This window comes from Pantherophis guttatus, chromosome 9, assembly GCF_059756535.1.
Source record: "Pantherophis guttatus breed Tessera chromosome 9, ASM5975653v1, whole genome shotgun sequence".
NCBI lineage: Eukaryota > Metazoa > Chordata > Lepidosauria > Squamata > Colubridae > Pantherophis > Pantherophis guttatus.
Window position 1 is genome coordinate 9,056,886 of NC_142071.1, and position 144,179 is coordinate 9,201,064.

The 144,179-nt window shown below is 41.0% G+C and overlaps 1 protein-coding gene and 1 non-coding gene across 4 annotated transcripts; one reads left to right on the top strand and one right to left on the bottom strand.

Annotated features, from left to right (window-relative positions):
* Positions 1-3,942: 3,942 nt before the first annotated feature.
* DPYSL2 (dihydropyrimidinase like 2) lies at positions 3,943-96,033 on the top strand. Of its 3 annotated transcripts, none has more exons than XM_034436850.3 (14): positions 3,943-4,862; positions 46,342-46,430; positions 47,289-47,473; positions 59,847-60,011; positions 62,295-62,356; positions 64,686-64,766; positions 66,320-66,388; positions 74,335-74,455; positions 80,066-80,222; positions 81,135-81,276; positions 83,146-83,316; positions 88,336-88,515; positions 89,646-89,811; positions 91,649-96,033. In XM_034436850.3, the coding sequence occupies exons 1-14, from the start codon at positions 4,527-4,529 to the stop codon at positions 91,738-91,740; spliced, it is 2,016 nt and encodes a 671-aa protein (XP_034292741.1). In that variant the 5' UTR covers positions 3,943-4,526; the 3' UTR covers positions 91,741-96,033. The 3 variants fall into 3 exon arrangements, with proteins under 3 accessions (XP_034292741.1, XP_034292742.1, XP_034292743.2); XM_034436851.3 differs by lacking the exon at positions 3,943-4,862 and adding an exon at positions 33,607-34,189; XM_034436852.3 differs by lacking the exon at positions 3,943-4,862 and adding an exon at positions 46,121-46,255.
* Positions 9,043-9,145, bottom strand: LOC132712388 (U6 spliceosomal RNA). The gene has a single exon (XR_009623059.2). It is a non-coding gene; the product is annotated as a U6 spliceosomal RNA (small nuclear RNA).
* Positions 96,034-144,179: the final 48,146 nt, after the last annotated feature.

Here is a 144,179-nt window from a genome sequence, read left to right on the forward strand (position 1 = left end):
TACAGCTCTTGGTCACTTTAACAGTAAGGTAAGTGAAGAACTTCATTTCTTACCTCTGTAGATTTTCCTGTCATCTTTTCCTTTAAACATCCTTGCAAAAACTTGACAAAAAGTTCAAAGACGCACAAAACAACTCAAATAACACCTTGGTAGAAAAGTAATGGTAATACAGTAATGTAATTAGAAGCACAGTTCTAAAATTTTGTATCTGGTGTTTAACACCAGTGAAAATTTAAGGTTTTATCCTTTAAATTTGAAGATCTTCATTGGTGCAAATTCCCCCATATGACACATATGGATTGATAGTGAGTTATATCCAAGTTCCATAAGTGCATAGACAAAAATAAACTCACTGAATCCATTGTAAACTTGCTCCCATGTTACAATTGAGGTAAGACCCATTAAATTTGATGACTTATCTGAGTAACATCTGTTAAACATACTTTAGCTGCACCAACTGTCCTACCTCACCAGCGCTTATTTTGCAAGATCCATCTCTATTCTTAGCAGCTACTCTTGGTGAAGGTAATTATCTGAAGTACATTCCTCATTCTACATAATATAGTTCAAAATATGAGACTGTGGACTTAATAGTGATTTGCCCTATAGCAGGCATTACTTTGTTAGATTCAAAATGTGACAAATCAGATGCATTTGGTAGTCTTTTCTACTCATTGGGTTAAATAGTACTTTGCCTAAAATGAGATAAAACTAAAAAAGATGGAATTCAATGGTCACCTTGAGGATACCTTGATCTCACCAGTACAGCCATCCACTGGACATGACTGATGGCACAGTTGAGTTGAATCCCAAAAGGGAAAAAGGAGCAAAAATATTTGGATGTGAGGGAGAGAGCCTTACAGAATAAAGATCTACTTAAGAGTACTTTGATACCTCAAATGGCTTGCAGTCACATCAGACTTAATGAGCACCCACTGAGTAATGGTGGAGGAGCTACAGCCTATAATATAAAGCTCTCTGTTTGAAAGCAGCCTTTTTTTTTGAAGCCATATTTGTTGCTTGTGAGCCCATGTGATTTGCTGTCGTGATACTTTAAACTGTGAGTACTTGATACACTTCTAGCTATTATTTCTTAATTTTTTATAACTGCCTTTCACTTTCAGTTTTGCTCTCTTGTATTACATCTAACATGATTTTCTATTGACTTCTGGAGTAAGTCCACTTATTACTCTTCTGTGAATCCCTTTCACTGTGAATATTCTGTTTTGGAATTAACGTTTAATGATACAATTACAATACACCTTTCCCTGGTCTTATGTTTGACTGTGTGTAGATTATTGTTGGCATCACTGCTTCTAGCCAAGCTTTGTCTCTGGTGATCTATGAAAATTATTCTGTACTCTGCAAAAAAAATCTTATTTTCAACACTTTTCTTTTGAAATCTCCATTGGCGGCTTCTACTGACTACTTAGCCAGAATAGTGGTATTAATATTTATAAGCTTTCAATAATGCAGACTTTTGTGTTTCTGGTAGACCATATGCTGCCCTCTGTCTTCTCAAAACAGCTGAACCAACAGATCTCTCCATGACACCATAGTGTAATGGAAAGATGACCTTGAAGGGTGAAAAAAAAGGGTAAACAACTTTTACCCCCACATGCATTCCTCTTCATTAATCCCCACAGTTCATGCATGGACATCACCCAACTCAAATTATTTTTCTCAGAAATCAATTTTCTCTTAAAATAGTAAGTTTTTTGTCCTGTGTCTGCCATTATTTTCATATATACATGGTGCCCTATTATAAAAGCAAGGGTTTGGATACTATATATATATATATATATATATATATATATATATATATATATATATATATATATATATATGCATATTCTTTCTAGCCAGGTTTTACCTACGTAAACTAAGTTGTTCTACAGCCCTGGTTCTGTGAAATCTCATTCACAAGTTTCTGGGCCTTTTTTCTGCTGACAAACTGCAACTCTGTGTTGCTCTCTGGGAGACTCAGATAGCTAGTTTACGTAGGTAAAACCTGGCTAGAAAGAATATGCACATAAAAGCCTACGAAAAAGAAAAAGACACACACACACACACACACACACACACACGTGTGTGTGTGTGTGTGTTATAGGGTGATGAGGCTGAGAAAGTGGTGGGGAGAGACAGACTGAACATTTAAATTCATGAATCTCAAATAATGAATAATGCATAGCAATAAGCGGCTTGGAGAAATCCATTTGGATAACACAATGTAGGTTAAAAGTAATAATACGTCTGAGCAGCATTCTGAATTACCTTATGTGAAGGGCGTGTCAAGCGCTTCATGCTAATTTATCTTGGGGATTCTAGAAAATCTGTGTCTACATTTAAGTATATATTTCATATTCATGGCCATCTGCAAAGGTTCATTAATTGGAATTGTAATATTCTAAATCTCCTTGTCAATAATAGAAAATTAATGGAGATAAATGATTGTGAAATGACCTCTTTATGCACAGAAAATGGAGGATCGATTCTCTCTCTCATTGTGTGTATTTGCTAAGATAACAGCTGTGATTAGATAACTTTTCATAGGTAACCAAGAGCCAATTTGGGCTAGTGGTTAAGGCACCAGGCTAGAAAATGGGGAGACCAAGAGTTCTATGCCTACCTTAGTTATGAAAGCCAGTTGGTTGACTTTGGTACCGTCTCTCACCCAACTCACCTTATAATTGGCTGTTGTGGGGAAAACAGGAGGAGGAAGGTGTGTTGGGTATGTTCACCTCCTTGAGTTAACTTATAAAAGTAATAAAGGTGGGATACAATTTTTTAAAAAAATCTTTCAGTGCTCACTTCCGAAAGAAGCGTTTTCCCTTTCCACGTGGTGCTGAAGGGACAGCGACAGTGACGGCCCAAATAGGAACAGTTCTCTCGTTCAACTTGACGAGGGTAGACTTGTCCACCAATAGCTATGGTGTTTAGGCAACGTTTGAATAAGGCTCTTTTCACAAATGAGTGCAGGGCAATTTTATTCCCAGTCCTCAATATGGAAACGCAGCCCTGTTCTGCCTATAGAAGAAGGGATTAAAATTCTGTTTTAGGACAATCCTTTTCTTGGATCTGTTCAGATGTCACAAACTCCCGTTCAAGCTTTTGAGTTCTGCAGCGTTCCTCCTCAAGGAAGATTAAAGTAAAAGGGGAGGGGAAAGACTACAAGATAGAGGGAAGGGGAGAGAGAGAAAGAGAGAACATGATTTTGAAATCCTAGTGTTGGCCGTTAATTCAGTACTACAGAGCATGTACTTTGCACATCAGCAATACTGCATTTAGGGGTGAAGGGTTTTAGGTAGCAACCGGGTTGGAAATAATACATCCCTAAGACTTTAACGAGCTGTCTAGAAAAATAAAATTGTCTTCCTTGACCTGGAGTTTTCAGGCAAGTTTGATGGGTCGTGTTGGGTGGTGAAAGAGTAGGAGTCCCTTCCAACCGATCTAAAGGGCACCTGGTTGCGGGAAGGCAGGAGTGAATAATATACCGTAGATCAAGACCATAGGAAAACATGCACGTTCAATGTACCTTCCAGCAGCTGATTTATCTAGCGACACAAAAGAGATCCACTTGCCAGCCTTGTCAAGGTCAAATCTTTGTGTTCTGAAAATGGACTCTCCCCTCCACACCGCCCCCGCCAAGACATTCTCTCCCCTTGCTTTGTCAGTGGTTTTTCTTCCCACGGCCAGCAACAAGGGGTGGGGTGGGGAGGAATATTTTAAGCCACTGCAGTGGCACCCCATCTTTTTTTTTTTTTTGACTCGGCAGTTCCACCCCTCTCTCCCGCACCGGTCCCTGTGCCCAAATCGGGTCTCTCTTTCACCGGTTCCTGGGAAAAAAGAAAAAAAAAAACCCAATCTGCGAAAAGAGGCAGAGGGGCGTGGGCTCCGAGGATTCCCACGCCCGCTTTTCCCTGAGTTGGGTGGGGCTGAATTAAGGAAGCCTTCCAGAAAAGGGGGTGCATCAGCTTCTGCGGCACCTCCACACACACACACACACACTCCTCCTCTTCCCTACCACTTGTAGAAGCTGCAGCGCGCCGGGGCTTCCCCTCCGAAGCAGCTGGCCCAGCCCAATTCGCCAATTCCGATTGTCACCTCATTTCCGGATCAATCCTTAATTTCTGCTGCAGAGTGAGTGGGGCTTTCTCACCCCTTTTCCCTCCCTCGCCCTCCGCTCCTTTCCTGCCCGCTCCTCCTCCCCCCCCCGCCCCTTCCTCCTCATCTGGCTGCTGGGAACTTGAACCCAGCCCTCCTGCCGGCTGCCCTTGCAACCGACCATCTTCTCCCGCCCCTCCACGCCTTTTCCCGGCGCTCCAGCCTGCGGGGCTCCCCTTCCAACCTACCCTGCCTGGGAGAGGTAATACAAAAGGCTGCTCCCTTCTGCCCATCCCCGCTTCTAGCCAGGGCCGGAGACTCCGCGCCTCGAGGCTGCCGGCTGGCCTGTTCTCCGCCGCTTTCTGTCTCCTCCAGAGGATTAAAGCGAACCGGGCGAAGCCAGACGTGCCCCGGAGCGAGCCATGGCCGAGAAGAAGCAAGCGGCCAAGGCCGGCGGCGGCGAGGAGGAGGAGGAAGTCCCAGCCTTCTTCAAAAACCTGGGCTCTGGCAGCCCCAAACCCCGGCAGAAATTTTGTGGCATGTTCTGCCCGGTGGAAGGCTCCTTGGAGAACAAGACCATCGATTTCGACTCCCTCTCCAGCGGACGCGGCTCTCCCACCGGCAAGATCGTGGCCAAGCAGCGGGACGTGGCTCACCTCGGACCCGACGCTCCCTCCGTCTCCTCGTGGCAACAAGGCAGGAAGGTGGAGATCCGGAGAACCGCCGGCAAGGAGGCTCTGCAGAACCTCAACGACAAGGTGAGTCGGAGGCCGGGAAGGTGGGTAAACCGGGCAGGTTTCAAAGGCGATCACCGAGGGGGCGTCTTTGGGAGACAGGCGGAAAAACCAACAGAGCCAGCGCTGCCTTTCTCTCTCCCCCCCCCCACTTTCTTTCTTGCTAAGGGGAGATCGGAGCTCTGAGCTGCAAGCTGAGCTAGAAGAAAGCCCCACCCACCTGATGCAGGGTCCAGAGCTGTAGTAAGCATTTGCTAGACAAAGATGCTGGTAAACCAAAGAGAAATAATGACAGGGTCAAATCAAGCCATCACTCACACGATGGAAGGTCCCTTTGGACCTCTGCCTTCTGAGACCCCGGGACTCCTTTCTGCTACCAGTCCCTTTAGGAGAGAACTATAAAAAGTTCTGAACCCTAAAGGACCATGCTTGTCTAATCACTGGTAACAAATAGGAGACACTATATATTGTGCATTTTGCCCAACCTTCCGTTGCAGGAGTCCTGTAGAAGATCTTTCTAACTTGGAGCCAATGGTGATCTGTCCAGCCAGGTTTGTAGCTCACTGAAGTCTGGTTTTGGGTTCTGGAGATGCACAGAACAGATTGTACGTTTCTCCCAGTTACATGTGTGTCTTGAATTCACTGAGCTGATGGGATTTGTAGCCCAAAACAATAAGGATGTCCAACCTGATAAACGCTGGCCTAAAGACATGAAGGAACTACAATGCCCAAATAGCAAAAACCTTAGTGTATATTTTGCAAATGGGTAAGAAATTTGCTCAGGTCATGATGACAACTGCAGTAGGAGATCAATAACCCAAATATTCTTTAACTTGGGGGAAGAGATGCTGCCAGATGCCACTATGAAAAATCCTGCAAATGGCTTGGTCCAGAAATGATGTGCATTAGAATGGGGTATGTGTGTGTGCAGCAGCTCTTACAAGATATATTTTTATAGGTGATGACTTAATCTCACATTTCATATGTCGGGAAAAATGTTTCCTCAATACACCAGTGCTTACCTCAACACTGGGCATCTTCAGGCCCATTAGGTATATTTTAAAAGTCCTTGAGATGGATAAAGATATCCATATTATGTTCTTAAAAACAATGTGGAAATGGCTTCCCATTGCCTTCTTCAAGAATCTTGTTGGCTTCTCAGGCTAATTTACAAGATTTAGGTTTCCTGATGGCTTCCTGTCCAAGAACTAGAAGATCCGTGTTCTCCTGCTCACCATTTATTTTAGACCAGTTAAGGTGACCTGGATGCTGCCATCTGCTGCCGAAACCAAATAACAGACACAGGCTGGCTATATTCACATAGCAGACCTAACAAGGTCTATAATACCCAGAAGTGTGAAATTTCTTTGTACTGGTCCAATAAATCATTACTGACTTAATAGAGTCATGGCAACACATGGTTTCAGACTTTCAAATAGGACTTTCACATGCTAATCTGGAAATTCCTTAATCAAGGACTTTTGATATATATAAAGGATGAGCTTTGTTGGTTTTGCTTTTCTCATAAACCCCCAATTTTTCTTTTGCACAACCTATGACTCATTTTAAAAGATGTTAAAAATGGACCCATTGACTTCTGTGGTGTTTTGAATTTATATTATGATAGCCCAATGGCTCAATTAAAGAAGCTATGGATGCTAAAGGTTTGCACATTAGCAAGTCCCAGAAATGAGATGACTAGATAGAGATGTTCCATCTCCTTAAAGGGAAAGATACTGTGACAGCTTCAATTCATACAAACCATAGAAATTGATATAAAACATTTTCCAGCAAAACTTGGTATCTTTTCTGTAAAGGGTTCACTGTACTGATCTATGAATAATGTTGCTCAGATGGCAACCTGCATTCATTGCACAATGACCAAGCAATTCTACCTCCAGCCCTACCATTAGGCAGAGGGAAGTGGTTATCTCAGAAAGCTGGTTCTGTCTGTCATTGATGGGGCAGTAGATTGTGAGTCATGTGCTTTATTGTATATTTACTCCCAGGAAAAGGAAGTTTCTTATGCAAAATAACTCGGCCATCTATAATTATTCTGCATGCACTCTTCCATGCAAAGCATCAATATTGTTCATAGTCTGGCCTGGGGGAAGAGAGAAAAAGGAGGAGGACTTCTATGCTTTACTTGCCAAGAGAACTAAAAAAAAATCATCATCAAATGAAATCGACAGGATGTACAGTACGAATTGACAAACAAAAGTTGCATCTACACGTTCAATTTGTTCCTGTTCAAGGTTCACATGGATAATGCATATACCGAGAATGGGGAGATCTGACAGAAGTTCAATTCTAGGGCTTCTAGACTTGGACTGCAATGAAGTGTTTTCCATATCACTTGCGGCTCTAGTATTTGTTCTGGTCTGGAAAAAAACCAAGAAAAAAAAATGGCGTCTGCCAATTTTGCATCTCTGGCTCACCTTTTGTGATTCAACTTAAGAAAGCTACTCAATTCCCAAGAAGTTGACTAGTGATATTCCATGAGCTCAGGAAGCCTCCTGAATCAGTGTTTTTCGGGAATAATCTAATTATTTGTCATAGAGATGAAAACATTCATTTTACAAGTACAACATACTTCTATACTGCAATTGCTGGGAGAGGCAGATGTTAAAAGGATAGTATCTGCTTTCTTCTCTTTGATGCACGGACTTCCTGGATACATCTGATGGGCAAACAATGTTAGGGTCCAATGGTATTTTTGGGAACAAGCTATGCATGCTTCTAAAATAATTCAGATTTTTCTAGTCATCTCTACAAGACATAGCTGCTTTAAGAGCTATGATGACTTTAACAAGTAGACTCCTTAAAGCTGTGTTTCTCAACCTTGGCAGCTCTAGGTACACTGGGAAAATCAGCTCCCAGAATTTCCCTAGTGTTTTCAGTGTTGAGAAACAGTGCCTTAAAGCAGGTGTGCTTAGATCTGGCTCGCGGGACTGCCCTGGAAATAGCGAAGGACCAGTCCGCGGTGTCTCTGCCAGCACAAACAGCTCTGTGCAGCCCTCCCGAGCTTTGTTTTTGCTGGCAGAGCGCTTGTGCCACCACAGGTGCCCCTGACATGAGTGACGTCGAGCTGGCCATGCCCATCCTGACCACGCGCCCCCAGGTCAAACATAACCCTGATGCCACCCTCAATGAAATCGAGTTTGACACCCCTGCCTTAAAAGTAATCATGTACACATTATTTTCTCAAGTATACATCGAAAAATGTATGTATGAGAGTTAATCTAAGTAGGCTGTATTCATGTAATTAGCAATTGTGTGAATTATTTTTAAAATACAAGCATGGGTCTCCTACCTCACATCAATGGAGACCTTTACCCTTTTCCCATCCTGTGAAGTACAAACTTGGATTAAACTTCTGATATAAATCAGAACATTCCTTCTAGTGCAAAAGAGGAAGAGGAAGGAGGGAAGGAGGTATAGTTTTACTGGACCTGTTAGAAACTGTAGAGGATGGGTAACTAAGGAGTGCACACTATGCAAATTAGCCAACAGCTGACATGAATTTGTGAAGCATTTCAAAAGATTTATTAAACTTTGCAGATTGAACTGATTCAATCTGATAATTCAGTAAAAGTGTGCAAAGGTCCATCGAACCTATGGATGGATTTGAACACACAGTTTTTTTTTTATTAAAAAGTTTTACAAAGAAAATCCCCCCCCAATATTCCCCCCACCCTTTTCCCCTCCCAACCACCCCCACATCCCTTCCCCCCTTCCCATCCCACCCTCCCCCCCAGACTTCCCAGAGCAAAATACAGGATATTTCGATTAACAATCATAAACTAAATTAACCTAACTATTCTTAAACTACCAAATCCCCCCCTGAAACCTTAACTCCGCTATGGGTAACATAATACTTCTAGAGTTTAACATTCATTTATAAGCTATTTGATATTTTCTTGTCTGATACTTATTTTGAATATAATCAATCCATCTTCTCCATCCCGATATGTATCTTTCTTGTGTATAGTCCTTCAAATACGCTGAAATTTTCGCCATTTCTGCTAAATTCACTACTTTCAATGTCCATTCTTCAATAGTAGACAAAAGAGCCCTTCTTCCAGTATTGCGCTACCAACAGCCTAGCTGCTGATATTAAGTTTAAAATCAGTTTAGTCTCTAATGCTGTATAATCCATAATTATACCCAATAAAAACAACTGAGGAGTAAATTTCAACCTTTTAAAAATATGGAACGCTTCACGAATTTGCGTGTCATCCTTGCACAGGGGCCATGCTAATCTTCTCTGTATCGTTCCAATTGTGTAGACACAGTTTTGATGATGTCTCCAAAGTGAAGTCTCCCACAAGTGTATGCTTAAAGCCAAAATAAACTAGGTATCCACTTGCTTATTGTTTGGTGATGCCACATCTAACTTTGTCTTTTGGGGGAAATGTTACTAGAATAAGAATCATGCATGTACCTTTGTCATAGAGTTTCCTAGCTCTGTCAAAAGACACAGCGAGGTCCAGGGTCAATATTCCTGAAAGCCTGATGTTATGCAAACCAATTTACTGTATATGTTGTGGTCCGCCAGCAGCCTATGGACCTGGCAGCGGAGTCAGACAGTGAGGAGGCTGGCGAGGACAATGGGCCAGTCCTGGAGGCTGGGGAAGGCCCGGATGAGGGCTCTCCATCAGAGGCAGAGATGGGGCCAGGGCCATCTGGGAGTGATGCGCGGACTCCGGAGCCTCCAGAGGTGGACAGCAGAGAGGCAGAGGAACAGGAGGAGCCTGTTCCTAGTGCACGCATGCGAAGACCTTCCAGAAGGCAAGAGCAGCTGAAGAATAAAGGACAACTCGGGAGTAAGGCCAGAAGATGATTGGCCACTCCCAGAAGGCTTAAAAGAGCAGCAACGAGCCGTTGGGTTCTTTGTAGAAAAGCAACGTTGATTCCAGTGCTTCTTGTCAGCGTCTTTTGAACTTTGTGGGGTTTTTCCCAAGAAAAGCCTATGGCAGGTTGCCAAAGACATCAAAGGTTGGTGATAAGGCTGATGGACTGGTTATGAAGAATTTTGTTTTCGACTAAGCTGAGAATGAATTAATTCTCAGCTGTTTTAATAAAATAAGTTGGACTGAGAACTGAATTGTGTTTGGTAATCACTACTTGGGCTTTGGTCACAACAGTATACTGTAGTCCAAACTTACCGCTGAGTTTATGCTAACAAAGCCTATAGGTCAATGATAATGGAATTTTGTAGCATAAGAATCTGGTTGCTGAGTTGGATCATTGATTCTCTATGGCTTTTGTTGTGATGAATTGGATGCACCTCCCCAGAATTTCTGGCAATTAAATCCACCCCCAGTCCCCAGTGGATTGAACCCGAGATCTTCTACATGCGATGGATGGAGATGCTCTATTCATGTGTGTTCTTGGTAGTCTTCAAAGTGGTTGCATCCAGGGGTGAAATGTAAAATTTGTTACTACCAGTTCTGTGGGCGTGGCTTGGTGTGTGTGGGGGCAATGTGAGTGAGTGGGCGTGGCCAACTTTTTTTTTTTTAACTTTTCACAGCATTTTTTCTAATGCTTTGAAAAGCCTCTGCTAATCAGGCAACTCAGTTGGGATCGTCAGAGACTTTTCAAAGCATTTTTTTTAACCACTTCTTCGGCCAAGAGGTTGCAGAAAAAAATGCTTTGAAAAGCCTCTGACGATCCCAGCTGAGTCGCGCGATCATCAGAGGCTTTTTTTTTTTTTTACTTTTAAAAGCATTTTTTCGTCGGAAGAGGTTGTAGAAAAAATACTTTTAAAAGTAAAAAAAAAAAAGCCTCTGATGATCTTGCAGCTCAACTGGGCATGGTGGGGGGGTGGCAGGGATTTTTGCTACCGGTTCTCCGAACCACCCACCACCATCGCTACCGGATTGGGCGATCCGGTCCGAACCGGGAGCATTTCAACCCTGGTTGCATCCAATCTGAAGCCTTGTTTTACCAGCAATCATATGAACTCTTGAACCGTGTCTGGGTTGAAATGATTACTTATTTATACTGGAATAATATTTAGCTAAGGAACTTCAACTATTTTGTACTTCCTCTGGCCACCGCGTAGCTGCACTTGCTCCTAAGTCTTGCTCTGAATCTTTCCTCCCATATAAAAATTGCAGCTGCCTGCTGCATTGCACTTAATGGCCCGTATAATTGGCACTCTTGTTCATATGCATAAAGCTTACAGGTGCCCTACAAAAATATAAACAATAAAATCTGCTGCAAGCAGTTCATGATTAAAGCGAACTTGGACTCTCCAGATGTTAAACTTTGACTTCCAGGATTTCTGTCCATTCTCTTGGTTACAAATTTATGCCCCCTACTTTAAAATCTGGATTTAGATATATTACATTTAAATGGTAAGAAGAATGGGGGAAGATGAATTTGTTTGTTTTTTAAATATCAGGTTGATGATTGCAACTGTGTGATTGTAGCTCCAGCCCTTTTATATATATATATTTAAAAAAGAGCCTGTAGTACAGTGGACTAAAGCACTGTTATTAACAACTGCTGCTTGCAATTACTGTGAATTCAAATCTCACCAGGCTCAAGGTTGACTCAGCCTTCCATCCTTTCTAAGGTAGGTGAAATGAGGACCCAGATTGTGGGGGCAATAAACTGACTTTGTATAAATATACAAAAAGTATGAAGGCTATTGCTTAACGCATTGTAAGCCACCCTGAGTCTCCGGAGAAGGGCGGCATATAAATTAAAGCATATATATATATATATTGCAATGCATATAAAAGGGGAGGGGCTTCCATCAAGCAGTTTTTTAATTTTTTTTTTTAAAAAATTGGATTTCTTCTCCAAAGTTCCACTGATAATTGACACAAGGCAGCTGGTGCTGCTCCTGGATTCAGTGATTGGCTTCACACTTTGAAATAAGCCAGTTTCCTTAACTAGGATTTATGGAATAAGTCATAAGAGATTGGGCCCAGGTGACATCTTTGGCCACAAATCAAAGTTTAGAGCTCATGATAGTCCAGATTCCTATCAGGAAAAGAGTACATTCCAGAGGAGCAAGAGGCAACTCAGACCAGATACTTTGTGTGCGAAAAAGAGGGTGAATACAGCAACTCTGTAATAGTTGCCAGAATGTATTCTTTACGGGGCTAGCAGTCTGCTTTTGTCTGGCAAGATTCTGTCTCTGGGTGAGGAACAAAAATAAATCTGCCTGGAGGACTCACCACATGACTTTTTGTTGAATTTTGGAGTCTGACAATTCATTAGCAAAGTTTTGGACTATTCGGGGAGGTATGGTGAACTGAAGACATCTCTGCAAAGCCAATGCCCAAGGCAAAGACCAAGGAATTGGTGAGTAGACAAGTTCTTGGAACCTCTCTGGATAAGGACAAGATGGGAAGTCACCCATGTGTGCTCCAGATGGCTATTTCTTGTGAGCGGATTGCAAGACAGTGGACTTCTGAGGGTTTAAGCACCAGAAGATGGGAATCACCATCTTGCATGCAACTGGCAGAACTTTTTGAAGGACACTGGGTTCGCTAACCTCATTTTCTAATCACTGCCTAGTAACTATTTTAAGTTATTAGAGGCCTTCAGAATTACAAGTTCAAGAAGTCTATATCAACTTTACCTTCAACTCTGAATGAAAGAAAAATTAATTATATGCCTAAGCACTTAATAAATGTCAAATAAACAGCAAAAGGCTAAATAAGATTTTGATCTAAGAATGTTATGAACAGATTAAAGTTCCAGATAATTTTGGAAAATTGACTTATTATAAGATTTTGGAATTAAATATAAAAAATAAATAGTTTCTTATGGGGAACAGACTTAATTTGGATATTTTGGATATTGTAAATCAAAGCAAAGATAAGTGATGACTGTAGAAACTGGATAACAGAGGGAAGTAAAGATTCTAACCAGATGAAAAACAAAATACAAGCTTGTTTTTGCTGTCAGTTAATACTGGGACTTAGAAAATGACACAAAATATTATAATATTGGAAGAATTAAAGAGACCTTTGAAGAATGGAACCATAAATTAGTAACTACAATACCAACAAAATCAGTTACGATGTTTGCTTCTATGGCTAGACAATGTCCAAAGATATTAACGAAGGAATGATAAATGTAGAGCAAATTTCTTCTGACGGGACAAAGTACTGAAAAGTGGAACTACAAACGACAGACCATTAGAATGATTTGGAAAAGAATGCTTTGCTGGATATACAAAAGAAACCAGCTGAAGTTTTAAAAATTAAAAGGAAAATAAAAATGATAAGCCAAGAAAATGAATTGGGAATTTTTTTTTACTGGATCTACAGTACAAAAGAGATTAGTTAAAGCCTTGAAGAAATCTGTGTGTAGGGATAAAGAATTGAAATCAAATTCAACAATATTTGATTGCATCGAAGAGTAAGACTGCTAGCGGTAAAGGAAGGAATATGAAGTTGTTTTATTTGATAAAAGTTAAAATAAGACATTTCATGGATTTTTTTTTTCTTTTTTTGTTCATACCTGAATCGAAAGGCTGGTGTTTTATGGATTAACTCACAGATAGAGAATGGAATTATGGAATGAAGAGAGATGTTTGAAACCTTAAAGGGTTAAGGGTTATTAAATTAAAGTGTTATTAAATTTGTTTATATTTGTTGTGATGAAGGTTGAAAGTTACTTTTTTTACTTTATTATATTTTTTTTCTGCACTTTTTATTCTTTTTTACTCTTTTTTCTTTTGTTTTGTTTATACTATTGTAATAAAAATTTTTTTAAAAAAATATTGAATAGTTTTCTTCATTTTATACGACATTTTCAATCTTTACAGCGCTCCAGTACCAGTATCACTCATAAGTACATATCAGTTATTTTCATTATTCTTCCTTTCCATTTATATACATATGTATTTTATATATTAATATAAATTTATATATTAAATTATATATAAATATATATAAATATATATTTATATATTAATATATATTACCTTTTAACTTTAAAATACCTCTTAAATTATCTTTAATGTTCTTATTCTTTACTTCTATTCTCTAACCAGTTATACCATTTGTCCCTAATCAAATAATATTCCATTTCTCCTCTTTCTTTTATTTCCATTGTTAGCCTGACCATTTCCGCACATTCTAGCACCTTTTTTATCACCATTCTATAGGAGGAAGTGCTAAGTTTTTTGTGCATAGGTGATTCTGGCTGCAGTTATTAAATGCAATATAATATATTGAATTTTCTGTAATAAACTTTCTTAATAAAACTATATTCAATGTTCATTAGCAAGGCTTTATATTTTTGGGAAGACAGTAATTTAAATTTATGGGTTGTAGAAAAAACTATAATAAAGAGTAAATGTTAAAATGATTATGTATTATATTCAATTTTAACATCCTAGAAACATATAATGTGAATGTTTTGCAGTTTTATAAATATTTGGATCCAGATTTAGTTGTCAAAGCAGATCTTATTTAAACTATGTCTCCTTTAAGGCACCACAACCAATATATACCGAGCCCTAAATCTACCTCAGAAATCTTCTTTTTCAAATTTAAATTCTTGCTGCAATAAAAGCCTGATTCACATGTGGTATAATTTTAGGTCCTGAACTTTATAGTTATATCTGTTCTTTTAAACGGTTAATCGACATGTCTAAATGCTGTCTTTTTTATTCACCATACTATGTTGTACGTCTATGTGTACTTTCTGGGATATGTTAATAATGAACACAGAAATTGAGATTTCAAAGGAAAACATTTTAAAAGGATGAGAATGAGCATCTGTAGTCATTGATCTGCCTACAAAATGTTTAGAAAATATGGAAAATTTGATGCAGTAGCATGTAGTATCAATAACAAAAGGTCCAGCATCTTCATTGAAGATGATGAAATTCAGGTCCATGTGTTCTGATTGCTTCTGAGCAGCCATTGGGGGTACATGAGATTTGGGATTCTGGATTTCAAACCAGAGGTCCAGTTGTGATTTGTGCTAATCTTTATGCATGCATGTTTACATAGTAATGCTTTTTCACATCAAGGAAAATCTTCCCTGTATGAATGAGCTTTTTACAATAATGTATCACTAGATTCTTGGACAAATGGGTTACCTAGACTCAGCAATGTTTGAGGAGATTATCTCAGATCAAAACAATTACATTTCTATGGAACCTGTTGGGTTTTTCATATTTTTAGAAATAATATGCCTCATGATCATCTGCTTCAGTTAAGATATTTATGACTGGTCTGATCATTTCCAGGATTTGTTTTCAAAATAGTATGCAGGAGAGCTGTATGTAGTTATTATACATCTCTATTTCTCTTGATTACTTGTCTTTGGCAAAGCAATTCTGTAGTTGGGAGATGGCCCAAATGAAGATTAATCAAATGAAGTTCAATCCAGACAAGATAGCAATAGCACTTAGACTTATATACTGCTTCACAGTGCTTTACAGCCCTCTCTAAGTGGTTTACAGAATCAAAATATTGCCCCCAACAATCTGGGGTCTCATTTTACCGACCTTGGAAGGATGAAAGGCTGAGTCAACCTTGAGCCTGGTGAGATTCAAACTGCCAAATTGCAGGCAGTCAGCAGAAATAGCCTGCAGTACTGCATTCTAACTACTGCGCCACCTTGCATTTACTTCTGGTAAGGAAACGAACAAACTCTGCTATTTTAATAAGTAGCCTTCTCTTTGAAGAACTGGCTTCAGAATTTGGGGTTACTCTGGATTTGGCTATGCATCTTGATGACCAGATAACTACCATGGGCAAATTCCTCCCCCCCCTTTTTTTCTCAGAAAACCCAACCCCGCCATGAGGTTTGTTTATTTATTTGTGTCAGAAGCATCACAATTAAAATAAGGTATGCTATATGACATAAAATGTAAAATATAAAATACAAGATCAAAATATATACAACCATGATGACATATGGTTTAAAGGTAGTGCTCGACCTATAACCATTCATACAGAAGTGGCCAAAATTGTGGGAACCTTTTGGGAAAAGTGTATTTTTGAGGTTTGATGGCTAATAACACCACTTTCTTTTTGGAGTTTCAAGATAATCCTATTCCACTGCTCGAATGGCCTGGGAATAGCCCAGACCTTAACCCAATTGAAAATCTATGGAGCCGACTAAAGAAACTTGTTAGTCAGAAGCGACCCAGCAATAAAACCCAGTTAATAGAAGCCATCATTCAATCTTGGTTTCACATGATAACAGCTGCAGACCTAAAAGACTTGGTTCACTCCATTGGAAGACATTGTAAGGCTGCAATTCATGCTAAAGGTTGCCCAACTAAGTATTAGCCGACATGGTGATAATTTTTGCATATCTCGTTTTTTCTATCATTTTTGTATATCTCATTTTTTCTACGTTTCACTTTTCTTCTTTATACTGTAACTGCTATTCTAATAGTAAATCCTTCATAAGGTGTTGTGGCCCCGCCCTCTGAGCCTATCCCATCGGAGGAAGAAAGCTCCGAGCATGAGGAAGAGGAGTCAGCCAGGCCTCCCTCTCCAGGCCCCTCCCCTCTGGCATTGTCTCAGGAGCCGGCCGAGGGAGAGGAGATTAGTTGGGAGACAGGTGTCTCGGATGAGAGTGAGGGAGAGACGTCATTCCTGGATGCACGCCTCCGAAGGCGTGATAAACGATTGCAGCAGCTCAGGAGGCATGCTAGGGATTAGAACTGAGTCACTGGACCACACCCCAGAGACTATATAACAGAGGGTGGTGGCCAGTGATCCCTGTGATGAACAAAAATAAACCTTGGATAGTCACTAAAGCATCATCCGGAACTGCTGAGAGGAATATTATTTTCTGTTGGACTCTTGTACGCTGAGTATATTATCTTTCTGTTTCTGTGGAAATAAAAGCACTTGGCAGACGGTGTGTATATCGCTGCCAAGTTGGAGATAAAGACCTGGGTGTGTGCCAAGTGCTTCCTTAACCCTCGGCTGGCTGTGTTTGTGTGTGTGTGTGGACGGGGACAGATCATAAGGGTTATTGCATTACATTCTTGATTAAATTATCTTTCCATTGATGTATCATTTTATGGTACTACTCCCAAAAAAAGAGGTGTTATTAGCTAGTTTTAGAAAATACACTTTTCCCAACAGGTTTCCACAATTTTGGCCATTACTGTAGTTACGATGGCACTGAAAAATGTGACATAAGTTTGGTCTTTGCACTTGTGACTGTTTCAGCATCTCCATGGTCAAAGTGATCAAAATTCAAGTGCTTGGTAACCAGTTTGTATTTATGACAGATGCAGCATCCTGGGGTTAGGCAATCACACCCTTCCAGCAAAGGCATTCCAATAAGCAAAGTCAATGGAGGAGGCCAGATTCGCTTAACGACCTCAACATAAGAAGTCATGAAATCAGGCACAGCTCATTTAATGACCACACTGTTTACTGACCTAAGCAGGATTGCTTCAAAGTGATGTATGCGGGCTATCTTTCTAGAACTTTCAGTCGATCTAGAATAGCAGCAAAGAGTTCTTGTCCCAGAAGATTTTGCAAAAGGTAGAGTGATAGACAGTTTCTTTGTACAATTTCAAAGATTGAACACAATCTTCAATTACCTTTAATGCTGGAAAGGATTGAAGACAACCGAGAGGTCATCTTTCCTATTGTGTACCCTTCCTTCCTAAGAATTTCAGGGAAGGTCCCAGAATGGATTCACAGGTTACCAGGAAAGGAATAGAAAGTGTGTGGAAGGGGCCAACTTGCATCAACTTTCTTGACCCCTACTGTTTTCTCTGTGCACTTCAAGTTCTATTTTTCTTGCACATTTTCTTTTTTTTTTTTATTGAAAAGTTTTACAAAAAAATTTCCCCCCCCCCAATATTCCCCTCACCCCTTTTCCCTCCTCCTCCACCCCCACACCCCTTCCCCCATCCCACCCTCCCCCCCAGACTTCCCAGAGCAACATACAGGGTATTTCAGTTAACAATCATAATCTAAATTAACCTATCTATCCTTAAACTAACAAATCCCCCCCGAAACCTTAACTCCAATATAGATAACATAATACTTCTAAAATTTAACATTCATTCATAAGCTATTTGATATTTTCTTGTCTGATACTTATTTTGAATATAATCAATCCATGTTCTCCATTCCGATATGTATCTTTCTTGTGTATAGTCCTTCAAGTACGCTGAAATTTTCGCCATTTCCGCTAAGTCCACTACTTTCAATGTCCACTCTTCAATAGTAGGCAAAAAGTCCTTCTTCCAATATTGCGCTACCAACAGCCTAGCTGCTGATATTAAATTTAAAATCAATTTAGTCTCTAATGCTGTACAATCCGTAGTTATACCCAATAAAAACAGTTGCGGAGTAAATTTCAACTTTTTTTTCAAAATATTCTGCATCACCCACCAAATTTTTATAGCTTGCAAATTTGGGTACATACATGATAATTTTTTAGGATCTAAATGCCATCTATAAAACATTTTATAAAAATTTTCTCTTAAGTTTTGTGCTTGCGTAAATTTAACATTTCTAACCCAAATCTTTTCCCATGCTTCCATCATCACTGGTTCCTGAAAGTTTTGTGCCCATTTTATCATACAGTCCTTAACCAATTCTGTTTCTGAATCTATTTCCAATAATGCATTATACAACCTATTAATATGCATTTGACTTTGATCTCTAATTTTCTTGCATATTTTCAACTGCTTTGCAAAATGCTACCAGGCATTTCAGTGGTGGGTTTCAATTTTTTTTACTACCGGTTCTGTGGGTGTGGCTTGGTGGGCATGGCACAGGAAGGATACTGCAAAATCTCCATTCCCTCCCCACTCCAGAGGAAGGATATTGCAAAATCCCCATTTCCTCCCGATCAGCTGGGAGTCAGAGAATAGACTGGTGGGGCCAGTCAGAATTTTTACTACCGGTTCTCCGAAGTACTCAAAATTTCTGCTACTGGTTCTCCAGAACTGGTCAAAACCTGCTGAAACCCACCTCTGAGGCATTTGCTCTGCCATCTTGTGACTTTGTATGCTGTATTTCCTATTTAATTGCCAAACTTTTATTATCTGTTAAAATCATACACTATCGATGCATTTGTGAATGTTGTGTTAGTGCCTCCATATCCCAATTGGTGTGTATATGGTACAGGGCAAAATAGAGTAGATAGGACGAGTGTAAAACATAAATTATCCATTTAATATGTTTGCTGCCTTTGCATTTAATACTTTTCCTGTTCTGACATATTAAAAAGAGCAATTCAGCTCTGAGGCCACAGCCAAGGAGTTCCTGGCAGCTGAACATCTTAAGTTGTGATTTAGTCCCTGTCAGCTGCTTTGTGTGATGCAAACACTTTGAAACCATAGGGCAATAAATCACTGAATGAATAAGTATATCTCTATCCACAATACATTGGATGGAATCATCTGATAGAGCTCTTCCAGTTCTTAAAAGTGCAGCGTGAAATAGAGGGATATGCATGCATTTGCAAACCAAGATGGATTGACAAGGAATCCCCTCCACTCATCCCATTAGTTCTACTTGGCAGAATCATCTTCTCTAATTATTGCCTCCCACCCCCACCCCAAATTTTTATCCTGGTTATGAAGTATTAGATGGGAATAAGAGATATGGTTCTGTATATCGGTGTCCTGTTTCCCATTCATAACACATTGTGAAGAGTTGAAAGAAATGTGTTGAAAGTGTAATAATAATAATAATAATAATAATAATAATAATAATAATAATAATAATAATAATTTAATTTGTATACCGCCCTGCTCCCGAAGGACTCAGGGCAGTGAACAGGCACAGAATAAAACACGTAAAATACAAAAATTAAGAACAGAAATAAAATCGAATTAAATCAATTTAGCCCAAGACAAATTTAAAACCCCAGGTTAAGAACAAATTAAAATTTACATTAAAATTTACATTAAAAAGAATGGGAAAGGTTAGGTCAGACCAGCCTGGTGAAATAAAAAGATCTTGAGAGCGCGGCAGAAGGTGCGTAGATCCGGGATCCTCTGTATCTCCGGGGGGAGCTCGTTCCAAATAGTAGGTGCCCCCACAGAGAAGGCTCTCCCCCTGGGGGCCGCCAGCCGACATTATTTGGCCGATGGCACCCGGAGGAGTCCCTCTCTGTGAGAGTGTACCGGCCGGTGGGAGGCCGTTTGCTGCAGCAGGCGGTCCTGTGTTGGGTGTGATCAACACCAGGAAAGGTGGGGAGATACCTAGTGAAATGAATATTTTTGGCAAATATAGTTTGCTGCTCATTCAGGTGGTTCTTGATCTATAATCACAATTGGGACCAGAATTTCTATTGCTTAGCAAGGTGGTTCTCAAGTGAGTTGTGCCCAACTACAACCTTTGCCCATGATTGTTAAGTGAATCACTGAAGTTAAGGGATCATGTAGTCATTTAACAAATCCACTTTCCCCCATTGACTTTGCTTTTCAGAAGATGGCTAGGGAGGTCTCACATGGTGGTCACATGACCCCAAGATGCTGCAACCATTGTGAATACTTGCCGGTTGCCAAGTGCCAGAATTTTGACCACATGACCTTGGGGGATGCTGCAATGGTTGTAAGAGCAAGGACTGGTTATAACTCAACTTTTTCCAGTCCCACTGTAACTTCAAACAGGCACTAAACGAAGGGTTGTGAACCGAGGATTACCTTTATTGGAATTTAAGAACTGATTCTTGCTTTTATTCCAAGTTTATTTATTTATATATATATTTATTGGTTCGATTTATATGCCGCCCTTTTCCGGAGGGCGGCTTACAATGCGTTAAGCAATAGCCTTCATACTTTTGTATATACCTGCTTAGTAGGGCTTTCGCCCCCCCCCCAGCGGTGTTCTTTTTTATACAAAGTCAGCTTATTGCCCCCACGAACCGGATCCTCATTTTACCTCCCTCGAAAGGATGGAAGGCTGAGTCAACCTTGAGCCTGGTGAGATTTGAACTTGCAGTAATTGCAGGCAGCTGGTGTTACTTAACAGTGCTTTAGTCTGCTGCGCCACCAAGGCTCTTATTGTCTCAAATTGATTGTCTCAATGACTGTGTTTGAGCCAAATGCTAATCAGGGTTGTTAAAAGGGCTTGGTACAGCGTTTCTCAACCTAGGTAGCTTGAAGATGGGTGGACTTCAACTCCCAGAATCCCCCATCCAGCAGCGCTGGATGGGGGATTCTGGGAGTTGAAGTCCACCCATCTTCAAGCTTCCAAGGTTGAGAAACACTGGTTTAGTAGATGCATCTATCCAACAGGCTAGGCTAGGCTAGCAGCAGGCTATTCTTAATCTTTGGATATTTGGAGTTGAGTGCTCATTTATGGTTCAATGATCTGTGCCAATTCAGACGATGGATTAATTCTTTTTTATTAGTTTATAATACAAAATACAGAAAATAGTAAGAAAATAAAGGAGGGAGAAGGGAAAGGTGTATGGCAAGGGGAAAAAAAGAAAGACAAGACGTTGACTTCAGACTCCCTACTCCCTTTGGTGTAGTAGAATAAGATAATAGCATCAAACCTCAACTTTTTACTTTTATATAGTAATATAGAGTAGCCAGTTCTATAACAACAAATCTGTCCAATCAGTAAAACCCAAAATCAAGGTTTCATTTTTTTCCACCTAAAGCACAAAGTCCAAAATCTGTTTCCACACAGAAATAAAAGTAATTGTGTTTTTTTTCCTTTAATCAAAGCGGTCAATTTAGCCATCTCTGCTAACTCCATCACCGTTTGCAGCCACTCGCTCATTGTGGGAATCAAAGTGTCCATCCATTTTTGTGTGTAATCTTGCTGCTGTCAACATGTACTGTATAACATCAAAGTTCCCCAAAAAATTTCCAAGCCTTTTTCCATTAAACCCACAAGAAAAGTTTCTAGTTTTAACGTTATATTCACTTTGAGAATCTCCTGTATTAAGATGTGAATTCTACTCCAATATTTCTTTGCTTTATCACGTCAGACAATGGATTAATTCAATCATTTAATTCAGTGCTGAAATTCAAATTATTTTACTACTGGTTCTGTGGGCGTGGCTTGGTGGGCGTGGCAGGGGAAGGATACTGCAAAATCCCCATTCCCTCCCCACTCCTGGGAGAAGGATATTGCAAAATCTCCATTCCCACCCCACTCTGAGGCCAGCCAGAGGTGATATTTGCCGGTTCTCCGAACTACTCAAAATTTCCGCTACCGGTTCTCCAGAACCTGTCAAAACCTGCTGAATAGCACCCCTGATTTAGTTAGAGTTCCATGGACATGGTTATAAACATTTTCATCTCTGTGACGTCGGTGGTCTTAGAAAGCATGAAGCAATTCATGCAGGGTGGAAGGAGGATGTTAATTTGATTATATATTCAGTGATTGGACTTGAATCAAATACAATTGAAAAAAAAAATTATGGAGCTTGAGATCCCAAAGGTGCTTTCCCACAAGGCAACTGGACTTTCCTGTGGTTTTTTTTTTCATTGAAAGCTTTTCACTTCTCATCCAAGAAGCTTCTTAAATTCTCTTGGATGAGCTTCTTTGATGAGATATAAAATGTTTTCAATTTTTTTAAAAAAAAACCAAGAAAGTCCAGTTGCTTGGTGGAAAAAACACCTTTGGGACAACCATGAAACTGGATGATTGAAAGTCTCCATAGATATGGAGATGGAGAGTGAATATTGAATGACAGCATCAACTCTGTGTGGTGATGGTAGGAAAAAGATGCAAATAACATGCTGAAGATGTTAAAGACATTAGTAAAGAAGCTGTAATCATGAGACTGGGTGTTTATGATAGAGTTTCTTTGAAATACTATACATCGAGAATAGGTCCATTAGGATTTTAAAAGCATGTGATAAATAAGCGCTCTGACAAAATGGCTGCCAGCCACAAAATGTCCATTTATCAGAAGGCTAGCAGATTGCCTTTGTTTCAAATCAAATCAATCTTAATGGCAGTCATACACCCATATAACTTTATTTATTAAAATATACACTACCAAATACATACAGTATCAAGTAATAAAAGCACCTACTGTAACTTTATAGAAGATGAAAAATCCACATCAAAAGAAATAAGGAACTGACATCCATGATGACTTTACAATCAATCTTGCCTAAATTGTCTCAACCGAAATCACAATTCATAATGACATACACATTACATGATAGCTAACAGCATCCATGGGGGGTATGTAGGCAAGACGGAGAGAGAGAGAGAGAGAGTAAATGAGAAAAGTCACCCCTTCATTTGCAGTCATCTTGAGAATATCTTGGCTTGGAGAGGTGGATAGGAGACAGGAAACCTTCCTCTTCTTACAGCTACAGTATTTTTGTGTGATCTATTGCCTAGAAACAATGGATGGGCCCAACATTAGAAGCATTTTATTTTCCGGATCTCTCCCTTTAGCACCTTACCAACCAACAGAAAAATATTTGGTAATCGAGGCCATCGAGTTTCTTAAACTTGGCAACTCTTTAAACTTTTAAGATATGTGGACTTTAACTTTCAGAATTCCTGATGGCTGGGATGTCCAATTGTACAAAGTTGGGATTTTGCTGTGGCTTCTTGAGGTCCTTTTATCCTCCTCTTAAACCTCATTTGTACAACTTACAAGCTAAAACATATGGGAGATGGTTACAAAATTGTTTAAATTAACTGAATAGCACCAAATGTTCTCTATTTCAGACAGTATAATTGAAAGTATAATTGAAGTATAATTTGAACTATGGTGCTGGAGAAGACTCCTGCGAGTCCCTTGGACTGCAAGGCGATCCAACTGGTCAGTCCTAGAGGAGATCAACCCTGACTGCTCTTTAGAAGGCCAGATCCTGAAGATGAAACTCAAATACTTTGGCCACCTAATGAGAAGGAAGGACTCACCGGAGAAGAGCCTAATGCTGGGAACGATGGAGGGCAAAAGAAGAATGGGACGACAGAGAACGAGGTGGCTGGATGGAGTCACTGAAGCAGTCGGCCTGAGCTTAAATGAACTCCAGAGGATGGTAGAGGACAGGAAGGCCTGGAGGAACATTGTCCATGGGGTCACAATGGATTGGACACGACTTCGCGACTAACACCAATGTAATTGAAGGCATAAAAGAAACCAGGGGAAAAATAAACTTAGAAAAGGGGAAGAGAACTAATAGAACTCATGAAACATAAAGCAATTTACTAGCAATTAAATGTCTTATTTCATAGTGAAAAATGACCAGCAGCACAACCGGTAATAATTAAGAAAAGTCCAGTGTCCCATCCCTCATTTTTTTTTTTTTTTTGACTGCAAAGGGGAATACCACTTTACAATTGTACAAATGTTGTGGGGAAAAAAGGAAAACCTTGAACAAAGTAGTGGAACTCTACTTCTCTTTACTTACTGCAGTTAGGAGCTTAAAGAGCTTATTCAAAGATAAGGAGAAAGGAGGTCAGGAAAACAAATAACTCATTAAGAAGGCAAATGCTGGCAGACGAAGGAAGTTTCTGGCTGGTGACCAAAAGAGAATTCTTTCATTCTTCTCAGCATAGACAATCTTTGATCACACTCAGATCAGGGAACCCAACTGAATCTCAAAAATAAATGCAAAGCATTAACAGATTAATAAGAGTTGGAAGGGACCTTGTAGGACACTACACCATTTCTGACAAAATGCAGTCCAATCTCTTCTTGAAAGCCTCCAGTGATGAAACTCCCACAGCATTAATAATTTCACCTTCATGCGGGGTGGGGCATTATCAAATAATAATCAGATTTTATTCTGGTACATGGCCAAGGTGTGGCCAATTCCATATACTCAAGCCTGGGATGGCCCAAAGGATAAGATGTTGCTATAAACTGTGACCAAAACAGGGTCTTTCTTCTAGCAGGCTGCTGCAGGGTGGTAGCAGTGGGGTGTCTCTTCATTTGCAAAGACCCTCTCCCCATCTTGTTTTGCTATTAGAGTAGTACTTAATTTTCCTTCCTCCCTCTTAGATCTCAGGCCTGAGTTCTTGTATACTATGTACATAGTTCTCTTGCCTTCACTGTGTTTCTCATTACTACTACCTACTCCTATTACTACTCCCTGCTTTAGATCTCTTAAAAAAAAAAAAGAACAACCTTCTGAGTTTGAGGACAGATTAAGCCAACATTTTAGAATTAGATGGTATGCAGTACAGATCAGTGGTGAAATCCAAATTTTTTTACTACTGGTTCTGTGGGCGTGGCTTGGTGGGCGTGGCAGGGGAAGGATACTGCAAAATCCCCATTCCCTCCCCACTCCTGTGGGAAAGATATTGCAAAATCTCCATTCCCACCTTACTCTGGGGCCAGCCAGAGGTGGTATTTGCCAGTTCTCCAAACTACTCAAAATTTCTGCTACCGGTTTTTTGAACTGCTCAAAATTTCCGCTACCGGTTCTCCAGAACCTGCTGGATTTCACCCCTGGTACAGGTAGTCCTCAACTTACAAGCATTCATTCAGTGACTGTTCAAAGTTACAACAGCACTGAAAGAGTGACTTGTGACTCTTTTTCACACAGGAGAGTTACAGCATCCCCATGGTGATGGGATCAAAATTTAGATAGCAATAGCAATAGCAATAGCACTTAGATTTATATACCGCTTCATAGTGTTTTACAGACGTCTTTAAACAATTTACAGAATCAGCATATTTCCCCCAACAAGCTGGGTCCTCATTTTACCGACCTCGGAAGGATGGAAGGCTGAGTCAACCTTGAACTGTTGAGAATTGAACTGCTGGCAGTTGGCAGAATTAGCCTGCAAAACTGCATTTCTAATCACTATGCCAACATGGCACAGATACAAATCAAATAAACTAAACTAAATACTTGGCAACTGGTTCATATTTATGATGGTTGCACTGTCTCAGGTCATGTGACCACCTTTTGCAACCTGGCAAGCAACGTGGATGTGCAAGCCAGATTCACTTAACAACCGTATTACTAACTTCTTACTGCAGTGATTCGCTTAGCAACTGTGGCGAGAAATGTCGTGAAATGGGGCAAAACTCACAACCACTCCATTCCATTTAGCAATGGAAATTTTGGGCTCAGTCGTGGTCATTAAATCAAGGACTACCTGTACGCTTTGAGGTTTGACTAGGAAATATTACACAGCACGAGAAGTGAAGGCAGTGTGGACTCAGTGCTTAGCTCTCTTCGGTGGCAAACAATGTAGAAGATTTCTGGTTTTGTGAAGGCTGCTGAGATCCTCCTGGGACAGAATCTGGAGGGCTACTGATTTGTCTATTTAACTGAGAGTTTAGTTCTATTGATCTTTGGGACTTGGTTCAGATTAAAACTATCCCATCATCTTCATTTAACGATCCCATAATCCCTTGTGGGGTGGAGTCTGGGTAACTGAATGGAGCTAGCAGTGTGTTTTAATGGCCGGATGCCATTCCTGTCGCTAATGCGGAGTTTTGTTCAGCAGATATATTCTCATTGTGCCCAGAGAGAAAAATATCTGCCTCTACCTAGGATCGAACTCACAGCCTCCTGATTGTGAGACGGGAGATCCACCTCTGAGATACCGCATCACTCGCATTAAAGCTATCCCATGATGTTGCAAAAATCAGAGGACTAGATGGCAACAGAGTTAGAATCTGGCTTTCATGGCGGCCACTGAAATCTTTGCCACCCAAATAAAATAAAATTGATTCCTGTATCACACTGATTCAGATGAACTATTGGTTAGTGAATAAACCATGATGATTCAGAGGCAGTCCTTACTGAGTAACATTTCAGTTACAACAGTGATAAAAAAACCTGACTTCTCAACTAATCTAACCAATATACGACCTTCAAAAGTCCGTAGATCAAAGGCAAATTGAAATCAGGTCATAAGCAGAGTTGTGCTCCACTTAGTGACTGCTTCATTTAACAAGTTGCCAGTCCCAACCATGGTCGCTAAGTGTGGACTACCTGTCCTGGCATACACCAGGGTTTGCAAATCATTCTAAGCCCAAACTCAACCATGTTATGACATAACATGTTGCAGCTACTCAACGCCAATGAAAGTTATACTCTGTAAATGTACTACTGTATACCGAATTGCAAGGATCAAACTTATGAAAGCCAAATCAAGACTTGATTTAGGTCCAGTTGCAACAAAATGCCTTGGTTTTCATATTCTCTCACACAGCAAAGCAGATGCTCGAATGCTTTGCATTTATTGAAAGAAATGGATTCCCCAAATAGATGCCTAGTGGCGGCCGATCCCTGGAATTTGTCAGCCCAGATGTTGACTGTCTGCCTGTCCCAATGAATTGATGAAGATCAATTCAAGAGACCAGAACAAATATTTGATCTGATATTTGATTTGATTTGAAGGACAAGATCTATAACCACCTCACAGCTTGCCTGTTTCCCAGTAACTCTTCAAATCAGTTGGATCTCAAGTTGGAACGACTGAACTAAGCTTTACATCTGGAGAACATCAGACTGGCTGAAGAGGGGAACCAAGAAGTGGTTTGCAAATATATCCCAGTCGAGTTTTTTTTTTTCAAGACGCCTGGGCTGCCTGCTAAATAAGTAAGGCCACACATTTGGCAAAGCTCTCGTTTACTATGGTCTGCTGAATAAGCTACAATTAGCTGATTCCTAGCGCAGCACATTAAGCCTCAAATCCTTCTTCACAAGCCACAGGAGTTGGATTTGCACCACATGCTAAGCTAAAACGAAACACCCATTTTAGCAATGGGGCTTAGCATGGGCACGTAAGCCAAGCCACCATAAGGTGGCCAGAAACTGGTTATAAATTGCAAGACAGAGAGCTCAGGATTGGATCCATATTGATGATCTCCTCCTGAGAGAATCTTTACTGGACACTAGAACCACTTCCAAAAAATTACTGGAGCGCAGGAAGTAGGAACTTACAAAGTCTGTCTCACAGCTATATGCTGTTGATGCCAAGGGAACAACTGCATACATTTTATATATTCTTGCTGTCCTTTGTACTATGGTGTCTCAATTTCCCTCTTTTAGAGAGATTCAGTCTCCAAAAGATGCTTTGAAGAGCATGACAGTAAGTGCAGCATGTGTCTACAATGCTTGTAAGCAGTTGGATCTCTCCATGGGATAGTCAGTAGCTGCAGATGGTAGTTACAGGATTTTAAGATTTGTTTTTATTTGTTAATTTATATGCCATCCCTCTCATGGACTCTGGCTGGCTTACAATAGAGGTAGTCCTTGACTTGCGACAGTTCACTTTAAAGTTTCAGCAACACTGGAAAAAGTGACTCATGACCATTTTTCACACTTATGACCGTTGCAGCATCCCTATGGTCAAAATTCAGATGCTTTGCAACTGACACGTATTTATGATGACCAACAAAGCAAATGGGAAAGACTGTTAAGAATTACTTAACAGTCGTGACAACTGAAGCGGTTTACTTAACAACAGTGGCAAGAAAGGTCGCAAAATGGGGCAAAATTCACTTTACAGCTGACTTGCTAAGCAAGAGAAATTTTGCACTCAACTGTGGTCATAGGTCAAGGACTACCTGTAATTTAAAAACATAAAGGCATTAGAAGCATTACAATTAAAGAGCCCAGGAAAAGACAAAGTTGCTTTAAGAAAGTGCTGACGATGCATTGTTTGGATTCTGTAGGAAGTCCATAGGGTGGGTGTCGGCAACCTGCAGCTCTGGAGCTGCATGCTCCAGGGAGCCCTGCTGTGGCTCCCTGTCGGCTGAACCCACCCCTGGCTGGCCCCACCCCTTGCCCTTCCCTTCCCGTCACACCTCGCCTGGCCTGAGAGAGATATATGTGAGAGAGAGAGAGAGAGAGAGGTAGATAGATAGATAGATATGAGACACAAAGAGAGAGACACACAGAGAGAGATACCGGTTTCCCGCAGAAAACACTGGGAGCCACAAAACTTGGGCAGGCATGGCTAGGGGTGTGTCATGTGACTGGATGGGAGTGAGTCATGTCAAGTTGGCCACGCCCACCCAGGTTTTGTGGCTCCCGGTCTTTTCTTTTCTGTGGGAAACGGGTCCAAATGGCTCTTTTGAGTGTTTCAAGGTTGCAGACTCCTGCCATAGGGTGTGGTCAAAAAGTCAAGAGTGGTCACGGGTGATAAAGACTCTACCTGGATTTTACGTGCATTCCAGCGGTGCCCAAGCACCTTTTGGAAGCTGAAACCAAAACACCGCACTCTCTTGTGAACAGGAACCTTTAATAGCAAAGGTGCAAAAGCTAAGATGTCTTGAAAGACGTTGGATTACCTTGGGACAGGCCAACTGGCATGAACTGACGCCCATCTGTAACTTAATGTGGTCTTAATCAAGTTGCATCTTCTAAAATGGAAACATTAAATGGGCAAACTCAATCCAGGGAGCATCAGAATTGGAGATCTGCTTAATATCTAGAACGAAGTGTGACATTTGCTCAGTTCTGGCCCTTAAGAGAGTATGGCTTTGATCTTGGGCTTTAATTTCCAGTAGCACTGGGATCAGAGCTTCCTCAAATCCAGGGGCAGCTTCAATGCTTGTACAGCCCTAATATAAACGTTGCTTTGGTTAAAAGGTCCTTCTAGTTGCATTTCAAAAGAAGGATAGAGGCTAGAACCATTTGGTTAATAAATACAGGTAACAGGATCATTCTCCATGGATTTAATAATTTTCTGCATTTGATGGCCTTCAAAATTACAATTTGGTGCTAAGTTTTAGACTGGTTTGGAGAATCATAAAGAGCTTCAGGCCTTGGAAGGTGGGAAAGAACAATTTGACAAGTTTGGATGAAACTCCAGGTAGTAATAGCATGAATAACAGAGTTGGAAGGGACCTTGGAGGTCTTCTAGTCCAACCCCCAGCTCAAGGAGGAGACCATTCAAGACAAATGGCTGCCCAGTCTCCTCTTAAAAGCCTCCAGTGATGGAGCACCCACAACTTCTGAAGGCAAGCAGTTCCACTGATCAATTTTTCTCACTGTTACGAAATTTCTCCTTAGTTCTAGGTTGCTTGTCTCCTTCATTAGTTTCCATCCGTTGTTTCTTGTCTTGCCTTCTGGTGCAATCAATCAATCAATCATCAATCAATCAATCAAGGGTGCAGCAGATAACTTGAAAACATGGCAGGAAGACCCCAAAATTTCATTTCAGATTTTCATGGGTTATCTAGATCAGCTCCAGAGTTTCCAAATATTGTCTGATAATTTAACATTTCCTGATACCCAAGAGGAAATGGATTTAGGGATCTCTATTATTCTTGGCCACTTGCCTTGGGGATGGGTGCTGGGAAAGAGATCTTGGAACAAAACACAAAAATGCAGAGAAAAAGATCTCTCTGCATTATTCCTTGCAGATGTTTTTTTTTTCTTACCTGCATTTCAATGCTGACCAGTAAAGCACCTAAGACTTTATTAACCATCTAATTATTTTAAAACAATTGGTAAGCTAGTAACTTTTGTTTGGGTTTATTTGCATGATTCCTTATAGGCAGTCCTTAACTTCTAACCATTTGTTTAGTGAACTTTTTAAGTTATAAAGGGCACCGAAAAGAGGGACTTACAACCTTGTACTTATGACTGTTGTAGCATCCCACTGTCACTTGATCAAAATCTGAGCACTTGGCAGCCTACATTTATTTATGATGGTTGTAGCATCCCAGGGTGTGCTGCGATCATCATTTGTGACCTTCCCTGCTAGCTTCTGACAAGCGAAGTCAAATGAAAAACCCAGGATTCACTTTTAATGACTGTGTGACTCACTGAACAACTGCAGTGACTCGCTTAACCCTGGCAAAATTGCGTGCGGCTCACTTAACGACCGTCTTGCTCAGCAGTGGGAATTCTGCTTCCAATTGTAAGTGAAAGACTATTTGTAAAGTATGGATTAATTCCTAATTCCTGTGTTCTTTGCCACCTCTAGTTTCCTTTCCCTAAAGACTGTCAATTCTTTTGTGTTGTACCTTATACTGTATACAACACCGACTCGATTGTTTCCTTAAAAAAGAGCCCTGGTAGCGCAGCAGACTAAAGCACTGTTATTAACATCAGCTGCCTGCAATTACTGCAAGTTCAAATCTCACCAGGCTCAAGGTTGACTCAGCCTTCCATCCATTCTAAGGTAGGTGAAATGAGGACCCAGATTGTGGGGGCAATAAGCTGACTTTGTATAAATATACAAAAGGATGAAGGCTATTGCTTAACGCATTGTAAACCGCCCTGTGTCTCCGGAGAAGGGCAGCATATAAATCAAATAAAAATAAAAAATAAAAAATAAACCTGTTCATTCACAGGTGCAAAACGCTTCAGCTCCTCCAAACCTGCACGTGTGAACCAGCTGTTTTCAAATCCACCAGATTTCATCTCTTTTGAGATGAGCCTCCTCTTTCCTGGGTTTTATTCTTTTTTATTCTGCTTCAGAGGGCAGAAATCTTACATTCGCGGGTCCTCCTTCTGCCTAGCTTTACCCTAACCCATAATTTCGTTTCTATTTCAGCAGAGAGAAAGTCAAAACTATAATATATATATATATATATATATATATATATATATATATATATATATATATATACACATACATACATACATACGTGTGTGTGTATGTATGTGTGTGTATGTGTATATATATATATATTATATATATGTCTTTTTCTTTTTCGTAGGCTTTTATGTGCATATTCTTTCTAGCCAGGTTTTACCTACGTAAACTAAGTTGTTCTACAGCCCTGGTTCTGTGAAATCTCATTCACAAGTTTCTGGGCCTTTTTTCTGCTGACAAACTGCAACTCTGTGTTGCTCTCTGGGAGAGCAAAAAATTAAAATCTCGGGTGTTTTCCAGCGTCATGTTAAATAAGTTAGTTAAAATGTTTAAAATGCTGGTTAAAATCCTAACTTAAAATCTTCCAAAATCCTTACAGAGCACTCTGCAAGGTCCTTTAAAACCTTAGCTAAAATCCTACCAGTACCTTAAACGTATTTTTCTTTCTAGCTTAGATTTTAGCTAAGGTTTTAAAAGACCTTGCAGAGGTACTCTGTAAGAATTTTGGAAGATTTTAAGCTAGGATTTTAACCAGCATTTTAAACATTTTAACTAACTTATTTAACATGACGAGGGAAAACACCCGAGATTTTAATTTCTTGCATATATATATATTCCTAAAAATGCGAGTTCCAGGTATAGCTGTAGAAGAAGCGATAGACATCATGATCTCCGGAATGTTTAAAAGTTTAAAAATTACATATGTGTGTGTGTGTGTGTATGTATGTATGTATATATATATATATATATATATATATATGTATATATATGTAGGTCTTTGGTTATTCGGGTTTTCTCCCGCGTAAAATTGGAGGTTTCTTGGCGACGTTTCGACGAAGTCTCATTCGTCATCTTCAGGCTGGTGTTCTCGGCTTCGTGCTTCCAGGAGCAATGCAAATATATGTATATATATGTATATATATGTATATATATGTATATGTATGTATGTGATATATGTATATATATGTGTATGTATGTATATATATATATATGTATATATATGTATATGTATGTATGTGATATATGTATATATATGTATATGTATGTGTGTGTATATATATATATGTATGTATGCATATATATGTATATATATGTATATGTATGTATGTGATATATGTATATATATGTGTATGTATGTATATATATATATATGTATATATATGTATATGTATGTATGTGATATATGTATATATATGTATATATATGTGTGTGTATATATATGTAAGTTTTCACGGGTATGTATGTGTGTATAGTTAATATTTCGGGTTTCTTCCCGTGTAATTGTAATTTGTAATTGTAATTGTATACACACACACACACACACACACACATATTTATTTTAAAAAAGCTGCACGGGAGGAAGAGGAGTGGGCTTAACAAAAAGGGACCAGACATGCCAGGGACAGACAAATAAAGGAGGGGAGGGGGCGCGACAATCCGGGTCTGTTAGAGCCTTTTTATTCTCCTGCTGCAAAAAAAACCCTCCCCACAATACCTTTGCCCGAAACGCCTCTCGCCTCTTTCGGAAGGGATTGGGGAGGGGGGGGGAGGGCGCGTGCCCAGCCAAGGCCAGGAAGACCCAGCCGCCCCCTCCCTCCCTGCTTTTCTCCCCCCTCCCTCCTTTTTTTTTTTTTTTTCTTCTTCTCCTGTCTGGCTGGCAAGGAACAGGGCGTGGGCAGCCGCCGCGCTCTTCTCCCTCCTCTGCGAAATTGCTCTGGCAGGCTCCCCCGATGCAACGCCCCGCGGCTTGCACGGGGCAGACCGCGGCGGCTGCAAGGCCGGGATTTATTTTATTTTATTTTATTTTATTGAATTTCGATACCGCCCTACTCCCGAAGGACTCAGGGCGGTGCACAGCCATAAGATAAAACACAGAGATGTACACAATTTAAAATCGAATTAAATGAATTAAATAAATGTGGCTGAATTAATTGGCTGGATGCCCATGCAAAGGGGGGGGGGTTAAAAAAAAATGCAGGCATCACACCAAGCAGCCCCCACCCCACCCCGCAAACCCCCCCTCCCTCTCCCTCCCTCCCTCGGGTGGCTTTCAATGCAGCCGTGCAAACAGCGCCGCTCCAGCCCTCCAACCAACTCCCCCCCCTTCCCCCCCCCCGCTTGACCCTGCAGCGGCTCCCCGCCTCCCTCCCTCCCTCCCTCCATCCCCATCCCCGGGTCCGTCTCTCTTTCTCTCCTCCTGCGCGCTACCGCCCCCTTTCCCCCCCCCCCACAGTCTTGCAGCCTCGCCTCGCCACTGGCTGCTTCATTGCGCCACTTTACATGTTCCCGCTCGGCGCGTTTCCCATTGGGCGGTCCGCGGGCTTCATTTGCATACCGCCGACGGGCTGAGCCAATCGGCTGCGGGAGCGGGTCCCGGAGCTCGCCGTGGACCAGAGTCCAGGGCGTGGCGGGGCGCGCAGGCGCGGCAGGACCTTCCTTGTGCGGAGGCTTGTGTCTTGTCGGGGTCTCTTTGGCGCTGCTTCCCTCCTCCTCCTCCGCCAGGTTCGAGGCTGGGTAGGGCTCGGCGCGGCCAGAGGGAAGGCGAGGCGACCGCCGCTTTCTCTTCCTCTTGCGGGGTTCGTTGAGTTGCTTTTGCAAGCTTTGCAACGGCCTTTGGGGGCTTTTGTGCAGGCAGCCCTCCTCCTCCTCCTCTTCCTCCTCCTCCTCTTCCTCCTCCTCTGCAGCTCCAAGGCGTGCAAAAGCAGGGAGGGCTGTCTTGCTGCAACCCCCCCCCCCCGCCTTGGAAACCCGCGACCGTGGCTTTTTAAACTCGCGGGGAAGGAAGCGAGGGAAGCCTCCCCCATCCCCACCCGAGGACTCCAGCCTTTGCGTGGGAGAGAGTTTGCTTTCCACCCCCCCCCCCACGGGGAAAAGAAGGTCGCGATGTCTTACCAAGGGAAGAAAAACATTCCACGCATCACGGTGAGTGAGTGAGTGAAGGGAGCGGGCGGAGAAGCCGGTGCGGCAGGGGAGGGGAGGTGGGTCAAGCCCTTTGTGTTGTAACATCTGCAGGCAGGGAAAGAAAGGGGGAAGGAAAAAAGAAAAAAAGAAAAGCAGCAGAGAGCAAGCTTGCAAAGGCTCTTCCAGCCCTCCGGGAAAAAAAAAAGGAAAAAAAAAAAAGAAGCGCGCCAAACCTGATTTTGGGGATGCACCGCCGGTGAAAATAAAAGTTTTTTTAAAAAAATAAAATAAAATAAATCCTGGTAGTGGGACTAGATCGGGATGGAAACAATGGTTGCCTCCAGGTTGCATGGTGGTGCAGCGGGGAAGCCTCCCTGCCTTCTTCCCTTGCTTTCCTCGCCTCCCCCCCTTCTTCTTCTTCTTCTTCTTCTTCTTCTTCTTCTTCTTCTTCTTCTTCTTCTTCTTCTTCTTCTTCTTCTTCTTCTTCTTCTTCTTCTTCTTCTTCTTCTTCTTCTTCTTCTTCTTCTTTTTCTTCTTCTTTTTCTTCTTCTTCTCCTCCTCCTCCTCCTCCTCCTCCTCCTCCTTCTCCTCCTCCTCCTCCTCCTCCTCCTTCTCCTTCTTCTTCTCCTTCTTCTCCTCCTCCTCCTCCTCCTCCTCCTTCTCTTCTCCTTCTCCTTCTCCTTCTCCTTCTCCTTCTCCTTCTCCTTCTCCTTCTCCTTCTCCTTCTCCTTCTCCTTCTCCTCCTTCTCCTTCTCCTCCTCCTCCTTCTCCTTCTCCTTCTCCTTCTCCCGGACCCTTAAAGGTGCTTCTCTCCTTCGGCCACCGCATCTCCGCCAATGGCTGTTGCATTTCACAGTCCAGCTTGGAAGAAAAAGGCGAAGGAGGCTTGTCCTATGACTGCACCGTTAGCTTTCATATAAGCCTGGCCAGAGCTTCTCTTAAAAGGGGTGGGGGGGGGGGAGAAAAAACCAACCCCCCTCTCATTCTGGATCTGATTCTTCTTGCAAAGGCCATCACAGCTTTGTCCTTTTCGTTTTTTTGCAAACCCATCTTCTCTAAGAAGGCGATATTCGGTGTGTGTGTGTAATTGGGGGGGGGGGGTGGATCTCCTACAGCCAGGGTGGGGAATTGGGGGCTGTGGTGCATGCAAAGCCGGCTGCAACATCTAATGGGTATAATCTGCTTTAACGCAGCTCCATTCACTGCTCCCCCCCCTTAGGTTAGGGACTAGAAGATGGGGGGGGGAGTGGTGTGCAGGTTCCTCTCCGGTCCCCACCCACCTCCTCCTAGCTTTCTTTTTTTTGTCCCCCTCCCTTTTTACTCATACAAAGGAGGCAATGCAATGCAAGCGAAGGATGAGAAGTCTGGACCCCCCATCCTCCCAGTCATGGCGCTTGGGCGAATGAAATGGTGGGTGGGTGGGTGGGTGGGGGGAACTGGCTGCATCCTTGCCCTCCTTCCTTCCCCAGCAATGAAACACTCATGGGGAAGGTGCCTCTCTCCCCATCTGGCCGCCTTTCTTTCTCTCTCTCCCCATCCAGCCCTTTTAATGAGGCAAATAGGATGCTTTCCTCTCTGCAGGCAATCCGAAAGTGGGAGAGGAAATGGAACAGTTACATAAAAGTCGGATGATGGGAAGGGATGGGCTTGTCGAGAGAGCAGAGCGTGTGCCCTGTGCAGTTGGATGGGAGCTTGCATCAGCGATGCTGGCTGGGTGTTAACAGGGGGATTGATTTCTTTATCATTAGCACTAATCTGATGTTCCTTAAATAGGAAGAGGCTTCCTTTTTTATTTGGCAGCCAAGTATCTTGGGGGCCCTTCCTTTCAAAGCAGCTTTATGTCAAGCTTCAAAGCTGAATCTTGATATGGAAGAGCTCTCTTCTCTTCTCTTCTCTTCTCTTCTCTTCTCTTCTCTTCTCTTCTCTTCTCTGGCTGAAGTCACACAAGGGCTTTATGTGTTTTAGGAAACGGAGATCGGTTTGTCACTGCATTTATATGATCGCGGAGTATTCAGATCTGAGGTTTCTAATCTACCTACCAAAGATAGGTCTGATGGTGGTACCAGGCTCCTGAGGATAACACAAGGCTTCGGAGATAATGCCCAATTTCCATTTTGTTAAGGCGACGAAAATCTGACAATGCAGGATTGATAGTAATACTCAAAAGGAAAAGGGGAAATCCTTCGATTGGTTTCCTATTAGCAGGGAAGCCTATTTTAGCTCTGCAGGGTTAATGGTGTTACAACAATGGAAAAAGGGTTGAGCACGTGATTTTGCACAGAGGCTGTTTTCCCTGGAAGCAAATGCTTTTTATCCAACAATTAACAAACAAAGCCTGGATAGTAGCTGGAATTAATTTTGTTTACTCTGCAGCACCAGAGTTTATCTGCAGCACTGATGTGCAACACAGAATGAAGCTTACTGGGTTGTTGTTAGCATGTCTTTATATATATTTTCTGAACTTCATATTTTCTGGACTTTTATTTGTCTGAGTCACACTTGGCCTTTCTCTCTTCCTCCCTTCCCAATCCAAAATTGTAGCCTTTCTGGTTAAGGACACTTGATTTAAGTGTGGCTAAAGTTGAAAGTTGTGAGTCTTGGGCTGAAGACAATATCTAATTGGTCTCCTTGAAACATGTCAAATTTCAGAAACCAAACACCCTTAAGAGATGAATCCGTTGGTATCGATTAGCAGACAATGTGTGTATGTGTCAGAATGCAGAAATATCTTACTGAAATACGTTTAGAGTTGTTGTAGGAGAACCTTGATGTCAAATATCATTGTTTTAATTTGAAGAGACGGGAGACAAATAGAATGGGCTTCAATTGAAGTTGTGTAGAGTTTTAAAGAGTGAAAGCTCTTCTAGATGGTTCTTCCAATAGATGCCTTTGGCTTAAATTTGCTGCATTGTCCAGAGTTCATTATTGAACAGTGATTGGTTTAGTGACAGTGTCCCAAAAGTGCTTTTTCCAGCGGCAACTGGACTCTTTCAAGAAGCAAAAGACGTTTTGCTTCTTATCGCAGCTCTGACTGGATGGTGGGGAATGGAATCCAGTCAGAGCTGAAGAAGCTTCTTGGATCAGAAGTGAAATGTCTTTAAAGAAAAAACAGAAAGTTCAATTGCTTCTTGAAAAAGCACCTTTGGGAAAAGCATGATGGATGACTGAGAATCTCCATAAACATTTAGTGACAGTGCATTGAATACTAGATTTACCTAATTACACAAAGCTGTAAACTATGCTTTACGAGCCAAAATATCTGGGAACCCCACAACACACTAACTTAAAGCTAAACTATCATATGTGAACCTGGTGTATGAATATAAGTCACTCACTTTGGGTTAAAAGAGAATCTGCTTCAGGTTAAATCGCTTCAGGATGAAATCCATGGAATTCAACTGCAGAACAATTGAGTAGACAATCATAATCTGCATAATAAGAATATCAGAACTCAGATCTGAAGTATCACCCTGTCACTGCACAGCTCACTTTAATTTGGAGAAAAAGTTACTGTTGTATGATTGAGAGCAACTTGTAGTTTATACTAGTGGGCTCAGAAGAGAGACGTGGGGCTAAATCTTCTGAATCTTGATCACTGACTTCTTGGGTTCACCCATAGAACCTCAGAGATCTGCTTTTTATGCTACGTTTCCGATTGTTCATGCATTTCTGGAAATCAGGTTAAGGAAGTTGTCATCAAACACTCATACGATCCACATATGGTCTGACGGTCATACAATCCACAAATGATGTTACCAAGTCATCACTAGGAGACCTAATTGTTTATTTTGGAATGTAACTTGGTGGCCCTCCTTCTGCAGGACCTCAAGAAGAATGGAAACTTCCCAATATAATTATACTATAAATATTTATGCATTTTTTTTTTGCTCCAAAGCAAGGTAGCCAACAGTTTTTTTAAAAAAACCTTAAAATGTAAAAAACCCAACCAATTAAAATCACAATCTTAAATCACAATCACAAAAAAATATTAATTGAACTGAAAAGGCCTGGCTAAAGATGATCTTCTTTCTAGAAGTTGAAAAAGCTGCATTTCATCACTTGGGAGCAGCACGAGAGAAGGCTTTCTCCCATGGGCCTGGTAAGCAGATCTTAGAAAAGGAGGACTTCTTTAATAGTATCTCCCCTTCCTGGAAAAGGAAACAAGGGTCCTTCAGATATTTGGGACCTAGTGTAGCATTTCTAAGCAATTTCGAGTGCTGTGCTTTCTCTTTTTTCTGGAAATGTGGTTTGCAGTGGGAAGCTAGCATGCTTGGAGTGCCTGGATTGGCCATGTGGATTTCAATGTCCAGCTCATTGTGACACCATCCAAAAAATAGTTCAGCAAGAGTCACCCTTGGAAAGGAGAGAAGGCTAGACCAGGCAAGAGTGCCTAGATTCTGGCTGGGTCATTATGGGTGGTGCTGAGGACCAGCTTGAGATTGCTGGGGGCGGGGGGAGGGGTAGTGTAGGAAGAACTGTCAAGTGACAATCCCGAGTCCCATGGAATCCAGAGCTAGCAACTTGTCAAGGTCATCTAGATAGAATGGGTGTGGACCTTAATTTATTTATGTCCCTCCTTGGGAGTTCTTGCCCCAGTTTGAGAATTCTTCCTTGACATCTTCTAATGTCCCAACTTAACATTTCTGATCCATTTATTAACCTGCTCTAAATTGTGGACTAGAAGCTGCTAATCAGCCTAGGGATTGGATTTACTCAACAAATCACAACATGTTATTACTATAGAGATAATCTATATTTTGTCTGTACAAGAGAAAGGTCATCTAAAGGAACCCTCTTTTAGATTTGACATGGGTTCCACATAAGGCCATAAGAAAGCTCTTGCATTTCTTCAGGCTTGTTGTAGTCTAGTGTAGACTTTCCTCCTAATTACTCATAAGATGGGGAGCTATCAGGTCAGTCACCGGTGATTGAAATAAGTAAAATAATTTTTAAAAAAATGCTATCCAGGCTTTACTTTACAATATGATTTCCAGCAATAGGAAGACTTTTAGATATGATAATTTACAGTAATCAACCCTTGCAGGGAAGTGAGGACAGGATATAATTTATCAAATATAAGAACAAGAATAATCTTCTTCTACAAGTCATCGGCACTGAATTCTCACAACAATCTTTTTTTGCTGATGCCCTCGCTTTTGCTTTCGGTTTTTGATCCAGATGTTGATGGAACTCTCTTCCACTAGGTGTCCAAGCCCTTAAACGTTATTAGCTATTGACAATACTTTTATGAACAAAATGTAAGTTATATATGATACATTAATTACATTATCAGGGGACTTTTTTTTTTAAACCAATAATGCTAAAACGTTTGCATGGTTTTCATTTTTTCCTAAAATTTCTTGAGGAGGAGGAAATATATATATATATATATTCTCCTGTCACATCATAGTTTCTGAAGGTATTACATCTCTAATCATATTAATAAACATAAACAAGAAAAGCAGGAAGGTATTTCCTAAAGTTTTTCAGATAGAAGGTTGAAAGTCATTTGTCAGCTGCTCTTGTAAATCTTGAAGGTGGAGGGTTGGATTAGAGCAGGGGGTCTCCAACCTTGGCAACTTTAAGACTTCAACTCCCAAAGCTTTGCTGGCTGAGGAACTCTGGGAGTTGAAGTCCACCAGTCTTAAAGTTGCCAAGGTTGGAGACCTCTGGATTAGAGGACCCGTGACATCCCTTCCACCATGTTTTAAAAACTGTAGTTAATGATGTAATTCAACTCATGTATGAATTCATTTTCTTAACAATAGTAACTTTTTCTGTGTCTCGGGCAAAGAAGGAAACCGAAAAGCGTTTTCTGACAGGATCTCTGAAGCGTCTTCTTTCAGGAGTTATGTATGTGGGTTTTTGTGTGTCAGAGAATATATAGCTGGCCAACTAAATAGATCTTTTCTTGGGATTCAAATGAGAGGCTGCAACGTACAATAAAGAGCTCGGACAGCCTCTGGTTCCTTAATCACTATTGGTGAGACTGAGAGAGGTCAAAAGAACTTTTGTACATATCTTAACTAGGCGCGAGTGAATCTGTCTTGCTTAATTTAATCTAGTATCAGTATTAGACAGCCTTGTCAGGTTGTAATATATATTTATACGAAAATCTGAATTCATATTAATGCATATTTTTGCATGTGCTGTTTTCCTCAAGCATACCATTTTTCTGTATGTTCTTTGGTGACATCAACTGCATCACAAAATTTGGAAAAATGCATATGGAGACATTTGACTGTAGTCTGGTTGAAGAAGGTATTTTGTTTTCTGACTGAAAGCTGAATCTCAGCTTGCGTAAAGCTGGTCAGTGGCTGGAAGTAAACAGCAGATGGAGATGAATCTCTCCTATGTGTTTTGCAAGGTGTGAGAAAGCAGAGATGAATTCAACCTGTTCTAAGACACAAAAGGTAGTAAGTAATTAGTAAGGTAGTAAGGAATTAGCATGCAACAGTTGTATTTGTATATCCACAATCAAAGTTTTGTGCCAGAGCTGCTAGTAAATAAGAATTTGATGTGCATTTTATGTGCATCAAACTCTCCTGAATCAGTTGAAGAGATGGACAACCATGTTCTACCATTTGCCATTTGCTCAGTAGATTTGTGTCAATGCAGAGAAGATGCCTTCAGGCGTTAACCAGCTTGCAACATGGATCCAGTTGGAAATCAATCACTAAGGGAAGGTCTTAAGGACAGTTACCGTGGTCTTCCTTTAGAAAGGACTTTGATCTTCAGCTTTGGGTTTGGGACAGACCTATGCTCTGAAGATTAGCATCAGATTCTGCTTGCTTAGATCACCATTTGACTGAATAGGTTGACAGATCTTAAGAGATATCTTAAGTAGGAGATACCTCTCCTTTGAAGTAGTAGCCATAATCCCAGTTCCTTTTTAAAATACAGGTAGGGTTGAGGGAATTTATATTAATTTCCCTTCTTGCTCTTGGCTTTTTTATAGTTCAGTGTTTGTGGATTGCATTTTATATTTTTGTAACATGCCTGTAGACAATGTTGTTCTGCAGAGCAGCCAAAAAAAATAAACCAAAAACCACAGACAAAGCTTTTATTGAATCCAGGATGAAAAGCACGACATGTAGCTGTTTGCTCGTCTTTGAAAGATTTAGTTCTTCCGTGCCCAATACAGGTGTGACAGTGCACTGATTGCATACTTTTGTACTTGAACATATTGAGTTGTCTTTGGCTAGAATTAACCCATAATATTTAACATTTACTTTCCAGTATCCAAATTATGAGGCAGATGTTACCTTTCTTGAGAATACCTGTAGCTTCCAGAGTTTCAACTGTAATATCTTTATGAAAATCATATGCTTTACACCAGTGGTCCCCAACCTTTGCAGTTTGGTGACAGGGTGGATTTGATTTAAATCGAGTTGATTTAAATCATGATTTAAATCATGATTTAAATCACTAGTAAAAAGGCTTGATTTAAATCAACTCGATTTAAATCATAATTTTTAAAGAGCAACTGTCATCTCTGCTACTCCTTTGACCCGCTGTTGACTTACCGATAGTCCCAGTGTTGCAGAATATACAGCCTCATGCTACATAACTAAGCTCCATTTCATGCTGAATAAACTAAATTATTTATGTATATTAAATAGAAAACTATCTTACGATAGATTTTTACCCCAAAAGTTTTTTATTAAAATAAATTCGATAAAAATCAAAAAAATCCGATTTAAATCAAAAAAATCTGATTTAAATCAAAAAAATCCGATTTAAATCAAAAAAATCTGTTTTTTTTATTTTTTTTAAAAAAAATCATTGATTTTTATCCACCCTGATTTACATCATTTGCATAATATCATTACACAAAAGTTGCAAATTGTTACGAATAATGTAATTTATAATATAGTCGGACATTTGCAATTTAATGGACTAACAGGAGCAAGAGATAGTTGGTCTATTAAATTAACGTTTTGCTTCTATTCTGTTACAGTTTAAAGAAGAAATAAACCTGTTAAAATCCTTTGGGTTTTCCTTTATCTTTTTTTAAGTAGGGTGTTTATCTTTAACATTCCAAGTAAGGAACAAAAGAACAGCTGGGCTCTCTCTTCTTCTAGAACCAAACAAATTAGGGTGATGAGTTTATATAAATGCAGATTTATATCTGAGGATTTTTTTTAAAAAAAAACATTCCCTTTCAAATGGAAGTAAAATAAATAAGGTTGGCTTTTGTTTTCCAAAAGGGGAATAATGTTTGGAATTACAAGGGTTCTTAAAAGTTGGATGGAGAGCTGTGCTACTTGCTGGAGTGATAAAGGGCACGAGAAGGGTGGGTGAGTGGGTTTTTCTTTGTGCTCCCATCTTTCATTGGACAACCCACAATCCTTTCTCCAGCTGTTTGGATCTCCCAGGAAGCCTGATCTGAAAAAGCAGAAAAGGTGCATTACAGGTAATGCATAACAGAAAACATACAAGCCCAACCCTGCTATAGCAAGCAGTCATATTATCTATCTATCTATATATATCTATCATCTATCTATCTTAACTACCTATCAGTATCTGTCTATTCATCTATCCATCCATCCATCCTATCTACCAGTCTATCTATCTATCTATCTATCTATCTATCATCTATCTATCTTAACTCCCTATCAGTATCTGTCTATTCATCTATCTATCCATCCATCCATCCTATCTACCAGTCAGTCTGTCTGTTTGTCTGTCTGTCTGTCTGTCTGTCTGTCTGTCTGTCTATCTATCTATCTATCTATCTATCTATCTATCTATCTATATCTATCTATCTATCTATCTATCTATCTATCTATCTATCTATCTATCTATCTATCTATACTACCTACCAGTATCTATCTATCTATCTATCTATCTATCTATCTATCTATCTATCTATCTATCTATCTATCTATCTATCTATCTACCTACCTACCTACCTACCTACCTACCTACCTACCTACCTACCTACCTACTTACCTACCTATCTACCCATCCATCCGGTTATCTATCCATCCATCCATCCATCCATCCATCCATCCATCCATCCATCCATCCATTCTACCGGTTGTCTGTCTGTCTGTCTGTCTGTCTGTCTGTCTGTCTATCTATCCTACCTACATCTCTATCTATCTATCTATCTATCTATCTATCTATCTATCTATCTATCTATCTATCTATCTATCTATCATCTATCCTACTTACATCTATCTATCTATCTATCTATCTACCCATCCATCCATCCTACCGGTTACCTATCTATATATCCTACCTACCAGTATCTATCTATCTATCTATCTATCTATCTATCTATCTATCTATCTATCCTACCTACCAGTATCTATCTATCTGTCGGTCTGTCTGTCTGTCCGTCCATCCATCCATCCATCCATCCTAACTACCAGTGTGTCTGTCTGTCTGTCTGTCTGTCTGTCTGTCTGTCTGTCTGTCTCTCTCTCTCTCTCTCTCTCTATCTATCTATCTATCTATCTATCTATCTATCTATCTATCTATCTTAGAGAATTTATAAGCCACTTAGTGTTGATAAGTGGCTTACAGACAAAAACACAATGTTGAAAAAATAAAAATAATAAAAAACAATAATGATAAAATAAAACAATACCCCTCCCCCCCCCCCCCGTGACAACAAACACTAAAATCAGCCATTTAATGGGCTCCATCCCACTCTGGGTTCCCCAGGCCCATTGCGAAAACCAGGTCCTCAGGACCTTATGAAAGAGTGTCAGAGTGGGGGCCAGTCTAATTTCTGGAGGGATAGAAGGAGGGAGCACACTAAGGCTCTAGAAGGAGGGAGCCACTATGGAGAAGGCCATTCTTCTGTGTCCCGCCAGATATACCTCCTTAGGGACGGGACCAGCAATACTAGCTCTGTCTTAATAACAAGTGTATTCAAAAACGACACCAATATTCTAAAGCAAGGGTCTCCAACCTTGGCAACTTTAAGACTTGTGGACGTCAACTCCCATCAAAGCTGGCTGAGGAATTCTGGGAGTTGAAGTCCACATGTCTTAAAGTTGCCAAGGTTGGAGACCCCTGTTCTAAAACATCCTGAGAAGAACTTCCAAAACAAGTGTCTTTGCTAGGGAAGAAAACTTGTGGGAAGATGGGAAGGTAGATTGTGGCCACTACCCAAAATAAATTGCTCAAAGGCAACCAATTTATGGTCCCTTTAGAGCATTGATGCTGCTAAAGATGTGATTAGCCCATTTTCTTGATAAATTGCCAAGCAGTAGAAAGCCTTGACAGCATAATATCCGGATGTCACCAATAGACATTAACCAACCTTCTTTCTTGGTTTTTAGTGTGCAGAAAGTGCAAACAAGACAGGCAACAAATCCCATCTTCATATAATGCGGCTTACTAATTGCATTGACAGTGTCCCTGCAGAACATTGTCATCTGGAAGAAATGCAATTGTTTAGATTTGTTCCTTCTCCCCTGTCCAGTTTATCTAATGACCGTGAGCAGATTTGTTTTCTCTGGAACATGCAGTAGAGGGGCGAACCAATCAGTTTGATTCAAACCTTGCTAAAAATCCAGCTGGAAAAATCTGTTTGCCATGCCAACTTTCATGGAAACAAGTGTTTGGTCAGTTTCCTTGACAGCCCTTTAACTTGAAAGACTCAAGTGATGATTTTAACCTCTGCGGGTGATTTCAGGAAGAAAACTGGCAGCAAAATTAGCATTCCATAGGATTTGTTTATTTATTTAGCGTATAGCAAATACATCAGTGGTGGGTTGCTCCTGGTTTGCACCGGTTCGGGAGAACTGGTAGTGGTGGTGGGAGGCTCCGTCCACCCACCTGGAAGTCATCAAATACACTTTGCGGGAGCGAACCAGTAGCAAAGATAAAACCCACCACTGAAATACATGGACTTATAGTGGTTCAAATGTTAATGTCCAGTCCACCCAGCCATTCAAGGACAGAATGGTCTATGTTGAAAAAATCAGACATTGGGCCGGTGTAAACTCTTGATGGACATTCGTACACAATGTGGTGGATATTTTCTCGAGCACCACAGTCACACTGAGTAGAGACAAGACCCCACTTAAACAATGAGTCCTGGCAGACAACCATGTCGGGTATGAATCCTGTTCAAAGTTGACCAATGCTGGCGAGAAGATCAAAATGTGACACCTTTTGTGTAGGGCAAGAGTCGGCAATCTTAAACACTCGAAAGAGCCATTTGGACCTGTTTCCCACAGAAAAGAAAACACCGGGAGCCACAAAACCCTTCCTATACTTGACTATTTCCTGAGTGGCCACAAAACTAGCATATGTAGTTGAGTTAAACGTTCTGTTTTCTTCTGAAACTTTTCTTGGATTTATCCATGGTTGGCCAAAAAGCTCAATAAATTGCGTGCTGGTAGGTGTTGCACATTGGCGGTTGTGACACATATTTTGAGTGACGGGGAGCCGCAGCAGAGGAATGAAAGAGCCATGTGGTGCCAGAGCCGCGGGTTGCTGACTCCTCGTGTAGGGTCATCTACATAACTGCCTGTATCTGGCCGTTCGGCAGCCCATTTGGCTTTCCACTGTGTTTTGATTTCGTAGGAGAATGTTCATCTTCCTTTTTAAAACAGCACAGTTGCTTGGCCCTTGTGGGATTCTTGAAATATTTTTAGCCAGTGGATGCAGTTTAATAAAATAGGTCAACCAATTAATGTAGCTTCTTTTTTCTTGAAAGCACACTTAAGGGGTAGATTGCTGAAAGGCATTTATTTGTGATTCTGAGCTATTTTGCTTCAAAATAGCTGACTTGATTTACAGTATATGGAATGCCCTCTGAATAATTCAGAGATACTCGCTGTCTTCATGTGGATCTGTAACAGAGAAGGGGGTCAACCTATTCTCCAAAGCACCTGAAACCAGGACAAGAAGTAATGGATGGAAACTAATCAAGGAGAGAAGCAACCTAGAATTAAGGAGAAATTTCCTGACAGGGAGAATGATTAATCAGTGGAATGACTTGCCTCCAGAAGTTGTGGGTGCTCCAACATGAGCTTTTTAGGAAGAGAGTGGACAACCATTTGTCTGAAATGTTACAGGATTTTCTTCTTTGAGCAGGGTGTTGGACAAGAAGACTCCAAGGTCCTTCCAGTGCTATTATTCTGTTATTCTGCAAAATCCAACCATTTGTTCTAATTGATGTATTGTTTGATGTCTTTGTGTTTCAGAGTGATCGCCTTTTGATCAAAGGAGGCAAAATAGTAAACGATGACCAGTCCTTCTACGCAGACATTTATATGGAAGATGGGTTGATAAAGTGAGTAGCTGATGATTTTGCTTCTGTTATGGAATTAAATAAAAAAAAATGTCTTATCGTAGAAACCTGCTAGGCTCCACGGAAGCGTTGAGATAAAACTTAACTGATGCTTAGGGAAAGAAAAAGTGGAAAAAGCGATTTTGGGTTGGGTTCTTGAGATCATTAAATTGAGTGCAGTCTGCCACAAAGAAAACATGCCTTGAGTTGTAGTCCAGATATATAAGTATAGATTTAAGGTTGACCACAGAGATTGAGAACTTGGCAAGAATGGGAAGACTTTGGTGCTTCCCATTCTTGCCAACACACAGTTTAGATCCTGGCACTTCTGCCTATTGGGTGGAAATCATCTCTTGTGAAGACATGAATTATAAAGAGCAATTGCAGCATTTCTTGCCTGACTTCTGGGTTGTTACTGAACTGGTGCTGTAATTGGCTATAATTTAGGAGTGTAAAAAGTCCTTTTAAACTTTGCAGCCCCATCTCTCTTGGCTGTGTCCCAGTTTTGACTCAGTCTGAGCCTAACAGAGACGCGTTTTAGGAAGAGTCCTCAGAGCAAAAAGGCAGAGTTAAATTCTTTGGCTTCTCAGCAATCAGGAGAGCAGCGCAATTTGTGAGGATTACAGCTGCTTAAGTAATCAGCTGTTTTTCGGCAAACAGAGCAATTTTTGAGCAAGCAATTCTGCCGCTGCGGCAATCAGCTGCTTACCGGATAACGAGCCACCCCAACAATTCAGCTGGCTTCCTGTTTGATCGGTACAGCCGCTGCAACGACTCAGCTGTACGTTTTTTTAAAAAAATCTTGAACATGTGCTTCTCTCTGTGCTTATAATACTGATACCAGACTGCCTCTTATCTCAGACAAATAGGGGAGAACCTCATTGTGCCAGGAGGGGTAAAAACCATTGAGGCTCATGGACGAATGGTGATCCCTGGAGGAATTGATGTCCACTGCCGTTTCCAAATGCCTGACCAAGGAATGACCTCCGCTGATGACTTCTTCCAAGGAACAAGAGCAGCCCTGGCTGGAGGCACCACTATGATCAGTAAGATCTAATTTATCTAATTTAAATGTAATAGCCAGTTTGGTCTCGTGATTAAGGTACCAGGCTAAAAACTGGGAGACCATGAGTTTTAGTCCCATGAAAGCTGACTGGGTGATATTGGGCCAATCACCAGGAGACTGAGAATTCTAGTCCCGCCTTAGGCAGGAAAGCCAGCTGGTCGATTTAGGACTGTTACTCACTCTCACATTCCAACCCATCTTACAGGGTGGTTGTGGGAAAGAGGAGGGAGGTACGTTAAATATGTTTGCTGCCTTGAGTTATTTGTAAAATAATAAAGGCTGGAATTGAGCAAATCCTTGAATTGGAATTAAGATTATGTCTGAAATGGCACAACAGGTGGACCCAGATTGTTGGGGGCAGTACGCTAACTCTGTAAACCGCTTAGAGAGGGCTGTAAAGCACTGTGAAGTGGTATATATGTCTTAAATGCTATAGCTGTTTATATCTAAAAGGTGAAAAAGCAGAATTGCATCCATTTTCAGACCATATTAAGATCTGTTTTGGGGCTAGAAATTAATACTTTTCTTTTGAAAGCTACTAATTTTTATGGGCTTATTATGAGACTCGGGTTTACCAGAAGTTGTACATAAGCATCAAAGCATCTATTATTTTATTTTTTTAAAAAGTAAAATGCTCTTGAAATCTGACAAGATCATCTCTACATTTTGAGTTTTGCACATAAACAATGATATTTGAAAGAAGATTGTGCCCAAGTTCTTCTGAGATTTCATAGAGCAGGCTGCTAGGCAAAGCTAATACAGCATCATCAGGATTTTGGAAAGAGAGAATGGTCATTTGATTCTCCTTTTTCCCTGACATTAAATTTTTTGGTCTCTTGCACTCTGCTAGCAAGATACAATTAAGCAAATCGGGCCATCTCTATATTTTTGTTTCTATAGTTACTCCTGCGCTCCCTGCATTTCTTTTCCAGCGAATGTAATTTTATCTACTGCTTCAATATTGAGATTCTACTGAAAACTGTTCCCTCAATGAAAACATTAATGCACCCGGGATTGTAATTGCAATTTGGCAACTAGCCCTAGAGGAATTAGATGCTTATGTGTTCGTATTATGTCCAGATTTGTAAAATATATATTTATATCCATTACAGCTGACTGGGTTGCTAGGATGTATTACGTCTAGATTGCTGGCTACTGGTGTGTGGGCTGGAATGTCTTTTGTTGGTGGGAGGATGGAATAAACAAAGATTAGAGTTGTCCAGTCAAGCACTTAAGACTCTGCATTTTATTTGAAGGGATCTGAAATGGTTGCAGAGTTTTATAGGCCATGCTGAGTTCTAAAGATCTTAGCAAATTGGTTGCTAGCAAGTCCACTGCTGGATTGGGAGGAGCCCCAGTATAGAGTGGAGAAGATGTCAAAATGTGAATCTTGGCCTGGGAGAAATTGGGCGTCATTGTAGTTTGCATTGATTCAAAAAATGCAACATGGGGTTTGAGTTTCAAAGCACATGACTTTGAAAAATATTCTGCTGCTCATCATGGAGAGATTGGATTTAAACAAAAAAAAAATATTGGAGCTGGAAACATCTACACTTGTCTCAGGGGAGATGTTGATGAGTCCTTTACAATCCATGTTCCTTCCTCCTACACTTTTCTGCTGGATATATTTTTTTAAAATACTGGTCCAAGAAAAGAGAACGGAGGAAAATGTGAGTTGTCGCTCCATGTTAAAGTAGATCAAGGGTCTCCAACCTTGGCAACTTTAACACTTGTGGACTTCAACTCCCAGAATTTCCCAGCCATCATGACTTGCTGAGGAATTCTGGAACTTGAAGTCCACAAGTCTTAAAGTTGCCAAGTTTGGAGACCTTTGAAGTAGATGGATAATTATTGATGTACTGAAGCTGAATTCAAGTTTTGCCTTTATCTTGGCTTATTGCAGTTACATCAGTTGTACAGATCCATGATTAGCATCAAATATGTTTAGTTGTAAACCATACAAGAATCATAGCAAATGATGATCTATCAAATGGATATGCAAAACTGTCCAGAGGTATCCAGGATAGGGACTTGGGAGTCTAGTTTGAGCTTCTAAGTGGACACATTGCATTGTGAGGTCCTTGGTGCTCTCTGAGTTTCGTTGTTTCCTTGCAGATGTTTCATTACCAACTAGATAACATCATCAATGCTGACTCTGAAGACTCCACAGTCCAGCCCTGAACTACTAATATTTATTAATTCATTTATTTATTTATTCAATTTGTATGCCGCCCCTCTCCGAAGACTCAGGGCAGCTCACAATGCATTTAAAATCATTATAAAAAACATTTAAGAACTAAAAACATTAAAACATTAAAACTCATTCACACCATTCATGGCCAGATCTCACAAGATCGCAACAGCGAGATCAACGGCCCCAGGCCTGCCGGAAAAGCCAGGTCTTCACCGCTTTTCAGAAGGCCAATAGGGTGGGGATGGTCCGGACCTCAGGAGGTAACTGGTTCCAGAGAGCTGGGGCAGCCACAGAGAAGGCCCTCCCTCGCGGGCCCACCAGCCAGCATTGTTTAGCTGACGGGACCCGGAGGAGACCAAATCTGTGGGATCTTACTGGTCGTTGGGAGTTATGCGGTAGAAGGCGGTCTCGAAGATACCCTGGCCCTGAGCCATGTAGGGCTTCACTTCTGCTTGTAACACATTGTACTAAAATGGCCTGTGTGTCTGTTATCAGAGGCTGAAAACAGGTTCCATAGCAGCAGAGGCAACATATGAGCAATTTCACACATTGCAATGCCAATCATTTGTGGACCGGACCATATTTGAATGATTTTGTGCAGCAACCACACGATAGACTACGGTTTAAATAGCTGGATTTTTCCAGCTTGCTACTTCTTACAGTGGAGGCCTTGTTGCAAATTTATGTCACCACTATGAAATATTGGTTCGGTAGGTGAGATGGAAAATTAAGCGTGGGGGAGGGGGGGTGAGACTTAAGCAAGGTCTATATAGCACAGTAAACCAACATGCAATTCACATTGTTACTAAAGTGACAAGGATGTGTCAAGTTTCTATGAGTTGATGTTGATGAGAAGAGACTTTACTATTTTTATTTTGAATTGGACGAAGTTACTTGTCTCGTGCAACAAACTGTGGTTGAACAGTAGGGCCTACCATGGTTTGCAGACAGCCCTGGAATTGGCAGGGTAGAGCAAAGTTGAATGCTTGTAAAGTTCTATATTTTTACAAATATACATTGGATGGTTTACCCCGGGGCAACTTTAAGCCTGGCGGACTTCCAACTCCCAGCTGGCTGGCTAGGGAATTCTGGGAGTTGAAGTCCGCCAGGCTTAAAGTTGCCAAGGTTGGAGACCCCTGGTTTACACCATATTCCCTCCTTCTGCACTTTTCTGCTGGATATTTTTGTTAATGCTGGTTCAAGGAAAGAGAATGGAGAAAGTTTGAGTTGGATTTCTTACTAAAGTAGATCAGGAGGTCAGAAGAGTATCTGTACAAAGGGTTAATTTCTCCTCCAATAGCATCTTTGAAGATGAGACCATCTTCAAATGGCCAGAAGAGTATCTGTATAAATTAAACGTAAAGGTTCCCCTCGCACATATGTGCTAGTCGTTCCCAACTCTAAGGGGCGGTGCTCATCTCCGTTTCAAAGACGAAGAGCCAGTGCTGTCCGAAGACGTCTCTGGTCATGTGGCCGGCATGACTCAATGCCAAAGGCACACGGAATGCTGTTACCTTCCCACCAAAGGTGGTCCCTATTTTTCTACTTGCATTTTTTACGTGCTTTTGAACTGCTAGGTTGGCAGAAACTGGGACAAGTAACGGGAGCTCACCCCATTATGCAGCACCAGGGATTCGAACCGCTGAACTGCCGACCTTTCGATCGGCCAGCTCAGCGTCTTAGCCACTAAGCCACCATGTCCCTTCCTAGTATCTGTATATAAAGGGTTAATTTCCTTAGAGGACTTTTTCTCTAGGCTAAATAAATTTGGTTAAAGGTTTTACATCTGTCATTTGGGTCCTTGAAGCTAAGTAGGTGCTAAGCCTCCACGTATTTCATCTTGACTGTCCTAGCTTCCTCCTCCTTGTTGCTGATCCTTCTGTTGGAACTGTTGTTTCTCAGCCTTAACAGCTGGATTGGATTTTTGCACAAATATTATGCTTGTCTTCTCTCTTCCCCACTCCCCCCCCCACTTCAAGTTCTAGGGCTGGAGAGTAGGTTAGCCCATGTGTCTTTCTCATGGTACAAAAATCTCACATGTGGCATTCTGAGTCATGCATAACTTGTACAAAAAGCCGGGGGAAAAAACAAGAAAATAAGGGACACATCAGAGTAGAAGAGAAGGTTGCACCATATTATCAAAAGAAATTACATATCCATAAAATCAAAATTTAGGTTTGCAGTGAGCTTTCAGAAGCAAGCTTGGCTAGGTGCTAAAATTTAAAAGGCCATACCGTACTCAGTTTTTAATTCCAAACTCTTAACAGGGCCAAAAAGGTTGCTCAGCCAAGAACTGCTGTATTGAAATGACATTGTTGTCCATCTCTTCCCTGTCTCCCCAAAATAGAAACATCTGGATGGTTGACCTCACTATTTTTCTTCTCTTTCCTGCCTTCCACTGAGCAAAATCTGAAAAAAGGAGAAGGTTTTGACATCTTTTTCAAGCAAATTAACTACTTTTAAGCAAGGTGGATTTGATTTAAATCGAGTTGATTTAAATCACGATTTAAATCATGATTTAAATCACTAGTAAAAAGGCTTGATGTAAATCAACTCGATTTAAATCATAATTTTTAAAGAGCAACTGTCATCTCTGCTACTCCTTTGACCCACTGTTGACTCACCGATAGTCCCAGTGTTGCAGAATATACAGCCTCATGCTACATAACTAAGCTCCATTTCATGCTGAATAAACTAAATTATTTATGTATCTTAAATAGAAAACTATCTTACGATAGATTTTTACCCCAAAAGTTTTTTATTAAAATAAATTCGATAAAAATCAAAAAAATCCGATTTAAATAAAAAAAATCCAATTTAAATAAAAAAAATCTGAATTTTTTTTTGATTTTTTAAAAAAAATCATTGATTTTTATCCACCCTGCTTTTAAGGGCTTTCTGCAACAGTAGATTACTTACTTAGATACTAATTCTGTATAATACACCAGATTAGGCAAAATTCTTTGCCTGGGGAAAACAGAAAAATTAGAACGACCCTGCTTCAATACAGTATGTAGCATAGACCAGGGGTCTCCAGCCTTAGCAACTTTAAGACTTGTGGACTTCAATTCTCAGAGTTCCTCACCAAGCAAAGCAGTGTGGCATAGACAACAGGGGAATTTGCAATGGGATGTGGCATGGCATCACATGCTTCAAATCACTTTTCTTCCAGAACTTCAGGAAAGCAGTTTACAAGAAGAGAAGTGACCTGAAGGCCATTTGCAAAACTGTCAGATCATTTTATAGAGACATTTTTGCAGAGTATTTCAAATATTCCATCCACAAGCGTTTGGGTCCCTGGTTGGGATCCCAGGGACATCAAGAGAAGGGCACTTACACTGCAGGATTTTCTAAGCCATGAACCATGCCTGGGTTCACACAGGGGTGATGTGTAAGGTTTTAATTATGGCTCAATGCCAGCTTACATGTCTGAACCAGAGGATGATCTGCATCTTCAAAGAGGCTGTTTGGAAGATGATGAAAAACAGACAGTGGAGAGGTTCAAACCAAATTTAACTCCAGAACCTATTTTAAGAAGAGGACAATGTTGTACCCTGCTGCTTTGAGTTCTTTTGCGGAATCATAAGGAATTGCTTTGTAAGAAATCCATACTTTGGTTCGTTCACATAGTGATGAAACCATGTTCTGTTGAATAAGGGCCACAGTAACTGCTAACCATGAATCAAACCGTACTGTGTCTTAATGAGATGTGAGTCCAACTTCTTAAGTTGTTTATTTGTCTGTAGTTCTGGACTGCTCTAGTCTGAATGACGGGGCGGTATGCACGAACAGTCCAAGTAATGACTATCATACATTAGAATGACCCAAGCTAAATATAGTTACAATCTCTCAAAACATAACGAAGAAACAGATGTGCTTCTGTAGTCCTTCAAGACCATGACTTAGATTTTTTGATTATGTTGATTATGTTCTGCAGAACACTTGTAGAACATTTAAAGCAGAGGTCTTCAAACTTGGTAGCTTTAAGATTGTGGACTTCAACTCCAAGAATTCTCCAGCCAGCTATGCTGGAGTCTTCAAACTGCCAAGTTTGAAGACCTCTGCTCTAGGCTGATAGGGGCACCTTCCCTTAATCCCTCAACCTTCCCTTGGAGCCTTCTAGATGAAATGGACTTCAACTCCATAGCTGGCTAGAGAATTCTGGAGTTGAAGTCCACAAGTCTTAAAGCTGCCAAGTTTGGGGACCTCTGCTCTAGGCTGGTAGGGGCACCTTCCATTAATCCCTTAACCTTCCCTTGGAGCCTTCTAGATGAAATGGACTTCAACTCCATAGCTGGCTAGAGAATTCTGGGAGTTGAAGTCCACAAGTCTTAAAGCTGCCAAGTTTGGGGACCCCTGATTTAAAGGAAGAGAAGGGGCAAAGTAATTTAGGAGTACACCCGTACGTACATCATAAGCATCATCGTAGGCATGCACTCCCACCATATACATCCCAAAATAACACTTGGAAACATAGAATTTACTCCGGTGCAATACAAGAGCTTCAGGAATGTAATAATGCAGTGTATTTAAAAATAAAATAAAATAAAACAAAACACCTTTTGTTGCCTGGATACATTATACGTTCCTTTTGAGTTGCTGAGCACCCATTAATTACCATTTTCTTCCAGTACTGCAAAACATCTATTGAATGGTTGGATGACTTCTTTTTTAGAAATTCCCCATCCCCGGACACCACAGTTGTCAAAGACTGTCTTTGGCTTCTTTCTCTTGTTCAAGGGTTTATTACGACTTGGAGACACAGTTAAATCAATTACCAGCTCCCTCCCCCACCCTCCCAAACTCTCTTCTAAGGGTTCCTTGGGGTTTTCAAATGATATCTGTTTTTAAAGAGCTACATTGATTTTTTTTTAAATTAAATGGAGAATAACTTGTTGACAAAAAATGCTGCTGAATCCCTTGATCGGTTTCTTTTGAAAAAAAAAAAAAAGAAGCAGCAAGAGATTTCTTCTTTTATCCAAGTAATCTTCCAAGTTATAAAATCTAATTGGAAACACATAAAAATGAAGAATGAGAATGACTCTGCTTTTTCTCCTTCCATTTTAGCTATTTTTATCATCTGAATGTTAGAAAAAGTAACTGGTGGTTTGGATATATGTGTGCCTTTTTGGAAACATCTCTTAGTTTCCGATGTCTTTGGATCCAGGTTTAATTATGGGTTATTTGGGGTTTTGAAATGGAGTGACCAAAGACTAGACTTCTTCTGCCTCCCTATCCTTTGCTTTCTCTAAATTTCCTCCAATTCTTTTTTAAAAAGGGAGCAATTGATGAAATTGAATCTAGCAGCATGTCCCATAAATTTGTCTGTGTGAATTTCTTTAGAACAAATACTGCGATGTCTGCAATTGATTTAACAACAGTTAAAACGCATATGAACTGTTTTATTTGCTTTTCTGATCTAGAGCTTAGGGCCAATCTTTCTGCTTACTGTTTTTTATTCTCAGAGGATGAATAAAAATATTTGTGGGGAGTGGGGAACTTGGTTGCGTTGAATTCTCTGTTTGAGTCACGTGTATTTTTCTCAGATTTCCCCCAGCAAGATAAATCCTCGCTACTCAGAAATTCAGCCCCACGTGCTGCAGCTAACTAGTAGCAGAAGCTTCCCAGATGTCTCACAGCAAAATACATTGCTTATGCTCTCAAATTTATTTCTCTTATTATCAAAAGTTTGCCAACTTTAGCTATGTAATTCTTGTCCCTAATCTGCAATTTCTTGTAATCTCCAGCTTTCTGATCTTTCCCCCTAAAAGCTGCATCATCCTTGCATGAACTTAAAAAAATCATGTGGGAATGCTTTCAGGAATATTTGTTTGTTTGTTTGTTTGTTTGTTCAACTTGTATGCTGCCTTTCTCCGAAGACTCAAGGCGGCTTACAATGTATTTAAAAACCATATATATAATATATAGCACATATATTTAGCAATAATTAACCTACAAGAATAACAAAAACAAGGTTTAAAATGTACAGATCTAACGTGACTTGTGAATCCAGATATTGCACTCATCCCGAAGAGTCCAGTTTTGCAGTCTGAAATTGCAAATGATAAGCAGATTTGCAGTGCCATGCGCAAAACTCATCCTAAATCTGAAAGAAATGGCTTAGGCTAACATTTAAATAATATTACAGAATAACAGAGTTGGAAGGGATCTTGGAGGTCTTCTAGTCCAACCCCTTGGCTCAAGCAGAAAGCATGGCGGGGACACCCAGTTCAACTAGCAGCGCCCCCCCCCCCCCGAGCACCCTTCGGACTCCTTACTATTTCCTATTATGCCCACTAAAGAGGAAAATGATATCTTTGTTCTACTTTAGAAAAAGCAGCAGTGGATTTTAAGGGGCAAATAAGAAGGCTGTTCAGATTGATAAACCCACCTCACAAAAACGTAACTTCAAAATCCATATTCTTATCATTTGAAAAATGCACCATTCTTTATTGGCAGTCAAATCCACATACAGGTAGTTGTCAACTTATAATGGTTCACTTAGTAACCGTTTAAAGTTACAACGGCATTGAAAAAAGTGACTTGACCATTTTTCACGCTTATTCACACCGTTGCAGCATCCCCCTAGTCACATGATTTACATTTGGATGCTTAACAACCGATTCGTATTTATGACGGTTGCACTGTCCTCGGGTCATGTGACCCATCTTTTGTGACCTGCTGACCACCAAAGTCAATGGGAACGTTAAGATTTACTTAACGGTGTTACTAATTTAACCACTGCAGTGATTTGCTTAACAAATGTGACAAGAAAAGTGTAAAATGAGACAAAACTCATTTAACAAATTTCTCACTTAACAGTTTAAATTCTGGGCTCACTTTGATTGTACGTTAAGAACTACCTGTACAGGTGTGCATTTCATTGTCAAAAATCTTCTTTCTTTCAGCATCCCAGAATTTAAGATAATTAAGGAAAGAAACATAATTTTCCTAGACTTCTATCCCTGTTTACCTTCTTGGAAGGAGTTTTGTTTTTTTTTAAAGTAGACTTCGTGCGTTAATGTTTTTATAATAGAGGCCTCTGACTAACAATGTAAGGCTGTTTCAGAAGAGTCTGGATGAAGCCGAGTGCTACTACTGACACTTTCTTGGCTAGTCTTTTTTTGCTCTAGGTGGAACATAAAAGCTGCTTCTCCCCAGCAAATTGCTCCTAGTTTCTTTATTTATTCTATTTCTTCTTGGCAGTTCTTCTCTCCTGCTAAAGGTCAGAAGAAGCAACGGAGAAGAGAAGCGAATTCTAAAGGTTCCTAGAAAAAAATCCATCATGAGCATGGGTGAATTTAGTAATAAACGTATTTATTATTAGTAGCAGTAGCTTTTTACATGGTCAGTCACCAAGTAATTTGAATGGATAGCTGCTACCGTAACTTGTTCTGCCCCAGCTCCGGATTTCTGAGGATATTGACACACACCAATGGTCCTTATCAAATTTATTAACGTACCAAGAATAAACAAGACCGGCAAAGGTTGGCAACCAGCCCAGAAAACAAGATATGATAAACCAAAATACTCTGATAATAATACAAGTTGTTTCCAGCAAGAACGCACTAGCTGCGTGCGACTTAAATAGGCTAAGGGAGTGGCCAATTATCCTCAAGCCCTACTCTCGAGTAGATCTCCTCCTCCTGAGTAGCCACTCCTGCCTTTTGGCAGCCCTGCGTGCCCGAGCATTGAGGAGAGGCTCCTCCACTTCACTCTCTCCACTGGAAGGAGCCTCTGGAGGTTCTGAAGGCCCTGGCTGAGTCTCTGCCTCTGGCATCACATCCTCTTCAGCCTCCTCGCTGTCTGACGCGAGCGCTGGCTGTGCAGGCTGCTGGCGCGACACCACACCAGCCTCCTCTTCATCGGGATCAGCCATGATCCGTGCAGGCCGCTGGCGGGCCACAACATAACTTCTGTTTCTCAGAGGCTACAATATGACTCGTTTTTCAAGCGAGAACAAAAAGAAACAAAAGTTCATTGCAAGAATTTATTTATTTATTTATGGGACCATTCGTATGTGTGCAACTGACACAATATGAGATTGAATGCTGAAGATCGATGTTAAACAAAAATTCAAGTACCATTAGGAATAGAAACCGTTAATAGATGATTGGTAAGAGTTTTGTATACATGTGTCATAGTGTGATCCGTTCATTATGCCTTTTAGGTTGGATTGCTTTAGTTATGTTTTTCCAACAGTGGTTGCAAGACCTTCCTATATTCATTCATCCCAGCTACAAGGATGATTATTCTTGCTTTTGAATACAGGTAATCCTTGTCTTACAACCATTCATTTAGTGACCATTTGAAGTCTCAACAGCACTCAAAAAATGACTTAGGACTATTTTTCACACTGACACCCATTACAGCATCCCCATAGTCATGTGACCAAAATTTAGGCACTTGGCAAGTCACATTTATTTAAGATAGTTAAGACTGTCCTGGGTCATGCTGTCTTCCGACAAGCAAAGACAATGGGGAAGCCAGTTTTGCTTAATGACCACATGCTTCGCTTAACAACTGGAGCAATTCGCTTAACAACTGTGGCAAAAAGAACACAAAAGGGAGCAAAAGTCACTTAACAACTACTTTGCTAAGCAGCAGAAATTTTGGACTCAATTGTGGTCATACGTCCAGGACTACTTGTAATGTCTTTTAGGAGCAAAAATGAAATCTTGAACCTAAATCTACATCTGGAATATTGCCTCCTCTTTTGACCATCACATTACAAAAAAAGATGTTGAGACTTTGGAAAAAGTGCAGAGAAGAGCAACTAAGATGATTAACGGCCTGGAGACAAAAACATGAAGAATGGTTGCAGGATTTGGGTCTGGCTAGTCTAGAGAAAAGAAGGACTAGAGAGGACATGATAGCAGAATTCCAGTATTTGAGAGGTTGCCACAAAGAGGAGGGGGTCAACTTATCTTCCAAAGTACCAGAGGGCAGGACAAGAAAGAATGGATGGAAAATAATCAAGGAGAGAAGCAACCTGGAATTAAGGAGAAACTTCATAACAATAAGAGCAATTAACCAGTGTTAATTGCTGTCAGAAGTTGTGGGTGTTTTGTTACTGGAAGCTTTGAAGAAGATACTGGACAGTCACTTGTCTGAAATTGTATAGGGTCTCTTGCTTGAGCCGGGGTTAGGACTAGAAGACCTCCAAGGTCCCTTCCAGCTCTATTCTGATTGACTGATTGATTGATGGATTGATTGATTGACGTGATGGTCCCAGATGGATTTTGCAGGGCTGTGTAAGGCGACCATGTCCTGGCCTTGTGGATTGTTATGGTGGGAAAGAAAGAGTGTACCCAGATCATGGGAATCACATCCTGACATCTGGCAGGGAAACGATAGTTCAATATTTATCCATTGTCTCTGTTTCCGGAGCTCCACTGGGACCTGGTTAATCGGTTGTTTATTTTATACTAGCGAGTTCCATTGAGAAGCAGGACATTATCTGCCCATGTATTATGTAGGAAATGTTCATGCAGAGCTTTGGATGAGCAAAAGTTAATTCCTCTGGCTGTTTCCACCCTGGGCTACAGAAAACATTTCCCATATATTATGATGATGATGATGATGATGATGATGATGATGATGATGATGATGATGATGATGATGTTATCCATTCAGTCAAGACCGATTGTTGGCAATTCTATGGGCACATCTTACATATGTGCGTGTGTGTGTATGTATATGTGTATGTGTATGTGTATATGTATATGTATATGCATATGAGGGGTGAAATCCAGCAGGTTCTGGAGAACCGGTAGCAGAAATTTTGAGCAGTTCGGAGAACCGGCAAATACCACCTCTGGCTGGGCCCAGAGTGGGGTGGGAATGGAGATTTTGCAATATCCTTCCCCCAGGAGTAGGGAGGGAATGGGGGTTTTGCAGTATCCTTCCCCTGCCACGCCCAACAAGCCACATCATGCCCACCAAGCCATGCCCGCAGAACCGGTAGTAAAAAAAATTTGGATTTCACCACTTGAGCCATGATAACCTATGGTCTGTTGGGTACAGAGTTTTTAGAGATTTCCCCAATGCATCTGGCAACAGGATTAGAAGTTCTGCCGTACTCCCCTTCTTCATTTAGAATCCTAAGACTTTAAACCTTGAAAGTGCGTTAACCATTGGACACATTTTCTTTCTTTAGTTGATCACGTCGTTCCGGAGCCCGGCACCAGTTTGATTTCTGCATTTGATCAGTGGCGAGAATGGGCCGACAGCAAGTCCTGCTGTGATTATTCTTTGCACGTGGACATCACTGAGTGGCACAAAGGGGTTCAAGAGGAGATGGAAGCCCTGATTAAGGATCACGGTAAGTCTTGAAAATTTTTGGAGTACCTGCAGAAAAGTCATATTCTAGACTACTACCAAGTGATCTGTGTCCTAGTTGTTATCTGAAAATGTGCTTTCCAGTTTCTCTTGGTAGGAGAATTTCCCCTTGCTCAAATTGGGATGAATCAACATGGAGACATTATAAAGTAGAGAGGAACTTTGGGACTGAATGGCCGTCGTCTAGTTTTCTTTTGTTCCAATGTTTAGCCACCAGCTGTGACTGGCCATCTTCAGAGGGCAGAGTCAGTTGCTTTGTGGTGTACCTCTCGGCAGCTCACAGGCTGAGAGGTTGTGTTATTGAGAGGTACACCACAAAGTGGCTCGCTTTGCCGCTGAAGATGCCAGTCACAGCTGCTGGCGAAATGTCAGAACAAAAGAAAACTAGACCACAGCTATTTAAACCCAAAACCAGGGGTGAAATGCTACCGGTTCAGGCCGGTTCGCCTGAATCGGTAGTAAAAAATGCTACCGGTTCATCGGAACCGGTAGAAAAAAAACGCCAAAAAAAGTAAAAAATCAGCTGTGCAACAATCAGCTGTGTCACATAATTTATATTCGCTAGGAAGCGGGAAATCCTGCTTTCTAGCGAATCTAAATCGTGCGGCACAACTGTTCCCTCCCCCTCGCTGTTCTACCTACTTTTGCAGACTCAGAAAAGGCTTCTTAGCGCCTGTGGTGCACATGCGTGTGAAGCGAACCGGTAGCAGAGCATTTCACCCCTGCCCAAAACTCATCATTGCCTCACTGGTGCCGGCTGTGAAAGCCTACAAAACAAACCAATAAGTGAAATTATACCAGGCCTAGAGCTAACAATAATAGTTAATGCTATACAAAGCTGTGGTGGCTCAGTGGTTAGAACGCAGTATTGCAGTCTAACTCACTGCTCACTGAGTTCGATTCTGACCAGCTCAAGCTGAGCCTTCCATCCTTCTGAGGCTGGTAAAATGAGGACCTGGATTGTTGGGGGCAATATGTTAACTCTGTAAACAGCTTAAAGAGGGCTGTAAAGCATATGAAGCGGAATATAAGTCTAAGTGCTATTGCTTACTTGCAACAAACCGTTACAGGATGGATTTTATAAAAACTCCAAATAATTTGTTTCACTCTCCCCTTCTTTTCCCCCCCACATATCCATCCTCCTGACCCATTCTATGCCTTCTGAAAACATTAGTTTTCCCGTTGAGAAGGTAACCATTGAGTTTTGTTCAAGCATGTGTGTATCTTCCTCTTGCATTTAAGCTTGAGGCACTCTTAAAACTGTTGATCTCTTCCTTTTGAACATGGATGAAAGTTTGGGTTGCGTGTGGACACGTGGCTAATTTATCCTGCCAGGAGTTGTGATGTGGCAGCAACTGTTGGACACCGTAGAATGTTAGCTGCGGCAGTTGAGTGTCTTCTGAAAAGAATGGCTTTGCACTTTCTGCAGAAGAGGTTTTGCTTCATGATTGTCACCTGGTTGGGGTGATCCCCGGAGACTTTGATGTGCTTTGGTTAGGAAGCATAGGCAGAGAACCTATTAGCTCCATCAGTTGACAACAGGTTTATGAGGTGATGTCTACCTGTGAAAAATAACTTCATGGTTGTTTCCTTTCCACCTCTCTAGCATTATGAACTGGTGCGTATTAGAGATATTATGGGATAGGACCATGATGGCGAACCTATGGCATGCGTGCCAGAGGTGGCACACGGAGCCTTCTCTGTGGGCACGTGTGCCGTCGCCAGCTGCTCTTCTGGTTTCCATCGTGCTAGTCTTCGAGTATGCCAGAACACCGGAAAACGGCCTGAAAACGGCTCCAAAAAAGGCCAAAAAACAGGCATGTACGCACCATCCAGCTGGTCTTTGGATTTCCGGTGCTCCGGCGGGCGTGAAGACTAGCTGACTGGTGTGCATGTGTGTGTCGGAAACTCAAAGACCAGCTGGTCGGCGCGGGCATCCGCGCCAGCCAGCTGGTCTTCCGGTTTCTGGCGCTCCAGCGTGCACACATGCACACACATGCATGCACATTCCGGTTTGGGCACTCTGTGCCAAAAAGGTTTGCCATTACTGGGATAGGATTTGCCCAGGCCATAGCAACTGACTGGTGTTCTCCACACTTGTTGAAGGTCAGTTTGTACGATTCTATATCCAGTGGAAGTTGCATTTGAAAATGACTGTTGGATACCAGATCTAGGCTAGAGATACATTCCCATCATTGCTATTCTTATGTGTAGGATCTCTCTGGAAACGGACTGGTGATTCACTTACAGTCTCTCTTTCTGATAGGAGTCAATTCCTTCTTGGTGTATATGGCTTTCAAGGACCATTTTCAGCTAACAGATTCTCAGGTAAGACTGCCGAGCAGGTTCTGAACATTGCATTTCTACTTTTAATCCTAGGTTGGTCCTGGCTGTATTACACAGTATAATTGGCTCTGTGAGAGCTGGACGAACAAGACTATCCTATTCCCAAATTAAGAAGTAGGCAAAAATGGGTTGGTTGTTTCTCGAACAAACGTGTGCCAAGGAATTTGGCAGCTCCCTGCAGCTGGGTTGGAAGCAAATGCTCCTTGAGTAGCAAGTACAACATTGTGATTTGTGCTAGTAGGTGGAGCTTTAAAAAACAACAGCAAAAAAACCTTCCCGACCACATTCCTTTTCTTTTTCTCCAGTGTTTTCAATGGGATGAAATCAAAACACACCTGTCCTTGTTCCTATCAGTTAGAATTTAATGCATGCAAACACATTTGGACAAAGTTGTGGAAGTGATTTCTCCATTAACGTACAAAAATGACCGAATTTCTTTCTTTTTTCTTCTTTTTTTTTTCTGTTTCTCTCCTTATTTATTTTATTTTATTATTTTATTTTATTATTTTATTTTATTTTATTTTATTATTTTATTTTATTTTATTATTTTATTTTATTTTATTTTATTTTTTATTTTATTTTATTTTATTTTATTTTTTTATTTTATTTTATTTTATTTTATTTTATTTTATTTTATTTTATTATTTTATTTTATTTTATTTTATTTTATTTTATTTTATTTTATTATTTTATTTTATTTTATTTTATTTTATTTTATTTTATTTTATTTTATTTTATTTTATTTTATTTTATTTATTTTATTTTATTTTATTTTATTTTATTTTATTTTATTTTATTTTATTTTATATCAGATTTCTATACCGCCCTTCTCCTTTCGGACTCAGGGCGGTGAACAGCCAAAGTAAAACATTTGTACACAAAAGTTAAAATAGATTTAAAATAATTAAATAAGTTTGGCCCATAATTTAAAACATTTCAATTTAAAACCAATTTCAAATTTTAAAAACCCACCATAAAATCAGGACAGCCCGGCTAACTGAAAGAAGTACGTTTTAAGGGCCCGACGAAAAGTCCGGAGGTCTGGGATCACTCATATCTCTGGGGGTAGATTGTTCCAGAGGGTAGGTGCCACCACAGAGAAGGCTCTCCCCCTGGGGGTCGCCAGCCGACATTGGCCGACGGCACCCTGAGGAGGCCCTCTCTGTGGGAGCGAACTGGCCGGTGGGAGGCAATTGGTGGCAGAAGATGGTCCCGTAAGTACCCGGGCCCTAAGCCATGGAGCGCTTTAAAGGTTATGTCTCCTTATGAAGACTACTTCAATTTCTCTTTTTTCTCTTTCCCCCTCCTCCTAGAGTCATTGGGAATCAGGCGGAAATTTTATAATAAATAAATACTTTCTCTTTCGGCTCACTGGACCGCTCTTTTATTCTAGATCAGCCTTCTCAACCCAGCCTCTTTCACTTATGGATGGAAGTGTATCTCCCAAAGTTGTGTTGGAATTGTAGGAATTGCGGTCAATGGTTTGAGTGGATCTAAATTTCCATGCAAATGGGCTTGAACTGCTCGAGGGCAGCAGGAGAACAACATTGCTTATGTATTAAATTTTTGACTCATCATTAACCAGAGTTTTCCAGATTCTTTTGCTTGTAGGCATGTGTATGAAACAAGATGACCTTTGAGCCATTTTAGCAAGGTTGAGTTATGCTTTTAATTTAATTAGCTATTAGCCTAGAGCCTTTACTGCTGACCTGATTGTATCAAGACTATAGTTTCAAATCCTCCCTTGCCTTTGGTACTTGATGTCCAACCTTGGGAGAACATTTTCTTTCCAGCTTAACCTACTACATTCTTATCTAACAATGTTTTACATAATATTGGAATAATATCTTGCCAGTCTGTGGAAGAACTGTAGTATAATTGAAAATATCCACACGGGGCATTGCCTTTTTAGAGTTTTGATATTGCTCAAAACTGATTTGTCCAGGATAAGATTGTTGAATGAGTTTGCAAAAAGTCTTTGATGTTGGTGTTGAAGAAGATTGTCAGAATGTAAATCATGGGAAAAATGATTTATACAGACAACAACAAATTTAAGTAGCATTTTTATGGCTGATAACAATTGGGGAAAAAAATCATGTAGAGCTAGACAGCATCTCATTTATTTTAGTCATAAGGAATTTTTGCCCTAAGTCTGAAAATCCCTGGACATTGTCCAAATAAACATAGAATTGAGTTCATTGACTTTTAAAAGACTTTGAACTTTGAGAGTAGGAATCTGAGCTCTTAAAGTAACATGGAATAGATAGGGAAGTAGTTCAGGAAAATGCATGTTTTCTCTTTTTTTCAACAGATTTATGAGGTCCTGAGCGTAATCCGAGACATTGGTGCGATAGCTCAAGTCCATGCTGAGAACGGAGACATCATAGCAGAGGTAACTCCTGTTTGCAATTGCTGTTAGTAGCGTTTCCAAAGGGACTTGCTACACATGGGATTCAGAATTTGGCCATACAGTTTGCAAAAGATGTTTAAAAAAATTAGTGCATTAGAAAGAGAAAATTGCCCAGAATGTACTTCATCAGAGAAACTTGCTTGCAGAAATGGATCTATTGTGAGAATTACATTAAAACAGTCCAAATAGCAGGAGAAATGTATATGCTATTAATACTCTTCGTGCCTGCTTGATTGTTTGCAATGCAAAACAGTGCATTGCAGAGCAACATTTTTTTGAATCAACATGCCTCACATGAGCTAAGTTACAAAATGCCTCTGAAATCCAGGATCTATGACTCACACGTGCGATTGAAATTTGGTAAAGCCATAGCTGCTTCAGGGCTGCCACACTGCCACGTTGCCGTGGTCAGCTGCAGTCACGTGGCTGTCATTTCCAGAGCTCCCTGCCAGCTTCCTACAAGGAAAGTCAGTGGGGAAGCCGACAGAAAGCCAAAAGCCACTCCCCTCCTGCTGCTTTTTTGCCTGCCTGTGGTCATTCTGGTTCGGTCTTTAGGTAAGGAAATATCTCTGAGAGAATGAGCCAACGGTTGCCAGTTGTCTCGTGTAAACTGACTTTAAACGAATATTACAATACATTGTAAACTTAGTGAGAAATGGCAGAGAACACAGCTGGACTAGCGAGAAATAAATGATATCAAACATGAGAGAGCACACAGGGCTAGTGCAAGAATGCAAACATGAAATGCTTACACTTTTTAATCCCAGTAAGAAAGTCCCAACTGGAGAACATCTTGTATAGGTTAAAAAGAGGGTTTGTGATTCAGAATATTGTTAAGAGCCCCCATCATCTTAGCATGTTGTGTAAGCAAGACCATCCAGTGGTGAAATGTAAAATTTGTTGCTACCGATTCGGTGGGCGTGGCTTGGTGGGTTTGGGTCATGTGACTTGGGTGGGCATGGTCAACTTTTTTTAAAAAAAACTTTTTAAAAGCATTTTTTTTTACTACCGGTTCGGGTGAATAGGTAGTTAAAAAATGCTTTAAAAAAGTAAAAAAAAAAAAAAAAAGGATCTGATGATCACAGCTGTGCTGTGCGATTGTGAGAACTTTTTTTAAAAAAAACTTTTTTAAAGCATTTTCTTACTACCGGTTCCGGTGAATAGGTAGTAAAAACATGCTTTAAAAAAGTTTTTAAAAAATTTCCGACGATCACACGGCACACGGAGCAAACTGGTAGCATTTCACCCCTGAGATCATCCCTTAGGAGTTGGGTGGCATAGAAATATGATTAATTAAATTAAATTAAATCCCATTAAACCATGTTTATGGTTTCCTCGTTTGGGGTGGAAAGTACAGCAATTGTAGTCTGTCATCTAGGGTTTAGCACGTTATATGAATCCTGCCTAGAAGTTGGCCAGGTTGATAGAAGACCTTCTGCTAGAGCGGAGCTAGAGGACCTAATTCAGAATTCTTGGGAAATCTGACTTCCGCTAGTAAAATAAATTTGATCTGTGCCCTTTTTCCTATTCCTTAGGAGCAGCAAAGGATCTTGGAACTGGGGATCACTGGCCCTGAAGGGCACGTTCTGAGCAGGCCTGAAGAAGTGAGTGCATTAAAATGTTTAGCTTGTTCTTTGGTTTTGATTTCAGAGAGCCAGCAACAATGATGAAGCACTGCATCCTAAATTCAAGTGTTTGTATTCTGTATTTAGTGGTCTCTGGATAGAAAAGTCACATGTATTTTATACGCACAAGGTTTGTGGGTAAAACTCTTTGCATCTTAGCGCTGAACAAGTAATTTTTTTTCCTACAAGGTATCACTGAACATTTTAAAAAGAAAATTAACTTTAGAATCTCTTTCACAATAGAACTCTTTCAAAAATAAATGAGTGAAGTATTTTTTCACTTATTTCAGGGGTTCCCAACTGGGGTGCTCACACCCTCTGGAGGTGTGTGTTAGAAGTTTCAAAATTATAGTGTATATGCATAATTATATGCATATAATTATTTATTTTTGTAAGGAGTGCGAGGATATATCAGAAGCGTTCTAGGGATGTGGGATATAGAAAAGGTTGGGAATCCCTGACTTATTTATTTTATTTTATTTATTTCATTTGTTTGTCAAACATGTACAAGATAACAAGTATAGCTATGAACATAAACATGAACAAAGGAAGTAAATACAGATAAATGGGGACAGTAAGACAGGGATGGTGGCACGCTGGTGCGCTTATGTATGCCCCCTTTATGGACCTCTTAAGAATGGGGTGAGGTCCACGATAGACAGTTTGAGGTTGAAGTTGTGACAGTTTGAGGCTGTAACAATGAAGTCGGGTAGAGCATTCCATGCGTTGACCACTCTGTTGCTGAAGTCATATTTAGTACTAGATACATATTTTCACGATATAAGCCTTCCCTCCAACCACTTCCACCATCCATATTTTCTTATTAAATCCCAAGGAAACTTGGTTCTTCTGGCCCTCAAAAAGTCCTTGGATGGCTTCCCTTCCCTTGGAAAAATGCAGAAACGTAATCCACACCAGTTTCTTTGGTGACAGATGGAGAATTTCACAAAGTCGTTTTATGTCCAAGAAGGAGGAGGAGAAGAACGCTCTGAAAGATTGTTGAATACCTCCTTCTGAGTGTAGATGTTTCTAGTTTTGGTTCTCTATATCTCTCAAAAAAGGTTGGAAAAGAATTTTAATTGTTTTGATCTAGGCTCCCTTAAAAAGCAGGAAGCAGAGTCTTGGCCCCGGCAAAACCTCTTTTATTTACACGACTGTGAATTACTTTCATTCACAGTCAGCAAGGCCTGTCCAAACAGTTCTTCAAAGGAATATTTATAAACACAGACCTTATCTCGCTTGGCAAGCTGCCATGTAACTTGTTTCCAAACGCAGTACAAGGCAAAACTTGGCACAGAGTCTTTCAAAGTCACGGAACGACCGACCGATCGAATTGTTTCCTGCAAAAGCCCACTCCCTGTTCGGTCCTCTTTTATTTCCTATGGGAGGGGCCAATTACCTCCAAGGTGTGGCTTTACTCCCAAGTCGACCCTGCTTTCTGAGTTATTCTTGTCTTCTGGCAGCTCTGCGCATGCACACACTGGGAACGGGCTCCAGCTGTTCCTCTGCCTCACTGCTGTCTAGCTCCCCCTCTGCCTCTGATGCAAAGCCCTCGTCCGAGCTTTCCCCAGCCCCCAGGACTGTCCCAGGTTGCTCCCCAACCTCCTCACTGTCCGGCTCTGCTGTCCGCCGCCGGGCCACAACATTAATGTGAAATCTGGAAATGTTGCTGTTGCTGGAACTTGTAAATAGTAGCAAATTCCATGTGTTCCAGAGGAAGAAGGTTCCATATCTGGGACAGAATGTCTTGTTCCTATTTAGTACTGACCTAGATAGGGTTAAGAAGCCGTTGAACTGGTAAATTCCATGTGGGTGTTGTTTTGAAAGAGCTTCTAAAGGATGCAGCCCTGCGGCAGTGTCCAGTGACAAACCCAGATTGACAAACCCAGATTCTTCTGCCAGGAGATGGAGGAAGGAAGCATCCCAGAAGGTTGGATTTGAATGGGAGGTACCCAGAAGGTAGTCTTTTTTTTTTGTTTAGTGACCATTGAAAGTTACAACAGCACTGGAAAAAGTAATTTGTGGCCATTTTTCACATGACTGTTGCAGCATCCCCATGGTGCACGTGATCAAAATTCAGATGCTTGGCAACCGACTCATATTTATGACGGTTGCAGCATGCCGGGGTCATGTGATCCCCCCTTTTGCGACCTTCTGAAGAACAAAAACAGTGGGGGAGCCAGATTAACAAACACGTTACTAACTTAACAGCTACAGCGAGTCACTTAACAACTGTGGCAAGAAAGGTCATAGAACGGGGCAAAACTCCCTGAACAACTGTCTTGCTTAGCAACGCAAATCTAGGGCACAATTGTCCAAAGTCGAGGACTATCTGTACTGAAAAATCAGGTCAGAAATGTGAGTTGGAGGCTAGGGGAGAGGAAGGAGATGGAAAGCAGAGAGCCCCGCTGAGATGGAGGAAAATAGGACTCCTCATCTTCTTTATTTCCCCAAGAAATTTAGAATTACAGAATAATAGAGTTGGAAGGGACCTTGGAGGTCTTCTAGTCCAACCCCCCCACTTAAGAGCCGAGGTGGCGCAGTGGTTAAGGTGCAGTACTGCAGCTACTTCAGCTGACTGCTAGTTCAGCAGATCAGCGGATCAAATCTCACCGGCTCAAGGTTGACTCAGCCTTTCATCCTTCCGAGGTGGGTAAAATGAGGACCCAGATTGTTAGGCGGCAATATGCTATTTAGTATACTGTCTTTGGTGTAAGCCGCCCAGAGTCCTCGGAGAGTGGGCGGCATAGAAATATGACTAATAAAAATTAATAAAAATAAGCAGGAGACCCTACACCATTTCTGACAGATGGCAGTCCAGTCTCTTCTTAAAAACCTTCAGTGAAGGAGCACCCACCAACTTCTGAAGGCAACTTCTATTCCATTGGTTAATTGTTCTCACTATCTCCTTAGTTCTAGGTTGAATATCCTTTTAACAAGCTTCCTATTTGCCTGGACAGTTTTTGGGGTGTGAGTTGGGAAGGGATGAATTTTTTAAAAAAATAATTGTTGCTGAGTTCATACGCATTTCGTTTTGCATTGCTCTTAAATGGGCACTCTTAACCAGGGTGGATTTGATTTAAATTGAGTTGATTTTAATCACAATTTAAATCATGATTTAAATCACTAGTAAAAAGGCTTGATTTAAATCAACTCGATTTAAATCATAATTTTTAAAGAGCCACTGTCATCTCTGCTACTCCTTTGACCCACTGTTGACTCACCGATAGTCCCAGTGTTGCAGAATATACAGCCTTATGCTACATAACTAAGCTCCATTTCATGCTGAATAAACTAAATTATTTATGTATCTTAAATAGAAAACTATCTTACGATAGATTTTTACCCCAAAAGTTTTTATTAAAATAAATTCGATAAAAATAAAAAAAATCCGATTTAAATCAAAAAAATCTGTTTTTTTTATTTTTTTTAAAAAAAATCATTGATTTTTATCCACCCTGCTCTTAACTATGCATCACTGAAATTAAGGCTGTGGTGAACAGGTTCTCAGATGAATTCAATTCAATTTAAATTAGAGCTGGAAGGGACCTTGGAGATCATCTAATCCATTCCCTGCTCCTGGAATGAAGGAGAAAGTTCCTAACAGTGACAACAATTAACCAGTGGATTAGGACTCACTAGATGATTTTGGGCCCAATACATCTCTGCATTCCAAGCAATGTCATCGCTTTGTTTGGGGGATAAAATTGGAAGAGGGAATTTTGCAGCAGCCTCTTTAAATTCTAAGAAATCATTTTTTGGGGAAAACAAATGTCTTGGTACCAGGGGATTAAATTCTTTTCTTTTTCTTTTTGGCAATACTAGAATTGTGATTAAGTTCACCCGGGTTGGGACTGCCACAAAAACTTGAAAGGTGACATTTTATAGCCGTGTTTTCCCACTCCCATGGAAAAGACAGCAGCAGTATTTAATGTGCCCTTTTCCCGTGGGACTTGGGTTCTTTCCGCAAGTGGTAATTAGCGTCAGGCCGCAGAAGGTTTGTGATTTAAAAATAATGAAGCGCAAGTAAAGAAGAAGTTCCCAAAGTTATGCCCGAGTGAGGTGGACAAGCAGAGCAGAAGAAAAATTTAAGAGTGGAAAATTCAGAACAGATGAGCTATAATAATAATAATAATAATAATAATAATAATAATAATAATAATAATAATAATAATAATAATAATAATAAAGCAGCTGGCTATGGAATGTCCTACCAAAGGATGGGCCAGTAAATTGGTTTGGAAAAGGATTTTAGAGAAATGCAGAAATATAGGTAGTCCCCAGCTTACGACCACAATTGAGCCCAAAATTTTTAATTGGGAGATTTTAATTGATTATTTTAGTAGCTATTTGTATTGTTTTCATCGTTTTAATTCCTGTGAACCGCCCCGAGTCCTTTGGGAAAAGGGCGGCATATAAGTATAAGAAAAATAAAATAAATGAATAAATAAATTTCTGTTGCTAAGCGAGACATTTGTTAAGCGAGTTTAGACAAAACTCAGCAGGACTTTTTCGTGCGGCTGTTGATAAAAATAGGATCGCCAACATGATCGCCAACTTCCGATGACGGATACGGCACAAGAAGAAGAAGAAGGTCCAAATTAGTAGCCACGTGCATGAGGTTGCCAGACCTCATAGTTTTTGAATGCCAATCTCTGGTGAAGAATGAGAGAACAGAATACAGGTAGTCCTTGACTTGTGACCATTTGTTTAGTGACTGTTACAATGGCTCTGAAAAAAATGACTTACAACCATGTTCCACACTTACGATCCTTGCAGCATCTCCTGTGGTCATGTGATCAAAATTAGGACACTTGGCAACTGACATGTATTTATGACGGTTGCAGTGTCCCGGGGTCATGTGACCCCCTTTTGCGACCTTCTGGAAAGCAAAGACAGTGGGGAAGCCAGATTCACTTAACAACGGTGTTACAAACTCAACACTATAGTGATTCACTTAACAACTGTGGCAAGGAAGATTTTAAAATGGAGCAAAATCCACCTAACTGCCTTGCTTAGCAACGGAAATTATAGGCTCAATTGTAGTCATAAATTGAGGACTATCTGCAGTACTGACTAAGGATGCGTAAAGCATTGTGCTCCCAGAGGCAGACCTTTCCAACAAATTCTACTCTTCTTCTGGATCACATTGATCCAGCTGTTTAGGCAATGATCCAGCTGTTTACTGGAACTCAATCTTCCTGAATCAAAGTGCTCTGTGTCAGTGGTGAAATCTAAAATATTTTACTACTGGTTCTGTGGGTGGTGGTGGGGTAATGGCTCATCAGAAGCATTTAAAAGAATAAAAGTCTCTGCCTATTAGGCAACTCAACTTGGATCATCAGAGGCTTTTAAAAGCATTTGACGATCCAGCTGAGCCGTGCGATCATCAGAGGCTTTTTTTTTTTTTTTTACTTTTAAAAGCATTTTTTCTGCTGAAGAAGTTGTAGAAAAAATGCTTTTAAAAGTAATAAAAAAAAGCCTCTGATGATCGTGCGGCTCAGCTGGGGGTGGGGGGAGGCAGGGATTTTTGCTACCGGTTCTCCGAACCACCCACTTCCATCGCTACCGGATCAAGCGATCCGGTCTGAACGGGGAGCATTTCACCCCTGCTCTGTGTGGGCTAGACATAATCAGCTCCAGAACATTTCATATCTGGAATAGAAGGTCTTGCTCCTATTTAATACTGGCTTAGTGCTAAATGCTCTTGGTTCTTATAAAATATGGGATGCTTGTCATGGCGACCACACCCATGTACGTCTGTGGCAGGGGTGTCAAACTCAAGATCCGGGGGCCAGATCCGGCATGCGGGGCGCTTAGATCTGGCCCGTGGGGCTGCCCTGGAAACAGCGAAGGACTGGCCCGTGGCACCTCTGCTGGTGAAAATGGAGCTCCCAAGTGCCGTTTTCGCCGGCAGAGGGTTTCAGGAGCCAGTCGCAGGTGAAAATGGAGCTCGGGAGCCCATTTTCACTGGCAGAGCGCTCAGGCCGCCACAGGTGCCCCCAACACGAGTGATGTTGAGTTGGCCATGCCCACCTTGGCCATGCCAAAGCTCATCCAGCCCCCTGAGGTCAAACAAAAACCTGATGCAGCCCTCAATGAAATCGGGTTTCCAGTTGGTCTACGGAGCTTCTCAGTCATCGAGGTCATGGTTGTGCTTTTTTCAAGAGGCGACTGGACTTCCGGTCGTTTTTTTTTCTTTGAAGTCGTTTCGCTTCTCACCCAAGAAGCTTCTTCAGCTCTGACTCTAGCTTTGTGATTTTCTGGTAGCCTCTCATCCAAGGGCTAAATCCCATCCTACTTTGCTTAGCAGCAAAAATTAGGCTGGTGACCTGGAACCTTTTGTGGAAGTTTGGCTGGCTTAAAAAGAATGGCCCAATTGTACTGCATTTATTTTAGAAACGCAGAAGGCTGCTCGGTTCTACAATGTAGAATTTGTATGCAGTTGCAGCACAGAGACAGATTCATTCCACCATGGCCTCGGCCTTTTGGCCGCGATCAAATATAGCATCCGTTCTTACCAGTTCAATATGCAATATCTTGTTCAATCCCGCCAGTGACTGAGAAGCGGTATAACTGCTCTCTCTGTCTATTCATTGGATTCCAATTTTGCAAACAAAGCCTGTGAAAATTGGAGAACATTCAGAGATGTTACGGAGAGGGAATCTCTGCTTTAACTGCCCATTGTTAACCCACTGCCAATCGCAATTCTTTATTTTTTTTAAATTATAAGTCATAAGTCATAAATTTATTTTGTCAAGCATATATAAGATAACAGGTAAAAGTATAAACATAATTTGAATACATGAAAAGAGTAAGTAAAAAGGAATATTAGGACAGGGACGGTAGGCACGCTGGTGCACTTATGCGCGCCCCTTACAGACCTCTGAGGAATGGGGTGAGGTCAACAGTAGACAGTTTAAGGTTAAAGTTTTGGGGGTTTGGGGAAGAAACTACAGAGTCAGGTAGTGCATTCCAGGCATTGACCACTCTGTTGCTAAAGTCATATTTTCTGCAATTTGGAACGGTTTACCTTGAGTTTGTATCTATTATTTGCTCGTGTATTGTTGTGGTTGAAGTTGAAGTAGTCATTGACAGGAAGTACGTTGTGGCAGACAATTTTATGTACTATGCTTAGGTCAGACTGAAGTCGGCGTAGTTCTAAATTGTCTAAGCCCAAAATTTGAAGTCTGGTGGCATAAGGTATTTTATTTTATTTTATTTTATTTTATTTTATTTTATTTTATTTTATTTTATTTTATTTTATTTTATTTTATTTTATTTTAAATTTGATTTATATGCCGCCCTTCTCTGGAGACTCAGGGCGGCTTACAATGCAGGCAATAGCCTTCATACTTTTGTATATTTATACAAAGTCAGCTTATTGCCCCCACAAACTGGGTCCTCATTTAACCTACCTTAGAAAGGATGGAAGGCTGAGTCAACCTTGAGCCTGGTAAGATTCAAACCTGCAGAAATTGCAGGCAGCTGTGTTAATAACAGGGTGCATTAAACCACTGTACTACCAAGGCTTTTATTGCGGTTAGAGGAATGGAGGACTCGTCTTCTAAAATATCTCTGGACTCTCTCGATTGAATTTATGTCCGATATTCAGTGCGGGTTCCAGACAGATGAGCTGTATTCAAGAATCGGTCTAGCAAATGTTTTATATGCTCTAGTTAATAGTACATTATTACCAGAGAAGAAGCTACGCAAGGTTAGGTTAATAACTCTTAATGTCTTTTTGGCAATGTTGTTACAGTGGACTCAGGCACTTAGATCATTAGAAATGAGTACTCCAAGGTCCTTGACAGACTCTTTTTAAAAAACTATTATTATTTTAATGCTTTTATTTGCAGGTCTGTGACCGTAATAATGATTGATGGATCTCTGCTTCTTTGTCCTTCTCTATTCCTGCCTAATAGGTGGAGGCGGAAGCTGTGAACCGGGCTATAACCATTGCCAACCAAACCAATTGCCCCTTATACATCACCAAAGTGATGAGCAAAAGTGCCGCAGAAGTGATCGCCTTGGCCAGGAAGAAGGGTGAGCTCTATTAATAGGATATAGAATCCAGATCATGTGAAGTGTCAGTACAGGTAGTCCCCGACTTACGACCGCAATTGAGCCCAAAATTTCTGTTGCTAAGCGAAACATTCGTTAAGTGAAATGTTAAACATTTGTTAAATGTTAAGGAACAAGCTTAACATTTGCTAAGTTAGGTGAGTTTACCACTTTTCTTGCCACAGAGGTTAAGTGAATCACTGTAGTTCTTTTAATTAGTTAAGTGAATTTGGCTTCCCCATCGACTTTTTGTTTATCAGAAGGTTGCAAACTGCCAAGCATCTGAATTTTGATCACATGACTATAAGGATGCTACAACAGTTGTAAGTGTGAAAACTGGTCATAAGTCACTTTCTTCAGTGCTGTTGTAACTGAATGGTCACTAAATGAACTGTTGTAAGTCGAGGACTACCTATGCCACTTTATAATGCCTTGCCAAGGCCGCACTTGAAATACCGCATCCAGTTTTGGTTACCACGATGTAAAAAAGATGTGGAGACTCTAGAAAGAGTACAGAGAAGAGCAACAAAGAGGATGAGGGGACTGGAAGCTAAAACATAGGAAGAACAGTTGCAGGAACTGGGCATGTCTAGTTTGATGCAAAGACAGACTGGGAGTGAAATATGATAGCAGTATTCTGATATTTAAGGGGCTGCCATAAAGAAGAGGGAGTCAAGCTCTTCTCCAAAGCACCTGAGGGCAGGACAGGAAGCAATGGATGGAAACTAATATCGGAGAGAAGCAACCTAGAAACTAAGGAGAAATTTCCTGACAGGGAGAACAATAAAGCAGTGGAACAATTTGCCTTCAGAAACTGTGAATGCTCCAACACTGGAAGTTGTGGGCTTCTTCTCACTGGAAGAAGAGACTGGACAGTCACCTGCCTGGAATGATGCAGGGGGTTGGACTACAAGACCTCCAAGGTCCCCTCCAACTCTGTTATTCTGTTCTGTTATTCTGTTAAGCCTGATGAGGAAAAAAAAAACCCGACTAATTTTTCCACTCTTGTTTTATTGCAAGCGTCATAAATCTCCCAGATGATGGGATACCTAGCTGAATTTTTTAAACTTCCAGAGCAGTTGAATTTTTCGCAGGGAACTAGTTGCACATTCCAAGTAGCTTGTTAGGCTGCTGGCTGTTTAAAATCCATTTCCTCTCTGTAACTCCACCAGCTGGCTCAGTAGCTTTGCTAATGGTAGTTTGCAAATAGGAAAGTGACCTCATCTTTTTAGTCCCTGCTTGCTAACACTACCATTCTTTTATATTCCCTTCATGGTCTCCACCCCGCCCTGCTAAGCAGGATTCCCTCCAACAGCTTCTTCCGTCTTTTATTTACACAAAGCATAAACCTGCTTTTCCATATGTCAGTGCAGCAAGCCAGACAAACAGGATTTCGAGTTCTGTGTACTGATTCCTCCCTGCAAATCCGGAACTGGATTAAAGAGAGTGCTTCCAGGTTGAAACCCAAAGATATAGAGGCTATTTGAGATGTCCCAAACATTGAGTGGTTAGTAGGTGCTCTCTATCAGCTGGACAACTGGACAACTTTTTTTTTTTTTTTTTGCTTTAATTTATATGCCGCTCTTCTCCGGAGACTCAGGGCGGCTTACAATGCGTTAAGCAATAGCCTTCATACTTTTGTATATTTTATACAAAGTCAGTTTATTGCCCCCACAATCTGGGTCCTCATTTTACCTACATTTGAAAGGATGGAAGGCTGAGTCAACCTTGAGCCTGGTGAGATTCGATCTTACTTTAATTGCAAGCAGCGGATGTTAATAACAGTGCTTTAGTCCACTGTACTACAGGCTCTTTGTCCAACTGAATTGGACAGAGCTCCATAATCCGAGCAAAAGCACTAGATCAGGGATTGCTAAATTTGAGAACTTCTTAAAACTCGTGGCCTTCAACTCGCTGGGAAATTCTGGGTGTTGAAGTCCACCAGTCTTAAAGTTTCCAACTTTGGAGAGTCCTGCAGAAGGTTAAGTTCTCATGGTTGTTCTTTGTTCTTCACAAATCTGCTTTTGGAATGCTGAAAAATTACCCGTATTCCTGACTTGTCATAACTGTAAGGTGTCATAACTCCTGCGGCATTCTTCATTCTGATACAGGCAACCCCATCTTCCTTCTGAAGATGGTCTTCAGCACTTTGAGATGGAGCTTCTGAAACAGGACAATCAAGTACCCTCTCTTAGTACCGCAGTTTGATTGTTGCCTGTTTGTTGCTCCTAATACAAGCGTGAAACAGAGCAGGAGTGCCCTGGGATGGGTCCCATTACCGTCCTTAACCTACACTCCCCGCCCCCAAAACAACAACAATATAGCAACATTTTATAGTGCTACAGTACTGAAATTGTGCCTTGATATGGTGGCAAACAAACGTTTGTCCTCAACGTTTGGTGGATTAGGAGTTGGCTTTTCTGAACAGCCTCATCCCTGGAAACCTATTGGTAATGCAGTCTTTATCATGTTCATGCTTTACGCTTTGAAAATAAATGTTTAAAAATAAGCCTAAGGTGTGAAACAGTCTCAGAACATATATTTACTTCTGATGCTCATCACCAGGTTCTTTTATTAGTCCCAGGCAAAAATATTTCCCCACAATTCCACCGTTCTTGGAATTGCCAGCTAAACAGCATCGAGAACACTTGTGCTCTCTTTGTCCTCTCTCGTTTAAGCTTTATTATAAAAATAATTTATTATAAAAATAATAAAGCTTTGTTAGATGTAGTTGTCTTAAGATGACGGGTTTCCCCCCCCCCTTTCCCTCCCTTTATGCAAGAAAGTATTTGAAGACGACATGATGCTGTCTAAATAAACCCAGATTAATCAGATAAGCGTTTTTGTCTCGGGAGGTTTTACAGCGCTTGTAAACACTTATCTGTGCTCCTCAGCTTAATGTGTGTTTCTGCAGAGGGCGGTCACTGAATTACGGCATGCTGAAGCCTTCCTTCCTTTTATTTATCATCAGCTGCTCTGTTGCATGAATTTAAAAAGAAGCTGGCAAGCGGGTTAAGTTAAATGAAGGGAAGAGGGTTAAGAATCAAACGATAAATAGAGTTACACGTATGATGCCTTGCAAAACAGATTTCACATTGAATCCAAACTGGGCCACAGTTGATACTCAAACTGTGTTGGGAATACCTGCCTGGAATGGTTCAGAATTGGTCGGCATACAAGATTAAATAACAATATCAATATTAACAGGCGCCTTGGGTGCCATCCCCAAAACAACTGGAGCATCGCTTGAACACTATCGGCATTGACAAATTCATCGTCGGTCAATTGCAAAAGGCAGCTTTACTCAGAACAGCTTACATCCTGCGACGATGCCTCTTAACACCTTCAGACATCCACATCTGCCTATCCCAGGTCCTTGAGAAGCACTCACTAGGTAGATAAAAATTCCAAATCCAATCTAAACACCTGGCTGACTTTTGTGACCAACCATAATAATATTTACCTTTGGGAAAACTAGCTTTCAATGACTTTTGTCATCAAAAGCATCTGCCATTTATTTTCATGGAGCTTTGCAGCCTAGATTGCTTTGCCAGTGTCTGATAAATCGGGAGTTTCATGATACTAAATTCTGCAGATTTTCCTGCATGTACTCTAGCTCTGCATGGTGAATTTTTGGGATGGTGTCTTCTCTGTGCGTTCTTCCATAGTGATAACATTCATTTATCTTGCCTAATGATAACTGGTTAGTCCTGAATATTGTATGCTGGGTTAAGGGATTTGGAGATTCTGCTCCATGAAGCCATTCTTATGGTGCTGCAGAAATGCAATTATAATTTCATTTACTCTTCCTGTTAGTACCTAGTCCCAGGGTATGTTGGATTCTCACAAACTGTGAAGTGGATTGAGCTGGAAATGATAACTTTTTCAAGACCATTTAGTTGGCTTTTTGGCTAAATGGTCATTTGAGCTCCAATCTTTTTGAAACTCTTTTCTTGAATGGATGGAAATTGCTTACTATGATTCCTGTTAGGGAATGTTTGGTTGAGCCTTCAGATTTTGTTTCTTTCAAATCTCGTTCAAAGAAAATGGAAAAGAAAATCAAGAAGGAGAGTGGTGAAGTGTTCAAAACCTGTCTTTCTTATTTTTCATAAAGTACAACAGACGTTCAGGTGCATTAGAAGGACAGACTATATCACTCCTCAGTGCCTCCCACAGAACTTTTTTTTTTTTTTTAAAGACTGGAATTTTTTTAAAAAAAGCAACCAGATCGCCAACATCTCACGAGGTTCAGCCATCCAATTTTCCTAACCAGTCAATCATTTATTTCCAGTTTCTATACTATTGCAGAACACGTAGTGCAGAGGGTGCCAAACTCGATTTCATTGAGGACCACATCAGGGTTGTGTCTGACCTCAGGGGGCCGGGGTGGGCGTGGCTAGGGTGGGCGTGGCCAGCTTGACGTCACTCCTGTCAGGGACACCTGTGGTGGCCTGAACACTCTGCCAGCGAAAACAGGCTCCTGAGCTCCGTTTTCGGTAACAGAAGCACCGCAGGCCGGTTCCTCACTGCTTCCTGGGCGGCCTCATGGACCAGATCTTAAGTACCCCACGGGCCTTGAGTTTGATACCCCTCACATAGTGGCTTCACTGCCTCTTTTTTTCCAATAGGTGTCCGTCAGCCTTCCGACTGAGAATGAATTACGCATTTTCCCACGGATCTTTTGTTCGTGTCTTCATTGACATTAGAACAATGCCCCAAAGTTCCTATTTTTTCCCTTTCTTTTTTTCTTTCTTTCAGTGTTCTTAACTAGCAGTGCCTTGGCCAGAGTCCCACCAAGGGCTGCATGAGACAATACCGTTCTTTTTTCTTTTTTTTTTTTAATTTGATTTATATGCCGCCCTTCTCCGGAGACTCAGGGCGGCTTATAATGCGTTAAGCAATAGCCTTCATCCTTTTGTATATTTTATACAAAGTCAGCTTATTGCCCCCACAAACTGGGTCCTCAATTTACCTACCTTAGAAAGGATGGAAGGCTGAGTCAACCTTGAGCCTTGGAGAGATTCGAACCTACAGTAATTGCAGACAGCTGGTGTTAATCACAATGCTATCAGTCTGCTGAGCCACCAGTCCCACTTGAATTCTTGAATCTATAGTTGCGTTGAATAAGGCACCTTCCAACGCTTATTTGTTTGCCTGCAGGTTGATTAACCAAATATTATTTATGCATTGCTTCCATCGTATTGCTTCCTGGTGGATAGCAAATCTCACATCCATTTAAATAATGGCCCCACCCCAGGGGTGAAATCCAGCAGGTTCTGACAGGTTCTGGAGAACCCTGTAGTGGAAATTTTGAGTAGTTCAGGGAACTGGCAAATACTCTGAGGCTGGCCTCAGAGTGGGATGGGAATGGAGATTTTGCAGTATCCTTCCCCTGCCATGCCCACCAAGCCACACCCCGCCCACCAAGCCACGCCCACCGAACCAGTAGTAAAAAAATTGGGATTTCACCACTGCCCCACCCTATAACCTGGCTTTGCTCTCCAGTTCTTTTTTCATAGTAAGCCAAGAGTGAAGGTGGATTGCGTACGGACCTGGCAATAATTGTCCTGTTCATCCTGTCTTGATTAACAGGCACTGTGGTGTATGGTGAGCCCATTGCAGCAAGCTTGGGTACCGACGGATCTCATTACTGGAGTAAAAACTGGGCCAAAGCAGCTGCTTTTGTCACCGCTCCACCACTGAGTCCTGACCCGACTACTCCGGACTTCCTCAATTCTCTGCTGTCCTGGTGAGTTGAATTGGAGGTGGTGACGATCCTTACATGAGTTGACTCTGATCTCAAAACACGGAAAATGCGTGCCATAGCAGGAGATAGAAATTCTGTGTTCCATGCAGACGGCTTGGATTTGGCACCAAGTTGACTGAGGCTGTTGGGTTAAAAGGCTGTCTTCACAAGCCTTCCTCTTCGATTTATTCATCTCCCCTGCATTCATTTGGGATATTTGAGACGTAGACTGAGAATGTGCCCCACTTTCCATCAAGGAAAGTCTTACTATGCTAACATATCCTCTTGGCACCTGGGAAGCTTTTCAAAATATATGGCTCAGAATTCCAGTCCTTCCTCCCAAGCTAAGATTTAAAAGCACAGCTGGTAATAAAGAGGTGATTTATAAGGTAAAGGTTCCCCTCGCACATATGTGCTAGTTGTTCCTGACTCTAGGGGGCAGTGCTCATCTCCGTTTCAAAGCTGAAGAGCCAGTGCTGTCCGAAGACGTCTCCACGGTCATGTGGCCGGCATGACTAAACGCCAAAGGCGCATGGAACGCTGTTACCTTCCCACCAAAGGTGGTCCCTATTTTTCTACTTGCATTTTTTGCGTGCTTTCGAACTGCTAGGTTGGCAGAAGCTGGGACAAATAACGGGAGCTCACCCCGTTACACGGCACTAGGGATTTGAACCGCTGAACTGCCGACCTTTCGATCGACAAGCTCAGTGCCTTAGCCACTGAGCCACTGCATCCCCATGATTTATAGACCGTGATTTATACACCGTGATTTATAGAGATGAATAATTTGTAGTCCTGCTGCAAATTTTGTTTCCTGCAGTGAGCGTTGATTAAGTGCAGGGGTTTTTTTGCTTTTGCTTTCATTCTGTCATTCTGTCGTTGATGAATAGAGCTACTCTTGTCTTCTGCTTCCAGTGGAGATCTCCAGGTTACTGGCAGTGGCCACTGTACTTTCAATACTGCCCAGAAAGCTGTTGGGAAGGACAATTTCACTTTGATCCCGCAAGGAACCAATGGAACTGAGGAACGGATGTCCATCATCTGGGATAAAGCTGTGGTGGGTTTTTTTTAATTTTTTTTAATTTGATTTATATGCCGCCCTTCTCCGGAGACTCAGGACGGCTTACAATGCGTTAAGCAATAGCCTTCATTCTTTTGTATATTTTATACAAAGTCAGCTTATTGCCCCCACAAACTGGCTCCTCATTTCACCTACCTTAGAAAGGATGGAAGGCTGAGTCAACCTTGAGCCTTGGAGAGATTCGCGTAGACCACTGTACTATCAAGGCTCAAGGGTTGTTTTGGTTTGTGTTGGGATTACGTCTACCAGTGCTAAACAATGTCAACCAGGGGTGAAATGCTCCCGGTTCGGACCAGTTCAGGCGAGTAGGTAGCGATGATGGCCGGTGGTTCGGAGAACCGGTAGCAATGGAAGCTGGAGGCTCTGCTCACCCGCCCCATTCCCCGACTCCTACTGCCCACCTTTCTCCCACGGCTGGCTGTCAGGGAAGGCAAGCGCCCGAAAGGTACCGGAGTCGCTCACTCTCCTTCTTGAATGAGCCGCTCTGGTCCATGTGCCAGTTGCGCAAGCACACATCCAACCTGCCACTGAATTAAATAAATAGTGTGCGCTTGCGCAGCTGGCGCGTGGACCAGAGCTGCGGGAGAAAGATAAGGACACACCGGCAGAATAGAAATTTAAGAAGTTTTCCTACCGGGTTCTGTGGGCGTGGCTTGGTAGCAGGGGGGTCTTGTGACTGAGTGGGCGTGGCTGTGAGTGACTTTGATTTGGCCACGCCCACTCAGTCACAGGACACCCCCCCACAAAGCCACGCCCACAGAACCAGTAGGGAAAAAATTTAGATTTCACCCCTGATGTCAACCATCTGTAACCAAGTTCCCTGCAGTCACAGATTGGCAGAAGCTTTCCAATGCCAGTTTAGTTGAACATTGATACAGAGGACATGAATCCATTGGCATCTAGGGAATAAACTTGGACATTCAGATCCAGATCAGGCTCAACACTTTTAAGGATTCTCTCTAGCTTGGATAGGAGACTATCATTTGAGATCACATTGTGATTAGCATTCATCTGCCTCTGTAGCTGTAGTGATATGTGGGAATGGGAGACAGGAGGAAGAACTGCAGCCTAGACAGTCGTCATGCAAAAGGGATCTCGGCTCATGGAAAGAAAAGGGGCGTGACAAGCGTTTCAGAAGGGATTCTTCCAGGGGTGAAATGCTACCAGTTTGGACCGGTTCCCCCGAACCAGTAGTAATAAATACTACCAGTTCAGGAAAACTGGTAGTACAAAAAAAAAATGCTACCAGTTCGGGCGAACTCGTATTTCCAATGATTAGCTGTGCCGCGCGATTTATATTTGCTAGAAAGCAGGAAATCCTGCTTTCTAGCAAATTTAAATCGCGCGGCACAGCTGTTCCCCCCCCTCGCTGTTCTACTTACATTTGAAGACTCAGAAAAGGCTTCTTAATCCTTTTTCAGCACTGTGTGGTAGCGCCTGCGGTGCACATGCACGTGAAGCGCATGTTTGGCATGTACCCCGTATGCATGCGTGAAGCAAACCGGTAATGAAGTGAACCAATAGCAGACTTCACAGCATTTCAGCCGTAGATTCTTCCTAGCTTTCTGAAAAGCAGAATTAAGTCCAGTCTTTCCCAGTTTAGTAGACTTCGTTTGCTTAGAACAAATTTGTAGCTGGGCAATAGAGTTCAAATGCAAATAGAGCCAAAGAGTCAGGCGTAGCTCAACAAAATAATTCCTTTTGCAGGCAACTTGAAATCCCTCCCTCTCTCTCTCAAAACGGTATGGGCATGGATGACCGCAAGCTTTTTCTTTGATGATTAGTTTTTTCCCCCCTGCTACTGCTGTCGTTTTTCCACTGTGACTGTTCTTTTCTTTGATTTAGGTTACTGGCAAAATGGACGAGAACCAGTTTGTTGCTGTCACTAGCACCACAGCAGCCAAGATCTTCAACCTGTATCCACGGAAGGGGCGCATTGCAGTGGGATCTGATGCTGACCTGGTGATCTGGGATCCTGACAGTGTCAAGACGATCTCAGCCAAGACACATAACATAGTAAGTTTGCAGATTAAAAACTAGGGCACTATACTGGTGAAAATGCCGGACTGCATTGGGAAAACCTAGGGGCTGGCACACCATTAATCACAAAACAGCCTTGATGCTATAGGACCGGGATGGCGAACCTAAGGCACGCAGAGCCATCTCTGCAGGCACCCGAGCGGGAGGTGCGTGCACCTCCCACCGGCCAGCTGATTTTCGGGTCTCTGACGCGGGGGCGGAGCGCATGTGGGAGATGCATGTTCATGCACGGGGGTGGGACGGTCATGCGCGTATGCATGGGGGAGGGGTGCACCCCTGTGCCAAAATGGGCCACGGGGGGTGCAGCACATCCCCCCCCGTGACCTGTTTTTGGTCCCAGGAGGCTTGAGGGAGGCCTGCCAGGCCCAAAACGGACCACGGAGGGTCGCGTGCACATACGAGTGGGAGCGCGGAGGTTGCACATGCATACGTGGGGGGTGGGGGGAGCGCGGGAGGGTCATGTGCACATGCGCGGGGGCGGGGGAGTGTGGAAGGGTCACACACATGTGACACACACACACACACCGCGTTCCCCCCACTTTTGGCACACAGTGGCAAAAAGGTTAAGTCATCACTGCTATATGACATGGAAGCGCAACTTGGAATGGACTTCTGCATCACTGCATGTCATGGAACATATGCGTCTGTCGTCTGGAGATGGTTGCATAATTGTTGCATTTATATTTCTGCAAATGTTAACATTCTGGGTAGGGGCACTCAAAACAACAAAGCATCAACAGGATGTCAGCATTCCAAGAAAATCCCAACCCCAAGTAAAGACGCGGAAGCAAGCATTTTCCAAAGTTCTCTTTACTAGAATAGGCAAACTGGCACATCTGGGAAATCCCAAATCTGAAAATCCGGATTTTCCTTCAGTAAGTCAACACTCCCCAAACCACCCCCTTTCTCCTCAATCGATCACTTGCTCCAATCAATGTCCGTTCCATCTCGACCCAGCCCCCTGTCCACTCCTTCTCCAGATGCTGGATCGCCCTGACCTTGACCGACATGAAGAATGCTATTATGTCTACTAACAACCCTTCTCCTAAATCCCCCCTCCTACTTTCCCACACATGAGGAGGTGGCAGCATTGAAGCTTCCAGCCTAATATGGCTTCCAAAGCTGACACAGGAAGTCAGATCAACCAATCAGCATGCAGGATGCCTAGCTCTGCATAACATGTGGTTAAGATTTGGGAGTTGTTTCGTTCGGCCTGTCTGCAACCATTTGTAACCTGCGTTTACCCATCAACGCCTTTGCAGCATAGGTATGCATTGACACCTATGCCCAGTTGCAGACAAGTCTAAACCAAGCTTTACTTCTTGTAAAGAAGTAAAGCCCAACTTCCCTTGATGATGGTTGTGGGGAAAGTGCTTTGAAATATACACTATCTCCTCCTACACTGCCGATCCAATCAAGATCACAACTCAAACCTTGCCTTATCTTGACAGATAATGAAAACCTTGCCAGCCCAAGCTTGGCAAACATCTTCGGTAACATCTGTTAACCAATGGGGGGGAAAAGGCTAAAGAAAAAAAAAAAAGAAACATTGACAGATTATCTGTTTGAAGTTGTTTTGGGGTATTAAAAAGAAGAAGAAGAAAACTCATCAACTTGTGGAGGATAGAAAATGTGGATTTTTTCTCTCTCCTTACATTTGGCAATCCCTATTATGCGAACGCAGAAAGAACTCTTCTTGGATATCTGGAAGAATCCACTAGTGAAATTCAATAGGCTAAGAACTCTATCAGTGCATTTGAATTTACATACCCTTTTGTGCATTCATCTTTAATAAATCCAAAACTGTCTTTGTAAACATAATTGCATTGTATTTATTGATTTAGCAGAATACTAATCAGATTGACATTCGGTTCAGCGATTCCATTGTCTATTTCAACCCTTGGTAGAAATGGAGCCGAGCGTTCTCTAAAGAACTGCAATAGAAGCAGAGACACAGTCCGAAAAGAAATGTTGTAATTGACCTTTAAAGACAATTTTATAGGAGAATTTTCTGCTTCTTTGGCCTTGAGAAAAAAAAAGAGAGACAAGGGCAAATGAACAAGTTCTTTATTGTCCTATTTACATCTCCTCGAGCTACTGGCGAAAAGCCCAGGGAATTTTTAGAAATCAAGTTTTCTGTGTTTTCTGCTTATGAATCTTCTTTTTTTTCCCACTACTACAAAGACACAGTTATTTCCGCTAGACAAGGATTTGGGGTGAAGGCAATGTTGACCATCTCTCTAAAATCTCTCCTTTCACAAGGAGAATTTCATCATGCAGTTGGATATCTTTGGGTGATCAATGTTTGGTTGCAAAACCTGAAAGAGTGCAAAGTTGAAATATATTTGAATATAAGTATATTGAATGCATATTAAGAATGCAGAGTATATTGAAACCAAAAGGTGCATTCGGTGGTAAGACTAAACAGCAGGTGCTGGATTTCAAACTGGCTTCCAAAAATACCTTAACAATCTTAGGAGGATACTTTTTTTTTAATTCACCCAAAGTAATAAACTGGCAAGCTTAAATCGGGGGGAAAAGGTTTTACTTGCCATGGCCAATTTTTCTTTGAAGTTTGCTTTCCCAAAAAAATTAAAAAAAATGTTATACAGATACAAAAATCGGCCTTATCCAAACTTCTTTAAAAGAAATCTGGTCAATCAGTTTTTTGGAACCTGCTTGCTAACCTGAGATGTAAAAGTTCCCCTTGCACATATGTGCTAGTCGTTCCTGACTCTAGGGGGCAGTACTCATCTGTTTCAAAGCCAAAGAACCAGCACTGAATTGTCCGAAGACGTCTCCGTGGTCATGTGGCCGGCACGACTAAACGCCAAAGGCGCACGGAACACTGTTACCTTCCCACCAAAGATGGTCCCTATTTTTCTACTTGCATTATTTACGTGCTTTCGAACTGCTAGGTTGGCAGAAGCTGGGACAACTAACGGGCGCTTACCCCATTACGTGGCACTAGGGATTCGAACCGCTGAACTGCCGACCTTTTGATCGACAAGCTCAGCGTCTTATCCACTGAGCCACCACATCCCAGACCTGAGACTTGGGGGTTGGCAAATGTAACCTATCCTGGAGAAATTGGAGAAGATTACAAAGGAAGATGTCAAAGAGTTAGTTGGGGTTCACCGTGATGTGTTCTGACTGCTTTTGCAGTGTGGAGGAGGGAAGCTTCAACATGGAAAAGGCCTGAGGGAAGATACAACAATATCTTGGCTGTCTCACTTGCAAAGTGAACTTTAAGCCCTGAAATCCAGAGTTTCGTCGTTTAATAAAAAACGTTACAGGTCTTGACTTATGATCACAGTTGTAAGTCAAGTGCTACCTGAAGTATACCTGGATTTCTGTGGCTAAACAAGGCAACTCACTGCAGTCGTTACATGAATCAGATAATTGTTAAGCAAATCCCGCCTTGATGGAAGCCAGCTTGGAAGGTCACATTAGCAATAGCACTTAGACTTATATACCGCTTCATACTGCTTTGTAGCACTCTCTTGAGCCGTTTACAATGTCAGCATATTGTCCCCAATAATCTGGGTCCTCATTTTACCGACCTTGGAAGGATGGAAAGCTGAGTCAGCCTTGAGCCATTCAGGATCGAACTCTTGGCTGTGGAAAGAGTTAGCCTGCAATACTGCATTCTAACCACTGCACCACCACGGCTCCTAAATGATCACAAATGGTGATCACATGACTTTGGGAGTCTAGCCATTGTAAATAAAGATATGCCAGTTGCCAAGTTCCTGAATTTAGTCTACATGACCTTGAGAATCCTTCAACAGTTGTAAATGCAAGTGGAAGTCTCTGTTTTCAGTACTGTTGTAAGTTCAGATGGTCACTATACGAAGGGTTGCAAGCCGAGGACTACTTGTGTCTCATTTGAGTTCTGTTTCTGCCCTTCTGATAAGTTCTGGTAGGCTTAGCTCACTCCAGGTCCTATTTCTGTAGTGGGATCATCTTTCATGATATGGAAATGACAATTTTCCTGTTGCTGTACCTGCCCTATGGAACTTCATCTCCCTTGATGTCTGTCCAGCATGCGCAACATGTTTCATGAGCAAACTAGGTAACATCATCAGTGCTGATAACGTTACTTCGTTTGGTCATAAAACGACTGCAAGAAAACGCTCAAGCTCAGAGACCACCTAGGACCCCACAAATCTAGGAAGTTTCATGTAATTCCAGAGATGAAATTTGAAGGATGGATTACTTTGGGTAGCAGCATCTCAATTTTTTTTCTTTTTCTTTTTCTTTTTTATTTAAAAAGTTTTACAAATACATTTTCTCCCCAATTCCACCCCCCCAAACCCTCCCTAACCCACCCCTCCCCCCATGACTTCCTCTAAATAAAATCCAAATCAAAATTACATTTTTGGAAACTTAAACCCCTCCATCCCCTGTGTACTATTTATATCTTCAAAGAGCTCAGTTAATCTATCCCTAAATAATACATTCAGCTAAAAGCTATCTGATATTTCCTAGTTTGATATTTATTCTGCACATAATCTATCCACTTTTTCCACTCCCATACATAAGTCTCTTGAGTTCGATCTTTTAAATATGCTGAAATCTTCGCCATCTCTGCAAAACTGGCCATCTTCAAAGTCCATTCTTCAATAGTGGGCATAGTGTCATTTTTCCAATATTGGCCTATCAATAATCTCGCTGCTGTCACCATATACAATATCAGCTTTGTTTCACCCAATGTAAAACCCTTAACTATACCCAATAAAAACAGTTGTGGAGAAAACTGAAGTTTTTTCTTCAAAACATTTTGCATAACCCACCAAATTTTTATCCAAAAAGCCTTCGCTTTCTTGCAGGTCCACCATATATGATAACATGTGGCATCTAAGCAATCACATCTCCAACATTTTGGTTGAACATTAGGATACATGCATGAATCCTAATGTTGCATGCAGCATCTCAGTTTTCCTTGAGGCCAGATTCTCATCAACTGTGGACCTGTCTTCATTTGTCTTCCAGAATGTGGAGTATAATATCTTTGAAGGCATGGAGTGTCGTGGGTCTCCTTTAGTGGTTATCAGCCAAGGAAAAATTGTTCTGGAGGATGGTAATCTCCATGTAACCGAAGGGTCTGGCCGATACATTCCTAGGAAACCTTTCCCTGACTTCGTTTACAAACGTATCAAAGCAAGAAGCAGGGTAAGTAGCTTGAATCAACATCACCTTTACGATCTGGTCTTGCAAATTATTAAATAAATGGGTCTGTTAAAAGGAGAATCTTAACAGTTGGGCACATCTTGAAGATTAGCATTTGTTGGAAACTACCGCATCCTTTGATCAGATGGTTGGAAATGTATGGAAATATAGCCAAGAATTATGAGTTTGGACTGATTTCAAACTTCCAATCGTCAGGCTGGCTGAGTTTCTTGAGAAAATATTGGTTAATGTCTCAAAAGATGCAGCCTGCTTCTCCGAACCACTGTAGTCAGATTTAATGAGGTAGACTAGAGTGATGCCATTCTTGATAGGAAAAAAAAAGATTTTTCTGTCTTGCAATTCAGGTCTGCCCTTTTTTTTTTTTGCTTTAATTTATATGCCGCCCTTCTCCGGAGACTCAGGGCGGCTTACAATGCATTAAGCAATAGCCTTCATACTTTTGTATATATTTATACAAAGTCAGCTTATTGCCCCCACAAACCGGGTCCTCATTTCACCTACCTTTTGAAAGGATGGAAGGCTGAGTCAACCAGAAGTATTCTTTCAATGCTTCTAATTTGGAATCTGTGAGGAAATGTGCTTCATACAAAATCCCACAATGGCCCCGGTTCATACATTGTCAGAATACTTGAAATTTCCTTAAATTTCATTGGATGGTGCAAGTTCTGTCTCCTTGGGGCAAATGTCCCCACAGGCCAACATTTTGCATGAGGTCTGGTAAGCTTCTGATGTTTTTCCACCAGCTGTTGGTGGTCTCACAAGCACATGGGTTTAGGAGAGCAGAAAACTTTGAGGTAGCCGGCCATCGTCTGCTGAAGGTGTTGGGTTAACTATATTAAGGAGATCATAAGCAGAAATACTTAAAAAACCAGGGGGTGGGTGGAGTCCCAACCTTGGCAACATTTAAGACTTGTGGATTTCAGCTCCCAGAATTTCCCAGCCAGTGTCCCAACTTAGCAACTCTAAGACCTGTGGACTTCAACCGAGAAGGTAGGAAGATGTATAGGATCCAAGCAAAAGCAACTGGGTTATTTATTCCTATATTGCCAGATATTTCTCATTCTTTTCTTTCTTTCCTTCCTCTCTGCCTTGACATCACTTTTACCCCCAAGCTGGCTGAATTGAGGGGTGTCCCACGAGGTCTGTACGACGGCCCTGTTTGCGAAGTATCGGTGACACCAAAAACGGTCACGCCAGCTTCCTCAGCCAAGACTTCCCCAGCGAAACAGCAGGCTCCACCCGTGAGGAATTTGCACCAGTCTGGATTTAGCTTGTCGGGTACATACTTTTACGAGGCTAAACTATTGTCTTTGCTTTATTTGACTAGCATTCTGGGAGGGAAGAGGAAGGGGGAGGATGTAAGGGATCTCTGCTTACTAGCTTAGAAGCTTCTGCTTACCAGCTCTGGTTCAGTGTTGTAGGAGTAAATACAGATAGTAGGGCTAAATGAAGCTGGTTTATCATCCCCTGGGACATGTTTTGGGTTGCTGGAATGGAGATCTCAGTGAGATACCACAGCATCTCCAAACTGCAGTTTCCAGAATTACTGACTGAAATGATCATAGTTCAGAATAATGGAACAACATTAAGCTATACAGGTAGTCCTCAACTTACAACGACTTACAGTTGAGCCCAAATGTTCCATTGCTAAGTAAGACAGTTGTTAAGTGAGTTTTGCCCCATTTTACGGACTTATGACCACAATTGAGCCCAAAGTTTCTGTTGCTGAGCCAGACATTTAAGTGAGCTTGGTCCCATTTTACAACCTTTCTTGGCTCCGTTGTTAAGTTGAATCACTGCAGTTGTGAGGTTAGTAAAATGGTTGTTAAGTGAACCTGGCTACCCCATTGACTTTGCTTGTCAGAAAGCCACAAAAGGGGATCACGTGAACCCTCCCCCCCCACCGTCATAAATGTGAATCAGTTGTCCAGCATCCAAATGTAAATCATATGACCATGGGGATGCAGCAACGGTCATAAGTGTGAAAAATGGTCCTAAGTCACTTTTTTCAGTGCCGTGGTAATTTCGAACGGTCCCTAAGTGTGAACTGTTGTAAGTCAAGGTCTACCAGTTACTGATCAGTCAAATTCACCAGATTGCAGTTCAGCCAGTCAACGCTTTAGACCAGGGGCGTCAAACTCGGTTTCATTGAGGGCCGCATCAGGGTTGTGTTTGACCTTGGGGGGCTGGAATGGTCGTGGCCAGCTCGATGTCCCTCGTGTCGGGGGTGCCTGTGGTGGCCCAAGTGCTTTGCCAGTGAAAACAGGCTCCCGAGCTCCATTTTTGGCTGGGATGGCTTCCTGCAACCTGTTCTGTCCCCGTCTCACACACGCACCCCCACAGACAGTCAATAGTGAAATAAACCAGCCGACAAAGGTTTCTCTAAGAGCAGAATTGGCAGCAACCCAGTGGCTGGCTGCCAAGAGTCTTTTACTTACGAAGGGAGTGTTTTTCAAAGCCAACACACAACTGATGAGAGAATATTCAAAAAGTCCAGCAATGAAGAGAGGTTTGTTCAATATCAGTTTTTGCTCGTCACAGAGCTTGAATGGCCACCACACCCCCTTTTATACCCTGTGGGGTGTGGTCCAATGACTCAGCCTAATCCCTGGTACGCCTCTTCCTCTGCTGCACGCTCTTATCTCTGCGACGCTGTCGAGGGTCCAGCCAAGACTCATCATCATCATCATCATTACTGTCCACCTGCGGCTGCATGGAAGTGCTTGGCCCCGGGCCTATCTCTTGGCCTTCGGAGGACACCGGAGGCATTGCCAGAGAGGAGGGTCTTGGAGAGGGAGGCCTTGCCAACTTCTCTCCTTCACTCTTGGAGTCTGCTCCTGCTGATAACACAGGTTTGGTGATCGGAGCCACAACACAACCCTCCCGAGCACGGCCCTCCTGAGCTCCATTTTCACTGACAGAGACACTACAGGATGGTCCTTCACTGTTTCCAGGGCGGCCCTGCGGGCTGGATCTGACCCCGGAGCCTTGAGTTTGACACCCCTGCTTTAGACTTACTTTGAAATCACAATATAATTGCTCATGTTATATATATGTGTACATCTTCAGTTTCTCACTATGCTTCTCTCTCTCTCTCCCTCTTTCCAACTCATAGGTGCGCAAATCGACGATAATATCCCACGGCGTACTACGCAGCGCATAGTTGCACCCCCTGGTGGCCGTGCCAACATCACCAGCTTGGGTTAAAAAAACGACACCGGGGGAGCAAAAGTCCACTTAGAGATGGTGGGAGAGGGTGGGGGCACTTGAAAAGACCTTTTTAAAAATTCTTTTAGAGCCTGTGATGGTTACTGCGGATAGCAGTGGATGAGGCCATAGCCTCTCTCTCCCCCCCTCTCTCTCCTCCCTCCTTTTCCTTTTATTGTTAACCATTTCCCACCCCGTCTCTTCACAAAACCTGCTCACTTCTCCCTCCCTCCACATTTGGGAACAGACACTCTCCTCTCCCACCACCCCCTTTTCTGCTTTTAAAAGAGATAAACATTGATGTGTAGAATTTGTAGTTGACGTGACCATGAACATCATTTCTTTGCTTTGCCTCTTTTATGTTTTTTTTTTTAAATTTTCTTTTAAAGGAAGGATAAAGTGAATTTCCCGTGAGCTGCCTCTTCAACCCTCCCTCCACCCCTACCCCCCCCCCCAATCTATTAAGGTTGGGTTTTCACTTCTGCGAAAGAGAAATAAAAGGGTTTATACTGGACATTTCCAAAACTGGACTTGCCAATCATGTGTCTTAGAACATGGGGGTAACCATCCGAGATCCCAAACCCATGGATAGCCTTCTTTACATTTATAGAGGGAGGAAGATTCTGTGCTGCTAAGTCAAGGTGTAATTGTGAAGTGTATCCCATCTTATTTTGATATTTAATATCTTTATCCCACTCTTGAAGCAACTGAAGGATTCTTCGTTTTCTTCTGTGTATGTGTGTATATGTATACGCATATGATTATGGACTTGTTCCTGCCTGTTGCATTGTTTGAGATGCCTTATTTTAGGATGGAGAGAATCTTTCCATTTTCCTTATTTTCTTTTGAGTTTTAGGGTCCCCCATAACTCCACCATATTCTGGTCATTTCTTGCATCAACCCAACCTTGATTTTTGCCATCCAAATGATAGTTTTTCCACGGGTTCTCCAAGGGGGTTCTTTTGAGTTTTGGAATCTAATGTATATCTTAGAACTAAAAGGCATCCTCCACTGTACTTTCCCTAAGGTTACCTGATTCTCTATAGAGTGGACCCTCTCTTATTTAAACTCTTCCATCTCTATTGGAAATAGGTTCTTAGAAAATCCAAGCCACAGACTCTTTGAGGGATTGAGAGCTCAGAGAAGGGAACTGGCCAGGGAGCATCTTCTAAATCCTGCACTTAAAAAGTGTATAGTATTGAAAAAAATAAGGCATCAGTCTATTCTTGCCACTATCCCAAAATAAGAGGGCCAGCAGTGGAACTTAATTGTCCCCATGGCTTGTTTCTTATATTCTAACAACACATGAGTTGTTTTATAGCTGGGAATCTTAAGTCTACTACAGGATTGCCCTTCTTGAGCTCAATCTTCATCCTTCTACTAATAGTAATATTACTATTGCTTAACCACCCACAGAGTGTTGTAAAGTGCTTATGGGGCAGGATATAAGCCTAAATGTTATTGCTCGTGTAGTCTTAGAATGTTGGGTCACTTGACTGAGTGAAAACTGAGATACGGGAGAGACATGTAGGACTGATTCCCAGAATCCCTTGGTGCAAGAAAAAGAAAATGGACCGAACCTGGTGTGGGCAAATAGAAATCCTTGCTGTTCTTTGATCACAATACATCTGGATTATCTTTGGAGTTAAGGTTGTGCAACCTTTTGTGTGGAACAGCAGTTCTGTACTTGTACGGAAGGTTTGAGGGACCTGGTGCCTGAATCAAACCATGCACCCGTTGAATGTTTTGGTTGACGTGTGGAATGAAATAGGGCTGTACAGAAGAAATGGTAGTTTCTTTGGTCTGGACACAAGCGGTGTGGGAGGCCTGCAGAAAAAGCCAAGGACTTTGCCAGCTCAGGTTAGTAAAGGAAAGATGGCATAATGGACATAATGAGGAAGCTGATGTGATGCTCCTTGCTAGACATGGGTGACAGTTGAGGTCAGAGACAAAAGTCTCTGGGAAGGTTTTGGGTTGAACCAGTGGAATATACTATTTGGAACTGCTGAGGGAGAGAATAGGTGTCATTCATCAGCTACAATCTGCTTGCCTATTCAGTTTTTGCTTGGCCATAACCCAGAATCACTAAAGCATTGAGCTTTTGGGTTTTCTGCAGAAGTTCTAAAACTCTGCATTGTTTGGGGTTGAGACTAAAATGCTTCTACTTTGTGTATACATGCATGCACTTGGCACAGACTCAAAACTGCAGTGTCCAGTCACGGCTCTTTAAATCCCTTGTGCTAACCGAAGGCAGTGTATCCCTAACAAGCTAATAACACTGCCAACGTCTCCTGAATCATCCTTCTTTTAAATATCTGAAGGTCTTTTAAAGGTCTGAATGTGGGTGGATTAGAAGTGTTCATTTAGGTGCACAGAGGCCTCTTAATATTTATTATTGGTCCAGTGAAGTGGATGCGCCTTTTGCCTTGTTCCAATCCCGTGATAGAATCCAAATATGCATATTGCATAAGTTGCGAGTTTTAACTGTATGTAGCCCATACAGGAACTGGCATAATCCACAGTTCTTACCTGATCCGAATATATAGAACTATAACCACTTCCATTAAACCTTCTAGAAGGTTAACATGCATAGATTTTAGAATCTCCCTTTTCTTTCCCATTCTTGTTGGGTTGGTTGAGTCATTATTGGGTCGCATCCTTCCTTTATTGTTTACTTCCTTTTTTAAATAGCAGTCTTGGTGTACACCTATGGGATTAATTTGTGCCTTTACTTAATCTTGGATGCAGGTCTTGGAAGGGTTTTATAGCCCCATTCTTAAATCCGGTCGACTGTGCTAAAACAAGATTTTAAGTTTCTACTTTCCCTAAGCTAGACCAGAAGCCCCTTGAAACCTAAGAGGATGAAGGATATGATTGCATTCAAAGCCAAAAGTCCTAAGGATTTTACCCAGCACGTATTTTACATGATTCCCAGATACTCCCTCATTAATAAGTCATGAACACTCCTTCCTCTTTCTGCTAACTTAAGGTCAGAAGTGGCCCAGTCCAACATGTCACCTGTCACCTCTTCCATGCATAGACCAAGCAGAACAGAGCATTTCTTCCCAGTTTCTGAGTTGACATCCACAGATGTAGTCTACTGGTCTCTTCTGGATCCTTGACTGTCTGTATTTTTTCAGCTTGTCAGTACGGACTGGGCTCACCTCTGTATCACCGTATTTACTGGAATATGTGTGAAGCGTACATGCTTTTGTAGATCCCCGATGTTCTGGTAGCTGTGGAGCAATGGATGTTCCTCCTCCCATACATTCAGCCATATGAAGATAATCCCTAGGACACTTCCTATCTTTGGTCGACATTCGCCAATGCTCAGACCGGAGTGGGAAAAAACCCTGCCATTTGGATGCTGAAATGTATGGTGTGATAGGTATGAAATTTGAAGTTAACCTGCCCTTTCCCCCCCTTTTTTTGTTCATGTTGTTACGGGCAACGAATTCCAGACCATTTTCAAATGGATTTCTTAATTTTTTTTTTTAATTTACTTACGAGATTGCACTTTTATTAAGAAAATATTTAGTAAGTGTAATATATATATGTGTTCAGCTGTTTTTAATGTTATTTTTTTCATTTGTGCTTTAATAATGCATTTAAGCATTTTTTTTAAAAAAAATGGGAGAACAATTCTTTTGTAAAAAAAAAAAAAACAACAACTCCAAGCAACCGTATTTGTTTCAGTTGTATGGAATGAATGCAGCTCCCTGCTATTCACTTGAGTCTTCCTTCCTTCTTTCTTTCTCTCTCTCTCTGTCTCTCTTTCTCCCTCCATGTTCATAATTGTTGTTTTGCTTTGTGCTTTGAGATGGGGAATAGAAAAAGTTTTTTAAAAAATTGCAGGCTATATAAGCATGTTGTTTCCTGTGAGAGCTCACTCGCTCCGTGTGTCTGTTTTTAATGACTGTCCTATGTAAATGCATAAAAAAAAAATGACACTGAACATGGAATTAATTTACCGCAGTGACTTGATGCTCTAAAAGAAGAGAAAAATCATAATGACAGATAATTAAACTATGTAGAATTTAATACTAGCTGGATTTTACCCCTTGGATTTTGTGCTTGTGAACATGAGTGAAGGAGCTGTAAGTGCTAAGATGATCATGTGTGTAGACAAACAAACAACAAAAAACCCCCCCAACCCTAATATTTGACCATTTTCTGGATGGGGAAAATAATGGCATAAAACAAGTCGTGTGTTCTTTCTTTCTTAAAAATTCTGTGTTACATTACCATGGGAACTCCTTAATAAAGATGACATGTTGTTGTTTCAGTTGCTGAGATGGGGTGTCCAAGAGGTTGATGTTATTATGTGTGAGTCTGTTGTGTGTTTGTCCAAGCCGAGATTGCAGTTTGTGCCAACCTTCCACAACCTGGAGACTTCCAAAGGCCTGAACTTCAACAACTGTAAATCCTTGGCCAGGTGTGGAAGGAAAGGCTGGTATCGCCATTTCTTGGTGAACTTCAGGTATACGTGGAACTTTGCATCGAACTCAACTTGAAATGTAACAAGATCACGACTTCAAGCTATAGTTAGTGATGCTGACTTTAAGGATCCAGGTGCTAACGCCAAACCATATATAATAAACTCTGAAAATTTCCAAAACGTGCAGATTCGCAAACATCTGTTTAGTGTCAATAATAGAGCACCAAATGTGAAATGTAGTGAGACTGGGCCAAATTGGGTATGTGTTTATTTTTACTTACATGTGCAAAGCCTCACACGGAGACCCCAAGCATGCACAACTTTGTGGATTTATTTTATGCACAAAGGTGCCTTACACCTTTATTCCACTTAATTCAAAATTTAATTCTCAGGTTGTGCCTGCTGCAAGTAATTTCTGCTGAGTGAAATGGAATTTCTACTGAGGTTGGGCCGCATTCTTGTTGCCCTTTGCGCTAAACTACAAAGAGGTCTATCTTAGTTGATTGTGTTAAGTTAGCCATTGTGTACATATTGATTTAGGACTTAGCATTATGATTTTGCAGTATTTGAAATGATTCAAGATAATACTCATTCCATTTTCATCTTTCTGAATAGTGATTTTATGAAAGATTACAACAAAAACTAATACAAAAAATAAGGTGCAGAAAAGAAAGTAAACAAAAAAATAGAAAGAAATGGAAAATTAAAATAAGAAAAAAGAAAGAAGTGACTCTCACAAGTATAAACAATTAACTGCAACCTGTAACCTTCTTTTAAAATACAACAAATGATCTCTATTTATATCCCATCTCTTATCTATAGACAAATTATTAAAACATCATTTCAGACCTGATATAAGCAAAAGTCCATTAAGGATTACCAGAGATGATAACATACCTATTTTAATCTTGATCAAATAAACTTTATATCCCTTCCTTTAACTTCTAATGATTTTGATTGTTAGCCCCTTTAAATAATCTAGAATCTTGATTTTTTTAATCATTTTTTTCTTTGTCCCTCTTCCCAAACCCCCCCTCCAAGACCCTTTCAAAGCTTTAAAATCCAATATAAGAAAATTATTCTTTATTATTTGCATATCACCTTTAATTATTAAGATGTAAGATGGTTTCTTTTCATGTATCCAGTGTGACATCTTTTTCCATATCCTTGTTTCCTTCCATTTTAAAATCTACTTTCAAATCAGACTCCTGTCAGATAAAACTTGTTCCTGTTCCATAACACCTTTTAAACATAGAGGCAGACAGTATTAAAATTCTGGGACCATTGTTCCAAAATATATCAACATGGTCAGGATTAAAATGTTGAAACAGTGAATGGAAACTGAACAAGGAGAGAAGCAACCTAGAACTAAGGAAAAATTTCCTAACAGTGAGAACAATAAACCAGTGAAACAACTTGCCTACAGAAGTTGTGGATGCTCCATTAGTGGACAATCATTTGTCCAGAATGGTTTAGGGCAGGGGCGTCAAACTCTATTTCATTGAGGGCCCAATCAGGATGACCTCAGGGGGCTGGGGTGGGCATGGCCAGCTTAATGTCACATGTTGGGGGCCAAGTGTTAAGGCAGGACTTATCTCAGACCCTCCCTCCTATAACGCTTCCTTCCTTCCTTCCTTCCCCTCTTCTTTTTCCTTCCTTGCTCTCTTCGTATCTTCTTTTTCTTTTTCTTTTCTCTTTCCCCTTTTCATTTCCTGTCCCTTCTTGGATGATCAAAATGCAAAGGGGGAAACATTTCTCCTTTTGTTTTAAGTTTGTTTTGCTAGCCTTTTGCCAGTGAAAACAGAGTCTGGCGGGTCATGTGCAGCCCCCCTGGCAGTAGTGAAATCCCAATTTTTTTTACTACCGGTTCTGTGGGCGTGGCTTGGTGGGCATGGTGTGGCTTGGTGGGCGTGGCAGGGGAAGGAGACTGCAAAATCTCCATTCCCACCCGACTCCAGGGGAAGGAGATTGCAAAATCCCCATTCCCACCCCACTCGGGCCAGCCAGAGGTGGTATTTGCTGCTTCTCCGAACTGCTCAAAATTTCCGCTACCGGTTCTCCAGAACCTACTGGATTTCATCCCTGCCTCCTGAGCTCCGTTTTAACTGACAAAGGACTGCAGGAGGCTGTTGCGGCCGAAAACAGGGCCTAGGGCGGCCGCATGTGGCTCTCCTGAGCTCCGTTTTCTCTGGCTGAGGCATTGCGCGGCATCTAGGGTGGTCCCTTGGACCCCTTGGTATATGGTCGTCTGCTTGAGCAGAAGGTTGGACTAGGAAACTGCCAAGGACCCTTGCATTTCTTGTTCTGTTATTTTACTTCATTCTTTAATTGCAAGTTGAGTTTGATGGCTATTTCCTTGTCTACCAGAGTGTAAACGCACCAAAACCACTCACTTCCTTGTTGGGGCAGAAATTACTGAAGAGCTGATCTACTTACCAGCTCTTCATTTCTGGGCTCTGCTTTTTGAGTCATCTACAATCTTCCAATTCTTTCCCAGAGGTCCAGTAATTTTAATTCAAGAGTAATAAACCTGGTCTATTAACCATAATTACAAAAGTTGCTTCCTGCTTCTTAGGGTTTCTCACATCTTCCGTGGGATCTCTTCCCACACCCTCCAAAGAAACAAAGCCAAGCCATGGATAATAGAGCACATTAAAAAGAAAAGTCAAAAGTTCAGCAATCGTAATGGAAACAAAGTGCTCCCCGAATTAAAAGTGAAAATGCTTTCGCTGTGACTAACCCCATGCAACTTTAGCCACTTAATTTTGATTGCCATAATTACCACCTGAGGAGAACAAAGATCCTGGTGTGCAGCTTGTTTGTTCAGCGTGCCTTCTGGATTATTTGTCTACTGGGAGTTCCTGAATGAAGAATTGTTTCATCCAACCAGGTGCATTAATTACACACAATATGTTTTCTTTGAATTTCCATTTTACTAGCACCATAATACCTTTCACTATGGGGTTTAATGCAACCTGCCTTTCTCTGACTGGGATAAGTGAGTTGGAGAGAGAAATTATCGGCAATCTCCTTCGGAGATTGTTGGTGGAACCCCATTATGAGTTATCTTTCTGGACAGCAATCAGATTAGCCTGGAACTCTTCAAAAAATGACCACTTTCACTTTATGAACCCTTAGAATCAATAGAAGAATCCTAGGATGAAATTCTAATTTCCAGGACCTACTTCCAAGTGCTACTACTGGGTTTACAAAGGTCCTTTCGCTTTCTTTGTGAACCAGGAAAACAAAAACTTACTCAGGTTATTCAGTCATTTTCAGTAGACATAGTTCTCAAGTTTTCCATTGATATTTATTCAACAGCCTCTAAATGGGACTAGAACTGATCCAAAGCTGTGTGCTTGACTTCAAAGAAACATGTTTTGCCCACTCCAAATGGAAGAAAATATCCATTTTGCCACATATAATGTAAACTATAGCCAGTGTGGGACAAGAAGGCCCATCTTCACTAATAAGCAGAGAGCTTAGATAAATGAAGCTGTCTGACACATATTGCTTTTTCTCTCTTTACTTGATCATTTTTAGCTGAGAATGTTACTGCTAATTAAAGTATATTAACCATGGAAGACACAAAACTAACATTTGAGAACACTAGATGGCAGCAAAGCTCATGGAAAAACAACAAATCTGAAAATATGGTTGGTCCTTGACTTAGAACCACAATTGGGATAAGAATTTTGGTCACTAAGGAGGGGGGGGGGTTGTTAAGCGAGTTATGTGACCAGAGATGATTTTACAACAATTTTTACCATGGTCTTTAAGTGAAGACTTTTCTTGCAGAAAGAGACCAAGGGCCCTTTAACTCCAGTCTCAATAGTGATATTAATGGAGCTAAAGAATCACCTGATCCTTCTATGCTGATCAGGGTTTTCTTAGATTGCAAACACATGTAGAAGAGTTGCTATTCTGTTAATAGTTAAATTAGCCTTCAAACTGCTTTGAATTCTCCTGATGCGGCTTCATTTTTCTGTGAGTAATTCACATTTTATTGGTTTCTTCAGGTTCTTCAGTCTAGGCAGGACATTTATTTGGTATTGTATGTAACATTTTTTCGCATACCATGTGGCTGGATTGATTTGTATAAATCTTTTCCTGTGCTGCCCACCAGGAATTTGGGATAAATCACATTCCAAAATAAAATATAATTAATTGAAAAGCAGGAGAGATAGGTAAAATGGACATTAATCCAACTCAGGCTTGACTGAAGAGGAACATCACATATTTCTTACATTGTGGCAACCAAACTGGATTCAGAATTCCAAGTGTAGCCTTACCAAGGCATTACAAAGTGGTACGTGCTGTGTGAAAACTGGTCATAAGTCACTTTCTTCAGTGCCGTTATAACTTTGAACGGTCACTCAATGAACTCTTGTAAGTCGAGGACTACCTATACCACTTTATAATGCCTTGGCAAGGCCGCACTTGAAATACCGCATCCAGTTTTGGTTGCCACGATGTAAAAAAGATGTTGAGAGACTAGAAAGAGTGCAGAGAAGAGCAACCAAGATGATTAGGGGACTGGAGGCTAAAACATGAAGAACGGTTGCAGGAACTGGGTATGAAAAGAAGGACCAGGGGTGACATGATAGCAGTCTTCCAAAATCTCAGGGGCTGCCACAAAGGAGGGAGTCTAGCTATTCTCCAAAGCATTTAAAGGCAGGACAAGAAACAATGGGTGGGAACTAATCAAGGAGAAAAGCAGTCTAGAACTAAGGAGGAATTTTCTGACAGAACAATTAATCAATGGAACAACTTGCCTCCAGAAGTTGTGAATGCTCCAACACCAGAAGTTTTTAAGAAGAGATTGAACAACTATGTCTGAACTGGTATAGAGTTTCCTGCCTGAGGAGGGGAATGAACAGGGGTCTCCAACCTTTCAGACCTCAGGGACCACTAAATTCATAATTTTAAATCCCGTGGAGCACTAATATGATCTGCCTAATGACCAGCTGGGTGGGCGTGGTAGGTGGGCATGTGACTGGGTGGGCATGGCCAACTCAATGTCACTCACATCGAGAGGTGCCTCGCCAGCCTCTATTCACCCCTCTCCTCCCAGCCACTCCTCACCTCCCCACCCGGGCTCCTTAGAGCCCCAAGAGGAAGCAGTTGTTGGAGCTAAACAGCCACCATGAGGAAGAGTTGGCAAAACAGCTGGCTCAGTTCAAATTAGATCTGACTGAGAAGGAGGCTCAGCAGAAGTATCTCACTGAGGACTATGAGCATAGGCTTTCCAAGCAGAGAGAAGACTTGTGGGAGTGCAAGGCCAGGTACTGGCACCTGGAGGCTCAGCAGGGTGAGATGGTCAGCCAGTTCCAGGACATGATGCAGTCCCACTGGAACGAGGCCCTCTGGCTCTTCGCCACCTGTGGTGCTTCCCTCCAGCCTTCGCCCAAAGCCCCACACCAGGAGGCTGAAGCAGACCTCAAGTCGGAATTTCTGCCCCCCTCCGACTCACACAAAAAGACCCCGAAGGGGGAGACTCTCTGCAGCAACACAAATGTTCATTGTACGTATCTGGTAGTTTGAGGACCCCTGATTTAGTGCAATATAAAAAATGCAAATAATTTTTCTGCGGACCACAAAATTTTCTCATGGATCACCAGTTGCTGACCGTTGGGACTAGAAGACCTCCAAGGTTCCTTCCAACTCTCTTATTTTGTTCTGTTTGGAGAAAATAAGTAACCACTGTGCTAAAATCGAAACTGTCAGACGTTCAAGATTCTCTTTGGACACCCTTGTACTGTGGTGTTTCTAGTGATGACAGTCTCCTGATCTTGCCTCCCTTGGAGAATTGTAGACACAAATACACTGTTTAAAAGAAGTTATACCACTTTGGTATTGTGCTATTTCCTGCTAGTGAAATACAAGTAGTTGTGCTCAGAACGCTGTGTGTATTGCTTAACTGAATAATAACAAGAAATTTCACACCAGAGTACCAGGTAATGGTATACATACAGTCCTTGACTTACAACAGTTCGTTTAATGACCATTCAAACTTACAATGGCACTGAAAAAAGTGACTTATGACCATTTTTCACACTTAACGACGGTTGCAGCATCCCTGTGGTCAAAATTGATCAAAATTCAACCGCTTGGCAACTGGCTCATATTTATGACGGCTGCAGCATCCTGGCGTCATGCGGTCCCCTTTTGCAACCTCCTGACAAGCAAAGTCAATGGGGAAGCCAGATTCACTTAACAACCGGGTTACTAATTTAACCAAGCAGTGATTCACTTAACGAGAAAGGTAAAAGGGGGCAAAGCTCACTTAAATGTCTCCCTTAGCAACAGAAGTGTTGGACTGTTGGACTTGTGGTCATAAGTCAAGGACTACCTGTAATTTCTATGCTTTGTTTGGCTTTAGGGTCAACACGCACAAGGTTTCACGAAGGCGAATATACGTGTCCCAGATAATGTTGCAGGATCCAATCTGGGCCAGAGGTTTTGTCTTGCAAGCTTTCGGGCTCGTGCTGGAGCCCAATCCTCAGGCAACTACATATACATTCTGGAAGAGAGACGTTCCCTGAAGATGGGCTCCAGCACGAGTCCAAAAGCTCGGAAGACTAAACCTCTAGTCCCTGTAAGCCATCCAGATTGGATCCTACACACAAGCTTTACTTGAGAAGGTTTACTGAACTATTCGAAAGAATAACTCTTCCTTAAAAAAAAAAAAGAATTGCAACCCAAATGGCTCCTCGATAACTAAAAGCAACGAAACTGGGAATAAATGAAAATAGAATTAATTTCATAAATAATCAGCCATTAACAGAAGTGCGTGAATGTTTAAAACGATGGTGCAGTACAGGATTCATTCACAAGAGGGCTCCAGAGCACACAGATTTACAAGCGCTTTGGATGATTTCAAGGCCTGAGATTGGAAGGTACGGTCTATAGCGCTTGCCTTGCTAAATAGAAACTGGGTAAAACTTTAGAGTTTCGTTAGGTATACACGTGTGAGTGTAACTGTTAGTCCAAGTAAAGGAGATCAGAGCAGCAGGAACAATGTGCTTTTTCTGTACAGCTCTGCCAGCTGCTTTCCGATAGATCTGTTCTACCCCAGCTCCGGATTCCCGAGGATATAGACACACACCAATGGTCCTTATCAAATTTATTAAGTAGCAAGAATAAACCAAAGTCCAGCAAAAGTTGGCAACCAGCCCAGAAAGCAAGATACGATAAGACTTTTCCAAAAATGCTCTGATGATAATTACAAGTTGTTTCTAGCAAGAAACTTACTAACGGTGTGTGCAGGGCCGGATTTTCCTATAGGCTAACTAGGCTTCAGCCTAGGGCCTCAAGATCAAGAGGGGGCCTCAAGATCAAGAGGGGCCTACATTCAAATTGTTAGCAAAATTAAAATTACACTTTCACTATAGGTGAAAGGGCCTCATAAGTGGAATAGCCTAGGGCCTCTTTTCATCTAAATCCGGCCCTGGGTGTGTGACTTAAATAGGCTAAGGGAGTGGCCAATTATCCTCAAGCCTTACTCTCGAAGAGACCTCCTCCTCCTGAGTAGCCACTCCTGCCTTTTGGCAGCCCTGCGTGCTCGAGCATTGAGGAGAGGCTCCTCAACTTCGCTCTCTCCACTTGAAGGAGCCTCTGGAGGTTCTGAAGGCCCTGGCTGAATCTCTGCCTCTGGCACCACATCCTCTTCAGCCTCCTCGCTGTCCGACACGAGCGTCGGCTGTGCAGGCTGCTGGCGCGACCCCACACCAGCCTCCTCCTCGTCGGGATCAGCCACGATCCGCACAGGCTGCTGGCGGGCCACAACAACATCAGACTTCAGTTGTGCCTTTTGTAACTTGGTAACCTGGTGTTTTTGATCTTCGGCCAATCTATCAATTTCATTATTCTCTGTTTCTCATTTTTCTTCAGTTATGCTCCCAAACCTCCATTTCAGATGGAGGGTATTTTTAAAGAAAGGAAGAAAAATGTACACATTTTTAGTACATCTCTCTCCTAATTGACACATATTTTGCCATCAATATCCATTGTTTTTTTAAAAGGTATTTTTGATAAGTTAGCAAATTGTGCCATTTTTGTGATGTCACAAAATTCAGAGAAGTGACACTAGGGATGAACATTTCTAGTTTAAGCATTGATTCAAAAGTATGGAATTCGGTAAATGTGTGACAAATTCCTTCTGAAGCTGAGGTTGATTGTGCAAACTTCAGTTCCGCTGGACTTTTTGCACCAGAGCTATCGACAAATCTACCGCATTTCAGCCACAAAAATCCAGATGACCACTAGATGGCAAAATTTTGATACAGGAAACTCTAATTTGGTAATCAAATAGCAATAGGGCTAAAACTTATATACTGCTTCACAGTGCTTTACAGCCCTCTTTATAAGTGGTTTACAGAGTCAGCATATTGCCCCCAACAATCTGGGTCCTCATTTTACCTCGGAAGGATGGAAGTCTGAGTCAATTTTAAGTCGGTTAGAATCGAACTCTGACAGTTGGCAGAATTAGCCTGCAATACTGCATTCTAACCACTGCACCACCACGGCGCAAATTGATTTCAATATGGTAGGCTTATCTAGAAGAAAAGTTCACACTAAAATCACTTGAGTGAGTTATATACCCAGCTGTCTTAGATAGTTGCAGAAGTAATACATCATAGAGCCACTGACCTGTATTACCTGTTTCTTGTGAGCAATCTGTCATACTACCTGTCCATCAGCCATGTTGACTTCTGCTCTGAGTTCAGTTCAAAGTTGTTTAATTTCTAAAATTCTTTTTTATTTCGGACTGCCTGTAGATCCCTTTTGCCCCTTTGAATATTACATCCTCAAAGGAATTGGGGCTTTTTTGGGGGTTGTGATCTGAAGGATCTTCTCTCTATAGAATATCGTCACTTGCCTGATACAGTAATGATAATGGCAGATTGTTTTTAAAAATGGAATTCCAAATACTTTAATCTATTTCTGAACATTTTTTTTTTGCTGTTTTAAATAAAACGGTAAGTTGGGGGAGTGGAATGGACTCCACGTTTCTTAATCATAATTCCCAATTTATTATTTTTTTTAAGAAAGGGCCAATCTTATTTATTTATTTATTTATTTATTTATTTATTTATTTATTTATTTATTTATTTATTTATTTATTTATTTATTTGGAAAAGAGGGCCCTTTCTTGATTGATGAAATGGAGACTTAAAGATGTCAGCCAATCCTCCTAAAAATGGCTCTTGTGCTTCTGTTTGTTATAACTTATATCTTCTCTACCACATCACTTTCAGGTGAATCTCCTTGTCACAATAAATCAAACGTGCCTCAATGAAAAATGGGAATTTTTTTTCTTCCATCTGCTTTCACAACAGGAGAGACATGTATCTTCCACCTGTTTCTATTTTGCATTTTCAAATTCTATCTATGGTAGGCAAATAATGATTGCTGGAAATATTTACAATAATATAGATATTAGAAGAAGGTTGCAGCAAGACTTGGTCATTCTTAGTATACCCTGTTTTCCCTAAAATAAGACTCAACTGGAAAATAAGCCCTAGTATGATTTTTCAGGGTGCTCGTAATATAAGCCTTACCCCAAAAATAAGCCTCAGTTAAGATCATCAGCCAGACGGACACATTTAGTACCGTATTTCCCCCAAAAGAAGACCTAAGTGGAAAATAAGCCCTAATGTGTCTTTTGGACCAAAAATTAATATAAGAACCAGTGTTTTTTTTAAAAAAATTGATTTATATGCCGCCCTTCTCCAGAGACTCAGGGCGGCTTACAATGCATTTGCCCTCACAAACTGGGTCCTCATTTTACCTACCTTAGAAAGGATGGAAGGCTGAGTCAACCTTGAGCCTGGTGAGATTCGAACTTACAGTAATTGCAGACAGCTGGTGTTAATCACAATGCTTTTAGTCTGCTGAGCCACCAGGCCCTTTCTTTTATTGTGTTATTTCTTATAGTGTTATTTTTGTGGAAACATAGTAGATAGCTGATTATAATTAAAGAGACTTTAGGCCAGATCAGAGGTGGGTTTCAGCAGGTTCTCACCAGTTCTGGAGAACTGGTAGAGGAAATTTTGAGTAGTTCGGAGAACCGGTAGTAAAAATTCTGACTGGCCGCACCCCCATCTATTCTCTGCCTCCCACGTCCCAGCTGATTGGGAGGAAATGGGGATTTTTCAGTAACCTTCCCCTGGAGTGGGGTGGGAATGGAGATTTTATAGTATCCTTCCCCTCCCACACCCACCAAGCCATGCCACGCCCACCAAGCCACACCCACAGAACCGGTAGTAAAAAAATTTGAAACCTACCACTGGGCCAGATCATCTTTCTGCTAACTATTGCCATATTAAGAATTGTAAGAATTTTTATATCGTAATTAAGTCTTTTATAATTACAAATTTCAATGGGTTTTAGGGCTAGCATACACTTTTACAAAACCCACAACACAGAATTGAAACAACACTCACTCTTCCCAGGAAAGGTTTAAGCAAAATATGGTTGTTATTGGGTTTTGTTTTTACTTAACTTGGGAGAGTTGGAAGTGTTAAATCAGGTTAGGAAAGGCTTCCATAATTGCAGAGCTGGTGACTTTCTGATTCCACATCCATTTATCTGAAAATGGGAACATAATGATTGATATATATATATATATGTTTGTTTTCTTTTCTTTTCGTAGGCCTTTATGTGTGTTTCTCTTTAGCCAGGTTCTTCCTACGTAAACCAAGATTTTTATGCAGCCCTAGTTCAGTGAAATCACAATCCACTAGTTTCTAGAGTTTTTTTCTGGCAGCCAGCAAGCTTAGTCTCCCAATGGGCAGCAGGGTGCTTGCTGCCTGCCTGAAAAAAGCCTAGAAAGTAGTGGATTGTGATTTCACTGAACTAGGGCTGCATAAAAATCTTGGTTAACGTAGGAAGAACCTGGCTAAAGAGAAACACACACACACACACACACACACTTGTTTTCTTTCCTTTTCGTAGGCTTTATGTGTATTTCTCTTTAGCCAGGTTCTCCCTACGTAAACCTGGCTAAAGAGAAATACACATAAAGCCTACGAAAAGGAAAGTAAACAAATACTGTACCTTTACAGGGAGGATACATGGGATGAGGGTGTGGCTAGCTGATGAGGGCTTATAAATCCGAAATAGATCTATCTTAGTCTCCTTAGTCTCCCAATGGCAGCAGAGTGTTTGCTGGCTGCCAGAAAAAAAGCCTAGAAACTAGTGGATTGTGATTTCACTGAACTAGGGCTGCATAAAAATCTTGGTTTACCTAGGAAGAACCTACATTTTTCCTCTAGCCAGGTTTTCCCTACCTAACCAAGGTTTTTCTGCAGCCCTAGCTCAGTAGAATCACATCCACTCGATTCTGGGCTTTTTTCCTTTCTAGCAGCCAGCAAGCTCTTCCTGCTAGGTGGGAGACCTATATAGATCTATTTCCAGCTCGTTTGCTTTCATCAGTAGGCCACATCCACATCTTATGTATCCTCCCTGTAAAGGTATAGTATCTATTTTCTTACTTCTTCGTAGGGTTTATGTGTGTTTTTCCTCTAGCCAGGTTTTCCCTACCTAACCAAGCTGGGAGCTGGGGCTGCACATAGACACATAGACACATAGACATATATATATATTGCAATGCTGAGAGTTGTGGGTTCGCTGTAAGCTTTGTTCCTGTTTTGCCATGTTGCCAATTCCTGGTACAGACAAACAGTGCCACAAATATTTCCCTTTGAATAATGTGGGAATAAATTCTTCAGGGTATTCAGGGAATAAGCTCTTCTGAATGGGCCTCAAAACCCAATCTATACTGGGTTTTGCTAAAGGACCAGTTTTCTCCTTTAGCAAATGATGTTGCTGCATATCATTTTGGAGTAATAAAATAGCATTCAGGGAGACTAACATGATGATTCAAGAAGTCATATTTATAGTACAACACGGATTGTCCTTTCTTTCTTTTTCTGATCTTAACTAAATGGATTTCTTTGCAGCTTCTGGATTAGGGAATATCCTTGCACCAGAATCCAGAACTTCCCCCACAAATCCTTTTTGTGTAACATCTACTTCTGCTCAAGTTGTAGTGTTTGATACTTGAGAAGGTAGATGCAAAAAATCATTACCTTACCTTAACTTCACCGTAGCAGAGATGGACCATCCTAGACAATATACAATATTGTCACTAGTTATGGCTCTGAGAAACTCATCTGGGGTGGGTCTTTGTAATAAAACTCAAGGTAATACACTGCCCTTACCCTTAGGCTGATTTGCATGGAAAGTTTACTCCGGTATGAATACAGGTTACTACCATTTCCTCTCTTCACACCCAGCCTGTGGGAAAGACGGTGTGTGAGCTACCAGTATTTCCTACTTGGGTTGACTCCTCTCTGATTTCCTTGTTCCATGTCATTTTATCTCAGGTAAACATCCCTCCCTCATTTTGTTACAAGATCAGCTCTTCGTCTCTGCTTGCTCCTTCCTTCCTTCCTTCCTTCCTTCCTTCCTTCCTTCCTTCCTTCCTTCCTTCCTTCCTTCCTTCCTTCCTTCCTTCCTTGAATCAAGTAGCTCAATTTTTTTAATCCACCCATGTGATTTAGCATTATGGGAAATATTTTCTTGCCATCAGGATTTTCCCACTAATATTTTTGGTTCTACACTTTGGACATGGATATTTTATTTGGCCCTAAAAAAGATAGGTGAGGTCATCTTTTTGCCTGGGGGGAAAAAGCCTATTTTCCATTTGCTTCTGCATGCATGAAATTGAGCTGGGAATGCAGAGGGCAGGAATCAAGAACCCCATCAAGAGAAGAGGACTTGAATTTAATATGCCTAATTTATTGAAGTTTGAAGTAAAGGAAGAAACACCTATAAGTATAAGACATACTTTTTTCCCTCCTAAAAGAGGCTGAAAATTTGGGTGTGTCTTATACTCCTAGCTTATACTTTAGCTTTTTTGAAGCTTTTTTTCAGCCCTTAATGATGCTAGCGATGCTAGCAAGTGAAGTTTGCTAAGCTTTTTTTCAGTGAAGCGATCTTCCGAGCTTTGCCTGCTCCCTCCGACTCTCAGCTGTGAAGTTTTTTTTCCAGCCCTAATGAGGCACTAGCGAGTGAAGTGATCTCCATGATTTGCCTGCTTTTCTCATTGCTTCTCTCTCCAAAGATTGGCTGTGCTTTAGAAGCTGTTTTTTATTCCCAAGCAGGGGATAAAAACCAGCAAACTAATGTGCTGAAGCTGACCAGACTAAGAACACTAGCCGGAGGAATACCTGGTAGGCAGATTTCCCCCCCCCCAATTTTCCTCCCCAACAACTAAGCTGCATTTTATACTCCGGTGCATTTTATACTCCAAAAAATATGGTATTCCATCTCATAGAAACATAAAAAACTGATGGCAGAAAAAAGAGCTAGGGGTCCATCGAGTCTGCCTTTGAGTTTATTTGTTGTTTGTTTTCTTTTAACTGATTTATTATTTTTTAATTATTATTTTTATATTTTATGCATTTTTTAAATTAAATTTTCATCAGACGTTGTACATCTGTTTATCCCAAGCATGTGAGGGAAGCCACCCCCTTTCCCAGAAGAATTTTGAGAAATATTTTAAAAAGGCAGGATAAAATATTTCCCCTAAAAGAGAAATAAAAAAATCTTAAGGGAGACAGAAACTCAGAGCCCCAGCTCCCTGCCTCCAGCAGCTACTCAGGCCAGCTTTTAGAAATGCAGATTTGGTAATCCATTCAAGACAGGATATTTTGAAACAATGGCAGATGATAGCATTAGCCCTCCAACCAGGACAAAGCCATTAAGCCAGTGGTGGTGGACCTATGGCACGCGTAGGCCTCTCTGTGGGCACGTGAGCCGTTGCCCCAGCTCAGCTCCGCCATGCATGCACATGTGCTTCCTGCCGGCAAGCTGGTCTTTAGATCTCTGCTGTGCATGCGCAGGGGACAGGGGGCATGTGGGGAGCAGGGGGCATGCGGGGGGCAGAGCATTCATGCGCACGGGGCGTGGTTCATGCAGGGGTCACGTGCATACCTGGGGGGTGGGGCACATGCATGGGGGCACACACACATTGTGTTTTGGGTGTTCGTGCACACGCACAGGCAAGCACACTTTGGGCACTCGGTCCAGAAAAGGTCAGCCATCACTGCATTAAGCCATAATATGAATTTATTTATTTATTTATTTATTTATTTATTTATTTATTTATTTATTTATTTATTTATTTATTTATTTATTTATTTATTTATTTATTTATTTATTTATTGGTTCGATTTATATGCTGCCCTTGTGACATATAAATTGCCCAACACTCTTTCAGAATACAAGGCCCTTCATTGCATCATCTCAGTTGCATCACCCCCAGCAAACTTCAACCAAACCTGGGAGTTCAGACAACCTATAGAGCCAGCTATGACCCTTACATAACCCTTACAATAGCCAATAGAATACATATTCTTGCACAGGAACAGGAAGCTCAAGTGCAAAACCCAAGAGACCGTATAAAAACCCCTCACTCTCAACTCCATGAGGTCAGCTGCCCAGAACCACCCATGTGGCTCTGTTCATCATTAAACCTTCTTTCCAATCAGCCTCCATGTTTCCAGTGTCTTTCTCCTGACTTGGAACTGAACCAGATGGATATTTCTTCCAACAATTGCTTAGACCCAGTTAGTGATGATTGACCCTCTACCTCTGCTGGAAATTAGTTCCAAGTTTCCTCTACTCTTCCTGTGAAGTCTCAACAGCAGTTTTATAAGATCTTTCAGTCCAGATTCTAAAACTATGTAGATACATCATTCTGGGCAATATTTCCATCAGAGAGCTTAGAAATCAGTTATCTTCAGGCAACAATATCAGTCTTCCATGGCCTGTTAGGCTATTTCAATGGGAGAGTTTCATGCCCTTTGGAATGAATTGCCCCTGGATATTCGTAACATCTCTGATCTCCGGGTCTTTCGCTGTGCCCTCAAGACCCTACTGTTCCGAAAGGCGGGGCTGTCTAATTGAATGATTTTAAATTGGGTTTTAACTTTGGGTTTTAAAATTCGGCCAAAACTATTTAATGATTTTAATTAACTTTAACTATGATATTGTATATTTATGTTTTTAATTTTGGCTGTACACTGCCCCGAGTCCTTTGGGAGGAGGGCAGTATATAAATAAAATAATAATAATAATAATAATAATAATAATAATAATAATAATAATAATAATAATAATAATAATAATAATAATTATTATTATTATTATTATTATTATTATTATTATTTTCCACTGAAGGTTTGCTTTACAAAATTGAATTATGATAACAGGATAGCTTAAAAGACTCATATTCCAGAGACAGGTTAATTATCCAATCACCTGTCTTATTTCAGACAACCAGATTATTTTATTTATTTTATTTATTTATTTTATTCAATTTGTATACCACCCTTCTCCTAGTGGACTCAGGGCGGTGCACAGCCAGAACTAAAACACATACCAATACAAAATTTAAAATTATTAAAAGAATTACATACTTTGGCCCAAATTTAAAACAATTCGAATTAAAACCCATTGACAGATTAAAAGCTAAAAAGCTAAAAAACTAAAAAAAAAAAAGGGGGGGGGGTTCACGCCAGAGCACGGCGAAAGACCCAGAGATCCGATATCCGGTAAAATATCCAGTATTTTAAAATACCTTGGCCTTCGTTATTCAAATTTTCTTTCTCTCCATGGTAAGAATTGGATTTTTTGAAGGGGATCCAATAACTTTTCTGCTGGGACAGCCAACTGCGTTTCCAAGAAAACACACCTTTCAGCAACGTTTATTATTTACTTTTGATAAGGAATATTTAATGTCCCCTTTCGGTTTGACCAAGCTCCCAGAATGTCAAATCTTGCATCAGTTGGAGTCAGCTGATTAGAATGCAGAAGCAGGCATATCTTGTCAAGAAGTAACTTGCATTTACGGCAGTGGCTTTGTGAATGAGGAAAAGATAAATGAAACAAATGCATTTGCTTTTACTTATTTAGATGTCATTGCGTGGTCTTGCAACGGGATCACTTATTTATATCAATTTGCTCCACTGATCAAGAACTGATTTGATCAGGCACGAAAGCAGCAGAACAAAACAGGGTTGTGAGCTGGAAATAGATCAATAATTTAGTGATGATCAGGTTTAGCCAGTCAATTTCTTTATGAATAGATTTTCTTTCTTTATGAATGGATTTCTCTGTTGTGCGCCAACACCAGTTTCCACAACAGCTTGCAGACATATACTGCAGATATAACAACGCAAGAAAGAAAGTAAAAAAAATCCAAAAAACCCAAAACAACTAAAATAATAAAAGGAAGATTAAATTTATATTTTTATTCAATTTAATTCAACCAATTTATTGTAATCACATCTGAATCAAATGACGTGGAAAATAAATAAATAAATAAATAAATAAATAAATAAATAAATAAATAAATAAATAAATAATTTTATTTCTATACCGTCCTTCTCCCGAAGGACTCGGGGCAGTGTACAGCCTATTAAAAGCACAAAGACAGACATCAATTAGAAATAATTAAAATTATTAAATAATTTCGGCTCAGATTTAAAACCCCAACAATTTAAAACACCCAATTTAAAATCATTACATCGATAGCCTGGCCTGACGGAACAACAGGGTCTTGAGGGCACAGCGAAATACACGGAGGTCAGAGATCTTACGCATTTCTGGGGGTAATTCATTCCACAGGGCAGGGGCTCCCACAGAGAAGGCCCTCCCCCTGGGTGTCGCCCTCCGTGTATTTCGCTGTGCCCTCAAGACATAACTTGGCCAATGGCACCCTGAGGAGACCCTCTCTGTGGGAGCGAACTGGCCGGTGGGAGGCTATTGGTGGCAGAAGTCGGTCTCGAAGGTACTGGGGCCCTATGCCATGGAGCGCTTTAAAGGTGGTGACCAACACCTTGAATCGCACCCGGAAGACCACTGGGAGCCAGTGCAGCTCGCGCAGGAGAGGTGTCACGTGGGCACAACGAGTTGCACCCATAACCACCTGCGCGGCCGCATTCTGGACCAGTTGGAGCCTCCGAGTGCTTTTTCAACCTATGTTACAAAGTTCACCCTACGGGTGTTGTAAACTATCCAAATCATATTGAATGGAAAGTGGATGATTGCTTTTTGGCACTGGTGCCCAGTTCAGTCTATTATGGTCATAGAAAAATCCAGCAATTTAGTTGGGGAAAGTTACAGGAGGATACAGCCTTGGATTAAATTGCTGAGTTCTTCTGTGATTTTTGCTTTCAGGTTTTTCTCCTTTATGATGTTAATATCTTGCAACATGTGCAACACACCGGTAGAGGGCACACCTCTCCGATTCATTCTTAGGATGTGGACTCCAATAGCTTTCTGCTACTTTCTGCTTACTTTTTGCTGACCATAGAGAGTTGAAACTTCGCTTATTCTTGCAGTTCTTTAATGCAAGGGGGGAAAAATGATGCAAAAACTCTGCTCTGCTGTGTTTATATTTAGAAATTAGGTTTTTCTTCCTTGTAAACAGAAAGGATTTGAAATGTATACAAAGAAAATTTAGCAACAGCATGTCACTTGATTATTTTTAAAGTGCTTTTCAGATGAAATGTTTGGAACATAACTTTTTTTTTTTTTTTTGCTAAGGTCAAGCCATAAGAAATTACTGCCATAACCTACAACTCATTTTTGAGTTTGTTTAAATAACGGATGTGAAAAAGTCTGCTCCATTACTGTTTTTTGTGTGTGTTCTCCTTTGTAGTAAAGGTTTTATTTCAAAGTTGAGAAGAATGCGAGGACACTTTAACTAATGGGTCACCTGGCAATACAAGCAGTTTATGATTGAATTGTTTTGATCCCAGGGAACTTCATTGAGTTAAGGTAGGGGTCGGCAACCTGCAGCTCTGGAGCCACATGTGGCTCTTTCATCCCTCTGCTGTGGCTCCCTGTCGCCAGTCAGCTCCACAATTGATAGGGCTTTCAGTTAGAGGAAAAAGGATGCCACGCTAGGAGGAGACTCTATGGTGGGGGAACAGGGCTTCCGGTCGGCAGAGGAAAAAGGACGCTGCACTAGGAGACACTATGGTGGGGGAACCGGACTTCCGGTTGGCTTCACAATTGAACCGGGAGCTTCCTGTTAGGGCCTTTGTGGCTCTTTGAGTGTTTAAGGTTGCCGACCCCTGAGCTAAGGAAATAGGATAGCTCTGTATTTTCAGGTCAGAGAGGTAGATAAATTTAAGATTGAACTTCTGAATGCTGGGTGAAAGTTAGAAAGACCAAAAGTTATTAAAGTCAATATCTATTTTTGGGAAGGTGAGGCATTAATTCAAATTGGTTTTTTTTTTAAAGAACCCTAGGAATCCTTCCAAATTGGACATTAACTGTACAATGACTCCAAGTTATTAAGTTCCATGGCCATTGGAACCAGGTGAGATCATTTTCTTTCTTTCTTTTTCTTTATTTTATTGAAAATTATTAAAAAATACAAAAAAAAGTATAACAATATGGATAGAATTGCAGAGAGTAATATAATATATAGAGAGTTTTAAAGTATCAATTTTCGCCTAGAGAAAGTACAGACCTCCATTAAACCAACTCATCAAAAGAAAGAAAAGTTTATCCAGGAGAAAAAATTCTCAACTGTCATGCACTGCTCCTATAAATGTTTACCCACGTTCACATTAAGGTTAATATTTTCATTCTTCTTAAGATTTCTTTTTTTGCAGCCAAGCATACCATCTGTCCCAGCTCCTATATAACCCCGATTCTTGTCTATCTCGCAAAAGTCCAGTAAGCTTGTCTGCTTCTTCACAGTCCATGATCTTTGCGATTAACGTAGCCTCCGATGGAATATTTTTGGATTTCCATTCTTGCGCAAACGAGATCCTGGCTGCAATGATGATGTGGAGAGCGAGATACCAATTAGATTTGTTTAAGTTCTCTGGTTTCATGCCTAGTAAAAACGTTTCCGGGTTCAAATCTATCCTACATCCTATGATTTCTAAAATCCATTTTTGAATTCTAGCCCAATATTGTTTTGCTTGGGGACAGGTCCACCAACTATGAAAGTAAGTTCCCATAGCAGCGTTGCATTTCCAACAAACCGGAGAGGTTCCCGGAAACATCTTCGATAATCTAGCCGGGAGCAGGTGCCATCTATACAGCATTTTGTATATATTTTCCTTATAGGAAACCGACATTGTTAATTTTAAGGTTTTCCCCCAAATTTCTTCCCATTTTTCAAGTTCAATCGAATACCCCAAATTTCTCCCCCAGGCAATCATTGAATCCTTGATAACCTCCTCTCCAATCCAATCCAATAAGAGGAATTGATACAATTTGGATAATACCTTCTCATCCTTCCCCAACAAGATCATTTTCTTTATTGCCATCATCTCTTCTCTGTTCCAGGGAAAGATAGAAAAGAGGAAAGAAAGACCAATAGTTTGTGATTGGCTTGTTCAGAGTTCTCCATCCAAAGATCCATGGGAGAAAATGTTAAGAGAAAACCACATTTTGCTTTGAGAAAAGAAACTCAAACAGAATTCTTGATTTGGAATTTTGCAAAGGAGAAAAGAGCTGAGAATTCCATTACAGGGTTTTTTGCTCCTTAGTTTGGCATTTTACTTTGAACATTTTTTTTTTTTTGAGTTCTTGGTTTGGATTGCTGAGGTGGCAAAAGATCTGTTTTTGTTTTCAACTCTGTCCCTAAATGCTCAAGGCATTGGGGAAAATAATCTTCAGCAGATTCTCTACATCTTTGTTGAACAGAGTGTTTGCTTTCTGTCATTTGCTAGTCAGCTCCCCTTCTCTCTGTCTGCAAGGGTCTCAGCCACAAATATTGCTCTTGCTGCATTCCATATCAGCAAGTTCCTAATATGGCCAGAAGATTAATTCTGAACCTGTCTCTTGTATTTACTGCTGAGGTTTTTTGCCCAAAGTGGTGCTTAAGAGATTTATCTTGCTGTCTCTTTCTGTTTTGTTTCCTTGTTTCCTTTCCTCCGTTGAATGAGATCTGCATCCCATTTTTGAGTTCTAGTTTAAGAATGACTGTTTAAAACTGGAATTCAAGCATTGTTTGTAGTTTACAGAATTCAGTATATCTGCTCATTCTTTTGTGTCAAGGATGACAATATGTGGCTCTTCAGATTAGTTTTTGGCCCAGTAATTATGGCCATTCCATCCCTCCCTCCCTCCCTCCCTCCATCTATCCATCCATCCCTCCATGAGTCATGCACCAACTCAGGCAGCCGATGTTGGGAATTATAAAAAAAACCACAGCAAAATATCATTTGCTTAAAATCGACCTTTATTTACAACATTTAGGGAGTAGGATTCACACCTTAATAGAGAAGATTCTTAAAGTGAATAAAATCAGGAACCTTTCTTTTGGGTTTATTGGAAAATGATTTGGATTTGATTTTTTTATTTTTATTTTTGGAACTGTGATGTTATATATGTTGATGGCAGCAAGATTACTTTATGCACAAAAATGGAAAGACGCTTTGATTCCCACAAAAGTTGATGGAGTTAGCAGAGATTGCTAAACTGACTGCTTTGATTAAAGAAAAAAAACACAATTACTTTTATTTTTACTTGGAAATTGCTTCTGGACTTTGTGCTTGAGGTGGAAAAAAAAATGAAAATTTGATTTTGGGTTTTACCAATTAGATAGATTTGTTATTACAGAAATGATTAGTTTATACTACCATGTAAAAGTAAAATGTGGAGGTTTGATGCTATGATCTTATTCTATGATGCTATGATCTTAAGGAGAAACTTCCTAACAGTAAGGACAATTAACCAGTGGAACAGCTTGCCACCAGAAACATGGACGCTCCATTACTGGGGTTTTTTAAGAAGAGTCTGGACAATCACTTGTCTGAGACCTATTCTATTCTATTCTATTCTATTCTATTCTATTCTATTCTATTCTATTCTATTCTATTCTATTCTATTCCATTCCATTCCATTCCATTCCATTCCATTCCATTCCACCAAAGGGAGTCGAAAATCAACGTCTTTTCTTTCCTTTTCCCCCTTTTCCCCATACTTTTCCTTTACCTTCTACCTCCCTTATTTTCCTACTATTTTCTTTTGCATTTTTGATTCTTATATTATAAACTAATAAAATAAAATAAACATTTTGGGGAAAAAACTTTTTGGAAGTATGTGGATAGAAACTGACCAGGCCAAATACCAAGAATCGAAGACAATTTGAAAGAATTGGCTGCAACCTACTCCTTGTGACTTCACCAGTTGAAAGAGTGCATTTTCCATTTGAGCTGGGTAGTACTTTACTTTGGAAACATTCTTCACTTGCTTCCATCACTATTTCTGGATTACATGAAGTGCTTCACACAAGGTCAGATCACCGTCCATTCAAGCCGATATTTGATAGCTAATAATTCCACAGAGTTCAAGAAAGGAGATCTCCCAGCTGTATCTAAGATGTCAGGGATTGAACCAGGCACGTGTTTTACTTTTTCTAAACATTTCTTGGAAATGTTTAGGAAGAAATTGAAGAAAATATCTACTTGGTGACTTTTCTCAGGAACCCTCTGCCCCAGAATGTTCCAGAAGGAACCGTTGGAGAACAGTTGAACCTCCAAATTCGAAATCGAAGGTTGCAGCCAACTTTCACATTCCATCTGAAATCTAAGTGAGCAAAGAACAAGGGCTTAAACATGGAGAAAGGATTGTGGATTGGAATAATTTTTGCCTCCCTCTCCAATTTTATTTGTTTACTGTCTTTCTTAACATGAGATGGCCTTTGTTTTGTGACTCAATTTTTATTAGTTATGATAGATTTTTAAAGGTATTTATCAGAGGTCTTGTAATTCTCAAGATAATGGAAACCAAAGTCTATTTGTTTGTCATCTATAGTTCAATGCAACCATATTTTTAAACACCGATATGCCACTCAAAGGGTACTTTAACAGAGCCCTGAAGCTCCTGACTTTATCCTGAGTAATAGGTTTGTTTTGTTTTCCCTAGAAATACTTGTGTATGAGAAGTGTGTGGTTCCCATATACTGTAGGCTCTCTAAATAACCTCCCTGAGCTAAAAGGAATGTTAGTTATCCTAAATATTTAGCTCCAGAAGAAGTAAATCTTAAACAGATGAGATGAAGGAGCAAGTATTAAGCTGCAACATACAGTACTTGCAAGTTCTGAACCTGGAAAAAGGACTTTGGTAGTACAGTGGTCTAAAGCACCCTATTATTAAGACCAGCTGCCTGCAATTACTGCAGGTTCGACTCTTGCCAGGCTCAAGGTTGACTCAGCCTTCCATCCTTTCTAAAGTAGGTAAATTGAGGACCCAGTTGTGGGGGCAATAAGCTGACTTTGTATAAATATACAAAAGGATGAAGGCTATTGCTTAATGCATTGTAAACCTCCCTGAGTCTCCAGAGAAGGGCGGCATATAAATCAAATTTTAAAAAAAAATTAAAAAAAAAAAACTTTGCACAAGGACAAAGCAAAGTGTCTTTCTGAGAGCCAGTTTGTCGTAGAGGTGAAAGTACTGTGTTAGAAACTGGAAGATCATATGAGTTCCAATCCTGCTTTAGACCTCAAGTCAGTGTAAGTCTTTGGACCAGTCCCTTTCTTTCAGCCCTTGCAAGAAAGCAACAGCAGAGCACTTTGGAAAAGTGTTGCTAGGATAGGGCAGGGTAGGGTAGGGTAGGATAGGATAGGGTAGGATAGGGTAGGTTAGGGTAGGGTAGGGTAGGGTAGGATAGGGTAGGATAGGGTAGGATAGGATAGGGTAGGATAGGGTAGGATAGGGTAGGATAGGATAGGATAGGATAGGCTAGGATAGGGTAGGGTAGGTAGGATCAGGGGTGAAATGCTCCCAGTTCAGACCGGATCGCCTGATCCGGTAGTGATGGGGGTGGGTGGTTCGGAGAACCGGTAGCAAAAATCCCTGTGCCCCTCCCCCCATGGCCAGCTGAGCCGCGCGATCATCAGAGGCTTTTTATTTTAGTTTTAAAAGCATTTTTTCTACAACCTCTTCAGCCGAAAAAATGCTTTTAAAAGTAAAAAAAAATAAGCCTCTGATGATTGCGCGGCTCAGTTGGGATCATCAGAGGCTTTTAAAAGCATTTTTTCTACAACCTCTTCAGCCGAAAAAATGCTTTTAAAAGTAAAAAAAAAAAAGCCTCTGATGATTGTGCGGCTCAGTTGGGATCATCAGAGGCTTTTAAAAGCATTTTTTTCTACAACCTCTTCAGCCGAAGAGGTTGTAGAAAAAATGCTTTTAAAAGTAAAAAAAAAAAAAAAAGTTGGCCACACCCACCCAGTCACAGTACACCCCCCCCCAAGCCACGCCCACAGAACCGGTAGTAACAAATTTTAGATTTCACCCCTGGGTAGGATCTGACTGACGGACGGACTGACTGACTTTATATTGGTCAGTGACCAGATAAAACTGAACATATATTTAGCAATAATTGGGTGCACCGGGCCTATGGACAGTTTAAAACCATGCCATTATCCAGAAACTTCATTTCTTAAAAATACCTCCAAAACATCTCCCAAAGCACCTGAGGGGCAGGATAAGAAGTAATAGGTAGAAACCCATTAGAGGGAGATCCAATCTAGAATTAAGGAGAAATGTCTTGTCAGTGAGAATAATTAATCAGCGGAATAGTTTGCTTCCTGGAATTCTGGTGCTCTATCACAGGAGATTTTTTAAAAATAAACTGGACAGCCATCTGTCTGGAATGATATACGATCTCTTGATTGAACAGGTGATTGGATAAAAACCATGATTTTTGTGCATAAAGTAATCTTGCTGTGACATCACAGTTCCAATTATTTTCCAAGTCTATTTTCCATTAAACTTGATGATTGTTTTAATGTATGTAGTTTTATTATTTATTGTAAATTCTTTGCATTTTGAAAGTGGATGGGATATAGACTGCTGTATAAACAGATAATGTAAATAAAACAAGAGATGATCAAAATGGATGTCTTTTCATTCAGTTTATATCTTAGTGTATCTAACTTCATTAAGAAGAGGCCTCTAATTGTTGAGAGCATTTAGCTAAGTTCACTTAGCAGAGTACATTTAAATGTGTGTATTTAAAAACAGGATTCTTTCAACTAAAGGAGAAGAACATGGAAGATAATATTAGTCCCTGTCCCAGTTTGGAAGTGAAGTCTGTTGTCAAACATTAGGGAATGGAAACTCCTATTTTGAGACAAACTGATTGGCTGCCTGCCTATTTTTTGAGTTTGATTTAGAAATAAGGATAACTCCAGATGCTGCAGGGGTTCATCTTGTTACTCCCCTAGTCTGCCGATTATCCATATAATGCTTAGACTGTCTTCTCTATGAATGTTCTTGCTCTAAAAAATATGGTTCGTTACTTTAGAATAGTCGCAAGATTCTTGGAGGGCATTTCTTTCTTTGCAGAAAGCTAAACAGTTCAGACCAGGGTTGAAATGCTTCCGGTTCGGACTGGATCGCCCGATCCGGTAGCGATGGCAGCGGGTGGTTCGGAGAACCGGTAGCAAAAATCCTTGCCTCCCCCCACCATGCCCAGCTGAGCCGCGCAATCGTCAGAGGCTTTAAAAAAAATTTTTTTTAAAGCATTTTTTCTACAACCTCTTCGGCCGAAAAAATGCTTTTAAAAGTAAAAAAAAAAAAAATGTCTGATGATCACGTGGCTCAGCTGGGATCGTCAAAGGCTTTTAAAAGCATTTTTTCTACAACCTCTTCAGAGGTTTTAAATGCCTCTGACGATCCAAGCTGAGTTGCCTGATCGGCAGAGGTTTTTTCTCTTTTAAATGCCTCTGACGATCCAAGCTGAGTTGCCTGATGAGCAGAGACTTTTAAAAGAAAAAAAGCCTCTGCCAATCAGGCAACTCAACTGGGATCATCAGAGCCTTTTGAAAGCATTTTTTTACAACCTCTTCGCCGAAGAGGTTGTAGAAAAAATGCTTTTAAAAGTAAAAAAAAAAAGTGTCTGATGATCACGTGGCTCAGCTGGGATCGTCAAAGGCTTTTAAAACTATTTTTTCTACAACCTCTTCAGAGGTTTTAAATGCCTCTGACGAGCCAAGCTGAGTTGCCTGATTAAAAGAAAAAAAGCCTCTGCCAATCAGGCAACTCAACTGGGATCATCAGAGCCTTTTGAAAGCATTTTTTTATAACCTCTTCGCCGAAGAGGTTGTAGAAAAAATGCTTTTAAAAGTAAAAAAAAAAAAAAAAAGTTGGCTACGCCCACAGAACCGGTAGTAACAAATTTTAGCTTCACCACTGGTTCAGACCAACTGAATGTGATAACCCTGCATTTTTTAAACGTGGTGTTTTCTTCGTATTCTATCCGATTAAAGAAAGGACATCATTTGTAGGAAGAAAAAAATGAAGTCCAAGCGAGGTCAGATCAAAGCCTATGTTTCCATCAAAATAGATAACAAGCCATCCCAAAGGTGCTTTTACAAAACCAAATGGACTTCCTTCATTTTTGCTTGAAGAGGTTTCCCTTCTCATCCGAGAATCTTCTTCAACTCTGTTCACTTCAGTTCTTCAGAGAACTGAAGAAGCTTCTTGGATGAAAAGCAAAACCTCTTCAAACAAAAACAAAATCCAGTTGCCTTTTGAAAAAGCACCTTTGAGACAGCCATGACCTGAATGATTGAGAATCTCCGTAGGCATTTAGATAATTTGCTGTTTGTAATGAATGCACCATGGGCTTGGTGGTACTGCTAGGGAAGAAGGAAAAAAAGAAGAAAACTTCCCACTTTAAAATCTTACGATCTCAAATAATATGAATGGAGAATTGTACAGAGGAAGCAGTTAAATCAGATCTGGTTGCCATCCAGAGCACAGTTTTGATAGTCTTCTTATGTTAATCTAAGTAGCATTTTAAATCATGCCATTTGTATTGTGTTGACTCTGACCTTGCCGTTTGCTAAAGGACAATTTTCATTTAAATTCAGGTCAGTTGGTCATTCGCTCTACAGCAAAAATATCCATAACTCTAAGCATGAAAATAATTATCCACTGACCCCATTGTCTGGGAGATCACTGGAAACGATCCTCCATAACTTAAGGTATGAAAGACTTCTTGGAAGAGAGTATTGGTTTAGACATGGGGCAATTTTAAATAAAGGCCATTTGTGACATGGGATCAGCAGTTGGGGACATCCAAGTTGCAGCCAATTTTGAAGGAAAAAGAAAAGTCAGTTCTTGGGGATGAGAGCATCAATGTCTTTTATGAAATTTCACATATTCTGTAACATGTATTATTGTGCTTTCTATTTTTGAATAGGCATTGTTTACAAGTGAATCATGGCTGATCTTAGTATCATAGGGCTCGAAGGGACTTTGGAGGGCTTCTAGACTCACCCCCTGCTCAAGGCAGGAAATCTTATACCATTCTGGTCAAATGGCTGTCCAATCTCTTCTTAAAAATCTCCAGTGATGGAGCACCACAACTCTGGGAAGCAAGCTATTCCGTTGATTAATTTCTCTTACTGTCAGAAAATCTCTCCTTACATTTAGGTTAGCACTCTCTCCTTAACCATCTTCCCATTATTTATTTATTTATTGGTTCGATTTATATGCTGCCCTTCTCCGGAGACTCAGGGCGGCTTACAATGCGTTAAGCAACAGCCTTCATACTTTTGTATATACCTGCTTAGTAGGGCTTTTGCCCCCCCCCCAAGCACTGTTCTTATTTATACAAAGTCATCTTATTGCCCCCACAATCCAGGTCTTCATTTTACCTACCTCGAAAGGATGGAAGGCTGAGTCAACCTTGAGCCTGGTGAGATTTGAACTTGCACTAATTGCAGGCAGCTGGCAGCTAAGTACTACTTAACAGCACTTTAGTCCGCTGCACCACCAAGCCTTTTTTACTTCTGCATTACTTCTGCTATCCTGCCCTTTGGAAATTAAGCTGGGTGGAAGGTAGTGAGGACTTCATGGGAGACCAAATGGATGGTGACCAGACTGTGGGGTGGTGGACACTGGGAAGTTGAGAAACTATCCTGCAGTGGTAGAACTTTTCCCTAGTTGCCATTGAAACTATACAGAGGTGTGATTTAATCACCAGGAATCCACTTGGGCAAGAGGAAGACTTTATTGTTTCAGATTTAATTAAGGCTAGCAAAAGGCTAGCAACCTCCAAACATTAGCAAAAACAGCAAAAAACGAAAGGAATCATAGCAGGATAGCAGATTAGGTAGCTGGATACTGAAAAAAAATAAACAGGGTTAGCCAATTGTTGATTTTTACTTAAATTATTTAGTGAATGTCTCAATAATGCAAGCACAACTCTAGATGGCACACACAAAAATTAAAACAAAAATAAAATGTCTATGTCTGTCTGTCTACCTACCTACCTACCTACCTACCTACCTACCTACCTACCTACTTACCTAATCTAACTACAGTATCTGTCTACTGTTTCCATCTATCTATCTATCTATCTATCTATCTATCTATCTATCTATCTATCTATCTATCTCCATCCATATCCATCCATCCGTCCGTCCATCCGTCTGTCTGTCTACCTACCTACCTACCTAATCTAGCTACAGTATTTGTCTACTGTTTTCATCTATCCATCATCATCATCTGTCTGTCTGTCTGTCTATCTGTCTGTCTGTCTATCTATCTATCTATCTATCTATCTATCTATCTATCTATCTATCTATCTATCTACCTACCTACCTACCTATTTATCATCTATCTATCTATCTATCTATCTATCTATCTATCTATCTATCTATCTTCTATCTATCTATCTATCTATCTATCTATCTATCATCTATCTATCTATCTATCTATCTATCTATCTATCTATCTATCTATCTACCTACCTACCTACCTATCATCTATCTATCTATCTATCTATCTATCTATCTATCTATCTATCTATCTATCTATCTATCTATCATCTCTGCTTACATACCACCTTGCCAAACCCTATGTCCGTGATGGCAAACCTATGGCACTACAGCCTCCCAGAGTCCCTAGGGAGTTGGGCGGCATAGAAATGCGACTAATAAATAAATAAATAAATAAACTTGTGCTAGAGGTGCCATGCAGATCCCTCTTTGCTGGCACGCGTGCCGTTGCCCCAGGTCAGATCTCCGTTTCTTTTCTTTTGTGGGCTTCTGCTTCTCTGCAAACGACGAAACAGGAGCTCACAAAAGAAAAAGACACCTCTTACGTCTTGCTGCACTGCTGGTGTTGGGATGCCCTGCCTCCCCCCGGCCAGCTGGTCTTCGGGTCTCTGCTGCGCATGTGTGCATGTCGATGTGTGCATGTCCATGTATGTGCGCATTCACACACACACCTTTCAGTTTGGGCATGCACGCTTGCAGTTTGGGCACTCGGTGTCTAAAAGGTTTACCATCACTGCCCTATGTCATGGAACAAACAATAGCAGATATTTAATTATTTTTGACCCCATTCTTTGGTCACAAATAAAATACATAAAATTCTCCAAAGCTGCTTACAGATTAATTAAAAAACAAAGCCATTCAGGCTTAAGATCTAAAAAGCCCCTTCCGCCCACCTCACCCCCAGGGAAAAGGGATTAGGGAAAACAAGATAGAAGATGTTGCAATGATGCTTACAGTTTGCTGCACCAGAGAAGGAAACCAGGGAGTGCTAAAGTGTGAATATTCTGAATGCGGATAAAAGGGGGAGTTGAATGGAGAAGGAGCATGTTCCTGACTCAACTACACCTTGTATTTGTCTTTCAGAAGAGTTCTCAACTGGTTCTCCTGGTTCTCAACTGTCTTTCAACCCTGTTTTATATATCAACAGTAAAAAGAGCTGAGCTTGCAAGGCAGCTACTGAAGGATGGCAAACTTGTGCTGCATTTGCAACAACATGAAGCCAGGTTTAGGCATAGATGCATTCATTCAGATAACAGCAATATCGATTTTTATCCAGGCAGGCAATTATCTTTTTAACTCTTTTTAGGAGCCTTGGTGGCACAGCAGACTAAAGTGCTGTTAAGTAGCACCAGTTGCCTGCAATTACTGCAAATTCAAATCTCACCAGGCTCAAGATTGACTCAGCCTTCCATCCTTTGGAGGTAGGTAAAATGAGAACCCGGATTGTGGGGGCAATAAACTGATTTTGTATTAAAAAAAGAACACCGCTTGGGGGGGCCCGAAAGCCCTACTAAGCAGGTATATACAAAAGTATGAAGGCTATTGCTTAACGCATTGTAAGCCGCCCTGAGTCTCCGGAGAAGGGTGGCATATAAATCGAACCAATAAATAAATATTTTATTTATTTTATTTTATTTTATTAAATTTCTATACCGCCCTTCTCCCGAAGGACTCAGGGCAGTGAACAGCCACAAGATAAAAACACATAAATACAAAAATTTAAAATCAAATAAAAACAAATTAAATAATTTGGCTGAATTTAAAATACCCCATAATTTAAAACAAATTAAAATTTACATTTAAAAAGGGGAGAGGATTTAGGCCAGGCCTAAATAAATAAATAAATAAATTTTCCACTCTGACTTAGATGAAACAAGGAATTTAAATAGGATGAGATTTTCTGCTAGTCAAAGAGGTTTCTAGGAAAGGCATCTTCAGTGACATTTTTGGATTCAAAGGAGATGACACAGAAATACCAGTGGTGGGACTCCAGCTTTATCGTTTTTAGTTACTTCTGATTGCATTTCTTTGAGGTGGGGGACCTTGGTGGTACAGTAGGCTTCATACAAATATTTATTTATAAAAGTTATTGACTGTCCAACTTACCACAGAGTAACTCTTGGAGGCATGTGCTTGTGTGTTTGTGTATACACATACATACACACAGACAAATAAATTGGGGAGGCAGGGGCAGGCTGGGGGGAAGGTGGTATCTGTTGATCAACTACCTCCCCGGACCCTTAACATGCCAACTTCCCAGACCCTTAACACACCAATTATGCATAATTCCCAGCTAAAATGCAAAACTTAAAAAAGGGTTCCAAGTAGCACCTCCAATGAAATAAACCTCTGAGGCTTGAGTTTCCTCAAAGTTACATTTTATTAGAGATGCCTTATTGGTACATCAGGGAAAACCCAAATCTGAAAGTTTCCAGGTTTTCCCCATGCAAAGAAAAGTTCAAGTCCCTGCCCAACACCCACAAGTCCATCACATGGTCCAAACAAACATCGTCCCAATTGGAGATGCCTCCCAGGTCCAGCCTCCCAGGTGCAGGGCAAGATGTCCTTGACTTTCTGAGAAAGGAATATTATTATGACTACATATCACTCCTGCTCCATACAATCCCCCCTCCCAATTTCCCACAGTAGTAAATGTGGCAGGTCTGAAGGCCTAATGCAAAAGATGGCTTCCAGGCCTGGCAACATAGCCATTTGGTGGCAAATAGTTTGCTTGGCCACAGAAGTGTGCCTGAATTGCTCAATACTGTCTTGGCTTGAGACTGAAGACTGGAAAGAAGCAGTAACAAGCTAATACTCAGTAATACTGAGAGGAGACTAATAGACTTCACATACATCAAAGGAATGGTATGGCTACATCTTCATTGAAATGCAAATTAATTGCTCAGGAACACTGCTTCCTGAAAACCAAGGCAGCCAAAATAGCTCTGTGGTTCAAACATTGCTCCTGCATCTATTTATACTTTGCCGAGTGGTTTCTTTGGTGCTTTGAGTACTGGCTGGAGGAGAAAGTTATACATCAAAGAAATAACGATGAAATCAATCAATAAAAAGGCTGGGAAACGTGACTTGGGGGAGTCCATGTTTGCAAACAGAAGTTCCCAGGTTCAGTCCTCTGTATGCACTCTGTGATAAGTAGGGATTTACACTTAGGGAAGAAAAACCAAATGCAGAAGTATAGAATAGGGGGTACCTGGCTCAACAGCAATAACTGTGACAGGATATAGGAATCCTAGTGGACAACCTCTTAGATGCGAGCCAGCAGTGATGTCAGCATCTCAAGCTGCATTTACTCTAGTGCTGACATAAGAAGGAGAAGTGGAGGCGTCTGGAAAAGGACGTTTGACTTTTCACCTACTTATTTTCCCTGGAGATAATATCCCCTAGGAAATGGGATGGGATTGGGGAAATTCCTTTTGGCTGGAGCGATAGATTAGGGATAGAATGACTTGGAAGATGGTCAATGAGTGCAGGGGAGTGGGGAACGGAAAGGGAGGGTTTTGAGTCTGGAAGTCAGTGTTGGCTTCAATGAGTCGGAGGTAGAATGTCGTGCTTAATAAATGGGAATTTTTCTTCAAAGACTTGGTTTGAAACGCAATTTATTTGAGACGACCTCGAAACCTGATAAGTGTGCTGCAGCCACCAAGAAAGCCAATGCAATCCTAAACTGCATCAACAGAGCGATAGTATCAAGATGACATGAAGTGTTAGTACTACTTTATAATGCCTTGGTAATACCACCCTTGGAATACTGCATACAGCTTTGGCCACCATAATACAAAAAGATGTTGAGACTCTAGAAAGAGTGCAGAGAGAAGAGCAACAAAGATGATAACTGGACTCGAGACTGTTGTTCTTTAATTCTGTATCTTGAAGTAATCTTGCCTGAGACCCTTTGGGATGTGGAAAATTTCAAGCAAATCCTTTGCCACCGAAATGAAAGCATAAAGTTAAAATAATGCAGAGGAAATGCCTGCGGTGAAACAGAAGAATAAGAAGCTTGGTGGATTTTGTATTTCTCTTGGGCTAAATGTTGAATAACAAGGGTATAGCGAAATACAAAATGGTTCATACGCAAACTACACCTTGCATATTACAGCAAATTTCCATGTTTTTAAGAATGCGATGCTTATGAAGTTTCTGGAACCCAATTAATGCTCCCTAGGGCATCCGTAACAAAATGTTTCCAACAAATTTAGAGCTAAATATTCCACCAATAACGTCTGAAGGCATTGCAATACATGAAAGAACAGACACTGAAGCCTTATACTTCTTTTTAGCTGCATGGAATTTTGAGTTGTAGGTCAGGTAAATATGCTGTAGCACAGCAGTCCCCAAACGTTCCACTTTGGCAGCCCGTCCTGGTGCGCAGGTGTGTGTGTGTTTGTGAGTGGTATGCACATGTGTCAGGGGTGGGTCCTACTTACCTTTACTACCGGTTCACAATGGGGCCGTGCACGCATTCATGCTTCGCTTGTGCACAAGCGCACAAGCGCAGAAGCATTTTGATGATGTCAGAGTCGGTGGGTGGAGCCTCCTGCCAGTTTTACTACCGGTTCTATAGAACCGGTGCGAACCGTAGCATAAGGTAAAGGTAAAGGTTCCCCTTGCACATATGTGCTAGTTGTTCCCGACTCTAGGCGGGTGGTGGTGGTGGTGGTGCTCATCTCCGTTTCAAAGCTGAAGAGCCAGCGCTGTCTGAAGACGTCTCCGTGGTCATGTGGCTGGCATGACTCAATGCCAAAGGCACACGGAACGTTGTTACCTTCCCACCAAAGGTGATCCCTATTTTTATACTTGCATTTTTTACGTGCTTTTGAACTGCTAAGTTGGCAGAAGCTGGGACAAGTAACGGGAGCTCACCCCGTTACGCAGCACTAGGGATTCGAACCACTGAACTGCCGACCTTTCGATGGACAAGCTCACCATCTTAGCCACTGAGCCACCGTGTCCCTTTGCTGTAGCATACTCTCAGATAATAACACGGGAGTGTAAAAATTGTAGAAAAACTATGAAATAGGACTACTAATAAAATGTTCCTAGCAGAGGTCTCTCTCTCCCTCCCTCCCTCTCTCTCCCCCCTCTCTCTTTGCATTTTGCACTTTGAATTAGAGTTGATGCGCTGTGGTTATCATTTCTTGTGTTCTTTTTCAGCTGACACATTTGGGGCTTTCATAAACCTTCCATGAAGTTAATGAGCTGTAAAAAAAACCTGTTCTGATTGGTTCCTTACTATTCATGCATATACTGATTCTTTGGATAGTTTATAAGATCCTCAATGGCTAGCTTGGTTCCTCCCAGTAAAGTTCTTTGTAATGAGCTGAGCACATAGAAGGACAAGACAATGAATAGCAGGGCCAGGCAACTAAATATTTTGCATTTCAAACATCAGCTTCAGATGGGATAACCAATGGTAAGAGATTTAATGAAAAGAAGAACCAGGGGAGACATGATAGCAGTGTTCCAATATCTCAGGGGTTGCCACAAAGAAGAGGGAGTCAAGCTATTCTCCAAAGCACCTGAAGGCAGGACAAGAAGCAATCGGTGGAAACTAATCAAGGAGAGAAGCAACTTAGAACTAAGGAGAAACTTACTAACAGAACAATTAATCAGTGGAACCACCTGCCTCCAGAACTTGTGGGTGCACCAATACTAGAGAATTTTAAGAGATTGGAAAACCATTTGTCTGAAATGGTATAGGCCTTTCTGTTTGAACGGGGTTGGACTAGAAGACCTCCAAGATCCCTTCCAACTATTATTCTGCTGTGTGGGATTATGGGATGTAATCCCCTCTGAAGAGAATCTTTCTCCTGAATAACAACATGGGGATGAATGAAAGTGGTCAAGTCATTGCTGTTGGACTGAAAAGGAGGATATTGACTTGAACATTCAGAAGTAGATCTTATTATATTTGTTTTTGTTATTTTTTTGGAAGAAAGGCAATTTCAGATCCTCAGAGGTGCATTCCAAAGTGTAAAAACCCAAGCTGTGTCCTTGATTTGTTTGTTTGTTTCATGCTAACATCTTTTCCAAAAGTATCAATTTCATTTATACCTTTTTCATCTGTTCTAGTGTCATGTTCCTTTATTTGCACATTTTTGTTTTGTATTGCAGTAGAGACTCAGTAGACCACCTCCATAACCATATTGGTGTTTTTTTTTTCACCAAATTGTTTAAAGAAGCAGAGCTAGCAAGTTTCAGACAGAGCCACAAAAAGACATTCTCTCATTGCTTTATGATTTGAATGAAATAGTATCCGCTTAATTCAATTTGGTAATGGCTTTGGTTGCACTGCTACGTCATTTCAAAAGAGGGCCACCTCTTCCAGTCATTGCATTTGAAGCTTAAATAAGCAAATCAATTAATGAAATGGAAGATGCAAAAAATGCCAATACTGAGAAGGGCTACAGAAATTATGAAGAAGCGCCTTCTTTCAACAGGCAGGCAAATCAATCATGATGTCAAATGGCTTCCAGGTTCTAGGCTTCTGCGGCTATTAGAACAAAAGTTAATCGCCTTTATTATATGTTTCAGCAAGAAACCCCAAGAAAGTGGCTACATTACACACACACACAGAGGCATACACACACATGCACACACAGTGTCACACTGTCACACTTAGAAAACACACAGAGAGAGAGAGAGAAAGAGGAGAAAGAGAGAGAGAGGAGAGATGAGAGAGGGAGAGAGAGAGATGAAAGAGAGAAGAGAGAGAGGAGAGAGAGAGGAGAGAGAGAAAGAGAGGAGAGAGGAGAGAGAGAGGAGAAATATTTAATTTAATTTAATTTATCGCATTTCTATGCCGCCCAACTCCCAAGGGATTCTGGGCGGCTTACAGCAAAAATAATGCGAACAATGAACATAGAAAAATTATTAAAAAACATTATAAAAACATTTTAAAAACATTAAAAGCCCATGCACACCATTCATGGCCAGATCTCGCAAGATTGCAACAGCGAGATCAACGGCCCCAGGCCTGCCGGATGAGAGAGAGAGAGAGAGAGAGAGAGAGAGAGAGAGAGGGAGGGAGGGAGAATATGGGGAAATTAACTTAAAGGGAAGCCATCCCCAAATTTCAGTTGACCTTCCACCTACTCAGTAGAAACTGACCTGGTGGCTCAGCAGACTGATAGCATTGTGATTAACACCAGCTGTCTGCAATTACTGTAAGTTCGAATCTCACCATGCTCAAGGTTGACTCAGCCTTCCATCCTTTCTAAGGTAGGTAAATTGAGGACCCAGTTGTGGGGGCAATGAGTTGACTTTGTATAAATATACAAAAGTATGAAGGCTATTGCTTAACGCATTGTAAGCCGCCCTGAGTCTCTGGAGAAGGGCGGCATATAAATCTAATTAAAAAAAAAAAAGAAAGAAAGAATAGGAAGGAAAAAAGTTATAAACACAGGTATACATCTTGCATAATGCCCACATGTTTCACCTTGTCCACTTAGAGTTGTCATCTCTAACTGAAATCAGTCCTGGACATTTTAAATCAGTGCGTGCAGGTGACAGAGATGCGAAGAAGTGTGAGTTTGTACCACATTGTATACCAAAAATAGGCAGGTTTTGGACATTTCCCCCATCTCCAAATAACTAGACTTCATTTTTGTAAGGTCTTTAATTAATTAGAACAAAAAGAAAGAAAAAGAAAGCAAGGGAAAACAATATAAACCCACACTGTATATGCAGTGATGGGATTCAATTTTTTTTTACTACCAGTTCTATGGGCGTGGCTTGGTGGGCGTGGCAGGGGAAGGATACTGTAAAATCTCCATTCCCTCCCCACTCCAGGGGAACGTTACTGCAAAATCCCCATTTCCTCCCGATCAGCTGGGACTCTGGAAGCAGAGAATAGATGTGGACAGGGCCAGTCAGAGGTGGTATTTATTGGTTCTACGAACTACTCAAAGTTTCCGCTTCCACATCTCCAGAACTGGTCAGAACCTGCTGAATACCACCTCTGTGTATATGTAAATGTATATATTCAGTGGTGGGTTGTTCCCTGTTCTGTCCGGTTCTTGTGAACTGGTAGTAAAAACGGTGGGAGGCTCCGCCCACCTGCCCCCACATCATAATGGACGATCTGTGCATTTGCAGAAGCTCCCATTGCAAACTGGTAGTAAAGGTAAATAGAACCCTTACTAAGTAGAACCCTTGTTAAGTATAACAGCCTTGGTGGCGCAGTGGACTAAGTGGTGTTAAAGTAGTACTTAGCTGCCAGCTGCCTGCAACTACTACAAGTTCAAATCTCGCCAGGCTCAAGGTTGACTCAGCCTTCCATCCTTCCGAGGTAGGTAAAATGAGGACCCGGATTGTGGGGGCAATAAGCTGACTTTGTATAAAAAAGAACACTGCTTAGGGAGGGCCAAAAAACCCTACTATACAAAAGTATGAAGGCTATTGCTTAACGCATTGTAAGCCGCCCTGAGTCTCTGGAGAAGGGCAGCATATAAATCGAACCAATAAATAAATAAATACATAAATAAACCCACCCCTGTATATATTCATATAAATTTATTTATGGAACATCTGCATATTTAATTATAATCATCCATATATACATCCATATCAGTAAGTAACCTGTTTATAAATTGCAAGTGACATCAGGTATTTAATCCCTGAATAATTTGAGACATAAATGTATATTTCTGATTTTGAAAGCCTCGTCTCTTAGCAATAAGAATGGCAGAGAGGATCTGTCTTTGTTATGTTGCCATCCATTTCCATGTAGCTTGCTCAAAAGGATATGAACACTCCAAATATTAAACCTTGTCTCAAATATGCAAATTAAAACTGCTTGTAAAACAAAAGATCCTAGTTACAGAAATAATTTCAATCTGTATATACTAAGCATCCTTTCTCCCTCTGTCACATACACACTAAATTCTTACTTTATAAAACCCTTAGTAAGACCACACCTGGAATACTGCAACTAATGTTGGCCACCATACTACAAAAAAGATGTTGAGACTTTGGAAAAAGTTCAAAGAAGAGCAACTAAGATGATCAAAGGCCTGGAGACTAAACCATATGAAGAATGTGTGCAGGATTTGGGTTTAGCTAGTCTAAAGAAAAGGAGAATTAGGGCTGACATGATAGCAGTATTCCAGTATTTGAGCGACTGCCACAAAGAAGAGGGGGTCACATTATTCTCCATAGCACTGGGGGGCAGGACAAGAAACAATGGTTAGAAACGAATCAAAGAGAGAAGCAACCTGAAATTAAGGAGAAACTTCCTAACAGCGAGGACAATTAACCTGTGGAACTGCTTGCCTCCAGAAATCATTGGAGGTTTTTAAGAAGAGACTGGACAGTCACTTATCTGAAATGGTATAGGTCTTCCTTCTTGAGCAGAGGGCTGGACTCCAAGATCCCTTCCAGCTCTATTCTATTATAAGGAAATTCATACAAGAGCCTGTAGTACAGTGGACTAAAGCATTGTTATTAACAACTGCTGCCTGCAACTACTGCAAGTTCAAATCTCACCAGGCTCAAGGTTGACTCAGCCTTCCATCCTTTCAAAGGTAGGTGAAACGAGGACCCAGATTGTGGGGGCAATAAGATGACTTTGTATAAATATACAAAAGTATGAAGGCTATTGCTTAACACATTGTAAGCCGCCCTGAGTCTCCGGAGAAGGGCGCCATATAAATTAAAGCAAAAAAACAAAACAAAACTATGCAGATATGTTTTCTCTCTCCCTCTCCTTCCTTCCCTTACTAAATAGCTACTCCATGATTTTGTTCTTCTTACAGTTAATTGACCCAACTATTTTTCTCATGCGTTACAGGTAGTCCCTATACTTACACTTTCACACTTAACGGCTATTGTAGCATCCCTATGGTCACATGGTCAAAACTCAGATGCTTGGCAACTGATTCATATTTATGACGGCTGCAGTGTCCCGGGGTCATGTGATCCCCTTTTGCGATTTTATGACAAGCAAAGTCAATGAGGAAGCCTGATTCACTTAACAACTGTGTTACTAATTTAACAACTGCAGTGATTCAGTTAAAAATCGTGGCAAGAAAGATTGTAAAATGGGGCAAAGCTCACTTAACAAATGTCTCACTTAGCAACATAAGTTTTGGTCTCAGCTGTAGTCGTAAGTCGAGGGCTTCTTGTATAGAACAAGTAGAATTGCAATTGCTTGTTGGACCTGTTGTCAAAAGCAACCTCACCTCCCAGAATAAAACAGCAGAAGATTCAAAAGGTATTTGATGATGCTGGCTGCATCTGTTGACAACTTTCTTAATAATGTCATATATTTCACATAGCTTTGATTCCTATTTCTGTTTTTATTCTAGCTTGCAATTACTGGTTGGAAAGTTGTTTTGTGCTGCTGGCAAAAAAAAGGAACTATCAGCATGGAGACCTAAACAAAAAGATATTGCAAAATGAAAAAGCTCTGTAAACTAGCTCAGCCATGGAAAGGAATCTATATTCTTTCAAGTCACGTTTCTGAATTTCTCCATCAATACTATATACAATATCTTGATGTTCTCCTGAATTCATTGTACGTGCATTTTTCTCCTTTAGTATCTTTTGTTATCCTGAGATTATGCAGTGTGGTTTCGGAATTAGAGATTATTGCTTTTATTGCTGAGTTGTTGATCAGGAATAAATAACCTTAAAATAGTTCAGTGAAATCAGACCAGTATGATAATTAACTAGGACTGCTAAATGAATACATATTCAAGACACATGAATTTTTCCATAATATCACACTTCACACAGAATTAAAAACTAACATGGCTTGGGTATAGGGAGACTGATTTGAATCATCTATACAAATATATTTGAATTTATAGCTGAGTAACTCTTTCCCCACATAAATTTGTACATAGATTATTGCTCCGTTGTGTTTAGAGTCATATTACTAAAAGAAACTTGATGGAAAGGTGTCAGTGAATTCTCTTTACCTAAAACTGAAGATTTTCATTCTTAATGTGTTTAAATACAGAAAAAAACATGTATACTTATAAATTCTAAGCTTTTAGCTGAATTCCTTATCTATTTTAAGACTCCCTTGTTGGTTTTGTTGATAATTCAATTGCCTTGTTCTGTTCCATAATGAGCTTCATAGGGGGAAATTTATAGCTAAAAAGGCTATTAAAATAAGTAAAATACTGTAAATGTTGTTTGATCTTCATACTTTCAAAGACTTTAAATCTGTACAAAATGAAAAAAAAAATCATAGGCAAGAGGTGATGGTTGCAGAGATTTGAAATGGTTGATGACCAAGTTGAAGACAGAGCAAGCAAACCTCATATCCTATTAAATTCAACAAATGGCACAATATGTATGCAGAATGTCTATGGAGATTCTCAGACATCCAGGTCATGGTTGTCCCAAAAGTGCGTTTTTCAAGAGGCAACTGGACTTTTTCTTTGAAGATGTTTCGCTTCTCATCCAAGAAGCTTCTTCAGCTCTGACAGGATGGTGGGGAATGGAGCTGAAGAAGCTTCTTGGATGAGACGCGAAAAGTCTTCAAAGAAAAAACAAGAAAGTCCAGTTGCTTCTTGAAAAAGAGCCTTGGTAGTACAGTGGTCTAAAGCACCCTGTTATTAAGACCAGCTGCTGCAATTACTGCAGGTTCGAATCTCGCCAGGCTCAAGGTTGACTCAGCCTTCCATCCTTTCTAAGGTAGGTGAAATGAGGACCCAGTTTGTGGGGGCAATAAGCTGACTTTGTATAAATATACAAAAGGATGAAGCCTATTGCTTAGCGCATTGTAAGCTGCCCTGAGTCTCCGGAGAAGGGCGGCATATAAATCAAATTTTTTAAAAAAGCACCTTTGGGACATATATGCAGAATACACATATTTATACCGCATCAAAATTAAATCTGCACTGGTCAAAAAGGAGTCTAAACTTAGTCCCAACTCTCTTTTTTTTTTTACAAAGATAGCATGTTGCTCCTGGTTTCAAACACTTTGAACAGTAGGCATTAAGTGAAATGGGCACTTCAAATGTGGCATTTCAATATATTGAAATATTATCCCAAAAACATTGTCAAGAAAACTTCAGGGACATGTCCAGATAATTGTCAGGAATAACATGCAATGAAATGCTGCTACATTGGATCCAAAGGGCTATGTGAATGAACTCCACCACTTGCACAGAACTGGGCCTTACATGGGACTTCTCAGAAGAAGTTCTTTGTATTCCTGTAGGAGAAGGACAGATAGAGCTTGGGGAAGGAACCATTAACAGATTAACAGAGTTGGAAGGGATCTTGTAGGTCATCTAGTCCAACCCCCCACCCAAACAGGAGACCTACACCATTTCTGACAGATGGCAGTCCAATCTCTTGAAAGCTTCCAGTGATGAAGCTCCCACAACTTCTGAAGGCAACTTCTGTTCCACTGGTTGATTGCTCTCAGTCAGAAAATTTCTCCTTATTTCTAGGTTGAATCTCTTCTTGTTCATTTTCCATCCATTATTCCTTGTCTGGCCTTCAGGTGCCTTGGAAAATAGCTTGACCATGGGCCATGGTGGTGCAGTGGTTAGAATGCTGCACCACCTACTGCAGATCACTTCTGCTGACTGCTGGCTGCCAGCAGTTTGGCAGTTCAATTCCCACCAGTTCAAAGTTGACTCAGCTTTCCATCCTTCCAAGGTGGGTAAAACGAGGGTCTAGATTGTTTGGGGCAATGTGCTGACTCTGTAAACCGCTTGGAGAGGGCTGTAAAGCATTGTGAAGTGGTATATAAGTCTAAGTGCTATTGCTATTGACCCCTCCTCTCTGTGGCAGTCCCTCAAATATTGGAAGACTAGTATCATGTCTCCCCTGGTCCTTCTCTTCACTAGACTAGCCATACCCAGTTCCTGCAACCATTCATTGTATGTTTTAGCCTTCAGTCCCCTAATCATCTTGGTTGCTCTTCTCTGCATCTTTCTAGAGTCATAACTTGTTTTTTATAGTGTGGTGACCAAACTGGATGCAGTAATCAGCCTGGAGGCCTTACATTCCCACAGGTGGTCTAAGTCCCTTTTGAATTCTGTTGACTCTTATCAAGCGCCAATTTACTGTTTACTATATTCTTCTGTATAGGCATGAGCTTTAGTGAAACTTAACACGTGGTCCCAATTCTTCACACCTGGCAAGTCCCAAGGCTATCTTCACTCTGTATAAAGAAGACTGCATGTGGATGGAAGCTGCCTGATCATGAGAAATCCTTCAAGATCTTAAGAAGTATTATTGCAGATCCCAGTTCAAGGTTACCTGACTTTTGACTCTTAACTCCGTTGAATCATTACTTTGAATCGCTTCCTCTCAGAGAAATGGATCCCCATCGGCAGCTTGCCTTTTAATAGGAATTTATCTTATGCTTCGGAGTAAACAATTGAGGCAATTTATTTAGCAGACTAGCTTCATTAATGCTTCCCAAGGCACTTTCAATGATAGCAAGAAACAGAATGGCAAATGCTTGGCACTTCGTGATAAAGCAGAAATCAATTTAGCTACCCATCTTAGAAACCAAGATCAGCTGGAAATATTAGCAGAAAGAGACCAGCAAAATTAATGTTTTGGGCTGAATCGAAGGTATTCAATCTGTGGCTTGTCTATTGAACTTGGCCAACTGATGTTGCACTTTAGTCCAGAAACTGATCTATAAGAAGGATTGGCCTTGTTACAGCAAACTGAAGCAGATCAAATGAGCTCTTACATAAAGTGAAAATGTGATGAGTTGTTGGGTTCCTGCAAGTCCTTTTCTGGATGCACCACCCTCTGCAGTATGTTCTCTCTCTCTCTCTCTCTCTCTCTCTCTCTCTCTCTCTCTCTCTCTCTCTCTCTCTCTCTCTCTCTCTCCCTCCCTCCCTCCCTCCCTCCCTCCCTCCCTCCCTCGTGTGTGTGTGTGTGTGTGTGTGTGTGTGTGTGTGTGTGTGTGCGCCTGTAGGTGGGATATAAAACATTTCTTTTCACCAATGTGTCTGCTCATATGGAGATAGCTCTGAGGAATTCCTAATCCCTCCATTGTTGCTCGCTTTTTTTTTTTTAATTTGATTTATATGCCGCCCTTCTCCGGAGACTCAGGGCAGCTTACAGTGCATTAAGCAATAGCCTTCATACTTTTGTATATTTTATACAAAGTCAGCTTATTGCCCCCACAAACTGGGTCCTCAATTTACCTACCTTAGAAAGGATGGAAGGCTGAGTCAACCTTGAGCCTGGTGAGATTCGATCTTACTTTAATTGCAGACAGCTGGTGTTAAATTACCGTGCTTTTGTCTGCAGAGCTATCCAGAGCTTTGTAGGGAAACTCAGAAGATATATATTTATCTCATTTTAAAGAATTACCCTAGCAGAGAGCAGAGAGCTTATCTGTCATTTTCCAGGTTGCCTGATTTTGAGCTACCATTTGTTGTATGCATCCTACGTAAGGTCGAAGTTTAGACTGCATGTTTCTTTATTTAACGTATGGCATACAATGCTAGGCAAAATCTACAAATGCTAGACACAATGCAGTCCTGACACCTAAATTGCTAGTTCATTCTGTTCAGCACTTATGTGTCTATCCTTGGTGCACCACAGGGGGTGAACTAGCTTACATAAGACTAGTTGCTAGCTATTCCACGTTCTTCCACCCTCACCCTCACCTCCTGTTGCCTTGCGTGTCCTGCCAGGTCCAGCATCAGCTCCTGCTCTCTGCACACATGAGCACCGCTAGGTTTTCCCCACTGAAATGGTACCTATTTATCTACTTGCTTTCGAACTGCTGAGTGGGCAGGAAATGGGAAGTGAGCGGGTGGGAGCTCACCCCATCTCAGAGAACTGGGCTCAAACCGCTGGAGTGCAGAAGATTTCCAGCCGGCTGTTCCAGTGTCATTCAGCTGATATGCCACTGCGTTCCAGACTGTGTGTTATATCTTTAAAAAAAAACAACTTTTATTAAAAAGGGTTTGATTTTATTTTTGGACACATGTATAAAGCAAACGTATTTCTGCTTTCTCTTTACAATATTATTGTGTAGACAGTGGGGACTTTGTCTTTTCTATATAGTTGGCTGGTGCTGTGAGAACCCTCCCCGCTTTGCCTTTGTCAACTAATTTTTAACAGGGTTTCATGATCCTTGCCTCCTTAACATTTTTTAAATAATGCTTTAAATTTTTAATTCTAAAATGTTAATTGTTTTTAATTTTTGTGCACTGTTTTTAATTTTGATGCTTTATTGTACATTGTCCAATGTCTCCCTTTGAGGGAAATGGGTGGTTCAGAAATGTGTCAAATAAAATAAAATAATAAAATAAAATAATATAATAAAATAATAAAATAAAATAATAAAATTAAATTAAAAAAATAAAATAAGATTGGGAGCAATACTTCCCCCATCTTTTCTGACAGATATACCGTATTTTTCGGAGTATAAAATACACCTATTTCACCATAAAAGGGGGTGAAAATTTGGGTGCCTCTTATACACCAAATGTAGCCCCGCCCACCCACTGGCCCCCACCCATTTGGCCTCTGCCTCCCAGCAATTTACTTCCTTGCAGCAAGCAGCAAGAAGAAACAGCCCATTTCAGCTTCAGCACAGCCTAATTAGCACAAGTTGATTGTCCAATGGATCGGCCTCCCGACTCTCAGCTGTTTCAGGCTGCAGGGATTGCCATTGCCTATTTCTGCGCGGGCTTCTGCTGCTTGCTGCAAGGAGGTAAATTGCTGGGAGCAATTTTTTTTCCTTGTGCTAATCAAGCTATCCTGAAAATGAAAGTAAAGCAGGCTGTTTGCTGTTTGCTGCAACGAGGCAAAATTGCTGGGAGGCAGAGGCAGATTTCTTTTTCTTGTTTTACTCACCAAAAAAGGTGCGTCTTATAGTCTGGAGCGTCTTATACTCCGAAAAATACGGGTATTTGCGAGGCTAATCGTTCAAAAGTTAAATGAGTTAAATGCAGGTAGCATAATCCTTTTAGCCTTTACCCTTCCCTTTTGTTGCAGTGACAGGAGAGAAATGTCAATGGAGATTCTCAGTCATCCAGGTCATGGTTGTCCCAAAGGTGCTTTTTCAAGAGGCAACTGAACTTGCTTTGTTTTTTCCTTGAAGACGTTTCCCTTCTCATCCAAGAAGCTTCTTCAGTTCAGTTTTTTTGGCTTCTTGGATGAGAAGTGCAAAGTCTTCATGCAAGAAAACCAAGTCCAGTTGCCTTTTGAAAAAAGCACCATGGAGTGACAGGAGGGGATCTATTTTGTACAGATGCAACATTGTCATGGGTTTGGTGAATCTTTGACCTCAGTTTGCTTACTACAGTGATGGCTAACCTTTTTGCCATCGCGTGGCAGGAGTGGGGGGGAGGGAGAGGTTCGGGCGCATGCGTGCCCACACCCATAATTCTATGTGCCCCGCCCTGCGCATGTGCGTGCAACCCCCCTCCCCCCTGCTCCTGGCACGTGATTGCCCAGTAGGCCCATTTTTCTTTCTCACCTGGCTCCAGATCCTCTTTATGCATCTGGGGAGGGCGAAAACAGCCTTCCCCACCCCTTGGAGGCCCTCTGGAGGCCTGAAGTGGCCCATTTCCCAACTTCCAGTTGGACAGGAAGTGACTTTTTTGCTGTCCCCAGCCTTCAGAGCCTCTCTAGTAGATGGCTCAGAAGGCCCGAAAATCAGCTGGCCGGTGCGTGCATACTCGCCAGAGCTGAGCTGAGCTGGCGTGCCCACTGATATGGCTATGCGTGCCACCTGTGGCACGTGTGCCATAGGTTCGCCATCATGGGCTTACTACATCTGATATAATTCAGTTGATTAATGTGCTCAGCAGCACTGTTCTAAGTGGATAAGAACTGCTGTGCTAGCAACAAGCTTTTACCAACAAGGACCATATACTTTTATATAAACTGACGAAGCTGGAAGCAGTAAAGAACATGTATGGGTCACAGGAGTGCATATCTCTCTAGGGAGAACACATTGCAACTCAAGTCTTTTAAGGAGCGAGCAATAACCTTATCTCAGCTGCCCCTGTGTCAATGGATGCCATCAGCCAATTGCAGCCCAGTTCCCACTGCGTATAAAAATATCTCTAATCCCCCTGATTTGGCACGAGATTGAAATGTTGCAAAATCTCATTCCAACGATTTATTTGTGTCTCTCATTCTACATATCATTCAGTTAATTTTGGTGGTGAAGGTCAGATCTGTGTACATAATGCAATGGCAAGGAAATGCGATGTGGAAGCGTTCAGTTTTCTTCTCGAGAAAGGACAATCACTACAACCATTTTTTTTAAAAAAATTTGATTTATATGCCGCCCTTCTCCAGAGACTCAGGGCGGCTTACAATGCGTTAAGCAATAGCCTTCATACTTTTGTATATTTATACAAAGTCAGTTTATTGCCCCCACAAACTGGGTCCTCAATTTACCTACCTTAGAAAGGATGGAAGGCTGAGTCAACCTTGAGCCTTGGAGAGATTCGAACTTACAGTAATTGCAGGCAGCTGGTGTTAATCACAATGCTATCAGTCTGCTGAGCCACCAGGCCCGTTTAAAATAAAAGAGGCTAAATTCCCAAAAGGTCAGATGTTGACTCCAGAGAAACATGATCAGGAAGGTCCAGAAATAGAACCAAGAAAAGTGGACTTTGTACATGTTATTGCAGGTCTCTATACCCAAAGATTTCTCCAGATAGGTGGAAGGAAAAAAAAACCCCACATTGTTCCATTTAGATATCTGAATTTTGAGTTTCAGGAAGGGACAGAAATAAAGAGCCCCCCCCCAAATCTTTTAAAGGACTCATTTTATCTCTTTACCACCATCTAGATATCAAAATCTCCTGATTTTGTTTTAACTTTGTTCCCTAAACTCTTCATTTTTTTTTATATTTTACCTTTTGTTAAAACTTTAGAATAGAATAGAATAACAGAGTTGGAAGGGACCTTGGAGGTCTTCTAGTCCAACCCCCTGCTTAGGCAGGTAGCCCTATATCATTTCAGATGAATGGTTATCCAATATCTTCTTAAAAACTTCCATTGTTGGAGCATTCACAACTTCTGGGGGCAAATTGTTCCACTGATTCATTGTTCTAACTGTCAGGAAATTCCTCCTTAGTTCTAAGTTGCTTCTCTCCTTGATTAGTTTCCACCCATTGCTTCTTGTCCTGCCCTCAGGTGCTTTGGAGAATAGGTTGACTCCCTCTTCTTTGGGGCAGCCCCTGAGATATTGGAACACTGTTATCATGTCACCCCAGTCCTTCTTTTCATCAGACTAGACATATCCAGTTCCTGCAACCGTTCTTTATATGTTTTAGCCTCCAGTCCCCTAATCACCTGTGTTTCTCTTCTGCACTCTTTCTAGAGTCTCAACATCTTTTTTTACATCGTGGTAACCAAAACTGGATGCAGTATTCCAAGTGTGGCCTTACCAAGGCATTATAAAGTGGTATTAACACGTGATCTTGATTCTATCCTTCTGTTTATGCTGCCTAGAACTGTGTTGGCTCTTTTGGCAGTTGCAGCACACGGCTGGCTCATATTTAAGTAATTGTCCACTAGGACTCCAAGATCTCTCTTACAATTACTACTATTGAGCAAGGTACCACATATATGATACCTGTGCATTTTGTTTTTCTTGCCTAAATGTAGAACCTTACTTTTTTCACCACTGAATTTCATTTTGTTAGATAGCGCCCAATGTTCAAATCTGCCAAGATCCTTCTGTATCTTAAGTCTATCTTCCAGAGTTTTGGCTATTCCTGCTAACTTGATGTCATCTGCAAATTTGATGATCTATCTATCTATCTATCTATCTATCTATCTATCTATCTATCTATCTATTAAATTTTAAAGTACTCATTTTATCTCTTTACCACCGCCTAGTCTTAAAGTCTCTGGTTTTGTTTTAAGCTCTTTCCCTAACCTGTCCATTTTTTTGTATTTTATCGTTTGTTGTATACATCTTAAAAAATAATTGTACTAAAAGGAGATATGTTAGCAAAAGGTTTAGAAACTGCTGCTCTGACATGGGTGGAAAAAAAAAAAAAGATGGTGACCACAATGATATGAATGAAACTTTTTTGGTTTTTATGTGTTGTATCTCAATCATACTGTTGAGGCTGCCATCTTGACTCCCCACCCCCATATTCTGCAAATACTCTTGACCATCCCAATGGGACAGGAAAGGGTGATAGAGTGTTTGAGTCATAAAATCGTTGTGAGATTCTATGAACTGACTTGAACTTCAGAGAGAATGACAGTAAGAAGGTTCTGCGTAGATACAGTATTCCACTATTCCAGGGTTTGTGAGTTTAATGTTGCTTAAGTAACTTTTATTTTCCCCAATGCTAAAGATGCTTGGCAGAAAAATATTTTATATTTTAGAAGCCAAAAAAATATATTATCTTAAGACAAGGATTCATAAATTTCTGTCATGTATGATATATTAATTGCTAAACAAATAAGGTAGAAAAGTATAAAAATAGTGCATGGGCACATGTTATCTCAGCTCTGAAAGGGAGAATTCGGTTTTCTTCTTAACCATAGATTTATGAGCCCCTGAGGTAAAAATATATCAAGCATGTGTGACTGTGTGAATTACGTTACACCAGCCACATATCATGGGTTACATTTTTATTTTACTAAAATGAAATAGAATTAATTTTTGATTCAGAGAATGATTGAAGAAAAAGTATGGTTTATTTTAGACCATAAGAGATTAGTTTCAAGGGGAAGGTATATATTTTGAAGTCCAAGTGGCTTCACAAACCGCTGGGCTAATGGCTGAACTTAAAGAGAGATGGGGTTTCTTTAAATATGGAACATGTAACCCTAATCGTTTTACTTTATTTTCAATTAGCAGCTTGGCATTCTGTATCTGAAACTGTTTTCAGCTAAAGACTCGAGTGACAGATTCATGCAGCTAGATAGTACAATTAACTTGTAGAGTTAAAGATTCGTAGCTTCTAATATGGGCTTTTGTTTTTGCTTTTTTGACAGCCCATAATTACTTAGATTGTGTTAGTTGGAATATCTGTATAGCTCTCATTTGGGTTGCTCTTGAGATTTTAAACCGTCTCCTGATAACTCACCCACCACATGCCAAATCTTTTTTTTTTCTCTCCCCAGAATAAATAACATAGATCATATAATCAATAGCAAGGAAGCTTCATTAAGAGCAAATAAAGTTAATCTAAAGGTTGAACAACTTTTCCTTTGAATTCATTCTTCCTTTCTTGTAGTTAATGTCTTCTTTCTAAAATAGAAAGGTAGAGTCTTTCTAAATAGCTGGAGATTTTCAGGCCATTGTGAACAATTAAAATATCTGTCTTTTTTTTACAATTGTAATAAAGATTCTTAATAAAAATTATGTTCCATTATACAAAAAGAAAAGAGACAGTCATTCTGACTCAAAATGGACAACTTTATACCATTTT

Excerpts from the sequence above, each read along its gene's own strand:
- DPYSL2 (XM_034436850.3), top strand. The coding sequence starts at position 4,527 with ATGGCCGAGAAGAAGCAAGCGGCCAAGGCCGGCGGCGGCGAGGAGGAG. Across the intron at positions 74,456-80,065 it reads CGCCTTGGCCAGGAAGAAGG|GCACTGTGGTGTATGGTGAG; the intron begins GTGAGCTCTATT and ends CTTGATTAACAG. Across the intron at positions 80,223-81,134 it reads CTCAATTCTCTGCTGTCCTG|TGGAGATCTCCAGGTTACTG; the intron begins GTGAGTTGAATT and ends TTCTGCTTCCAG.